The 144,179-nt window shown below is 41.3% G+C and overlaps 1 protein-coding gene across 2 annotated transcripts; it reads left to right on the forward strand.

Annotated features, from left to right (window-relative positions):
* Positions 1-5,336: 5,336 nt before the first annotated feature.
* KLHL14 (kelch like family member 14) lies at positions 5,337-102,828 on the forward strand. Of its 2 annotated transcripts, XM_044243203.1 has the most exons (8): positions 5,337-6,301; positions 33,402-33,523; positions 80,254-80,343; positions 87,964-88,042; positions 94,389-94,579; positions 94,661-94,819; positions 98,029-98,186; positions 101,119-102,828. In XM_044243203.1, exons 1-8 carry the CDS (start codon positions 5,352-5,354, stop codon positions 101,257-101,259), a joined length of 1,890 nt encoding a protein of 629 aa, XP_044099138.1. In that variant the 5' UTR covers positions 5,337-5,351; the 3' UTR covers positions 101,260-102,828. The 2 variants fall into 2 exon arrangements, with proteins under 2 accessions (XP_044099138.1, XP_044099139.1); XM_044243204.1 differs by lacking the exon at positions 80,254-80,343 and having other exon boundaries at positions 5,352-6,301.
* The last annotated feature ends 41,351 nt before the right edge of the window (positions 102,829-144,179 follow it).

The raw sequence follows: 144,179 nt of genomic DNA on the forward strand, positions 1-144,179 counted from the left end.
TCACTGATGAATAATTTTGATAATCCTGTCGAAGTATGAAGACTGCTTGAATTAGACGACTACAGGATCCTATTTAGCTTTTTTGTAAGACAATTCGGGCTTCTCTTATGCCATGTGCAATCCGTCCTGCTCAGTGCTCTTCACTAGTCACGTCCTTCCTGCCATTTTAAAAACAATAGTGGCAGAGATGCAAGCTGCTGATAGTGCTCAGCAGGACAGATCAAACACACAGATGCAATTTCTGTACGTAGAACAGTGAAGTAGGATAAAATTCAAATACTTACAATCGCTTAGTAGCTAACATCTGATTGCTGCAAATTGAATCTTTCATAACGGGATTTATTGTAAATAGTGTCATATCATTTGTGAGTTCTGCAATAATTTCAGTTAAAGCCAGTGCAAGATATTGGAGGTGTGAAGCTTACATGATTTATACACCGGTTTACACATAGATCATGAAGGGATTTTTAATCATCAATGTTATTTTTAGTTGCTTACAAAACAGCCGTAATTGTCATTTTTTTCTCTGAAATCTTAAACATTCTCATGTAGTGTAACTTTAAAATCCAGAAGAAACAGCCTAGCCACTTCCTTTCAACAGCTGTTTTAGAATTGCAAGACCCTAACCCAACCCTTCTCTTCCCCTTCCACTCTCATTGTTAAATACGCATCAAAATTATAGTTAAAATTCTTAAAATGTGCATTTCATGTTGTTTGGGAGCAACAAAGATCCTTGGAGTCGTAATTAGTGATCAATATAGCCTATTAGTAAAAAAAAAAAATAGAAATTCAAAATCAAGATATTTTGAGATCTCAAAACACATCTTACTTCTTTTATGAGAACATGGAAAGATGGCAATAGTTTAAGAGATCAATACTCTTATTCATCTTTGGATTTAGTTCCAAATACTTCACTGGAAGCTCATAATAGGTAAACATCAAAGGCATATTATACAAATTATACAGTTAGTGTACAAGAATTTGGTGATACTGCATGTACTTGATAGCTTTCATTGCTAATGCACAGAACCCCCTCAAAAGACACTATGTCACAATTACACAATCTTCCTGTTCAAGACCTAAATAAGAAAGGAAAATTCAAAGAAGGAATAATTCAAAACAAATAGTAGGGCCAGAAGATTTGGATAATCTGTTCCCTTTCTTTTCCCTGCTCTTAAAAAAAAAAATCCTTTTCTATTATTTTACCATGTATTTGAGCTTTATGTTATAAATATGAAATGTGAAATGCAGCATCTCTGCAAGATCTGAATAAAGTATCTTACTCTCAGATAACCTAGGACCTTGATAGAGAAGGGCCTTTGTGAAGAGTAAATGTTTCAGTTCAATCCTTCTTCATTTATTTAAGAGCAAATATCCCACATGCATGTTAATGTTTATTACTCTAAGTGGGGAATTCCCTATTTCTAAACCAAAGAATTTTCACTTTTCTGCCCCTCTCTTAAGCAGGTGACTTTCCATATCTCACAAATCAAAAGGGAAGGTGAGAAGACAGCCTTTCAGTGGTGTCCTGATGTGTATATTAATAAGTTTACTGATCAGAGCACATATAAATTAAAATGAATCATATTCATATATTTAATAGCAAAGAAAACTCAATTTAACTCATGTCCAGCTTTCTTTCATGTTCATTTTATTCAAGGGCATGTCTTCCTTTTTTTTTGCTTTATTTCTTTCTTTCTTTCTTGGACACCTCCAACCCCCATTGACAACCGAAATGTAGGGCTATAAATGTAAGGGCGCAATACATCATGAAATAAGTCCAGAGAACATGTCCTCTACCAAAATGCACATGAATCTCTGGTACAGTGAAAATTCCAGAATCGTTTGGGGGGTCATTTTGCATGCTAAGCAGGGTCAAAAACGTGAGGTTTATGTGGTCATCCTTATATATCAGATGAAGTCCAAAGTTTAAAGGTGACATTTGTGAAATTGCAGCTGGATTTCCTAGCACTTGATTCTAGCTCCTGCAAATCAAAGACTTAATTGAAAGACAAAGCTAACAATATGATCATCTTTCAGTTAAATAAAAATATGACTTCTGAACCTTATCTGTTGAAGAGCTGACATAGAAGTTTGGAGATGGTTGTTTAACCAGACGAAATGATAGAGAAAATATATTTTCCAACAAGATCATAAGGCTTGAATAGTGCAGGGAAACAAATGTAAAGCAAAGGGCTGTCCTCTGTTCCCTCTACCAGCTCTAATTCCCCCACCCCCAGTTTGTACACTCAGCCACTCACCTTTTAGGCAAGGGCTAGTGTCTTCCAAATTAGACTCAAACCCCAAATACCAAGACACTAGAAAGTGGCATCTTGGCATACTTTGAGATCAGGCGTTTTCTGCATTTCATGGTGTGGGGGGAGGAAGCAGCATACCAATGTAGTGAAATCTGGAAACAACAGCATATATACAGACACAAAAAAAAAGTTTGCATATTGCACAGAGCGCTTGAAGATCATAAATCTATGCATGAGAAAGATGTAGTGGAAATTTTGGGGGGGATTAGAGTTTATTTTTGTCATCTCTGTGAGACAGCTACTCATTCATCCAGATCACAGCTAAGAAAAAAGCTGGTCACAGAAATTAGCAGTTTCAGCTCAGCAGCGAAGTCGCCAGCCTGTGAAGGCAGAGAGAAATTGACTAATTAGCAATGCGCACTAAAACTTGACGGTTCTTTATAGAGAGAGAGAAGAGAGAGGGAGAGAGAGGGAGAGGGAGGGAGGGGGGGCTCGCTTTTTCCCCTTCTTTCTTCCAAAGATGTTTGAAATCGCAGTCATTTACGCTCGACAATTTTTACAATAGCCTTGAGCCATAATTTTGCGAGTCTCTCCAGCATCCATCCCCCTGTATGGTCTCTCTCTACTGGCCAAGCACGACCGTTTCTCTCCCCAACCGTGGATTTCCTATTACTCTCGTTACGACTCACTGAGCCCCAGGCCCAAGGATAATGATGTGTTGTTTCTTGGTAGCATAATTTGTCACACGTACATTTTTTCTTCTTCTTCTCTTGCAGAAAGCTCTGCTCCCTCTCTCTCTCTCCCTCTCTCTCCCTCTCTCTCCCTCTCTCTTTCTCTCTTTTCTCCCTCTCCTACATTTTCTTGCTGTTGCTAATTCATGGTGATCAAATGATGTTCGACAAAATAAATTGTAAAGAGTGACTGCCTGGAGTTGGGAACCAGAAGGTGTTTTCCCCCTCCCAAGGAGAGAGCAAACCTTTAAAAAGGAAGGACAATTGATTTTTGGGGGGGAGCTTAAGTGAGCCTTGACTTTGCAGCTGGTTGAAAGCAGGTAAGTTTCTGGCCTTGTGTCTGCCTTGCGTGTATTTTGTTCTGTCTTTTGGGTTGTTGGCGGGGGAAGGGATGGGGAGGGAGTCTTTGGGGGGGGGCGGTTAGTTGCCTGGCAAACGCTCATAAAGAATAAAACTCCTATTGCAAGAAATAAGCAGATAAGGGGGAAAGGCAAAGGAGGAGAACAAGAAGGAAGGGGAACAGGAAAGGATGGGGGGCGGGAGCGAGACAACGAAGCGGGGAAAGCGAGAGAGAGGTATGACCGGGTCCACTTAAAGGGAGAGACTCTGGGAGATGTTTCAGGAAACCCAGATCTTTGGGGGCCGGTGGGGGAGGGGGTCCTGCCGGGGGAGGGAGCTCGAGGGAGGTTAGGGTCCACCTGGAACAGGATGGTAAAGTGAGTCGAGAGGAGCCCAGTGTGGTATAAATAGGAAACCGGCGATCCAGGACTGGCGCCAGGCAGGGCAGAGTGAGCCGCAGTGGAAGGGGCAGGTCCGGCGGGATCCCTTGGAGCCGAGCGGCGGCGGCGGCGGCGGCGGCGGTGGCTCTCCCGGGCGGGCGGGCGCGCGGGCGGGATGTGGGCAGAGGGTCCCTTTCTGCTCGGCCCTGGAAGGTGCAATTACAGGTTAAGGACCTGGCGTATCGATTTCGCCTTGCCTCTCCCCCATCCTGCCGTCCTCCGCCTAGATGCGGGCGGTTCAGACTTTTTTTTACAGAAGTAGTTCCAGGGCCAGGGGAATGGGGGTGCCCGAGTGGGGGGTCGCTGGGGGTTTTACCGAGGGGCTCGTGGGGAAGCTGAGGCTTCACGCGGAGATGCTGGGTGGGATGCAGAGACCCTGCACGGAACCTACCCCCCCACCATTGGACAGCCCCCACCCCCTCCCCCAACACCTGCCAGTTAACTTGAACTTCTCACAGTTACTGGAGTTAAAGCCACTGTTCCTGATGTCTTGGAGACAGAACCTTTCACGTGAATCCCTCCGGGCCTCTGGGGTCCTGCTCTAAATCCACCCCAGTGGCCCCACTTCCTCCCTCCTCGTCTCCCCGGTGCCGCCCCGCGAGAGAAGGGGAGATACACGTCTGAACTTCCGCGCTTTGAAATGCGGGGGGCGGGAGAGAGGGGGTCGGGGGTGGGGGGCCGAAAGGATTCTCCTGCCAGGTTTAAAGGCGTCTCTGGAAAATTAGCAAAACTGAGTGGTGACGGGGAAGCCAACAGTTTGCGAAGCAGGCAAGCAGGCAGGGCCGGGGTGAGGGAAATGAGCTAGAATTGATAAGGACAGCTCCCGCCTCTGCCGAGTCCACTGAGCTGGTCCTCACCGCGCTCCACTGCACTTTCCCGGGAGAAGAAAGGGCTTTATCTGTTACCTCAGACTATTAGCCTAGGAGTTTCTCGGGGCAGCACGGATAATCGAAGGGGTTCCCAGCTTTTGGAGAGCTAAGACTCGCCCACCCGCACGCTTGTCGGGTCCCCTTTCCTACCCCCCAAACTGGACCAACTGCGAAAAGCAAAGCTGCAGGCACAAGTTGACCTGGAACCTCTGCCGACGGTCGCCTCTGCGCTCTCCGGGAACCCCCGGTTCCCCACTCCCTGGTCTTTCCCTTTCTCAGGCCCGGCATGGACACAAGCCCACGAGGTGTCTCGGCCTCCGCCGCCACTTTGCCGTCGCTGCTGCCACCCCTGTCGCTGCCAAGAGCCGAGCCAGGGTGGTTTTAGGAAAGTGAGGGACGAAGTGTGTGGGCGGTGGCGAGAGGAGTAGCAGGGAGCTGAACCGGCGCCCCGACCCCAGACAGGGCCCTTTTGGTGGCGCTCACGGATTCAGCGCCTTCAGACCTTACTCCTAGGGTCGGGGTCCTGGGGCGCGCTGGGCAGGAGCCAAGCTGAACACTGATTGTTGTTCTTCGCCCTCCCCTCCCCTCCACACCCGTCCCCACCCCGACCACACCCCACCCCCTCCACTACCCTTCACCCCTCCCTCCCATCCCCCACCCCTGTCTGCCAGGTTGGAGGAGGGTTTAAAGCCAGGTGCGCCGAGTCAGCTCGCCATGTCCAGATCCGGGGACAGGACCTCCACCTTCGACCCCAGCCACAGCGACAACCTGCTGCACGGCCTCAACCTGCTGTGGAGGAAGCAGCTGTTTTGCGACGTGACCCTGACGGCCCAGGGCCAGCAGTTCCACTGCCACAAGGCCGTGCTGGCCTCCTGCTCGCAGTACTTCCGATCGCTCTTCTCCAGCCACCCCCCTCTCGGGGGAGGGGTCGGAGGCCAGGACGGCCTGGGGGCCCCCAAGGACCAGCAGCAGCAGCAGCCGCAGCAGCAGCCGCCACAGCAGCAGCAGCCGCCGCCGCAGGAGGAGCCCGGAACTCCTTCCTCCTCCCCCGACGACAAGCTGCTGACCAGTCCTCGGGCCATCAACAACCTAGTGCTGCAGGGCTGCTCGTCCATCGGGCTGCGCCTGGTGCTCGAGTACCTCTACACGGCCAACGTGACCCTCTCCCTGGACACGGTGGAGGAGGTGCTGTCGGTCAGCAAGATCTTGCACATCCCCCAGGTCACCAAGCTCTGCGTGCAGTTCCTCAACGACCAGATCTCGGTACAGAACTACAAGCAGGTGTGCAAGATCGCTGCGCTGCACGGCCTGGAGGAGACCAAGAAGCTGGCCAACAAGTACCTGGTGGAGGATGTACTGCTGCTCAACTTCGAGGAGATGCGCGCCCTGCTGGACTCGCTGCCGCCCCCCGTGGAGTCGGAGCTGGCGCTCTTCCAGATGTCCGTGCTGTGGCTGGAGCACGACCGCGAGACCCGCATGCAGTACGCGCCCGACCTCATGAAGCGCCTCCGCTTCGCGCTCATCCCGGCCCCGGAGCTGGTGGAGCGGGTGCAGTCAGTGGATTTCATGCGCACCGACCCGGTCTGCCAGAAGCTGCTGCTGGACGCCATGAACTACCACCTGATGCCCTTCAGGCAGCACTGCAGGCAGAGCCTGGCCAGCAGGTAGGAGACAACAAAGAGGAGGGCGGGGGGGGGGGGGGGGGAGCAGGAAAGGCCTGAGGGAGGGGAGGGGGGCAGAGAGGAGTGGGGAGAGGGGTGGGTTGCGCGGGAGGCTCTGGCGAGCTGAAAACAAATGCAAACAAACAATTCAGACTGTGTGGGGAAAGTTGATTTCGGAGTCTCCGAAAGGTCAACAGGAAAGTGGCCTAACAGCATCCCCGAGCGCTGGACAGCCCACGTTCCCAACATCCCCAGAGAGAGAAATGCGGGATTTGGGGGCTGAAACTGACAGGCAGGTGGGGCCAAAGGCCGGGGCAGTTCCCAGTGCCGCTCGGGGACCCTCTCTAAGCAGTCCTCCCTCCAAATCTCAAAATGAGCTTCCTCGAGGAAGAGGATTCTGCAATGACAAGTCCCACCCCACTCCACCTCTTTCCTGCCGTGGCTGAGCAGGAACGCCCTGGCGACGCTCCACGAGGAGAGCTTTCATTCTTTCTGTCAGACACTCAAGGTCTGTTGTTGTTGTGTTGTTGTTGTTGTTGTTGTTGTGTTTAGTGACTGAGTCTACTGCTCCCTTTGAAGTTAGAGCTCCCAACCCTTTTGTCTATTAGGGCCACTATCGGAAATTCTGGCATCACAGATCCAGGCAAACTTTCTGTCTTGTGGAAAGCCTTTCTTTTTCACTTTTAAAGGGGAGCAAAGCAAGAGGTTTCAGGGTGTCAGAGTGAATCATGCCTAGCAGCTCCCAGCTCTAAGGGGAGCTCTGCTGAAAACTGGGAGGAGGGGAGTCTTCTGCCTCTCCAGTTAGGTCCTTGCGCCGGCTCTGAAGTCACAAAGAAGTTGGGGACTTGCTGTCGCTCTCTGGAATGTGTCTATGTGTGCTGCAAATAGGGTTTCATGTCAGAGGGGAGAGGGAAATGATGACTTTTTAAAATGTGACAGTTTTTTGTTTGTTTTTTTTTTTAGCTTTGGAATCGACAGTCCTGTTTTATTGGCTCCAATCTTAAAACCCCTTTTAATGAGCCCTAGCAGAGCGTTTCTTTCTCTTTTTAAAAAGAGAAGCAGTATCTTCTCAGTGTCTCATGATAAAACATCACGATTTCAGATGCCAGGCCACCACAGCCTAATCCACTGGAGCGTTACATGGTTTAAAAATCCATCATGGCATTTTCCCATTCAAAAGGATTTCTAAGGTGGGGAAGGGGGGCTATTTCATGCACCTCTGTGGAATTAAATATTTATTTTTTAGTCATGATGTTTCTACAAGACCCAGGTAGAAATGTAAGAAAAGGAAGATATTCTGTACAGCACTGGTGTTCAGGTGAGGCCCACAGAGTTATGGGAAACCTTAGACTTAGAAACCTTCTAAGTTGATTTTCTACTCTTATGTGAGAGATGAGTTAATGAATTGTGTCCATAAATGACAGTAGGACAATAGCATAAGCAAGAATTCAATCCCTTGTGTGCTTGAATAGTGAGCACAGGAGTCCAGGTGTGAAGAAGAACATGGAATGTACTTTTATTTTGTAAGAGTTTTTCATTTGCCTAAAGATCGAAACTTAGTGTAGTGGGCAAACGTCACCACGCCAGTGGGCACTGGTGATTAATATTCTGTTCTTAACTTTTATCACTTTCAAATAACTTACAAGTTTATTTAACTTAGCATATATTATACATATTCAGGAATATATATACATATTCAGGAACCCAAACAACACAGTTATAGTCCTGAACATACATTTATTTGTATTTTTAAAAACATGTAAAATCTAGTAGAAACTCAGAAACCCAGAGGGATAATAAGATTAAGGCTTAACTTGTTTTAAGAGTGATTTTGGGATACGAGCATTACAAATTTGATCTCATAAAGAATTTCTGAAGCCCTCAATGTACTTGTACTTAATAAGTATTTTCTAGGGCTCAGTATTATAACACAATATTAGAATGCAACATTAGAATGCAAAATCCATTTTCCACCTTCGTCTGGATTCAGCATACCAGCTGGGGCCTGCTGGTTCTGTCCTGGTGGATGGCTGAGATACCAGGCTGCCTGGCTCGGTGATGACACCTTCCAGCTTCACTGGGCCATATCATTTGAAGGATATGTAGTGGCGTCTGACCACTAAATGCTTACAAGTGTCATGGATGCTGCAGGAATCTGATACTTCTGCGGTAGGAAGAAACCTGTATTTTTCTTTAAAAGCAGAAGATACACGGAAGAAAACAGTTCGTGTGAACCTGTTGTTGATCTCAAAGTAATATAATTTAGCTTTTGTTTTATTATTGGTAGCTGTGGCATTTTAATTTGGGGGGGACTAGTTACATTACTCCAATTTTAATTTGCAGAAAAAATGTAAGACTAACCATCAAGATCTTAACTTTATTGTAGACAAAAATGCTGGAAGTTGTAACCAATAGTATCATGTTGGTCCATTTATTACAGCATCAGCAGAATATAAAAGTGTTCTCTCAGACTTACATGTAGTTTAACAGAAGGATTAATGTGCTAAACAATTGCTTATGCAAATGCACCACTTTTATTGAAGACAACTGAATGGAGAGTCATTGTATATATTACTTTTTATCCACCTATAGTGTTAAAGTCTAAACACGAAAGGAGTCCTCAAATTTAGGCAAGGAGTTGAAAAATTAAAATTGATTAATCTGTTGGAAAAAGTACAAAATATAAGGAAATAGAATCACTTCAAAAAGAATTTATTTGTTTAAGAATACATGTTCATCTGTAGAAAGTAGGGCTTTAATGTAATAACAATATTTTAAATATTTTTGAAGATTATTAAGTAATTTTGAATTTTTATTACATCTAGAAAAATAAAGCAACCCAAGCCTGAAGACTTTATAAATACCCAAATTAATATTTAATTTTTGCTCTAGTTGCCTTAGTCTTTCTGAGTATGCCATTTATGCTTAGATTCATGTTTTATTTTAGCAAATTAAGTATAAGAAGAATAAATTAAAAATAAAAGACCGACTATCTTATATTCAAATATATGCACAACTAATTTAAGAGAAAAGGACTTAAGGAGACAAAAATTAAGACATCCGAAGTCTTATTTCTTATTTCTTTTTGATTTATTGCAAGAAATAAGTTCTTCAAAAGTTTCTGGAAGAGTCATTTTTAAAGGCTTCTAAAGCATGAAAATTTGATTTAGTAAGTGACATCACATGCAATGTTTAGTACATTAATAAGTAAATATCAGAAGACATACAGTCTGTTTCGCCTAAACAACCCCAGAAGTTTCTTTTTTATTTCTATTTTTAAAACTTTAGTGCACAATTTAGTAGTTGTTCAAATAAGTCAATTTGGCCTGGATTCATTAACTTCTTTTTTACATTTTCATTGCATCTCACATAACATAGCAGTTAAATAAATGCTTATTGAAAGTTGAAAGCATTGAGATTATAAAATAAGAAAGCTTCAGTGTTGCACTTCACCAATATGCTCCTCGATTGCACATAACAAAAATCCACGGAAGCTTCTACAGGAACACACCTGTAATAGAAAAGCATTGGTGAAAATAATCACATTTTTTAAAACATTTAACCACCAGCTATTACAGTTCCATGTATAGTCCTATACTGAAGTGTAGTTTTCCAGAGATTATATTTTACAGAAGAAAGCAAGCTACCTTATAAAGATTTCACTCTCTAAAAGAGTCTATTTAAAGATTTCATATAAATTAATTTAAAAATCTACTTAAACATCAGGAGCACAATTAACTATTGGCTAAAATGACTTGTAATGATTAAAAAGCCATTTAATTTCCTAATACACAGTTTTGATTCCTGGCTTTGGTGCTTAGAAAGCGTTTCTTTAAATGTAGGACTGTATTTTCTATCAGTTCTCTTCCTAAGGCCTGAATAACAACCTTAGCAAAGCAAACTAATCTTGTATCCATGTATTCTCTAAATTGTTACTTCCCTTTATATCAATTTGATACCCTCAGATTAGAAGTTGTTAGGTAGTTAGATTTTTGTATCAGAAGTTACCCAACCATTCAGAATACAATTTGTTTATTATGTGAAACAGGACCATTGATTACAAAATTATATCACAGGTATGGGAGCCAAATAGTTATATCCTACAATCAAAAGGCAATTAGAGCAGATATTAATGTGTTGTATTGGCTTAGAGGATTTACTGACAAAAGTAGACATGTTCAAATTTTAATTCATATCTTATATTTTTTCCGTATTTATGAACATGTTGAGGTTCACTCATTACCTTAGCCAATTTCCAAGTGTCTCTATTTTCTTAACTTAAAAATGCAGTAAAAAATACATCACTTTATTTACAACAGCTACTTTATACCAGAGGATCTTCTAAGCATTTTACAAATATTAACTTATTTAATGGTCAAAACAGCCCTAATGGATGAATGCCAGCATTAGCCTCATTCCATAGATGGAAAAACTGGTACACAGAGAAGTTAAGCATGTTGCCTACAGTTGCACAGGTGCTTAGGGTTAGAACCAAAGTCTGAGCCTGGGCATTGTGGCTCTGGAGTTTGTGTTCTCATCCACAGTTTTCCTCTTCTTGCTATGAGCCTCTCTGTGCTAGGATATGATCTAGTGATCGTCCTTCGTATTATATATAGACTAAGGCTATCCTTTTGGAAAGAAACTTGTGAGGGTTAAATATTAATGTGTCTGACTTTAAAAGAAGTTAAGGAAGGGTATTTGTTCTAGGCCTGGAGTCAGAATTTTTTTCCTGTAAAAAATAGTAATTCTTTTTGGCTTTAGGAGTCACACAATCTTTGTTAAAACTATTCCAGTCTTCCCTTGTGGCACAAAAACAGGACAATACGTAAATGAATGGGCATGGCTGTGTTATAACAGGACATCACTTATGGGCACTGAAATTTTGTATAATTTCCACATGTCATGAAATATTCTTCTCCTTCTGATTTTTTTCCCCCACCGTTTGAAAACATAAAAACCATTCAGGGAGGAGGGCATGTACATAAACAGGAGGCATCCCAGATTTGTTCTGTGAGTCCTAGTTTGCCAACCCCTGTCCTAGGCACTTGGGATATATCAATGAGCAAAAGGGACACAAAATTTTGTCCTTATTCTAGTGGGAAGAACCCCATTGATCTTCCTGCCTGTGCTTGGAAAGAATAATTCTACCAAATCCATATTAGAATCTCAACTTTACATTATAAGGCTTAAGAATTTAAATAGCTATCTCAGGAAAGTAAAGAGTAATTAATTTAAAAAGTGAACGAGCTGCTCATTTTTTTCAAGTGTACTATAAAGAGAACCAACTAACACAGATTGGTCATTATTCAGAAGAGGTTTAAATATCACTTGTATGATATTTTAATGATTTCTACTAGGAAATTAGTCAGGTATATTTAATACATTGCTAAGATTGACAGACACATGTCCAGCAGACTAATCAAAACACATAAATGAACACATGAACAATTATTTTTCTAAATGCCATTCCATATCTCCAGGGTACGTGTTGTCAGGACTCCTAACTTCCAGGTGAGTTAGCTGGACTGAGTACATCTGTAGTACCTCCCTGCCTTCTCCAAAATGAGTAACCTCTGGAGGAACACTCCTGCTGTTGTAGGTTTGGTTTAGGTGTCCGTCTCCCTCAGTAGATCAGGTACCTGACCTTGATCTAGAAATGTGAGTTCAGTTTGAATTAATATTGCTCTTAAGTATAATTGAGGTGGACACTTAGGATTTGGTCAGTTAAGTGTGAATTGACAAAGCCAATGTTGAAATAAAAATGGAGGTTATTTTAAAGATGATCAACACACATACAGTGTTGTTTACCAACCACAATAGTAACTGTCACTGTTGAGTGACGTCTATGAGCTTGACATATTGCTTACTTACATATTCTAGTCCTTGTAACATTTCCCCCTTCTTTTTAAATATTAGAAAATTGAGGCTCAGGGAAGATAAATAATTTGTCTAATTATATAGATGGGATTGAGTTGGGAGTCTGTCGTCATCATCTGAAGAATACTCCCTGGTTGTGAGCGTATTTAATAGATATGGCTTATACAGAAAGCATACTCAAATCTACAACTTCCATAACTTTGTTTTACCACATCACAGAAGAAATTAAAAGTTACAACTTCCTAATGCTTCTTCAAACCCACCGGAACAAAAGAAGTGAGAGGAATATTTTGGAAACCCAAAATTCTTTGTTTGTCATTGGTCTACCATACTTAATTATTAGTTCTGAGATTAAGAGGCTATATAATAGGGTTGCTGAGATTTTTTTCGCTACAAAATTAACTTACTAAAAATATGTTGAGCCAATATATTTTAAATAAATCAATAAAAATAAGAACTCTTAATTTAACTATGGAAAAAATTGTGAAAATAAAACAAACAAACAAACAAAAAAGCCTAGAAGCTTGAATTTAAACCAAGAGATTTTTTTCCCCTAGATTTCTGTGCACTGGTGGAATATTAGAGTGGTATCAGCTTTGTTTATGGGAGGACAATAGAAAGCTCTTCATGTTGGTGAAACTTACAGGTGATAAATACAACAGGTAGAAGCTCAAATTATAAAAATACCTGTATACTCTCATAACATAAAATAAGTTTACTCTAATTGGAAATTTATTGTTTATATTTTGTTTCAAGAAAATCATTTTAACAATTGTTATGCCATAAATATTTATACCTTCTGTCATTCACTTAGAATTTCAGAAAATATATTCACTGTTATGTCCTTTCCATTAACTTCCAAGATAATTCATCATGCACGAATTACTAATGATGATTTCTTTTAAAAAAGAATACCCCACATACAACACTATTATGATATGGGCAGGAGAACGAGTTAACCAGAGGAAGAACCCTCAGTTGTAGCATAAAAGAAACAGTGAATATATCTATTTCACTGTGAATATTAAAACGGCCTATCTAGCCACAAATAATATTAATGGAAATACAGTTAGAACTGTTGGCAACATTAGAATTAAAGCAGAAAGTTACTAGAAAAAGCCTACAATCATGAGGAAATAAAAATAGTGAATGTTTATGATGCAAAGAGAGAAAATAAATCATAGGGAAGTGAAAAAAGGAGAAAAAGCAGCAATAAGGAAATACAAGGAAACATGGGAACTCAAAGAAATTATTAAAAATAAAACCATCTGAAAAAGAAAGAAAAAGAGGGCTAGCAGTACAGGAAGATGGGCAAGGAAATTTTAGAGTCTGGAGAGTAGGTGTTCAATTATCTGTTGTACAAAGAAGTACAAATTTAGAAGCATTTAAGTCAGTACATACCCAACTAATATAGTTTACAAGGTTATCAATGGTGTTCCATTGAAAAGAGAAAAGCTAGCCCTTAAAAGAAACAAAAAAGAGTGTTTCCCCAAGGAAAAGAAAAAGGCCAATCATGGTATCTTCACTCCTATAATTCAATTCAGTTCAGCAGTTACATATTTGTAATCTGAGTTAATTAAGATGTTTTATTAAAAACTCTGTCCTTAAGCTAGATAATGCAGGAGTTTCAGAAGTGTCAGAGTTCGAAGGGGGCAGTCTGCTGTTCCAATAGGAGGAGATGAAAATATAGCTGCATTCCTTGTAAAATCATCTTAATTTTCAATATAATTGGAACTGGCAGTGAACCTGAGAAGCAAGGCGGGCTCTTTTGAATTCATGCCTATGACCGCACCCTCCCCCCACAGTGGGCACTCCGGACAATGCGTTGCAGTATACAGCCACAAGAAGTCCTGCTGTGAGCTATCCCCCACGTTTGTACTGAACATAAACCTATCATCCACCAAGCCCTGAGCTAGGTTCTGAGACGCAGAGTTAAAAAGGACAGAACGCATTGCTGACTTTGTGTGGTTTACAGTGTAAGGAAAAAGAATAAAGAATTGCACAAATCAATCAGACTGGTAATACATGCTGCGGATTAGCAAACTTCTGTGAGATAAGTATCCCAGAGTCTTGCAACCTCCCTGGGGAGACCAAAGGAGAGTTTCTCTACAAAGCAGTCTTGAAAGATGAGCTATCCAGAGTGATGGGTCTGCAGGAAGGCCAGGCGGATGCCCAGGGAAAGCACGAGGTGCGGTAGAGCGTGCCTATGGGCACCAGGCAGAGAAGAGTTTGGTACCTTCCAGAAACTGAAGGAAAGTGTGTGTGGCCAGGGGTTGGGTGGGAAGGGTTGTTGAAATCAATCAGGAAGTTGTAGGCCCTGCTAAGGATTACCCACTACATGGCTGAATTCCACAGTGGAAAAATGAGCTTTTTTTTTTTTTTTTTAATTTGATCTGCGAAAATAAGCAATAGTATGGTAGAAACACTGCCTTTCAAATCATAAACCTAACTAGGTGTCCCAAATTCACTTTCGCTGAACCCCACATCAGTAAAATGGGTTAATAATTAGAGTTCTACTTGCCAGGATTTGGGTAAGGACAGGCTGAGACAGTGAAGAAAACCATATACATAGAAAATGGCTATTTAGAACTGACTTATTAATTTTCAAAGATACAATAAGTCAAGTTTACCTGAATACATTTTTGCCTATCAAGAAAACTCGAGTATATATGCGATTTCACTGGAGCACAGAATTAGCCAGAGAGTTTTCAGACCAGATGAACGAAGTTGAAGGAACCCGAAGGTGAACACAAGGGCATTAGAAGAAAGTGGGATAATAAGACTTTCTGACTGCTCTCAGTAATTTATATATAATTCTTCAAAGGGAAGATGATGGCCTTTTTAGATGTAAAAGCCTTCCGTTTCTTCCATTCGTAGAGGAGACCCCCCTCTTCTTTTTAATCTCAGGAACTCCGGCTTTGAGGCTTCCTTTTTTCGGGGTCCCCGAGCCCCTCACGTCCATACGTCAGGTCCTGGGGCTCCCAGTGCTCCTGTGAGCAGGATGGTAAATGACACCTGCGCAGGGACTCTCCGAGCTTCCCCACAGCTCAGCTGGGGCCACCGTATGGAGACTGGCTCACCGGAGGCTGCGGAGAAGTGAACTGAAGAATTACAGTCGGTTTCACTTCCCTGCCTTATGTGCCTTCAGGTGCCTCTGAAGATAGGCGAGGCGCGTGAAATGGAGAGGAGGAGGAAGCGAGACAGCACCCATGTTAGAGAAGAAAGAGTCCTTGTGAATGTGGGGGCCCTGAAGAAACACGTACGGCTGGGTGGCCGTACGTACATGTGTGCATGTATACATCCACAGACACAGTGCGTCATGCTCCGTGCCCACTTTGACTTTTCTGTACAGTGATTTCTGAGATGTGTTTTTAGCAGCCAAAGATCTGTTTTGTATGTGGGAATGGGAGCGGGACAGTCAACAGTTCCCAGTCTGGCACTGAGTAAGGAATTACTGCATTGGGAGGGTCAGTTTTTCACCCGCAAGAAAATAATGGCATTGGTAAATCCCACTTAGAACAAAGCAGCAGACCACTGTCTGGCCCGGATTTTTAGCCCCCCCCCCCCCCCCCGCCCTCGAAACTAACCGTATCAGACCATCCAGGGCCAATGGAAAGGATGAGAAGCAAGAATGTAAAATCTGTGCGTCTGAGACAGAAACTTTGAAGGAAAAACTTTAACGTTTTAATATGCACACGAGGACTTTCTCATATGTGTCAACAGGGGTTCATTGATGCTATGAAGGATCCTAGACAATATTGGTGTATTACATGAAGGCAGAAGTGTGTACCTCGTAGCAGAGACCAATTGGGTGGATTGGTTACTATGACAACTGGACCACTAGGGTCAGTGGCAATCCCTGTCATCAAATTTCCCTCCCTGTTTCAAGGTTTTCATAAGCATTCCCTCCAAAATGACATTTATAGGTAGGAACTACAGAGTAAAGCTAGGAAATATACACATATGAATAAGAGGTAATGGCATAAGGGGAGGTAACAGCAAAGCAGGTGTGTTATAATGCAAAAGTCTTAAACAGTTCTATGGCAGAGTAATTAAGACCTAAAGGTCACACTGATGTGGGTCAGATCCCGCCCTGCCCACTTACAAGCTGGCTTTCTTTGGGTGATTTACTTAACTTCATTTTCAGATTGCTTATCTACAAACTGTACATAATAATACCCACTTCATTCGGCCGTTGTGAATGTTGGAAGGATGTACATACAACACTTCACATAGTTCCTGGCTGTGAATACTATATAATGGGTAGCATTTATTTTTACGGGAATAGTTCTATTTATATCTAATAGGCTTTTCTGTTCCCTTATTAGGACTCCTAATTCCATACAATACGTTCTTTCTAGAGCTGGATTATCAGCATGAATCCCAAGTGCTGCTCCGATAGTGGTAATGTCTCCACTGAAAGTTTCCATTTTTTACACTTTTGAGAGGACGACATTGCTTAGGCAATGTTGCTTCCATCCTCTTGGTCTAGCCATGTCAGCAGTTGGAGTTAGAAAAATCATGGTGGGTTCACGTTGAATGGCTTTATTGAGATATAATTTATGTAATATACAATTCCTTTTACGGTGTAAAATCCAGTCATTTTAGTATATTCACAGCTGTACAGCCATCAGCACAATTAACTTTAAAACATTTTTATCACCCCCTTCCCAACCCCCCCCATCTGTTAGCAGTTAGACCCCATCCTGTCTTAGCTCATCCCCCCCAGCCCTAGGCAACCCCTCATCTACTTCCTGTCTCCAGAGACCCATAGTATTGTTTGTTCTGGGCATTTCAGATAAATCGGATCCTGCAATATGTGGTCTTTTTTCTGGCTTCTTTCATATAGCATCAGGCTTTCAAAGTCCATCCATGTTGAAGGAATGAAGTAATAGTACTTCATTCCTTCTTACAGCTAAATAGTTTTCCATCGTATAGATAGGCCACATTTTATTTATGCATGAACTGATGGACATTTAGGTTGTTTCCACTTTTCGCTATTATGAATAATGCTGTTATAAGCAATTTCTCTACAAGTTTGGGTATGGAATTAGGTTTCTGTTTCTTTCGGGGGATACACCTGGGAGTGGAAGTGCCGGGTCATAGGGTAATCAGTGGACAATGAACACATGTTTCACCTTTTGAGGAACTGTCAGATTGTTTTCCAAAGCAGCTGCCCCACTTTGCATTCTCACCAGCAGTGTATAAAGGTTCCACTTTCTCCACTTCCCCACCAACGCCTGTTGTCTGTTTTTTGACCACATCATGGCCATGATGTGCTAGTTCACTGTGGTTTGCATTTTACTAATGGCTAACGGGGTCTTTTCATGTGCTTATTGGCCACTTGTTTTGTTTGTTGGTTTTGTTTTGAAAAATACCTAGTCAAATCCTTTGGCCATCTCTTAAGTGGGTTATTGTCTTTTTCTTATTGAATTATGAGTCTTTGAAGGATTTTTAGTAGTGTTTCCTATGGCTCCTAGATCACAGCCAGGGCCCATCTTCTGCAGAAATTGGCTGTTGTAGCTGATAAAAATGAAAAGAAAATGCATGCAGATTGTACAGGGAAAACTCCAAGATACTTTTGAATGACATCTATGTCTATTACTAAAACTCTTCAGTGTTGGATGTGACAGACCATCCAGGGCAAATGGATGTGGTCAATATCTGTGGTTGATTTTGTTGTTGTTTTCTTCTCCATGTGATTATTCTGGCTTTATGTTGACTTAGGCATTATATTTCTCAACTGATAGTTGAGACTCAGCTTAGCAAAACTTTTATTTAAAAAAAATCAATGACTTAAATAATTTATTTAAATTTTCTTAGAGGTATATAAGACATTTCTATTCAAATTGTGTTTATACAATATTTATTTTAGGGAAAGGAGGTAAAATTCTTTGGTTGCCAAGAGTATGGAATGAGGTGACATTTTTTGGTGTCAAGACAATGATAACTCATATGGCCACTGCAGAAGAAGAAATATGTAAAAAGAAAACAAGACTGCAAAAACAGTTGCTCTCAATTGGAAGGGCCTGCAAAAGTGTTTTTTATAGGGATCAGCAGGGAACAGTACAGCCCAGGAATTTCAGTCATGGCTGGGTTTCAGCTAAAGGCTTCACAACACATATCACCAACGCAGTTTCTGCCACAGTAAAGCTAAATTTGACATGAGAATAACTTGCCCACTTTCATCCTCCTTTGCTACAGTCTCCTGGCATTTTTCCTCAGGGATTAAAAAAAAAAAAAATACCTGCTACTCTTGACAAGAAATTACCCTTATGACTCATAGTAGGTTACATAATATTATTTCACTAACTGTTCTTTTGAGTGTATGGATATGGAAGAACATTAAGCAAATCCCTTCCTGAACTTAATGTTTATGCTTTTGGATGGACAATTTCTAATCTGATTATGAATCTCTTTGAACAATCAGATGTTTGCTTTCTGTTAAGGTTTACAATCTCCCTTACATAACAAAGGCAAGGCCAGATCTACGACTCCATCATAGATCTGGGTGCAAAGTGGTAAAAATCTTAACGTGGATTTCTTTATCTAGATACAAAGTGTTATCAAAGGTATATGATAATTTTATAGTTTCTAGTATGCACTGCCAACAGATTCCAACACAGCAGGTAACCTCTCTAAATTAGTCATTGGTGTAATGTTTAAAAGGCAGGCATCTTCTTCCCTCTGTGGAAGTAGTTCTCACATAGAGAAGGTACTAATTCTAGACAGTCACTTCAGTATTTCTGGAAGCTAATTTCCACTGTCCCTCAGACATTCTTATATTCAAAACTCAGAAAGAGAGAAAGCAGACAAAACAAAACTGAAATATGTAAACATCACTCTAATATACTCAAAAAATTCAAGGTTTGTGATTTCTCCAGACATAGAAATCAGCAAACTAAACCAGCAGCAAGTAGTCTAAGTAAAACTCTATTCCTAGGAAGGGGCACCCCCTGTCCAGAGAGGAGCCCGTCAAGCCTTCCATCAGCCTAGTCAAACTGAGAGCCCAAGTTCCAGAAAACGATAGTCTTTTTGACCTAGAAAGAATAATTCTCTCAATTGGAAGGGGCTGCAAAAGTGTTTCTTGTATCAGAAAGATGTGTCTGAAAAATGCTTCACATTTTTTATGGAAGGAGACGGTAGAGTCTCAGAGCAAAAGAAACATTGAAAATTTGTGAAAGCACAAAGAAATTCATGTCTGTGGCTTTTATAGACACTAATTAGAGTCTGCCACAAAAGCGGATGTGAATCACTTCTCTCAATTAGCTGTGTCTGTGATTATCCTTCCTGGTAGCCCTTCCTCCACTGGAACATCATTATCCATTACACTTACTACATACGTACAGGATTCGAACACCAAGCAGAGGAGAAAATAAGGAGCCTCCCTCCCCACATTCCAAATTCTCTGTATAGAGTGTAGGTGGCAGGCTTACTATAAAGGAGAGTTATTCTGTGGTAAAATTAGGAAAACCCTTTCTCAAGGTAGTGAGGCATGTTTCACCATAGAGGGCTCCTTCTCAAGTGTCAGTTCTGGAAAGTGCGTGTGGGATTCATCAGTCTCCTTCTGCCCTGTGTTCCTTTTGGCTGGACAGTTGTAAGGAAAGCTGTATTCATCAGCTTAAGCTGCCATAGTAAAATAACACAGACTGGATGGCTTAAGTAACAGGAATTCGTTTCCTCAGTTCTGTGAGGCTGGAAGTCCAAGGTCAAGTTGCCAGCAGGGTTGGTTTCTGGCGATGCCTCTCTTCCTGGTTTACAGACAACAGCCTTCTGTGTCCTCACACGGCCCTTCCTCTGTATGCAGAGACAGAGATTTCTGGTGTCTCATTCTTTTCTGATAAGGACCCCAGTCCTATCGATGAGTGCCCCACCCTGATGACCTCATTTAACCTTAATTAACCTCCTAAAGACCCAATCTTCAAGTATAGTCACAGTGTGGGGGGGCGGGTTTAAGACTTCAACATAAGAATTTGGGGGAAACACGATTCAGTTTATAACAAGAGCTGATAATAGGATCCAGGAATTAGAAAACAGGTTAGGGAAGCTAACTGAATTGTTACTTTTCGACTAGCTCTATAGGGCAAAGTTATATAGGCAGCTGAGCAATGATCCACGTCAGCAATATATTAATAGCTATTCCAGTAATACAAAGCTCGAAGAGAAAAATGTCCTCTTTCCTAGGCCTCATAAAGTCTTGCCTAAATCGGTAGTTCTCTTAAGAATCAACAATAGAGATTTTTAATAAAATATATCTTCCCTTGCCCTACCTCAGAGATTCTAGATAAATTGATCTGGAATGTGGACCCAAGAACCTGCATATGTAGCCACATCCCAGATAGTCTTGCTACTACTGGTGGTTTGGGTCCACACTTTGAAAATCGTGAGATTAAAACAAAAAATTGCTTCTGCTTTCCAATCTGCTACATATTGGTAGAAGATGGGAAAACATGCTAACAGTAATTTACTGAAAGATAAGTTTGAGGGAAACATGTTGCAAAATTAAAAGAAATCTGATAAACTGACATGGGGGGGGGAATGAGTCACAGGGAAAGTTATTGGAATTACCAGACTCTAAGGGATTTATTTCCTGATTATGGAATTGTGTACATACCACAGTAGAGAATTTTCAGAATAATATAAGCCACACAGAAGAGTGTCCCCAGTTCAGCCTCGGAGAATGTGGTCAATTTCCCCAGCATAATTTGTTGTTGCCTGACAAAGATCTGATGATTGAAACCGATATTGTCATGGATTGGTTGATTGAGGGGGTCTGGGAGGCTTCCACACAGACAGACGCCCTTCCCAGGGGGGACGAACGCTGAGGAGCCTCTCAGCCTCCCAAAGCCCTGGAGTTAGGGTTTACTTAAGTATTAGCCCCTCCAGGGTTGGTGAAGCAGCAAAGAACAGAAAGAACGGGCTCCCCACAGGGAGGGAGAGGAAAAGAGGAGGAGAATCAGAGATTCCTGTTTCACCCAGAGCAGCAGGGTGTCCCTAAGCTGGATCCCAAAAGCCACACCTCATTGTCTCCACAGCACACACACCCCCGGCCTGCCTCAGTCCCTTGCTGCTTATCTGTCCAAAATTAAGGTAACCTTCTTCATTTATCTTAGCCCCAGGATGATTTCATAAGCTTGTTCTTCCCCTCAAATGCAATTCTGGGCCCTTTCAGAAGGTATCAGCTGCAACTCCCTTTGCTTGAATTGAAGATGGACACTAATTTATTGCCATGAATATTCCAAGAGCAGCCTGGAATGATATATTCAGTTACTAACTAACTTTTCTCACTGTCTTCCTGCATGGCCACTCCTGCAGTGACTCTCCAACTGGAAACAGCCTGCTTGGCAGGAGGCTGGCTCCGGTTCCTCAGAACGAGCTTTCTAGTTTCCCCACGAGAAATCTCTCCCTGGAGTTCAGAGTAATGGACAAAACCAGGCTCTAGATCAGGAGGTAGGATCTGGCCATGGTTCCCCTCAGCGTCATCCAGAATGGCTGGACTTTCTTTGGGATGCTGATTCTGTTAATAGATTGATTTTGACTGTTGTGTCCTAGACCCTCAGTGACAAGTCATGGTAGCGTAGTATGTGATATCCTGAACTTGAATGTTCAATGTTATTCTGTGATCTCGTGTCTTTCTGCACTTTTTCTTGTGCAGCAGGTATCAGTCTCCCCAGGTCAGGAAGTCACTCTTATCTTTTTGAAAAGCCGGCCAGATGGGCACTCGGAGAGAGAAAGGGAGAGAGAGAAGTCTCCATAATGAGATTAGTTCTCAGGGGGCAGCGTAGTCTAATAATTGAGCTTTATTAGGAGTTCAAAGACGGGCATTACTTATGAGTCCGTCACTAACGCTGGAGTGCTGCTTTATCTCCTTTTGTCACCAAGCTGCACAGAGCTTCAGTGGCTCCTTTGTGACAGGGTGCGGAGAACCACTTCTCTCTTGAACTAGGAGAAGAGCTTTTTCCTATCGCACAAACGTTGGTTGTCCCTGCCAGCCCGTTCGGTAGCAAGCATCTGTGCTAGTGAGCGGTGAGATCCCGTGTCCCACTTGCAGGCGTGAGGATTAGTCCAGGAGGTAATACTTGCCACTCAACTTCCTCACAGGGATGCGGGGAGGATTAATGAGATGCTATTTCCGTTGCAATTTATGCTCTTCAGAAGAAAGGCACTAAGTACTAGGTATTAGAATTAAGGATTATATAGGTAATCAAGCAAAGAAGATATTCAACTGCTTCTAGTTACTAAAGGAAGCTTTAATCTGGGTGGTGTGGAAGGAGGGGGGGAAAGGCAGTGAGTATAAACTTGGCCGGGAGCCATGGTCCCCCAGGAAGCAGAGGACCACGGATGGAGTGTGAAGTGCTCTGTACAGTATAAACATGGCCCTTTTGTGGCCCTGAAGGCTTTTGATCCAAAGGAGAGGCCTCCGTTTCTTGGATTCAGATGAAAGCTTTCTTGTCACATCGACCTCTCCCATCATGAGCCAGTCTACCGCTTTGGTCCCTGGAGAGAGTGGCAAAAGCAGCGGCAGACTGCCCCAGCCACATACAGGAAGACGCAGTCACATTTCCTAAGCGCCTGGAATTCGTACATACCAGGGAGAAATCACGGAAGACCCCGGCATGCTACAGGGGCTCAGGCAAGGAGTGAGGGGACGGGAAGATACTTAGAATTGTGGTGTGCAAAGGTGTGGTCCAGAAAGAGTGGACGTCCTCACGGCCGGACGTAAGCGATAGCAGAGGTGGAACGCAAGATGGTTTTCAGAGGTTCAGATCTTAAAGTCCAGGCTTCTTCCGCTTGTTATAGTGTGTCCTCAACTATGTTTGCCTTCCTCGGGTAGGATGGGAGACAATTTCAGATAGCACACAAAAAAAACATTTTTAAATTTATTGTAATAATTAAGTTAGGGATTAGATTCAGTTTGAGCATGTATTAGAAATAAACAATTAACCTGTGAAGTCCGTAAGTCATAAATATGATTGCTTAGAGCAGTAATTCTCAATATTGCCTGCACAGTGGAATCGCATGGAAGGCTTACAAGGAAACAAACAAAAAAGAGCAAAAAAACCCAGCGCTGGGCCCCCCTCTCAGTCATTAAACCAGAGTCTCTGAGAGCTTGTCCCATCCTAAATACTTTGTAAAAGCTTTCCCAAGGGATCCCAAAGAGCCTCACAGCACTGGGAACCACTAAGACAGAATGGGGTTCATTTTTTTAAGGGAGCAGTTTTAAACAAAATATTAAATAATATCATAGTGTGTGGTAAACTTTCTATCTTGGGTAGCTCCCATTGTGTGAGACAATAATAATCCTGAAGAGCAAAGAGAAAAACAGGGATAGCCAATAAAAATCATGAATGTGGTGGTGGGTTGACAGCGAGCCTGATTATTTGCACCTGCTCAAGGGGGCATAAAAGACAAAAGCATTGGGGTGGGGCAGAGTAAAGGTGGCAGGTTAGATTTGGTGTTTGTCAATAAGACTGTTGCCCAAAGTATTACCCTCTGACTCTGCTGCCTTACAGTTCAGAAACTACGGCTTCTCCTCTTCCACTTTTGCCTTCTGGTGTCCTCACCACCACACTCACTAACTGAACCTTAAAACAAATGAGCCAAAACAAACAAAAAGGATGACAAAGAGTCAGTAATGATCTTTTGAAGGTGGGATTACCAGTGACTCTTTTCACCCATTCATTCTTTTATCACTTCTTCATTCATACAAGAAGCATTTGTTGACCACCTACTGTATACTAAATCCTTTCTGCTCTTCAGTCTAGTCAGAATTTTTCTCATTGAGCATGAATTGTCTTTACGATATGATCCAGACAAACCATCAAGTTACTTCCATCTTACAAAAATTGAATATTGTATATGACTGACCATTCTCCGGTCATCGCATAGCCAGGCTTGTGGTGGTAGGAAGTGGGGAAGCTCCAGTGTCAGTAGATTGGAAGCTAAGGCATTTCCAATTATTCCTGACTCTGAGAATCACAGAAAGGGGGTGCGAGAAAACCCTAGAGACATTTCCTTTGTGAGATAGAGGAAATAAAACCCATCCTGAGGCACTGGAAAAGACGCCCAAGCCCTTTTTCCTCTATTCTTTCATCTGTTAAATGGGGATAATGATACTTTGTGTTTACCTACCTCAGAGAGGCATTATCAGGTCTATTTAAAGGCTCTTCCGATGAAGGCTGCTGTGTAATTACCAAGAGCAGCTATGATAAAGAAACCTAAATACAACAGCATATCAGCTGGAACAAATTCTCAAGGGAGTTTACTTCTCTGGAAAAATTTAAGAAAAGGGTAGCAGCTCTCCTCTGGGGAATTTTGGGTACCATTCTAGGTGGAAGTTTAGGAAAGGTTAACTGATTTTCAAAGTCTCCTCCTGGCCAACCATTCAGGATCTTCCTCTGCTTACTTTTCCCCATGGTCTAAGCAGTTTCCATCTGAAATTCCTCTTTCAAGTTTTTTCAGACCTTAACTCAGAAACTCTTTTATCCCTGAAAAGAACTGCAAGCAAGGCATTTACCTGTGAGAGAGACAGAGTGAGAAAATGGAAGTTATAATGTGGGGAGAATGTGCACCTCATAAATGATAGGTAACAGGGGGGACTCTTTGATAGTTTTTAAAAAGAGGACTGAAGTTGACCAGTAACACCAGACTTTGCTGAAACTCATTTGACAAAGTTATGGAGGGTAGAGTCAACGGAAGCAGAAGCACAAAAAACAGGGACACCACCCCTCCATCAGCTCAGGAGAGAGCCGACCCGGCAGATTCAGGATATTAGCAGTTCGACTGGAATATAGAGATAAGCTAAGGAAACATTATGGCTCTAGGATCCTATAGGACTTAGCAAAACATTGAAGATAGCAAGAAAATGGAAGAAGAATGAAGATTATCGTAAAACTTGGTGACTTTGATAAGGTTTGGCGACATCCTTAGCAGAGAGAGATTGCAGCCCAGGGAATGGGCAGGTTGAAATTATTAATGAGATCTGAGTCCATACCATCGTAGGAAACCCAATGGTTTTATATTTTTGTGAAACTTACTCATGCAGTAAAGATTCTATTTATAAATATAACCTATGGTTTCTGAAAGCCTTCTAAGCAATATCAGAAAAAGTCAAATTCCAATGAGTGATTTTCACTTGAATGATTGGTAAGGTTAATAATTATGCATAATAATGATAATAATAGTTACCATTTATTGATTGATTACCATGGGAACTACATAAATCTTTTCCATATGCAACCCAAGTGTCTGCTGGTGGTCTTCCCAGATCTGGTAAAACTGTTCCAAACCCCACCAATCTCATGGTCTATGGAAATCCAAAACCCATCATCACATCTGCGAATCCCTAGGAGTTTGTGTCTCCCTGGCTTTTCCTGCCTCCCAGACTGGATGTGAAATTGCCCATTCACTCACTGATTGTGTAAAATGCCAAGCCATCATAGGCTTTGTGAAGCCCATTGAAATCAGAAAATGATGGGATTGAGTCATAACGCCTTCCGATCTTCTCCAGCCTCTCTGCACTGGATTATGTCGGAGGTACCCGGTGTTCTCTCCTTTCACTGAGCAGAGGCACTCATCTCCAAGGAGGCAGCAGCAGCACGAAGTACTTTCCATTTGTTAAAGCGACTGGCTCTGGAAGGTGGCTTTATTCACAAGTAGCAACCATTCATTTTTCCATTGCACGTAACCCTCACAACATCCCCACTTTACAGATGAAACAACTAAGACTTAAAGAGACGGAATATCAGCCCAAGGATATAAACCTATGAAGTGGCAGAAAGAAAATTTAAATCCAGGCCTGGCTGACTCTTACATTAAAATTAACTGGGTGTTGGGGGCCTGGGTGGCTCAGTGGGTTAAGCCACTGCCTTCGGCTCAGGTCATGAGGATCCTGGGATGGAGGCCCGCATCGGGCTCTCTGCTCAGCAGGGAGCCTGCTTCCTCCTCTCTCTTTGCCTGCCTCTCTGCCTGCTTGTGATCTCGCTCTGTCAAATAAATAAAATAAAATCTTTAAAAAAAAAATTAACTGGGTGTTTAGAGGAAGGGACAATGATTATCTACTACAATTTACTTTGCCACTTCAAAACTGCTTAGCTTTTCCATCAAATATCTATATTAAAAAAAAAAAGACAATATATTCTTAAAGACTGTATATGAGAAGCTCTAGAGTAAAAACCCCAAGGAGTCAGTATTGTTTCAGAGAGAACAAGTTAGGATAATTAAAATACGTAAACAATGGCAATGTGGCACTATTATTTTTAAGTAATAAAACTGAGATAGGGATATACGCCACTAGCTTGTCAAACCTGCAAATTACACAAAGAGATAGCTGACGCTAATAATGGCAATGAGGAGGAGGATGGTAATGATAGCACTTACCTAGCAATATTATGAATGCTTTGCGAATATTATTTAATTTAATGAAAAAAAAAAAACAAAACAAAACCCTGTGCCTTGACTCCATCATTATCCCTGTTTTATAAATAAGGTTTAAAAGGGAAAAGAGCCTAGCCCAAGGTCATTCATCTCAAAAGAGCTAAAGCCAGGAGCATCTGGTGGCTCAGTCCTTTGAGTACAGGCTGAGTTTGGGCTCAGGTCGTAACCTCAGGGTTGTGGGTTGAGTCCCATGTTGGGCTCTGTGCTGAACAGAGAGCCTGCTTAGGATTCCCTCTCCCTCTCCCTCTGCCCCTCTCACTGCTCACTTGCTCACTCTCTTAAAAAAAAAAAAAAGCTGAAGCCAGGGGTCTTCCCCAAGTTGTTGGAATTACACCCTTAACAACTTAACCCTTAATGACTTAACACCCTATACAACTTAATTGCTTCTAGACTCATGTTTCCAGTAGATGTCCCCTCTAGAATGGAAGTAAGTGCCATGAGGAACAAGGAATTTATACCTCTTGGTCCCACCGTTGACTCTAGTGTTTAGAACCATACCTGGACCATAGTAGGAATTCAGTTAATAACTGCTAAATTATAAGTGAAAGAAACAAAATATCTAAATCAGTAGAGGATATAAAAACATTTAAAAATAGTCACATGTTGATGTTTAAAATATTTAACCAGAAGAAACCTGGCTTGAAAACATTTGTTTTTGTTTTTTTTTTAATCTGTATTCATAGTCCTCTGGAAGCTGAAGAGGAACCCGACCCTGCACTATAACAGCTAAAAGACTACTGTAATTTTAGAAAGCCTTAAAATATAGATTTTATAGATATACACTTACATATATACACATATACATTGTATCACATATCATATTTGTTATTTTGTGCACAATTCTGATCACGTCTTTAAAAGGGGACAGTGAAAGTCTAGAGATTCTCAAAGGAAGTGAGTATGACGGTAGGGAAAATGGAAACTTTCTCAGAAAGAAATGAGGATTTTCGACAAAGAAGACATACGGTAACTATCTTGCGATATTTAAGGTGCTGCCGTGACTCAGAGATAGGCACTTGCTGTTTTTTTTTTTTTCTAGAAAACTTGGGCAGATTTTTCAGCTCAGAGTAAAGAGAAAAAATATATTTAACACAACTGTCCAACATCTTTCAACCATATTTCAAATGGATTTGAAAAACCAAGGTCCATTTTGTTATAAATTGCCAAAATGATAAGAATAATTACCTGTGGAAAAAAATACTAAAAAGATCTCTACATTATGGAGAGGGACAAGTCAGTTAACACAAGCCTGGCTATATGCTAATTAGAATCAACTGGAAAACTGTGAAACCGTGTTAATTTTTAAGGCATCATCCCAACTGAATCATAATCTCTGGGAGTGGGGACCTGAGAATCTGTATCAAAAATCTGAATTGTGTAATCCCCTCAGATGATCCTGGTCACTCGCCAGGCTTGGGGGGTCACTGAACTAGATTACTTCAAAGTTCTCTTCTAATTCGCTGATTTAATGATTCTTATAAGATTGCAGAATGATTTCCTTAAGAAATAAATGAAAAAGATCTGTGATCTGTAAAATGTATGTAGGTCATTCTAAAGTGCCAGCAGACCACCTGATTCCTTCAACAGGTTAAAATTCTCCTTGCAATCTAGTTAGTGCAAACTTTTTCCATGTATCATAGAAAGGTAAATTTTATCTGGCCTGTTTCCCAATTATTAAAGTTCCAAACCACTGAAATATAAATAAATGAGACTTTACCGTACTTAGAACACCAGTATGATGAAAAATTTGTTTACACCAGGAGGTTTTAGGTCATCCTTCAGTCATTCATCCCGGGAACTAAAGTACCTATGCATACGCGAGCACACAGGCGTACACGCACGTACGCACGCACACGCGCATGTGAACGCACGCGCGCACACACACGCACAAATGTGACACATGGTAAATGTTGGGCAACTACTGAGATGGAACAAAGGAGACCTTCAAATTCCATTGCCTTTTTAACCTTCTATTTTTCTAGGCAAGAATCTGGGAAGCCAAATCAAAGGCATCTAAATAACGTTATTAATCATGACATACTAAGCTCTTTGTCTCTAATTCCTTGTCTTTTAAATACGTTACTTTGGGGGAAAAAATGACTTTGGTCTAGATGGTGCTAAGTTGAAGAGTAAAAAGGAGTATTTTAAAGTATTAACAGATTGGAAGAGATCATATTCACCTTGGCTAAATCGGTTCCCTATATAAAGAGCTTCTAAAACGTATACAGGATAGCCATTTGAAGGAACTCTAATTATTGCGAAAGAACTACACCTGTAGATTTTTTTCCTAATCTAAAATTAAACCGTAAGGCTCTGCTGGAATCATTTAGGAAAGAATAATTGAAACCCCCTTCAGCAAGTTAATTCAGAATCTCCTAATTTTACTTTTCTTGTTCACAGGGTATCTTTTTTATCATGGTGTTTTCAAATTGAAGCTCACACACATCAAATAAATAGCATGATAATCAGAGGTTCCAATATCCAATACACATTCATTATTATCTGTCATTATTGTCAGTGTCACTATTATAATTGCACATGGTAAAAAGAATGGAAGCTTTTCCACAGGAATTATTCACGTGTATTACTTTCTAGGAGTAATTGAATAGTTGACATTGCATATATATTAAAGTAAAATATGTGATGTTTTCTCATTTGTTTTATTCTTAAGAAATAAGAAATACAGAGTAATCTCTGTTAGTCCCCTTTATTTGGATCCAGAAAGGTTCAGTTTTATGTAATGTCCAAATGCGTATTTTCTTATAATAAGGCTTCAAAGATATCCGATATGATTAAAGTGATAATTTTCTAAGAACATATAAGATAACAACTGGGTAGTGAAGTCCTCTTAATTAGCTTGTATTTATATACATGAACTCAACAAGAATCTCAGTAGAAAAGATTACTTTTCTTTTTTAACTATTTCATCAGGTTTGGTATGTTTAAACGAAGCCCATATTGTATTGCCAATATCTACAGATTAATAATAATTTCCCTTAGAGTTTACATAGAACTTTCACTTTATCATTTTATGTAATCCTCATGACAACCCCTTGAAGAGGCAAGTCAGATACTATCAATCTATTTAAAGATGAGAAAACAGAGGCTCCAAAAAGCCAAGTAATTTATACAAAACTATTCTGCTGAATAGAAAACTGGTCCTAGAAGGGCTCTCCTGGGTGACTCAGTCAGCTGAGCATCTGACTTCAGCTCAGGTCATGATCATGATAGTGGGTGGGGGGGTGGGGGTAGGGTGTGGGGGGAATGGTGTAGAGGGGGTGTGGGGGGGTTGTAGGGGATCAAGCCCCATGGTGGGCTCCACTCAGCGGGGAGTCAGCTTCTTCCTCTCTCTGCCCCTCCTCCTGCTGGTTTTCTCTCTCTCTCTTTCTCTCTCAAATAAACAAAATCTTAATTAAAAAAAAAAAAAAAGGAAAAGAAAATTAACCCTGGAATCCTGGTCATCTGGATCTTTTTTCCCCCCATCTGGATTTAATTAGTAGTTATGGTGAAATAAAAATTTAAAAAATAAATCTGAATTTTAGAAAGATCATAGGCCTGGTAGCATTAAGAGGCCAGAGTCTGAACACTCTTTATTCCATTTTATTTTACTATGGGAGCCTTGTAACGTCTCTTTAAAATGGAGTTATTTCTATAGCTTTAAGGCTGTTTTGACAGTCAATGGAGGAAATGGGGAGAAAGGCACATGTGTTCTGTGAGTCTATGTGTTCTCTCTTTCTTCTGTCCTCTACTACTTCTCACATGCTTTATTCTATTTTTGGTTTCTATGTGATTCACCTTCACAAATTAGTTTTTTTTTTAATATTTTATTTATTTATTTGACAGAGAGAGATCACAACTAGGCAGAGAGGCAGGCAGAGAGAGGGGGAAAGCAAGCTCCCCACTAAGCAGGGAGCCTGATGCGGGGCTCGATTGCAGGACCCTGGGATCATGACCTGAGCTGAAGGCAGAGGCTGAACCCACTGAGCCACCCAGGCGCCCACACAAAGTAGTTTTAAACTTTATTTAGACTTAAGTAATGTTGATACAGAGTTAGAAAATTGAGTGACACAAGCTTTAGAAACAAAATAATCTAAGGGAAATGCCTTACTAAGTTGAATGAATGATAATACGAATATAGGAATGCAAGATTTAAAATGTGTTTTCGCTCACTACAAGGCCATACATCATGACCTTAAAACACGGTTCCTCCACAGAAAACACACAACCAATGAAGAAGGAAGGTAGAGTTTCCTTTCCTTCCATGTAATTCTTCATCACATTCCCTGAGGAGGCTGGATGGTTTAGAGATTTATCTTAGTTTATGTGGAGGCTTTCGTGGCTGCTATGCGAGCTAGCCCTCTGAATCCTCTCACTGTTGGCAGGGGTGAAGGTTGTTTCCGTTTGCCAACTGTTCAATGGCTTAGGTATTGGTAGTCTCCGGCCAGTTCTTAGAGGACAGATGGCAGAGAATGGCTATTTGGGCAGAGAGAACAAAGACTCTAGCTCCTGTCCTCATCTCCAGAGATGGTCCATCTCATTTGCCTTTGAAAATCACCCATGTGGATTTGTCCCAGGAAGCTGGCCTTATCAATTAATGAAACAACCTTACCAGCATCATTAAGTCATTCATTCCTCTCCATCTGTCATTCATGAAACACGTTTTAAAAGCAGTACCTTTATTTAAATGTCAAAACAGAGATTGAATTAGATTGCTTCGGTCCCACTATCACTGCCCTGAGTCCTTTCCTCTCCCGTCTAACCATAGGTATTGGCCTGGCTTGTCTGCGGCCTCCGCAGTCTGGCAGCAGGTAGAGTTGTCACGGCAAGACAACCACACAGTGGCACCTTCTCTCTGAACAGGAGAAGTCTCCACAGGGTACCCAGTAGCAGCGGCCTGAAAAAGAGTACTTGCTCTCATCTTGACTTGTCTTAGACTCACGGAATGGTTGATTATTTGGATTAAAATGACAACAATAAAATAGTCCTCTATCAGTCCTGTAACCGTGCATTTAGGAAATTCCAAAGAACATCAATGACGTATGTTCTCATTTCAAATTAATAGAAAGCTACTTACGACACCGAGTTTCCATCACCCCTCTTAGCAAACCACCCCAATCACCAAAATCCTCAAAGTATGGAGCTCTCTGCCGATGGATTCCGGTTTTGTTTCCCAACCACTGATCTGTACAGTTCCAAAGTACCTTAAATTCAAAGAAGCAAGGGGGCTTTTTGTGCATGACAAAATCGATATTGCAAACTGATACTACATTAGGCATCCTTCTGGAAGTCCAGCTCCCCCTCTCCATAATTCCCTGATAGGGGTTTCTCCAGAAGGCATTTTTTCTACTGAGGCATAGACAATGCATTCACTGGCACCAGAGTTTCATTAAAGGAATTCTCCTGTTCCCTTCCTTCACATGGAAATGTCATTAACTGTATTAAGTTAACTCTCCGAATGTTAGGTTCTTAACCAACAAACAGTGCTTCTCCACAAGGGCATACTTTGCCAAGCGTCCTGGAATCTGAACGTCGGGCTGAATGTGTCCTAACAGATTCAGAGCCCCCACGGTGGGTCGCGATCATATTTAAGAGGGACCTTTTTGTATTTATTGAGTTTTTTCCTTCCGTCATGGTCGTTCCCTTTCTTCCACCACCTTCCGCCTTTCAGGTAAATGAAAAGTTCAATTATATGTAAAGCGACCGTTAAATCAGCAGGCCCCTCGTGGGGGTCTGGGCCTCCCGTCCCCGCGCCAATCGCAAGTGTGCTCAATCCATTAGCCTTCCCGAGGATCGCACATCCATCAGGTCGAGTGTGCCGGCCAGGGTGCATCTTACAGCTTTTACTGCATATGAGACGTTGCAGGCCTGTTCTCAGGAGCTGCCAGGCAGACTGGGAATCACAGTCACGGTTAATAGCAGCGAATTGCCAGCTCTTGATGGGTGGGTAGTCACTCCTTTCAGTGGTTGCCCCCTGGGGGAGAAGGTAGAAAAACAGAGGGAGGGAATTAGAGTGACTTTGCACAGTTGAGCAGGTTCATGCCGCTGGATCAGTGGCAAGCATTGGCAGGGCTCCACTCTGGGGAGGCTCAAAACAACCTCACAGTCTCATTTTTACCAATTGGTGCTGCTGTGTCGCCAGTGGTGCCCAGGGATGGGGGCGTGGGGGTGGTGCTGGGGCAGGAAAGGGAGGGGGCGGGCGCTGGAAAGGAGTGAAGGCAGAAGTCTCAGCTAAATTAAACAAACAAAAAGTCTCCCTGGTACTGGTTAACCTACCCCAGTTAGCCCTGTGCTAACTAATTGTACCAAACTGGTATTCGAAGTTCCCTGGGTGATTAAAGAGTTGGCTCACAAACTCTCTGCATAACCTTAATTTTTTCAAGGTTCTTTGAGTGGAGAATGGCTTATAATAATGATTTTGACTAATACGATTTTTGACATGCAACTTTAATGCTTAACCTTAGTACAACTCCAGAGCATTTCATGTGTACTCAGCTGTAAAGAGTGATGATTTAAAGGGATAATATAAGAAAAAGGTCGTTCTAGAATGAACCTCTAACAAATTGCATAAAGGGAGCCTATTATTCCATGAGTATGGGGATATGCTGCTCTTCTGATCATTTTTCTGCTTGGTTCAAAAAAATTGTTGAGACATGAATGGGAGAAGAAACAGGAAAAAATGAAATAGAAATCTGCAAGCAAGGAACATTCTTTTGATGGTTATGATTTCGTCGCCACTAAAAAGGCTCTACAATAATGTGGTTATTCATCTCCTCTTTTGTTTTGGGTGAAGAATTCGCTCTAACAAGAAAATGCTGTTACTGGTCGGAGGTTTGCCTCCCGGGCCGGACCGGCTCCCCAGCAACTTGGTTCAGTACTACGATGATGAAAAGAAGACATGGAAAATACTCACAAGTGAGTGGCCTTCTCTCTTTATTTACCCACCTATTTATTTCCGCTTAGAGCTGTCTCCATGAATTTGAAAACATGGCTAATCAAATTAGACATTTTATTGATTTGTTACCCTTTGGAGGTCTGTTTATGTATCATAGGGGATTTGGAGTAAAAGACTAAATTAACATTGCAGAGGTGGCCCATTTGGTAGACGAACGGGCCTAAATGAAACTGGCCTCAAAGTCCTGTGAGAGTTGGTGTCTCTGTGACACAGAGTGGGTGGGTCACAGAGATGTTCCAAAAGAAATGCCTCCGTTCTTTTTTTTTTTTTTTTTTTTTTCTTATCAAAAGTGGAACGTTGGTGAATAGTCCCAGTAAATTTTCTCACATCATAAGGGGTGTTTCATTCATTGTCTTTGTAACTGACATTCATGTTGCCTTTTAGACATTTTCTGCTCATTTGCCTGTAGTCTGTGGGACTGGGTCTTAGAGAAACCCGACCCTCGATAGAGCGGTAGCAACAGCCACACAGTGTGGATGGACAGACATCCGCGGCCTGTGCCAGCTTCATTCCACTGTGCTTGCGAACTTCCACCCAATGGTCTCTTCTGCCCCCCCTGAAAGGGTGATTGTGTTTTACAGCAAACCTCTTGCCTTGGGCGGTGAGATTTGGAACTTATTGTTACATCGGTTATGATTCCCAATCTGACTCAGTCATGGAATCAAAAATCATCATTTCTTGAGTGCAGCAGGCTGTGTGCTCCGGTCCCCTCGTGGGCACAGTGGCTGCACTGGTCAATAAAACTAAATTTTAACTGTCAAAATTGCCCAGAGCTGTATAGATAAAATAATAAATGAGTAATTTTGATCCATAAATCAAAGCCATACATTTAAAACCGACAAAAGAGAAAGTTAGATTTTCTCCTGGCGTGTGTCTTTTAAGCGGTTATATGTTTTATCAGATTTTTAAAAAATCATTTCCTTTCCTCGTACTAAAAGCCCTTTAAAATAATAGGACTAGGACAACAGTTTGCCCATAAGAGCAGAAGAGACGCAAAGACATGTGAGGTGGTGCTTGAAATACTGCATTTCGGAGCTGGCTTACCCCGGTGAGACCGCCGGTAGCATCGTCCAGGATCTGCGACGAGGAAGCTCCCCAGACACCCGTACACTGTGGAAGAAGTGGGGGGATAGTAGCGGGAAGCTTAAGGAAAAGGAGGGAAGAAAAATAAGTTACAGATCCTTAAAATGGTTTTCACTCTCTTTTTTGACAAAAGGACCATTCATAGAGATTTGAACATCTGAATGAGTGACCAAGCTGTATTTTTAAAGTAAAACCAAAGAATCTGTAGGCTAGAGAAAGCCTACATAGAATAAGACACGGATGCTAGGAGGAGAGAAGAAAAAGGAAAGACAAAGATTCCCGAAGAGAGAGGACAGAGGCATAGAAGCAAAAGAAGTGATAGGCATTCACAAACCCTTCTGCTTTCGCACATACACCAGGAGAGGCCCAGTTTGCTACCGGTTTGAAGCCCTTCGTTAAAGGCAAGAGGATTAACTAAAACATCGTGAATAACACTCTGAGAAAAGTCTTAGGTTCATTCGAAAGCTTATTTGGGGACAGAGCGATCATTTAGTCTCCAAACAGGGACACTTCAGAGCATGACATGGGGACCTACTGATTATGCTGGGACAACAGGGATAGATGGGAACATAGGGTCACCCTGCTCAAATTTTTTTACCTTCACTTAGAAGGATGTGGTGAGAAGGCATAAACTTGAAACAGTCAGACCTGAGTTCCAACCCATGTCTTTGACCTTGATCCAGACATGTCAGTTTCCCAAGTCGTGGCTTCTTCATTTTGTCAGCACCACTGGAGTATTTTTCTAAATAAAATTGTGTTTATAAGTCATCTAGCCCATAGTGTGAGCTCAGCCAACTGCAGGTGTCATGGCCATTATTATCACAACACCACCATGCTGAGGACAAGGACTGTGTGGACCTTTACACCCTAGAGGTGCCAGTCAACTCAAACTCTCCATGCAGAGGGGAGACCAGTTACAGGGCAATAGATACAGCACTCTGACCCGAGGTCCCGGAGCCAGGAACCTAGTTTCCGTAGTTTTCCTACGTTGCATGTGGTAATCTACAGACTCAGCAGGAGAGATAAATGACGGTCAGTTGACTCCATTCACAGGTTTGAAATGGAAGAAAATAAAGACATGAATGTATAGAAAAGTTCTTATAATGGGAGCATACTCAAAGATCTCGAACCTCTTTTCTATAGTCAGGCATGCTTACAGCTTTGAAATAAATGTCTACTCCACTTACACTCTTGATTTCCCTGGGACTTGTACTTTAAAAAATAGAGTTTATTACCTGCTGGGCTGTGACAACATGGCCCCAAGTGAAGGCATATTTTCCAGGTTTGTTGGAGAGAGACAGACAGTTTATCTGGATGATTTCTGCTGTGTGTGTATTTTTTAATTAAGGCATCTTATTTGGCTAATAAATAGGACTGGTCATGGACAGATTTCCATGCTATTCGGGCCATCTAACAATAAAGGAAGAAATGTTTCTTACTGGAATAGAAAAAAAAAATCCAAATTCTCCCTAAATCCAGCAAAACATCAGAACATCAGGGATTGCGGAGCTTCCCACTGTCATTCTTTTGCCCCTGAAGAACCGTTAAACTTACTGGCAGGGAGATGTGAATGTCAGTTAATGCTAGCCGACAGGGCCAGGCTTGGGGTCTGCTTAATGAATAAATGGCTATCCCCGTACGAACTGACAAATAAACTAACTAGCAAAAACCTAAAACCCGACTCAGCTAGAGCCTCTGACTCTTAGAATCCTTTGCCCATGTGGCTTGAACACAGATGTCTCAGCCTGTTTCATAAACACGCTCCTTCGAGAAAGAAGGCATTCCACAGGCAGGCACACAGAAACCCAGTTATGGGAACCACATGGCTTACACGAATCGGATAACAAAGAAGAATGCAAAGGAAAGGCAGTCCTTACTCTCTTCGGATCTTACCTTATTAGGTGATATTTTAGAATCACAGTTTAAGGGGTACACAAATAATAATAAATTGAATGGAGAAGGGTGAGTAGAAGGGAGCAAGTGGATCGACAGGACCTAAAAGAAAACAAAATCCAACTGCCAGCCAGTCAGGGGTCTGGTCTACCCAAACAGCAAAGGGAACAATTACTCCCACTGAAAAGACTGTATTGGTAACATGCTGACACAGATTGCATTTTTATCTGCCTCTTTGGAAAAATCATTTAATATAACATTATATAATTAATGTTGAGAATAAGGACGGAGCTCCGTGGTCTCTCACAGAAAAAGTATTGGGAAATAACACGTAAAAATGACCGTGAAGTCCTCTTGTCAGTGTAAAATGTTAAGTAGTAACAGTAAAATTGGCATTGTTTTTCTCTCGACTGTTAATAACAGAAGGGAAGTTGGGATGCACTTGCGTTCATTTTTATTTTACAGCACCGCTTCCCCTGAATTTCTCACTCCTGCACGCAGTCTCCCGTTTCATTCTTAACTTATTAGAAAGCAGTACAGGAGACATGAATACTAAAATGGCCAGTGTAAAAAACATGCCTCCTGCACTTTGCAGACCCTAAATCCTTGGTGCAGAGATCAAACGAAACAATTCCCGTGACTGCTTTAGACATTTTTATAACATTTTATAACACAGAGTTTTTATGAAGTCCACGTGTAGAAGTCCTTTATGTTCCCGAACCCCCCCTACCCGCACCCCACTACCAAGAGACAGCACTGAAGGAGCCATCTACTTTCCTCATGCTCACCACTGGCCAAGTCCTTCACTGGTGGGGAGAGGCGTTTCCTGGGGACGGACTTCCTTCCTCCTACATTTCAGATGAGACATTCTGCTCGTTAGCGGCTTGTTACTACTTTCCGTGAGTGATGGGGGGGACAGGACTTCAAAACAAAGATCTGTCCTTCCATGTGCCCATGACGACTTCCCTTGAATAATGTCAGGATGAAAATTAGAAGAACTAACTTAGAAAGGCATCTTCCTTCTTCTGGCCACCTTCAGTCCCTTTGCCAGAGGTGGGGGGAAATGCCTTCTTTCCTCTCTTCCTTTCAGTTGACTTGTGGCTCTGTTCTCTTCCTGTTAGTGCAGTTGGGGGCCGTGTATTTTTCAGTGGCAGGACAGAAAGGAAACCACTGTGTGGAGATGTCCTGGACAGACTCCTCTGATCCCTGGAGGACATTGAATTTGTTCCCACCCACACAGGAGGGTTCTGGGGTCTGGGTGTCAGTGATTTCTTTTAGGAGAATCGCAAAGATCAGACGCTGATGGACTCTTCTTCTTCTTCTTTTTTTTTTTTTTTTTTAAGAGTGGGGAATGGTTGAGGGCAAGAGAGATTGAGAATCCCAAGCAGGCTCCAAGCCCAGTGTATAGCCCTGCCAAGGGGCTTGATCTCACATCCCCTAGATCATTACCTGAACCGAATCAATTGCTCAAACCAGGCGCCCCTTCGTTCTTTTTTTAAGATATACTTTCTGGAAACGCCTGGGTGGCTCAGTCGGTTTAATCATCTGCCTTTGGTTATGGTCGTGATCCCGGGGTCCTGGGATCGAGTTCCGCATCAGGCTCCCTGCTCCGTGGGGAGCCTGCTTCTCCTTCTGTCTGCTGCTCCCCGGGCTTATGCATGTGCTCTCTCTGTCTCTCTCTCTGACAAATAAATAAAATCTTTAAAACAAATAAGATAAAATATACTTTCCTTAAATGTTAAAGGAATAGTACCAAGAAAGCAAATCCTCTAGAAGACCGTGAAACTCAGTTCCGAAAGATAAACACAGGTTTGATCATACCCGATACCTAATAAGTGCTGATTATTCAGGAAGTAATAAGTCTGCACACTGATCCTTTCACCGGGACTTCTTTCCTTGGCCCCTCTGTTTTTTTGACTTCACTTTATTTCTTTGAGGATATATGTTGGAGGGAAAGTCAAGTTAATCAAAGCTAATAATTATTTCTTTTGATTATTTACTTAGAAAGAATTAAAAAGTAAATCAATTGAGGGTTTTATAGCTGTGGGTTTCCTTTATTTATATTATCTTTAGACCTAAACCCCACAAATTAATTTTATTTAATTTCGTTTCTAGATAGGGATGCAGATTCCATACATAGTGCATTTCTCATTGCAGGGGAACCTCAGAAAACAATTAGGTGTTTCCAGAATGATTCTGAAACTGCCTGGGAAGAATTTAGACTTATTTACAGACTTCATTCCTTCATGTAACAAGCAATTACTGAATACTCACCCTGTGCTGGGTGTGGGAGGTTAGAATGCGCATAAGATCATTTCCCCTCTGAGGAACCTAAGGAAGCAATTACAATATGGAGTGTTAAGGAATAGAGCTCAGGGTGCTTGGTGGGGGCAGGGGGGGGGTGAGCAGAGAAAAAAGACCCCAAATATGAAAGGTTAGGGAAACTTTCCTCAAAGTGACCTTCTGTAAAGTTGAAAAAATGGATAGAAAGTATCAAGGCAAAGAAGTATTTTAGTAAGAAAAAGTATTTTAGTAAGAAGATCTAGTACTGGAAATGCCAAAAGGCAAGACAGAGTTGGTGCCTTCTAGAAACTGAAATGAATTTGTGTATCTGTAGGAGAGTCTGAGGCTGGGAAAGTAGGTGGTGTGGCTGGAGGAGTCAGCAAGAACCATATTATATGGGACTAATTCACGGAATTGTTAAGATCGATTGAAGAAGTAAGAGCTGAGTGGGGCGCCAGGGTGGCTCAGTCGGTCAAATGTATGACTCTTGATTTTGAATCAGGTCATGTGTTCAGGGTCTTGCTCTCAGGACTGTGAGATCAAGCCCCATGTCAAGCTCCACACTGGGCTCTGCTGAGTATGGAGCCTGCTTAAGATTTTCTTTCTCCCTCTCCCTCTGCCCCTCCCCTCTCAAAAAAAAGAAAGAGAGAAAGAACTGAAAGAACTGAGAGGTGTTAGTGAAAACACAGTGATCTAAAAACTTTATGCAATAGCAGGACAGTTGTCCTTTCTTAGCCCGGAACTTTTTATTTCAGTTCACAGAGTGATTGTTTCCATGACTTTGGACAAAGAAGAAGGAGAGAGAATTGTGTTTGGACTTTTTAAATATGTTAGCATCTAATTTTACCTTCAATGAGCTCAATTCTAATTTGAGATCCATGGCTGCACATTGCTATATATCTTGAATTATTTGCTACTGTGTATTCACGCACCAGTGCATTACTGGATTTTTCATAGATTTTTTTTTTTAAAAAAATGTGTGGTGGTCACTTCCAAAATACTGTATTTCAAGGTAGTTGGGTGCCTGGAAAAACTAGTTGGCTTCCTTTCTGGTTTATACCTCCCTTGAATATAGAAGTTGCTTTTTCCTCCAGACAATGGCATGTGTACAAATAATTCTGAGGCTTTTGTTGCATACAAGCTGTGGTACTTGCTACTGAGTCTAGTACACAGGGGGAATGAGTCATATTTGCTACTTAAATGTGCTCTGTGTCATTCCTAGGCAAATGCAGACTAAGTCTGGCCAAGCCAATGAATGTGAATCCTAGAAGATTAGATGATCTCTTTGCCCAGCCCTCTCATTTTACACATTAATTTCATTTATTCAGTAAATGTAATTGATATCTTCTGGGTAGCGACCGTTGTTCTCAATGCAGAGAAAACGAGGCCGACTCAAAGCAAATATTATCATGACTTCACCAATGTTTGAGCTGGGGGGAGGACCAACATTAATAAACAATCCCAGGTAGCAATATATAATAACAAAATGTGATAGTTATATGAAGGAAGGGCAGAAAGGTGTAAAAGGTATGTATGTAAGATCTCGTAACAGAGAGACCCGATCTAGTTTAGCCTTCTTGGAGGATGCCATCCAAGAGGTATTTGAGCTGAGAACTGAAGGATGAGACAGTTAGCCAAGTAAAGATGTGAAAAGAAGATTGTTTCAGTTAGTTAATAATGAGTACAAAGACCCTGTGGAAAGAAGATGCGTGGCCAAAATCAAAGAGCTGGCATTCTGAAGAAAGAGAAGACACAGGACGGAAGACATTCGCAGAAACCGGACCGTGTAGGCTCCTCTATGGCAGGTTCACAAATTTGGCTTTTACTTTAAGTGACTGAAAGAAGGTGTCATACCCAGAGCCACAAGATGATTTAGTGGCAGGATGAGGAACAGAACACTGGTCTCTGTATTTCCATCAAACAGTGCTGCCTCATGGACCACACCAATCTGTCTCACCAGCAAGTGCCATTAGTCAAGAATCCAAGCAGATGAATGGGTTGTAATCTGTGCTGACCCATTTCACTCATGAAAATCTAAATGGATCCAATATACTTGTCATAGTACCACATTCAGAGAATAAAACTAGTATAGGTTAATTGAATGAATATCCTAATCCTAGAGATTAAGAATATTATCTTGGTTTATGGACTAAACAGCAAGTTATGATATGTAAGTGATAAAATTTGCATTTAATATTATTGACTAGCCATAATTTAATACAAATTTCTTGACATTTTTAACTTTGAGGCAGTGTTAAAAATGGAACAACAAAACCCACCCCCTACACACACATACAACACACACACACACACACACACACACAGAACCTCATCTTTCAGGATGGAGAGATCTAAATTGAAATTCACCCCCAGGCACTGGCTGACTGAGACCTTGGTATGCTTTTTTTCACCCTGAGCCTTCTCACCTGCAAAGCAAATGTAATTCTACCCATCTCTTAGAGTTATTGTGAGAATTAAATCAAATAATACCCATAAGGTTGTGTAGGCTCAGTATTGGGAAGATCGTTGTTCCTTAAAAAATTTTTATTCTACTTTAGTCTATTTTGCATATAACCAGAGCAAAGCAAAAGATTAAATCTTGCTTCTGCTCTTATCACCAGGAGTTTGGGAAAGAAGACATACCTTTGATTCAGAATGAAATTTCTATCTATTTCTAGCATGAAGCCATGTGTATCAGTCAGGTTGGGCTAGATTATGCTGTGGTAAGAAACAGCTCCAAAATCTCAGGGTCTTACGCCAAAAAAAAAAATTCTCATTCATGCTGCATGTCCAACGCGAGTTGGCAGAGAACACCTGTTCATCAGAGGCAGGCAGGGATCCAAGCGTGTGGGGCTGTATCTTAACACGGATCTCTACCATCAACGCAATGCGGGGAGCATATGCTGTTGGTGTCTTGTACTGGCACTTAAAAGAGACATTTAGCATTTATGCTCGGTCACAAGACCACACCCCATTTTAAGGGGACAGGGAAGCGCAATCTTCCCCGGGTTCAGGAAGAAGAGAATCAAAGTATCTGGTGAGCAGCGCAGTGTGCCTACTATAATCTGCCCTCCTGGACATTAAATATTCCACGTACTCTCCTGGCCATGCTCAAAGTACCCTTGCTCCTCCACACAAGGGAGAGCACCACAAATCATCAAGTTCAGTGATGATCTCTGAGTGATGGACAGTCATTCCAGTATCGGGCTCATTTGTTCTTGATCTTGATCTGGAAACAAACTAAACAATCAAATTACCTAGTTTCCTCCCACATCTTGCAGAGTGATGGATTAGGGACAGGATGAGCACGAGAAGCATTTTCATCGGAAAGAGCATAGCACTTTAGCAGGCCCACCAAACAGACATGCTGAAGGGTGCCTTTCCGAGGTTGTGTTCCTTGATCTGGGCCCTCCCTAGTTCTGATCATTGTCCTTTGTTCTCCGTGGCCCCTGGCTCCACATTATAGGAGACGCTTCTTTTTCCATTATCTTCTTTGGACATATCTGAAGAAAACTTGAGACTATGCTTTTCCTGGGGGCAGAAGAGTTTTTATTTTTATTTTTTTTTAATTTTTATTTATTTATTTGTCAGAGATCACAAGTAGGCAGAGAGGCAGGCAGAAAGAGAGAGGAAGAAGCAGGCTCCCCGAGGAGCAGAGCGCCCTATGTGGGGCTCAATCCCAAGACCCTGGGATCATGACCTGAGCTGAAGGCAGAGGTCTTAACCCACTGAGCCACCCAGGTGCCCCTGGAGGAGTTTTTAAGTACTTTTCATGTCTGTAGATATTTAAGTCTCTAATTTTCATAGCCTGTTTTAATCCAGACTGGGGGTCTTTCGGCAGATAGCTCCCTATAAAGTGTGGCTGTCTTCTCGTGTTATATCCACTCCATGGCCACTAGCCGCATCCACAGTTCCTTTCCGATATACTTCTTAGATTGCTTTTTCCTTCTTTTTTTAAAAAATTTCCCTTTCTCTCTCTCTCTCTCTCTCTCACACACACACACCCTTTTTACTCTTTTCCTGAGTTAGAAGATTTACTGGGTATCTCATCCTTTTTGAAACTTTCCTCCAAGATACTCTAATGTGGTATAATTCCTGTGAAAGCCATATCTTTAATTTTGTGTTGGTCAGCTGAGTTGTAATGAAGCTATTTTGCTTAAAATGCGCCTCATTTTGTGTATGATGCACAAAACCGAAATCTTCTACCAGGTGAGATTCAAAAAAGTTATTTATTCCAGTACTGCACACTCCTGGATTTCTGGACTCCCATTTCCTTTCACTTCTGCTTATAAATGGGCCAGCTTTGTTTGTGAGATCATCTCTTTTTCTGTAGCTCTTGCCGGATGCTACCAACAGCGACCAAGGCACATTGTCAACATTCTGTCTTCCAACCTTGGAGTGGAAGATTATGAGAGAAGCGATCTGCTGAGTAAGAGCAAGTCGCCTTTCCCAGGTGGTGTTCCATGCCATAACACGCATTTCCACCCTTCCACCCTCGGGTCTCAGCTCTCTTGTCATCAGCCACTCTGGGCCTTCTTGATACCAAAGCCTATTATCAGTCAGATGAGGGGAGGCTAGGCTAAGGGGTCATAACAGCAATCCCTCAATTTTTTTTTAAATATTTTACTTTATTTATTTGTTAGAGAGACTGAAAGAAAGAGAGAGTGAGCACAAGCAAGGCGGAGCAGCAGGCAGAGGGAGAGGCAGACTCCCCGCAGAGCAGGGAGAATGTGGGACTCTCTGCTACCATGACCTGAGCCTAAGGCAGATGCTTAACCCACTGAGCCACCCAGGTGTCCCAACAATCCCAAATCTTACTGGCTTATTTCTCGTCATGTCACCTGTCTACGGTAGGTTGGCTGGGATCTCTGTTCGAGTTCTTATACCAATCCTCAGGTTCATGACAGTTCCACGATTTGACTTGTCACTCTTGCCGTGGCAAGGGAGAGGACAGTTTCGCTTGGACTCTTTAAGCTCCTACTCTGAATTTAGCACATTTTATTGTGCTAAAAAATACCTAGACACACCTAACTTCAAGGTGGGCAGAAAAGTGCAATCCTCCCAAGCTCTCAGAAGGATTACCAAAATATTTCTTTAAGAGCATTAATGATTACAGCCCACGCACCCTTAAGTTCAAAGAATAATTTGGTGCACCTTCTTATCACATGCAACATATCCTCACTCCTTTTATGAACAGTAATGAGTTAGAACAGATAGCTCGCTTCTCTGTGCATCTCTCTCTGTTCCTGTCTCCGTGTGACCTCATCGGCAGGAGCAATATTTATCCACAGAAGACTGGATGCCTCTATATTAGAGGAAATGTTTAAAAATACATTCCAAAATTATAATGAATTAGGGGTGGAATTTTAAAAATTTTGCCTCTCTTCAAATAGTTTAATTATCTCTGACATTATGTGATTTTCACTGTTTCTACTGCTTATTATATATACGTAAACTACTACACATCTATACTATAGATATGCAAACATGTATATAGACAAAAATTGCATCGATACACATAATTCCCATAGAACAAAATGGTTTTTATCATTTAAGGAGAACTCATTAAAAGAAGAATTGAAATGACTTTCAAAATTACAACCAAAAAATGGAAAGATAATTGGGGTGAGTGATTATTGTATGCAAATATCTCCATCAAAATAAAGGAGTAATTAAGGCAAAGTGCAAATAAGCAAACTCTTCCTTTTCAGATCCCTGAGATCACTTTGCACTGGAGTTGGGAAGTAAATCTGCATTTCACGACTCTCTGGCTAGTTAGAAACTGGTGTTATATATCATAGATAAGACGACCTTCAGGCCTGGGGAACGATGACTCTGATCACAACTTTGTATTTATTAATTATACTGTTTTTGATGGTACCTTTCTTGGAAGGTACCCTAAGAGCCTGGCCACATTCGGCAGGCTTCAACAATGGTTTTGTTGAAAGGGGTGTGCTGAGCAGACACTTTTTTTACCTCTGTATCTGTATGCCAAGGCAAACTATTGCTCCTTATAGTGTGTGCTAATTATTAATCCTAACAGGCATGCCTTGTTTGGTCATTAAGTCTTAATTTCTTTAAAAAAAAAAAAATAAGATTGAACTCCAGCTATTTGGCTAGAACAATAATCATTGTGAGTTTCAAAGACCAAAATCTTCCCACATTTTTATGTCGAGAACCGCAAAGTGCTTTCAGAAAACCCTACTGCTAAGGCAATGATGTATCGCTTTCGCTTTCATTATATGTTTTTAATCAGAGCATGACTTCACACTAGACAAAGCGATGCTTTATGCATGGTCTCACTTGTTTTTGCTAAAATCTTTTGACATGATTAATTTTACTTTAATGCTTTTGTCTTGTTGTAATGGTAAGGATGATGGGTATAAACCAAGCAAAAATACATGCTTTTCTATTATAATGCCTCTGAGCATTAAAAATATCTTAGATGAAAAGGGAAAAAAAAATCACAGGAGACTGGTCCGACTGGAATTAAATTTCTTGCTACCTGAACACAGAGTACAGGAGATTAAAAAAAAAATGATTCAGTCATTGTTTTTAGTTTTATTTTTGGTATTTTTTATAGCAATTTATTCATCTGTATGATTGGATCTGAAGAGGAGAAAAGAGATTGTGGCTCACAGATTTTTTGATCTCATTTGTCTCCTTGTAGCATTTACTTCCCTCCAGTATTAAGGGACCAAAATATTAACCAATTTCATACGAAGTGTGCCTCCACCTGATGAGGGGGAAGCCCGCCTTCCTTTTCCATGGTGAAGCCCTGGATAGAGGTGCATTTTTGGCTATACTAATTTTCGGTCTAGAAGAATTAATACAGTATCCTTTGTCCAAATTACAGAAAAGCAGTGATGTAAATGATTTTATGAAGAAAACAGTAGGCTCTTCAGCAAGTGAGACTTGCCTTATGCGCAGCTGTCCAAGTATAAATTCTACCATAGTCACTTTTTATTTTTACTTTAATAAATGATGGAATTATTATTCATATTACAAGCATATGACTCTTTTCCTTTTTCCTACACAACCTGTCCGCTTGTTCTACTTGCCTCCCAAATAAATCTTATCAGTGATAAAAATATCATCCAGCATTGTCCAGTGGAATTTTATGTGATGATGGAAATGTTCTTTCAAACATCAAAGCCCAATACAGCAGCCACTAGCCACATGTGGCTATTAAGCCCTGGAAACGTGGCTACAGCAGAGAAGCTGAGTTTCGGGTTTTACTTAATTTTAATAAATTTCCACTTACAGTCACCTCCTGTTTTAAGTGGCTTCTGTATCAATGGCACAGCTCCAGGTGACAGAAAGCTCTGTGATGCTCGCCTTTACCCTGGAGAGCTGACTGCCACCCAGCTTTGCTGGTCAAACTTATTGCCCTCCATACCAAGAAAAAAATGGGTAGCCCTATGAAATAACTAGATTCAAAGAACAGGCGATGAACCACATGCAAGCCCTCTTTTAGGTACTGAGTTTCATCGTTTAATGTCTCATTCTCTTCTTCCCCAAGTCCCCACTTTCTCATCTAGTTTACTGGTGTATTCATTTCTTGGAGCTGCCATAACAAAATACCAAAAACTAGATGACTTAAAACAACAAAACGTATCATCTCTCGTTGCTGGAGATTGGAAGTCTGAAGTCAAAGTGTCCCCAGAGCCACAGGCCGTTCCCAAGACAGGAGGGAGAATGCTTCTTCTCTTCTTCCTGACGGCTCCTGGCAATGCTCAAGATTCCTTGGCTTGTAGCTTCATTCCCCCCATCTCTGCCTCATATTTGCATAGGCTCCCTCCCTGTGACACTCTCCTTAGCCCAAATCTTTCTCTCCTTTCCTTTAATAAAAACATCTCTCATTGGCTAATCCAGTCTGACCTCCTCTTAACTTGATTACATTTGCAAAGACCCTAATTCCAAAGAAGTTTATGTTCTCAGGTCCTGGAGGTTAGGACCTAAACCTATGTTTTTGGAAGACGCAGTTGACCTCACTACCCCTAGCAAATGACACAGATAAGGAAAAAGCACAACACAAGAAAGAGATAATTACTATGTGGAAGGCACAGGGTCTAGTCTCTTTACTAGCACTTATTCGTTTAATTCTTACAGCACCACTAGGGTATTAGGCACTCTGATTATTTCTGCTTGAGATGAAGAAATGGAAGCACAGAGATATCAAGTCATTTACTCACGGTCCCACAGATGGTAAATGGCAGAGCCAAAATGTGTACCCAGAAAGACCTCCAGACCCTGCACTCCTGTGTTTCTTACTACAGGAGTAATCACCAAGTGCATATTATAAAGAGTTAAAGGCAAAGCAAGGCTGGGCAGGCCATTTCAACACTCTTTGTGGAATAAAATGGAAAGTTATCTGTACAAATTAAATATATTAATATCATAAATATACATATTTGTTGAGCTTTCTGCTATCCCCTTTGTTACTAATTAATGATCAAAGGAAGAATATTGTATTGAGTTATTCTTGGGGAAAATCATTCTAGAATGAGGTGAACTTCCATCCTAGGGGACTTAACAACTCCTGACACCGCTCTCTTGTCTAGCTCTCCCCTGGAAGAAGTCCTAATTGTAGGATCTGTGTGCCAAGACGTGATTTGCTAAAGAGGGAAAAACTGCGCATGTCCTCTTCCTTGCTTGTCTGTTTCATCTTGTACTAATGACGCGGGTGGCCTCCTTTGTCTGAAGCGTGCTGGTAAATCTTAGATCTCCATTTCCTGTCCGGTCATAAATTTGTTTGAGGTGTTTCATCACTAAGTTTACCAAGTACGAGTAGCTGCTCTTGTGTGCACATAAACATTTCCTAGGATTAAATTACTTCTTCCACATTAGAGCTTTCATTATTTAAAAAAAAAAAAGATTAAGCTTCCTTTTTTGTCTTTCTTCTTGTCAAAAACCCAAGTCCTTTTTTCCTGACCTAAGTGATAATCCAAAGATCTAGGTGCTGATGAATTAAGAATTGTAATGGTTATGTGCCTTCAATGTTATTAAATTTGCAAGGTCTGATATCTTACATTGTGTTTGTCATAAATACATGTAAATGGGTTTCTAGATCCAGTCCAGAAAATAACCCAGCATGGTTCTCCTATTAAGTGGACGTGTTTCTTTGATGGGCAGTTCCTATGCTAATCTCCGCGTCAGGGTTTCATCACCATCTGGTCTCCGCCCTAAACTGAAAAGCTTGGTAGACGTGAGTCCAGGATGAAGCCAAAAGGGGGCACTACCAAGAGCTTTCACTACACAGAATAACCCTTCTTGACCTTTGGTAAACTTTTAAGTTTCCCCTTACTGTTTTCAAAAAGAAAACAGAAACGTGAAATACATACCTTTTTAAGCAACTTTTGTTCTCTTATCCAAGTTTAGTCACTCACAAATAATGAGAGCCAATGCCTGATTGTACCATGATCTGAGGAAAGCAGAAGATAAGGGTTCCATTCCCTCTACAGCTCCACCGGCTCTATATGGAGGGGATGCTTTTTCCAAGCCAGGGGCTGTGCCCTACAGCTTCATATAGGCATCTGTCACTGTTGGTAACGCAAGCCCACTGAAAAAGAGGATGGAACGGTGTGAATCCATTAACACTGCTGGAAAATACCAGGACGCTGATTCTGCTGAAAAGCTGGTTAGTGGCATCATCTCGTGAATGTTGCTTCCTTTAGAAGAACTGTTGGGGGCTGGGAGGGCATAAAGCAGTACCGTCTGAGGTCATCTGAATTTCACTTGTTTGCAGTATATGTCACTTGACAGAATGCAGACACGTGAATATAACACATTTCGGAGAATTAAGAATATCTACCACAACTTTTCCTTTTGGGAAAAAATATGCTAGTAGTAGCTGTCTATCCAGGGATCAATGAACTTTTTCTGGTCTCTGTCACCACTACTCAACTCTGCCACTGTAGCATCAAAGTAGCCATAGGTGACACAGGAACGAATATGCATGGCTCTGTTCCAGGAAAGCTTTATTTATAAAATAGGTGGAGAGCTGGGATTCACCTACAACCTGTAGTTAACTGACCTTTGCACTCTAATCTAAGGACATAACTATTTTATTCATAAATCACACTTCTTGGTAGTGAAACAATACTTAGGGTCTCGTAACTAACGTTTTTTAGACTAAGCCCTTTACCTGCATTAGCGCATTCAATCTTCACAACAATCCCATGGCACAGATCCACTATCACTCCCATTTTATAGGGGGGGAACCAAGGCATTAAGAGGTAAAATAGGGGTGCCTGGATGGCTCAGTCAGTTGGGCATCTGCCTTCAGCTCAGGTCATGATCTTGGGGTCCTGGGATCAGTTGAGCCCCAAGTCTGGCTCCCTGCCCAGTGGAAAGCCTGCTTCTCCCTCTCCCTGCTGCTCCCCGCTGCTTATGTGCTCGCACCCTCTCTCTGTGTCAAATAAATAAATAAAATCTTAAAAAAAAAAAAAAAGAGGTAAAATAATTGTCCAATGCCTTGAGTAAGAAGCAAAGCCAAGGGGCCCCTTTGTGGTGCAGTTGGTTTGGTGTTCGACTCTCCGTTTCAGCTCAGGTCATGACCTCAGGGCCTTGAGATCAAGCCCCACGTTGGGCTCCATGCCCAGTGAAGAATCTGCTAAAGTGTCTTCGTCCCCTCCCCTCCCCTTACTTCTCCTCCCCCTCACTTGCTTGCTTTCTCTTTAAAATGAAATAAATCAATCTTAAAAAAAAAAAAAAAAAAAAAAAGGAGAAGAAGAAGAAGCGAAGCCAAGATTCAAACTCAGGTAGTCTCGCTCCAGAGATCACACTCTTAAATCACAAACCATACTGACTCTCAGGAAATATTTTGTGAACTTCCCTTTTAACTTTGGAGATAGACTTTGCTCTGAGCATAAATGAAATACTTCCTCTGCCAGCACCAGGAAAGCAGACACTCTGTCTACCTTGTTGACTCACTCCACTCCCCTGCTGGCTCACAGGACACAGCCTACAGACAGTGAGCAAAGGCTGAATAGGGGGATTGCCTCTCACTCTTCTCAGCGCCACAGGCCGGCCCCCAAAGCAGCTAAACATTGGCTCAACAGCCATTTGGGTCCTCCAGTAGGTTCTCTGCTGCTTGTGCTGAGACAATGTCTGCCTTTCAAAGATATGTCCAGCCCTTAAATGTATGCAGTTACATTTTCTGGTTGTCTTAATTCTGTCTTTGAACTTGCAAGTATCTGCTATGTAAACCAGCCTCTTTTCAGACTATATATGCAAAAGCAATAAAGGATAAAAAGATAAGGAAGAGAGTTTTAATTTTAGCAACACCAAAATGAGCACAAACATTTTAATTGAGCATTTATTCTGTGGCCAGCATTGTGCCAAACAGATTGCATACATCTTCTTATTTAGATCTCATTTTAAGGCAGATATAACTACCCTGGTAAGGATTTAAAAACTAAAGCTTAGGATGGCTAAATAACTTGTCGAAAATTACAGTTAATATGCCAAGGCACGAGTTTTCTTTCTTTTTTTTTTTTTAAAGATTGTATTTATTTGACAGAGAGAGATCACAAGGAGAGAGAGAGAGAGAGAGAGAGGAGGAAACAGGCTCACTTTCTAGTAGAGAGCCCGAAGTGGGACTCGATCCCAGTACCCTGAGATCATGACCTGAGCTGAAGGCAGAGGCTTAACCCACTGAGCCACCCAGGCAGCCCCAAGGCACGAATTTTCTTATACCCAAACCCGGATGCTTAACTACCATATGACACTGTCTTCACTGAGATGCTCTCTCTCAACCTCCATGACTTAAGGCTAACTAGGTGGCGAACTTATTTTTGTAAGACATTGTGCTGCATGGGGTACTCAGCATGACAGTTTGAGCTTGGTATCATTATTTTTTCCATTTATTAATAGGAAACCAAGGTCAAGGAGTGTTTCCCAGATAGTTTGGTGGAGCCAGAATATGGAACTAACCAGTTGTCTTCCACCTCTTCAACTCAATGTTGTACTGCTTATCTTATTAGTATAATTTTAAGCATCAGAGTAGGCATGTACAGAGGGCTTTCCAGGATAATGGAACTTTACATGTATTTACTGGATATATTTTATCCTCATAACAGCCCTGGGGGATACCCCTATCCAATCCTCACATTTGGAAAACACGTCCAAGTCTATCATTCATTGAGTCGCCCAGAATAACCCTTTGAGATCAACAGGTCAGGCATTATTACCACTGTCTGACATATGAGGAAACTAAAGTTCAGAGTGGTTAAGTGACTTGTCAAGGTCATGCAATAATTGATGAATTTGTGACTCAAACCTGTGGCTTCTGACCTAATTTAATTTAGTGTTCTTTCTATTAGACCGTGTTCTATGAAAGCTTGTTAGGAGTTCTTTGACCTGTAACTGACATTATTTGATCTCTTCCTAACACAGTATTTTTTTTTTCCAACTGGATTATTTAGAAAAGTATATATCAGAATCTTTTCATTCACTGGAGCCATTTTGAATGGAAAGTAATTAGCTCCTTGTTGTAAATTATGCAGACATGAGAACTCACACGGTGCCATAGGAAAGTTGAAGCATGCTTAATGAATTACACAGAATTCCAGCAGGAAGCAGACATTAAGAGCTGCCCCCCTCATGGAGTGGTGCACCCTGCTTTCCAATGCCCCCTTACAAATGGTGGGGCACTGTTCTCATCCAGGTCTGAAAGGCAAAGAGTGGGGGAAGTTAGCAGAACCAGGGACAGAGGGGCGGTGTTGAGGAGATTAACAGGACCTTCATTCAAACCAAAGACGTAGCCCACACTGACCCAGAAGAGGAAGCCAGGGAAGCATATACCCTGACCCGCCTTTTCCCCTCCCCACAGTCTTCTGAAACCAAATCCAGTCAGTTAAGCATCTGCCTTTAGCTCAGGTCATGAGCTCAGGGTCCTGGGATTGAGCCCCATGTCAGGCTCCCTGTTCGGCAAGGAGTCTGCTTCTCCCTCCCCCTCTGCCCCTCCCTACCTCATGCTCTCTTGTTCTCTCTCAAATAAATTAATAAAATCTTTTAAAAAATGAAGTAAAAATTAGTGGTCTGATTCACCTTTTCCAGAAAACCCTATTGGTGTCTTGTAGCAAGAACTAAGACCACTGTCATCAGTAGTGTGGCTCACTGTTGGGCTCTGTGAGTTCCTTATTCACAGAACCAGCTCTGCTCCCGTATTCGTTCCTCTCCATTTTCCCCACGTCCCTCTTGGTTACATTTTCCTCTCACATTTTTGTCATGGTTGTTCCTACCGTGTTAGACTTGAGGCTCTGTTTGTGATAAAGCAAAGGCACCCTGTATCTGAGAGATGTCATAGGTTTGAGCTGAGGCTTCCTGCCTGTCACTAAATGTAGAAGGAAAAGCCATTACCGGGAGGGTCCTACGGGAGAGTCATCCTGTCTCTTTTTCAAGGTCAGATGGGTAACTGCGGATCGAGATGGTGAGTCAGGCAAGTGTGTTCCCTTTGCTTGTGCTCTGAGACAGACTATTAGAGAAGGCTTCCCAAAACTTGTGTGAGAATTAAGTGTTCTAACATTCTTCACCACATAAAGATTTTTAGATTGGTAACTGAGGAAGGCCAGCCATGTGAAAAAGAAGAGCTTGATTAATTAGCCATTTAAAACAAATGTGTCAAGGTTGGGGGAGAGGAGGCCTTCCCTCGAGTGAACAAAAAACAGGTAAAAATGTAAATTTTATGGGAATCAAGCCTGAACAAATGCTCAGTGAATGTAGATGTCAATAACGAATCCTTCTTAATGAGTATTATTAACTTCAATAAAAACCTAGTTTGAAAGTCATTCTTTTCCTTTCTTTTATCCCTTAAATAGATGGTTCTCATTAGGAGGAGCTTACCTCTTACCTTTTGCCTCTGCCCGGTCTTTACCTCTGCTGGCAGATGCCTGCCGCACCCCCATGTCTCTCCAAGACCACCCAGAAGGGTGCATCCCTCTGCAGACTCCCAAGAAATGCCCAGGGTTTCTGTTGGCGGGATTTTAAATATAGACTTTGCCACTTTCATTGTCCCCTGTCAACTAATGTTACCTACATGTCCAGAGGCATGGAACTGAGTGTAAGACTGTTAGAGTGGCTTAAAATTCACCAGCGTCAGAGCACTAGCATGCTGCTGGCCAACATGGGGGGCAGAGGAGCCTTCTCTTCAGAGAACACACTTTGTTCTCTGCAACTCTACTTGTCACCTGGCCACTGTGCCATAACCGTTCTCCCACATTTCCATTTAATAAACCAACGTGAAGATCATCTTAAAATACACGTGTTACCAAAGGAGAAAAATAACTTGAGGAAGAGGAGAGGAAGGGCAATTTTTAAATTGTTAATATGTGAGGCAGCCTGGTGGGTGTGGTACTGAACTCATGAAGAACAAGGAGGATTTGCTGGGCGGTGAGTTCAATCCAGGGAGCATCCATTCCACACTCCTAGCACCTTGTGTTTTTTTTCTTTTCAGTGTAACAGAATTCATTGTTTCTGCACCACACCCAGTGCTCCATGCAATCCGTGCCCTCTATAATACCCACCACCTGGTACCCCAACCTCCCACCCCCCCCCTTCAAAACCCTCAGATTGTTTTTCAGTCTCTCATGGTTCATCTCCCCTCCCAATTTCCCTCAACTCCCTTCTCCACTCCTAGCACTTCTGATACATCCTTCATGTCAATGAAAGCTGCGTCTATCTGGTGAAGTCATCTTCTTACTCTGAAAAAGTAGCTTTGGGAAAAATGTACTTTCGCAGGTGCCTTCCTGGCCGCCGCTTTTCAAGTTACTCTTCAGGTACTAGTGTTTGGCAAAACATCATGCCTGCCCTCTTCTCATCCCAAACACCCTTCCTGCATTGTGGCATCCGTGGTGGTTGGTGACAGACCACCAGTCTACGTTTCCTTCCCAGACCTCTCTCGTGATACCGACTACTGTATTTCCAACTGCCTTCACACCCATTGTCTTTTTTCTGTATTGCAGTCGTCTTCATCTCCCCAACCTGAAAACTTAAGTTTCACCCCTGACTTGTCCTTCTCCTCTGACCCCTTCTCCATTCTGCCCATAAGTGTTATCTTTATTATCTTCTGTTTTAATCCATATCTTTATCTCCACTCCCATTGCCTGTCCCTTTAGTATAAAATCTTTGACACATCCCCAGAACACACAAGGTGAAATTCACCTCCTCGGCATGGCTGCTTCAGAACATTGCTGCTTCCTCTGGGGTAGCACAGAGCACTGCCCACACCTACCTGAGAAAGCTTATTGTTTTGTGTGGTAGTTGTTTAAATGCCTGCCTTCCTAGACTGCAAGCAAGAATCTGGTGTCTTATTTATCTGACAGCCACTGTGTCAAGCACATGTAGTCATTATTGAAGAAAGAGCAGCTTAGCAACCCTGGCAATCAGTAAACCCACAGGCACCAAGGCCACTTTACCTTCACATCGTATTGATACACTGATCAGTGTGGATGAATGTTACATCAACTTGTTTGAGGTTTAGATTGATTGATTGATTGATTGATTTTGATATAGACATAAATAGATATAGATATAGATATATACAGATATACACACATACACATGCATACATATGTACATAATAGTGTTATATACATATATAATGTCATATAGGGAGGCCCCAAAGTGCTTATAGTTGTTAATGATGAGAGAAATATCCCATTTATCCAGATCTTTGAATAGTGGACTTAAGGGATATTAACATATTTACAGTTTAAGTTCAAAAACTGTGGGCAAGCTCTGAAAATGTATTCTTTCTATGGACTGTGTACTAATTTCCTATCATAGTTGCACAAAACAGATACTAGCCAAATAATTGTTGAAATAGTGTGCTTCCATCAAATTGTAGCACAGTGTATTATACATTTTGATGAAATTGGCAGGTGCTGTTTTTACGAAGTATTCATGAAAGCTCAACTGTAGCAGTACTGTTGAGTATAACTATGTCACTATAAAAATACACGAGGATTAAAACTAGAGTGGAGCATAGGGCGTCTGGGTGGCACAGTCAGTTAAACCTCTGACTTACGATTTTAGCTCAGGTCATGATCTCAGGGTTGTGAGATCGAGCCCCACACTGGGCTCTGTGCAGGGTGTGGAGCCTCCTTCAGATTCTCTCTCTCTCTCTCTCCCTCTGTCCAACCCCCATGTCTCTTAAAAAAAAAAAATCGAGTATGAGCTTATTATAGTGACTATAAAATACTGAATTTTTTGAAACTCTGATTAGTCTAATAAATCCAATTTAAGAATTAGCTTTCTATGTAAAAAAAGGCTTCTGGATAGAATATATGACACCAAATACTGATGGGAGTCTATATTCCAATTTCATTTCATTCACTAAAAATTCTACACCTCACTCTAATCTGTGCTTTGGTGCTAGTGCCTATTGGCGTTTGTATCTGCCCTTTCTTGCTAATCATAAAATCCTCGGTAACCCATTTATGTGTTCATAGCCTTGGTTCCTTCTATTTTAAACTCTAGAAAATAATCCCTGCCTACCTCACAGAAGGTGCATGGGAAAGTCCCTTGTAAACTGGCAACTGACATACAATCGTGATGAGTTGTTATTCTGGCCGGAGAGAGAACAACATGAACAAAAGCTGAATGTGACATTGCGTTTTAAATTGAAACCACAAAGAGTTGGGAACTGCTGAAAGGTGGGTTGAGAACAGGTGGAAAGGGTCAAGTGAAAACCATTTAGATCGTATTCTACGGTCCGTGGGGAGTCACCAAAAAAATCGTTGAGGAGGGAAATAACATAATTAAACCGGTATTTTAAAAGCTAATTTAGGGTGAATTGGAAAAGGAGAGATGGGAGACAAGCTACCCTTTGATTGCATAACCCAGGCAGGAGATGATAAGGGCCTGATTTACAGCAATGGCTATGAAAACAATGAAAGAATGGCCAAATTAGAACTCATTTTATAGAGTTAGACTTCATATGGTAATGCTGGGCAGTAGGAGATAAGAGATGGTCTGGCTTGGCCAAATTGAGCGATTGATGTCTTGATGTCTTTCCTCAGAAGAGGAAACCAAGAAGAAGATACAACTGTAGGAGAGAATAGCTTTAATCTTAAACATTTGTGTTGCTGCATCTTTATGCATCGCACCCAGATTTATGTCTGGTACATTGTTGGTGACTATTTGGTGGGCATACGAATGAAGTATGGAAGATCTAAAGACTGAGAGATATTAACGGGACTGTATCCAGAGAGGACAAGAATTGGTCTATATGGTGGAGGAGAAAATGCTAGAAATACAAATTGTGAAGTTACCATTAAACGAATAGTATCATTGACATCTGCAAGGGCAGAGATGGTGTCAAAGGAAATTAATGGCTCAACACTAAGAAAATAAGATTATGTCATATAGACCTTCTCCCTTCCATAATATTTTCTTTCCAGTTACTTAAATCTATCATCCAATTGCAGTTATTCTAGATTATTCTTTCCTGAAGACTGCCCATTACACCACAGCAACAGGAACTTTGAGTAACACTTTTTCATGCAGCCATAGTGGGCCAAATACAACCAAAATATTCAGTCCACTCACTTCAGTAACTGTGACCCATTTATACAACATGATGCATAAGACGTTTTAGAGCTATTGGTCCAATACCTTGACCACCACTGGGAAGGCCAATTTGGAGAGTGAGGATATTTCAATCGCAACATGAGTTGATTTTGCTTGTATGAGCCCAGCCTAGACAGGCAGATGAGGACAGCAGGACAAATAATATGTAAAAAATAAATTAAACCCAAAGCCTTCAGAAGTTACAATGTAAAAGATTCATATCTATGGAAGTAATATTTTAAAAATTAAATTATAAACTAGATCTAAAATGATATAAAAAAATCTTAAATATTAATTATACAAAGTAAAAGACTAAAATTGATTGTTAAAAGTTAAGCAATCTAGAAACTTCACCATTTATAGAAATCAAATCACCTTATCGTCCTAGTCTTTCACCACACACGCCTGCCCCAAAAGCAAAGTTTTTTCATGGCTGATACATGATCTATTTGTTCACATTTACCACTGCTCTTTGGCTTTACCCACTCTCTGAAGGATTAAATAACCAAAGGACAGGCTGAAAGGAGATAACAGAAGAAAGAATAATACTGGAATAATATATGAACCAGACCACTGGTCATTGAATAATCATGAGTTGACTATATTTCTAAAATTATAGTCATCATTTATCATTATAGTCCAAGAAATCTCATCTCTCAGCTAATAAAAAAATTTTCCTTAAAATTACTTCTAAATGTCAGATGAATGTAATTCAAAAAATGAGAACATAAAATTAGTGTCTGTTTTCAGAAACACCATTAGGGCCTTCTAGTAATTTCACTGACTTTTTAGATTTTCCAACTGAAGATCCACCTAGAGATGTTTTTTTCGTCTCATTATTGTGTCAAGGAAATGAACTTTGAGCAGTCCTTGAGAGCTCTGAGGCCCTGTTGGTTTGAAGATGATTTTCCCCACAAAGGATGATCCTATCCATTTGCTACAGTCATCTTTGACTATTAAAGATTCAGAAAGTTAACCGCTACTTGAAATGAGGAGCTATGATTCATATAGGACTTAGGTTAATATGACAAGAAAGAGTAGGAGATATGTTGGAACTACTTAATCATAAAAAGATCATCCATAGTTTAAATGCATGTATTATTTTTAAAAATTGGAGAGTAATTTAAGGTAAAGGGAAGGACTATTTTTTATTCTTCTTTTTTTTTTTAACTTTTCAAGTTTTTATTTAAACTCCAGTTAGTTAACATAGAGTGTAGTAGTAGTTTCAGGAATAGAATTTAATGATTTGTCACTTACATGCAACACCCAGTGCTCATCACAGCAAGTGCCCTCCTTAATGCCCATCCCCCATCTAGCCCATCCCCCACCCACCCCCTTTTCAGCACCCCTCAGTTTGTTTTCTTTTTTTTTTTTTTTTTTTAGATTTTATTTATTTATTTATTTATTTGACAGAGAGAGAGAGAACAAGTAGACAGAGAGGCAGGCAGAGAGAGAGAGAGAGAGGGAAGCAGGCTTTCCACCGAGCAGAGAGCCCGATGCGGGACTCAATCACAGGACCCTGAAACCATGACCCGAGCCGAAGGCAGCGGCTTAACCCACTGAGCCACCCAGGCGCCCCCTCAGTTTGTTTTCTTAACTAAAATGTTTGCTTCTTAACAGAAAGCAGGTTACTTTTTTTTTTTTTTAATTAATTCAATAAAGAGTAAAAGGTATGTTGAGGCTACTTAAAAAAAAAAAAAAAAAAAGAAAGGAAAAGTCATCTACAGCTCAGTGCCTTTGCATATGTAAAACCCCAAGAAAGAACTTTAAGGAAAAGGTGTTTATTCTTTCAACTTCTCTAAAACGTTTGCTTCTTAAAGCAATTTATTTACCATTTAAAAATGTTGTGTGAATTACTCCCTAAAAAAGCAAAGAAAACCCAATCATTTTCCCAACCATGTACACACTATATAGAGAAATACAAGTTTATATTGATGCATGTATCAAAGTTGCTTGTAGACAGAAGGGCAGCTCTAGATTCTAATTCATTACACCTGTGCCACAAAACACCACAGGACTTACCTGCAGATCTTTCAATTATTGGAAAACCTGGCCTACTTTAAATACCTCCCTTTAATACTATTAGCATAGGATAGCACTGCTAAGTATTTGTCCATATGAGTTTTTGTTTTGTTTTTTAAAGATTTATTCATTTATTTGACAGACAGAGATCACAAGTAGGCAGAGAGGCAGGCAGAGAGAGGAGGAAGCAAGGAGCCCAACGCAACGCGGGGTTTGATCCCGGGACTCTGGGATCGTGACCCAGCTGAAGGCAGAAGCTTTAACTCACTGAGCCACCCAGGCGCCCCGTCCATATGAGTTTCTAAAAGAGAAAATAAATGATATTGCTTTCAGCACCAAGGGGTGACGTTTAAAGATAGGTTACTATGAACAGCAAGAGAATCAAAGTGAGATTCTGGTCCATCTCATGTGTTTGGAATTACCTGAGAAAAATGAAGTGAAGAAAATAATACTGATCTTATTTTCCAGCATGGAGTGATCTACATCCAAAAAAAAAAAAAAAAGGAACACTAGGTTTTTAAAAGATCCCCTTAATTTTTGTCTTACTGTTGTACTTTTCCTCTTTGTTTTTGTTGGTCTCACAGCCCCATCTCTGAGCATAGTTTGACGCTTTTTCTGGGGGGCAAGCAAAGAACAGCGTACACCATCTAGTGGCTCAGTTCAAAATTGCAGCAGTCCAGGGAAGGCGAGTTTGAGCAGGAGGCCGTCATGGCCGTCTGCAGCCCTGGCAATGAACAGACAGTTCTTCCTTCAGCCTTTCTCCGCCCGCCCGAAGAGCACTGAAGTGGTTGCCATGAATTCCACGGGGAAGCCCTCAGTGCACATAAAAAGATTCAATCTCGGAAGTTAATTTAAATAGCCCACAGTTAAAATCCTACTTTATTCCGATATGTATCTATAATTACTCTGCTTTAATGAGAACTTTTTACTTGCCTGCTTAGTACCGGAATTAATATTACTACTGTAACACTTTGTTATATCGTGAAGTGACCAACTTGGATGAAAGAGGAAATGGGTTCCATGTGTGATCATATGCTAAGTGAACTGCGTGTCTAAATCATCATGGACCAAAGCTGTGGCTGGAGTCTGTGAACTCTGGAGAGCCACGGGGTCATTGCCAAGGTCCTTGAATTCATGCTTACAAGGCTCGTCCTTCTCTGTAAGCAGAATCTGTGATGTCTTCTGCATACACTGAATTCAAAACTGCCATTGAAATGTAATTAGTCAAGGAGCATTACTAAATTATCAGTAGTTTAGTTGTTATGTCATTTTCATCAATAAATATTGGTATATCACTCTCACCTGGGAATCTTGAAAAAATATTTATTTATATTTATGTAATTTATTACATAAAAAGATAGATTTTCAAGAAATATAATGCTCCTGGGAATGCCTGGGTGGCTCAGTCAGTTAAGCCTGTGACTCTTGATTTTGGCTCAGGTCATGACCTCGGGATCCTAGAACTGAGACCCTCATCAGGCTCTGTACTCAATACAGAGTCTGCTTGTCCCTCTCCTTCTCCCTCTGCTCCTGTCCCCCACTCATGCTCGCTCTCTCTCTCTCTGTCTCCCCCTCTCTCAAATAAATAAAATCTTTTTTTTTTTAAAGATTTTATTTATTTATTTGTCAGAGAGAGAGGGAGAAAGAGCGAGCACAGGCAGACAGAGAGGCAGGCAGAGGCAGAGGGAGAAGCAGGCTCCCTGCCGAGCAAGGAGCCTGATGCGGGACTCGATCCCAGGACGCTGAGATCATGACCCGAGCCGAAGGCAGCTGCCCAACCAACTGAGCCACCCAGGCGTCTTTAAAAAAAAATTCTCCCTCCCTCTCCCCCTGCACCTCCCCTCCTCTAAAAAAAAAAAAAAAAAAAAAAAAAAAAAAAGTATAATGGTCCTGATTTCAGCAGCCCTAATTCTAGGAATTAGTTCTAAAGAAATAATCCTATGTTTGGGCGCTTGGGTAGCTCGGTGGGCTAGGCAACTGCCTTTGGTGCAGGTTGTGATCTCAGGGTCCTGGGATCGAGTCCCACATTGGGCTCTCTGCTCGGCAGGGAGCCTGCTTCCTTCTCTCTCTCTCTCTCGCTTTCTGCCTCTCTGCCTACTTGTGATCTCTCTCTGTCAAATAAATAAATAAAATCTTTTAAACAATAAATAAATAAAATGTTTAAAAAAATAAATAATCCTATGTTCAAAGACATAAATTTCAGTGTTGTTTATCACAGCAATGAATTGAACTCATACTTGTGTTTGATAGTTAGGGATTGTTGAATAAATTTTAGTTTATCCATAGAAAATAGCTTATTACTATTAAAAACTATAAATGAAGATCTATAATTATTGAAATGAAAATAGTTTACCATATAGTCACAGTGGAAAAAAGCAGATTAGAAAAGCAGATCTATCATAATCCATTTTTATCTCTTTGTGAGGAGGCAAAGAAAAAGAGTAAAAGGATATCTTTAACCCCAAGAGGAATAAATATTGTATTTTATCAAACATAGCATGAGAGAAAGAAGTCAAAGATGCCCCCTCAATTTTTTGTCCTAAACAAGTGGAAGGACAGGGTTGACACTGGCTTGGTTGGAAGCAGGAGTCATTGAAGGGGAAAGCCAAGGGTTGACTTGGCGCATGTTACATTGGAGAGGCCATCTCATACACCAGGGTAGCTGTAAAGTCATATGGCTGGAGGTAGTGAGGACTGATAGAGGTGGGAAGAGATTTAAAGGACAGGCTCTCGGGACATGCCAAGGTTTACAGACAGGAGATGGGAAGGAAGCGGCAAGGAGTGGGACCAAGAAACAGCCAATCGGGGAGAAGGAGGACCCGAAGAGAATGGTCGTCCAGAGGGACACAGGTGGAGGAGAGAATGATCTCCTATGTCAGATGCTACAGATCCTGTGAGACGGGCTCTGAGAAGAAACCTCAGATTCAGCAACGTGGATGTTAATGTAACAACAGCTGTTTCAGGGGAAGGATGAAGCTAAAAGCCTAACCAGAAGGGGTTTAAGTGGAATTGAAAGGGAAAAAATTGGAAACTTTGAGTAAAGACAACTCTTTTCAAGGACTGTTTATGCAAAGAGAAACAGAGAATTGAGATAGGAAGTGGAGGATATTGATCCAAGGAAATTTTTTCAAAGATTTATTTATTTATTTGAGAAAGTGAGAGAGGAAGAGAGAAAGAGAGATGGGGGAGGGGCAGAAGAAGAGAGAGAATCTCAAGCAGACTCCCTGCTGAGCGCTGAGTGCATGGGTTGGGGCTTGATCTGAGGACCCTGAGATCCTGACCTGAGCTGAAATCAAGAGTTGGACACTTAACTGACTGAGCCACCCAGGTGCCCTGATCCAAGGAACTATTTTTTTGTTCAAAGATTTTATTTATTTATTTGACCGAGAGAAACAGAGAGGCAGGCTCCCTCCTGAGCAGAAAGCCCGATGTGGGGCTCCATCCCAGGACCCTGAGATCATGACCTGAGCTGAAAGCAGAGGCTTAACCCATTGCGCCCCCCAGGGACCCCCAAGGAACTTTTTTAAGGTAGCAATTTAACAGCATTTTTCTCTGCAAATAGGAGAGATCTGATAAAGAGAGGGAAAAAAAACTGATGATGCGAGACATGATAAAATTGCTGGTAAAATACCCTTCAGTAATTGAGAGAGAATGGAACCTAGTACATGAAGGGAGGACTTGGCTTTAGAAAGGAGCAGGGACAGCCCATCTATCCTTAATAAGAAAAGGAAGCAAAAGCAAAGACAGAGTATAGGTATAATGATGTACGTAATTTGGTATGTATGATGCTGGGAGCCTGTGGGAGTTTTGTTCCAAATGTTTCTGTTTTCTTAGTGAAACAGAAAACAAGGTTATCAGCTAAAAGTAAATCAAGGAGCAGATGTTAAAGAGTTAGAGAGAAAAGATGTGAAATTATCATTTAGGACAGAAGTTTTCATTTAGGACAGAAAACATTTTCTGTAAAGGGCAAGATAGTAAATATTTTATCACTTGCAGGCCATTAGGTTTCTGTCACAACTATTCAACTCTGCCATTATCACATGAAAGTAGCCATGGACAATATATAAACTGATGGGTGTGACTGTGTTTTAGTAAAATTTTATTTACAATAACAGGTGGTGGGCCAGATTGGTCCCACGGGCCACAGCTTGTGAACCCTTAATGTAAAAGGATAGAATAAGCAATGGCCTAGAGAAACATGGTAATTCATTTCAGGCAACAATATCATGAGTTTAAAATGAGGCCTGTTCTATACCAGGAGCAAAACCAGCCACTTCCTCATTACACATGGTGCCTTTGGCCTGTTGGTCCCAAATCTACAGTCCAGCCGCCCTCCTACCCCAAACAGCGTGCACTGCTTGCCACCTGCTCAACACCAAGTCCACACCCCTGCACCCCAGATCAACAGGGACTCAATCTGAGACTCCCCACCCCCTTAAATTCCAGCGCCTGTACTCAAATTTGTGTAGAGAAGTAGACACACGGGCAGAATGAAGCCATCCAAATGGTGACACTGATTCTGAGGAACTTGTAATGGATAAAAGGATTGTGCTGGTTAGGGAACATCTTCAAAGAGCCCATCAAAGAATACATACAGCATGATTCTGGCTCCTAAAAGAAATAAACCCAAACCTGGCCTTTTACATGTAAGTTTGAAAATGGATGGTAGGAGGGGCTGGTCAGGACACCAGCCTCTGGGGAGGGGCGGGATGGGGGAAAGGTGAAGGAAGCTTTTCCTTGTACACATCCTTCCTGTATATCTTTTTAAGTTTCTAAAACCAAAGGTAAATTAAGCAAACAAACAAAAATTAATTAGTTAAAAAAAATAAAATAGGGACGCCTGGGTGGCTCAGTTGGTTAAGCAGCTGCCTTCGGCTCAGGTCATGATCCCAGCGTCCTGGGATTGAGTCCCACATCGGGCTCCTTGCTTGGCAGGGAGCCTGTTTCTCCCTCTGCCTTTGCCTGCCATTCTGTCTGCCTGTGCTTGCTCTCTCTCCCTCTCTCTCTAATAAATAAATAAATAAAATCTTTAAAAAAAATAAAAATAAAATAAAATGAGGCCTGTTCCCATGATGGTAATGAGGGTCTCCAGCCGCATTCAGTTGTTTGGGTACCGACATAGGGCTGGATATAACCAAGATTTGATTTTGCACTGCAAGTATGAAAAATAGAGAAAGGAACAATAAAATTGATTATGTACACCAGAAAATTATTATGAAGATGGGCAATGAAATCTAAGCTGAGTCAGGGGGAGATGAAGACACAAGGGGTAGAGCACTGACGGACAGTGAGAAGGAGGCCGGTTTTAATGGATGGGGCCTTTCTATTAGCCTTTGATGCTCAGATACTCTTCCTGAGGAAAGAGGGCACTTCATTAGCTATTTTATTGAGCTAAATAACGACTCAAACTTTCTTGGCTCACAGTGCATACTGTAGTCATCATTCTGTGGGGTAGATATAAAATTACTCCCCATTTTATCACCATGAGGAGAAAGAGAATCCAAATCCAATTTGGAAGTTGTGTTTAAATGACAGTTATGCTTACAATTATGTCTAGTTTCTTAGGGACTAGGACTATTCCCTCTTTTCTTCACCTTTATTATATAAAAATTTTCTTGACTATTCTTGCTCCACAAATAATGCTTATACCTATGGATATGATTTCATCAATGGTCTTTCTTTTTTTCTTGTGATGTCTCACCCTCCCATTTTCTTGGCCTCTTAGCCTTTACATGTGGTTATATTTTACATTTTCTGAGTGGACTCTTGAAAGTGTTCATACTTTTCATGTTTTTTCCCTAAAGAACTTTCTCTCTTTCACTAGATTTATGAGCTTTAAGATGACAGCTCTCTTTATTTTAGCAGAAACACACCCAGGTGAGGAAAGAAAGTTAGCAAGATCTAAGGACAGGATCTACCCCCTGTTCACACGGTTCATGCCTTACTCCCCTCCCTAAACCTTCCATTCCTCTCTACTAAGAGTTGTAGATTCTTTTGTATTCGGGGACCTCTGTGACCTTGTCTCTCGCTACTTTTCCAACTTTACATTCCATTGCTCCTCAAACTCTACTTTACACTTCCGCCCCACAGAACTGCCTAATAGTTCCCCAGCCACTATGTGTCTGTGCACACAGATGGCATTGACTGGAATTCCCTGAGCCCCTCTGCATTGGTTTCTTTCCCACTCTTTCCTTCCTAGACCCAACACACATCCACCTGTAGCTATTATTTTATAGGACAACCAAGAAATTTACTCTTCATTTGCCTTGTCTTTTTCTGAACTTTGGACGTCTATCATATCATTAACTGTAGTCAGCTTTGCGTTAAATGTACGTACGTACTTTCGTAAATGTTTCCTCTACGGGATGTAATCAGGAGTATGCTTGTGTTCTGTTTCACACGCAGCACACTCTGGGTGTGTAATATATGTTACGGAAAAACCAAATGAAATCTTTTATACTCATGCGGTGTGTTTTTAGGAATTGAGTTTAAACCCCTTTAAGTGTGGGGACCCATGCCTCTTCATCCTATCCACATACTCAGATGTGATCTTCTGGGAACCACACATTCCAACTCCAATACATCAAAACTCTATTTTAAGTCCATTCTCTATCAAATCCATGCTTTAACAATTTCGTGCTTTTATTAAGTAGTTAATATCACAAGTAATGGAACTTTGCTTGTCTGGAAATATTTCGCCTTTTGGAACATTAAACAATGTAAAAATATTTGGTGGAAGAACCAAGGAAAAGGGACAATAAAAGAACTAACTTTTATAGCTTGTCTGTAATGAGCCTGTGCTTTACATACGTTCATCCAACTTAATGGATGAATCCTCACAAGAGCCCTGTAATCCACATCATTCCGATGAGGAAAATCGAGATGCCTCAACTCATACAGTTAAAGGATATAAAACCTAGATCCATATGGCACTGTGCCATCTTCCATCTTAAAAGGCAGATTGCCCATAAGTCTCCATATTGAACCAAACAGCTGAAGTCTCACGCTTAGTGAATTACTATTTCACCTTAACCAAATCACTTTCCTTTTCCATCCAAAACGTAGATGTATTGGTTGCGAGTTACGGAAATCCAGTTCAGTATAACTTAAACTAATTTGTCACTAACAAATATTTATTGGGTGCCTACTATGTGCAAGACATTGTTCTGGGCACTAGAGATTTGGTGGCAGGTATGATAGTTGTGCACTTTGCAGCTAGTTGGTTGCCCATTTGTTAGTATAGAAGTCGTTTGTAAACAAAAACCCTGTATAATGCTGGGCATTATCGAGTGCCCCGGGAACATTAAAGCAGAGGGAACGAGTGGTGAATGACAAGAGAGGCCTTTTGTAATGGGATAGGCAGAGAAGGTCTCTCTATCTAGCAGACACTTGGTGAAGGTATGGAGTGAGCCATGAGAACACAAAGGAAGAACATAGGAGACAGAGAGACCAGCAAGCGCAACGTTCCTCAAAGAGGAATGTGTTCGTTGTGTTGGGGAGACCCCAGGGAAGCCAGGACAAGTGGAGCACCACTGGTGAGAGGAAAATGGTAGAAAAGAAGATCAGCAAGGTGGTCAGCAGCCAGAGCATCTGGTCTTTCTGGCCATTCTGAAACCGTGAACGTTTATTCTAAGGATGGCGAGAAGTAAGGAAAAGACTGAGTAGAAGTGTCGTCATCTGACTTGACTCAGAAAAAGCTGGACTCAGAAAAGCTCCTTTGTTCAGACAAAGGTGTAGACCTCCTTTCCCATTGCCACAAGCAGCTCCAGGATCTGTGGTCGGAAAGAAAAGATTGCTTCTTGTCAGCTCCAGTATGAAAATCCCTCCAAAGGGACTGGCTGGGTCAGGGGACCATCTCTAGACCCATCATTTACCGTGTCCAGCACTGTGCTTGTGAGCCCAGCTTTGTGGCCCAGAGAGTGGGGTTCTCTAAGGATAGCTGGAAGGACCCTCAAGATGAAAGAAGTTTGCATTCTCTAGTTTTTTAAAAGCCAAGGCAGGGCCCCCATGAGGATGTGATGGCTGGAGAGAGATGGAAGGTAGCACACTACTACCTAAGCCAAGGCCCAGGGACTCCTTCCTCCTTTAGATTTCTTTGGCTCGATGCTCCTACACCACTGTGTTACTCCTTCCAAATGGTCTCAAATATGTCTATTTAGTATTTCAACTAGGCTGTAAATTTTCTGAGGAAATTAACAAGGGCCGTAGTGTTAATTTCTTTGACAAATCCTCTGGCACCTCTGATAGGACAGAGTTGGCCATTAGTAGATTCTCAGGAGAGATTTACACTTTGATTCCAACCAGAGGAACCCATGCCTCTCCAGCTAAAAGAGTTCCTCAGGAGTCCAGAAGTAGTCTTGTCATAAACACAGGCATCCAAAATCAGTTTCTTGAAAGAGCTTCCCACATACCAGGCCAACTAAAAACAACTTGGATTTTTCCAACCACTGATTTTTCAAAACCTCTCTGTTGGATGTTGCATCTCTCCCTGAGGCTACACCTCGGGATGTCCTTGAAGCAGCCTCCGTTACACTGAGATGTTAAATCAAAACCTTATTCTCTCAATATACTTGCAGAGTCTCTGTCTCCTCTTGTGTCAGAGATTTCCAAGACCACCCTTAGGTTCAGTGACTCACTGGAAGAACTAACAGGGTCAACATACAGTTGTACTCACAGTTATGACTTATTATGGTGAAAACGTATAAAACAAAATCAGCAAAGAGAAAAGGCAAATGAGGCAAAGTCTGGAGGAAACCAGCTTCCATGAGTGCAAGCTTCCATGAGTCCTCTCCAGTAGAGTCCCCCAGGACAAATTCATTTCCTCCAGCCTCAAATTACCACAACACCTGTGAAATGTTGTCAGCCAGTGAAGCTCGTTGGAGACTCAGGGCTCCAAGTTTTCATTTGCGACTGGTCAGGTAGGCCTCCAAAATTCCGTATTCCCAGAAGACAGGTGTTCAGCATAAACCACGTTGTTTTTCAATTTGGGCACAAATAGCCACTCTTGGTTAAGGTAGTGGGAACTGTCCTGAAATCTAAATTCCCTGGCATAAGCCAAAGGCCAGTCTTTCTAAGAAAGGCCAGGCCTTTCTATGGATAACGGTCTTGGGCCTGGTGTTAGCCCTTTCCTACACTCATGCTGACGTGAGAGTGAGAAAGGCTGGCCCGCCCTGGAGGAAAAATCAGCCATCCTGGGTCATGAGGCTCCACCAGGCTCCACCAGGGATAGATTGGGAGAGGAAGGCACAGAGAGAAAAGTTCTTATTTACCTAGTGTTTTTTGAACTTGGCTTTGAAGATACAAATGCTTTAAATCTGACTTTGTTTTTGATGAGCCGTCTTCACAGGTTCTATTCTAAACCTCTTTTTAAAGACTGCACATTAGGGGCACCTGAGTGGCTCAGTCAGTTAAGCATCCGCCTTTGGTTCAGGTCATGATCCCAGAGTCCTGGGATCGAGCCCTGCATCAGGCTCCCTGCTCAGCAGGAAGCCTGCTTCTCCCTCTCCCACTCCCCCTGCTTGTGTACTGTCTCTCACCCTCTCTTTCCCTGTGTCAAATAAATAAATAAAATCTTTAAAAAAAAAAAAAAGACATCGCATTTTACCATGAGCTATCCATCACGTAGCTTCTATCAGGGTCACCTAGCAGTAGGGTGGAGAATTGTCTTGTGACTGTCGCATTCAAGCAAGCTCCCCACACAACAGCTCAGCCTGCAGGAAGGTACTGGGTACCATTGCCCCACCAAATCCAGAAATGCGGACCCCTTCTGCCCCAGCTCTCTCCTTCCACGCTCCCATCCCAGCCGGCTCCAACCAGCTTCTTGCCTTCACACTTCTCCTTGCGCCTGCCAAGCCCCAAGGGAGGCAGAAACATCTGGCACAAGACTCTTCCACCAGTTTCTGTCTTTGGAGTGAAGGTGGGAGGAGTCTTCTGTTCTCCTGCAAATGGAAAATGCCCGAGGCTCCAACAAATTCCCAAAACACTTTCTTAAGGAAAATTCCCACTCCCTAATAGTCTTCCACGTCATTGTATATACAGGCTAAATAGGGGTGTGCTTATGGATGCACACATGTGTGCGTGTGTGTGTGTGTGTGCACGTGTACACGTAAAACCAGACGGAACAAGTTTAGGGGCCACCTTTAGCTAGACCAGCAAAGATGGCCCAGCATGTATCTTTAGATTAGCTTCAGCCTCAGGGTCTCAGCCTAGATTCCAAGACAGGAAAAGTGCCAAATATTCGTGCACATTCATAAATATATTTATAAGTAAATATCACTCAGCATTCAATGACTGTCTAGTTTTGCCATTAAAAATAATGGTGCCAAAAAAACAAGAAGAGGAAACTTCAGTATTCATCGTATTTCCCTATAAGCTTCTCTCTTTAGATCTGCACAGCCACAGTTCTCCACTTTTCCCCAGCAATACGGGTTTCAGAACTTTCTCAAGACGGCTATAGCTTTTCGCCTTTCCATGGCAAGTACCACCCGCTGTGGGCTCCTCTCCAAAGATCGTGGGCTGCGCTTTCATTTCTTCTGTGTGTCATAAGCTGTTGACTTCGTATACTTGTCACTGCTAGGCTCAACTGCCCTGGTATTTCCCAGATTTGACACACACACGAGTTTGTGAGAGTGGGCCCAGTCACACACCATGCAATGGTCATGGGAGGAATATACAACAAATCCTTCTGAATCTTGGCAGTGACAGACCCTTTGAAGTCAGATAACGACAATAGCATAATAACCCGCAAAAGCAACAAGAGCACACGCGGGGAGATGTGGCCTGAAAGGAACAGAAGTATTGCGCACAGTTCTGATAATCCTACCAACTGCTTCTAGAAATATCAGGTGACTCCAAATGTTGGGAGAGATTTATTTAGAACGGAGGCCATTATTGCTGGATTGTCTAAGGAGAGAGTGCTCCAGAGGGAATCTGAGTTGGGCAATAGGACAGCTGCCTAAAGACAGTATAGATAATGGTCTATCCCTTTTATTCGTTCCCACATTCCCAAACACATTTCCTCTGGCCTCAATGAAAACAATTAATATTGCAGTATTATGATTGTAATATTCAGAACATTTTGAAAATTAATTTTAACAATCAATTTTTATTAAGTAATCTAACAAAAACAAAAATAGTATCACCAGTGCTTAGTCCAAGTTCCAGAACATAGTAGGAGCTCACTTAAATATTGGTAGAATCCATGTTCCTTTTGCTGATAATGACTTCTGCTCCTGTGACAACCTGGAAAATGGCCTTTTAAGCCCTTAAGATTTAGCTTATGTCCCTCTGTTTCCTCCCTGAAGTTCTAGCCCTTTCCTCCCTGGTGCTTCTGTTGCTTTTCTCCTGGAGCAATATCTGTGTATTGTACAGTACAATAACTGTGGATCCTGTTTCATTGTTTATATGTTCTCTTTCACTGTGAGCTCTGGAATACAGAAATGGTATTCCAGAGGGGTACCTGGGTGGCTCAGTTGGTGAAGTGTCTGCATTTAGCTCCAGTCATGATCCCAGGGTCCCCCCGCCCCCTCAATGTCCGGCTCTCTGCTCAGCAGGGAGCCTGTTTCTCCCTCTTCCTCTGCTGCTCCCCCTACTTGTGCTCGCTCTCTGTCAAATAAATAAATAAAATTTAAAAGAAAAAAAAAATGGCGTCCAGAGTAGTAGTCCCAATAACTACTAGTTCCTCAATACATGTTTGTAAAAGAAATGAATGAACAAATGAGCTGATAGACGAAGAATCCTTAAATGTACCTTTTGCTATCTCATGGGTCTTAATGTGAACCACTAGTGTTCACTGTCCAATATTGAGTTTATGGGATCTACATCAAAAAAACTCTGTGTAAATCCTCATTCTATAGACCACACCCATTTCCTTTTCCCTGCCCTCAATGATCTGGGACAACTAGGGGGCCATCATCTAAGAGACTTTAAACTATTTAAGGAACATATTTGCTACCTTGTTGCTAGACCATCCACTGTGTAAACAGTCCAGCTCCCTTGACCTTTACCAAAGGTCGTATTTTCACAGCTTTAAATAATATGTGCCACTCTGCTACTTCAATTCATTTGAAGAGTTTACTGTTTTTTTAGTGAGGCTTTGTAGGTGCAAAATGAAAGGGGCCATTTCTCACTGCTTCAGAAAGATAAGATCAGGAAGCTAACAAGGAAGGAAGGGGTTTGTAGGAAGGGGCAAACATCAAAGCACCAGCACGTTTCATCAACCTGTCCCTGCAAACACAACAGTTTATAAAACAGAAAACAAAACAAAACACAGAACTAATCATTGGAAGAGATTGTAGTTTTTATTCCCAAAGGCCTTTTACTTTCCAAAAGTGAAAATCAAACCATATTTAACTTCAAACTAACATGCCAGGAAGTCTCCAAAATTAAATAGTTAATATTATAATAACATCATCATAACTTAGGGACATATTAGTGAAAATAATCTAATTAAAATAAAATAAGACTTTGAAAGTCAGTTTTGTTTAAATAGGTAACAAAAGTCGTATTTTAAGTCCCCTTAGGTTTGCTGGTTGTTAGTGCTTCCCTAAGTAAAGTGCTCAGAGCTAAAACTGTAAATCAGCAAGGATTTAATGAAAGCCTTTGACCTTGGCCCAATTAGGTCTATAATAGTTCCTAAAGAAATATGTCACAGTCTTTGAGGAACTTTCAGACCTCCTTCGTTTAAAACATATGTATTGCTTACAGGGTGATATCTCTCCTAGAAGTCATAGAATCTGATCTAAGGGCCAACTCCCCTTTCTTTCTTTCTTTTTTTAAAAGATTTTATTTATTTATTTGACAGAGAGAGAGACAGCAAGAGAGGGAACATAAGCAGGGAGAGGGGGAGAGGGAGAAGCAGGCTTCCCTCGGAGCAGAATCCCAGGATCCCAGGATCCTGGAATCATGACCTGAGCCGAAGGCAGAAGCTTAATGACTGAGCCACCCAGGTGCCCCTCAACTTCCCTTTCTTCCTTCAGTCCCTCCCTCCTTCAGATCTCCTGGGACCCCTCCTATCTTGCCCACCTTCCAAAAAGTAAACTCCACAGTCTCTCTTAGCTACAATCCACTCATTCATGCTACTAACATTTATTGATTCACTAATATCTTTTTAGATTTTATTTATTCATTTGAGAGAGACAATGTGTGAGCAAGGGGAGGAGCAGAGAGGGAAGGAGAAGCAGACTCCCTGCTGAGCAGAGAGCCCAATGTGGGGTTTGATCCAGGACCTGGAGATCATGGCCTGTACCAAAGGCAGATGCTTGACCCAAAGGCAGATGCAGCCCCCCAGCTGCTCCAATTCACTAATATTTCTAATTAATGTATTAGGTATAAAAGCCCGAGTCTAATGCCCGAGTCTGACCCAGGACTCTGTGTTGGGCACCGTGCTAGGCATAAAACTATAAAGATGACACAGTCCAGCCTCAAGGAGCTCACAGATCTCTTACTGGTAACAAACATAAGGCAGGCAACTTGAATGTACTGTCACGATTTGGCAAGTGTACAATAAAGGCATGAATTTAGTACCATAGTTACACGAGAGAGGAAGTATCAAAGCCATACTCATTGTCAGGAAAACTCTCCCGTAGATACAGTTCTGAACTATAAGAGAGAAACAGGCTGTCTTGGTTCATGCACAGCATCCAACACCTAATACACTGCCCTCTTTTCAGATTTATGTATTGTGAACTCACTTCAATAATTTTGTCTCCAGTGGGACTATGGGAACCTGGCTCCGTGTGCTCAGAACAAGTTGGGGATGAGGGAGAAAGTGTTGGTAACCTTTGGTTAATTCAGAACTTCAGCCAACTGATCACTGGACTCGGATCAGCCCTTTCTTACAGGGCTTAATTTTCCAGACTAATTGTCCTTAGTGATCAAGTCATCCCCAAATATACAAACTACTACTGGTAATTTGCAGAGATTGTACAATCCAAATATGACAAAGAAAAGTAGAGCCTTTTCTTTGAATTATTTATTCAACAGTATGTATCAAGCCCCTGCCTTATTAAAGTGGGGCATCTTTCCTTCAGGTTATATTTGTTTTCAACAACATGTAAATGCTATTTGAATTTGCTTCAATGAGTAAATATTTCACAAATATACATTCTAACAATATCATGCTTACAAAATGACATTTTGATTTTGCCAGTCTAGATTATGCATCTGTTTCTATCGTCAGGGAATCATTGGCCAAGTTGATAAGTCTGTGCAGAAAGAATAAAGGGTAGTATTAAACTAACTAGTAAATTTTTAATTATTTATTTTCTCAATTACACTTGCTATAAAGTTGACTAAATTGTTTTAAAAAATGCCTCTATGGAGGGGCCCCTGGGTGGCTCAGTGGGTTAAAGTCTCTGCCTTCGGCTCAGGTCATGATCCCGGGGTCCTGGGATCGAGCCCCACATCGGGCTCTCTGCTAGGCAGGGAGCCTGCTTCCTCCTCTCTGCCTGCCTCTCTGCCTACTTGTGATCTCTGTCTGTCAAATAAATAAATAAAATCTTTAAAAAAAAAAAATTCCTCTATGGAAAAAAAAAATGCCTCTATGCTCCTATGGCAAGGAATACTCATTCAATATTATTAAAGTGGGGCATCTTTCCTTCAGGTTATATTTGTTTTCAACAACATGTAAATGCTATTTGAATTTGCTTCAATGAGTAAATATTTCACAAATATACATTCTAACAATATCATGCTTACAAAATGACATTTTGATTTTGCCAGTCTAGATAATGCCATAGAAAAGAACACTTCAAAAACAGAAATCACATAATTATAGGTAACACAAATTCTGATATCATGAAATTGAAAACCCCACAGAAAAAATATATAAAAGATTTCGGTGCATGTGACTGGCTCAGTCACTACAACATGAGACTCTTGATCTCAGGGTTGTAAATTCAAGCCCCACATAGGGTGTAGAGATTGCTTAAAAATAAACTCTTTCAATAAAAAGATCTGAAATTTATGAAAAGATGCTCAACCTTTAGCCTAATTCAATATGGGCCCATTTGTATTTTAACTTGATCCCAATTGCTCACCTACCAAAGATATCACTATAAAAAGGGGTGCAGTGTAACAATATCCAACGAAATCTAAAACACAGCCATCCTTTGGCCCAGTAATTTCCCTTAGAGGAATCAGTCCTACAGATGAACTCCCATGTGTGCATGCTGCTTGCCTCCAAGGACACAGCAAAGCACCACTGGTAGCAACAACCTTCCACTTACGTCCCTTCTGTCCATCCCTAGCTTTGCTTCCTGATCAGGCATCCGTCACTTCCCATCCCAGCCACAGGAGGGGTGCTCTACCTAGTCTCCCTCTCTCCCCTTTCTCCCTCCCCCATCTACAGGAGCCAGAGTAATGGTTTTAAAACAGAGATCGGATTACATCATTCAGGGGCTTAAAACCCCGCCAGGGCCTTTCCATCATGCCAAGAATGGAATCCATTGCACTTACCTATGGCCTATGAGAACCCATCTACCCCGCCTTAGCCTCCTGCCTCCTGCCTTCATCCCACGACTCTTTGGCCTTACTTACCTTCAGAGTCCCAGACACAGAGACCTCTCTGGGCTTCCCAGGCACGCCCGGTTCCCTTATGCTTCAGGCTTTCTTGGCGTGGACTCCTTGCCCTCATTTTATAACAGTGCCTCCCTCTAGCCCTTCAAGCTCTACGTTAAGCGCCATTCCTTGGGCACCCCAGCTAGAGCGATAACCAGGCACGCACTGTGTATACACAGCATCCCATTTTCTTCCTCCTTACATCATCTGTTTTCATTTGGCTGTGTTCCTGTTCATTATGTATTTGTTTACATACTTCCCTCCCCTGTCATGTAAGCTCTAGGAGAGCTTAGTTCCCTGCCGCATTATCAGCAACCAGAAAAGTGTCTGCCCATAATGAGTGTTGAATAAATGCTTGTTGAATGAATGAAGAATGGAATACATTATACCAACCCCATCAAACAGAACACTGTGCAGCCGTTAAACAAACAAACAAAAAAAAAAAAAAAATGCAGGGGTGGACATTCCAAGTGTTGTCTTCTGACCGAGCCTGCACTCTCGCACCTGCCCTGCCCTTGGCCTCCCACCTAGACCTCATTTCAGATGTCTCTGTTCCAGTCTTCGTGCCATTCTCTATTCATTCCATGCCTGTGCCTCAAGGCCTTGGTGCTCGTTGCTCGCACACCTCCCCCCGCATGGTTCCCTGGCTCAGCCAGCTGGGGAGGACTTTGAAGTCTACTCACAAACACCTTCCCTAACCACTAGCGACATCCCCCACCCCCGTCACTCTCTGTCTTCTGACCCTGCTGTACTTTTCTTCACTGCACCTGTCCTTTGAAACAAAAGTGCCTACTTACTCGTGGACATGTGGACATGCGCACTACATGCTTCCCCTGACTGGAACGTTCCTTGATGCTCTTTTCTGCCATAACCTCCCCAGCAAGCGAACGCTGCCTGGCATAGAGTAGCCGCTGAACAAATATTGGATTGGTGGAGAAAGAGGAAGTGAATGCATTCTTGAGTGCAAAAAAGCAAGGTATGCCCAGAGTATGCCGCTGCCATTTGTATTAAATAAAGGTAATGACTCCTATATATAAACTCTCTAAAGGGAAATCCAAGATCACGCTAACAGTGATCGCCTCTATGGTTGGAACTGAAAGGCTAAAGGGCAGGGATAGAAGGAAAACATACGGTCCTGCCTATCTTGACTTTGAGTAAGATTTCATTTTTACCATGGGCATTAATTTTTTTGAAAAAAAATTAAGAATTGGGTGCCTGGGTGGCTCAGTGGGTTAAGCCTCTACCTTCAGCTTAGGCCATGATCCCAGGGTCCTGGGATCGAGCCCCGCATTGGGCTCTCTGCTCAGCAGGGAGCCTGCTTCCTTCTCTCTCTCTGCCTGGCTCTTTGCCTAGTTGTGACCTGTCTGTCAAATAAATAAACTCTTTAAAAAAAAAAAATTTAAGAATTGTCTCATATCGGACAGTTTTGCAAGGTTAAGTGTTTGAAGCCAGTAGAAAGTCAAGACCCCTCATAACGTTACAACCAAATGATAAGCTTTCAACAACCATTTATGTAGCAGTCCTGTAAATTACCTCCGCCCTATTCAGTCTCTTCTTTGGATGTTGATGAAAATGTATTGTTAGGAAGGATACTTATACTTTCTGCTGGAAGAGATATATATTCCTTAAGACAAATAAGGGAGGAAACAGGGTCGTGTGGATCTCTAACAGGATAAAACCCACATAAATACAACAAGCCTCTGCACACTTCATATGTCAGGAAAAGTGCCTGTATACTCAAGATACTTTGAATCTGCTTACAAGGTCGAAATATGACCCCAGTGTTTTCTGTTTTTTGTTTTTTTAAATAAAAACTCTCCACCAATGGACTCTACCTATCCTTAACCGGCTGATTTGTTTAGTGTTTTTCTGACCATTGGTTTCGTCAAACAACCATACCTTACTTTGAGAAAACCTACTCTTTGAGTATCTGGATTTATTTAAAAAAAAAATTATAGGAGTGTCCCCTTGCTCTAGTTAAGGATTATTTTCATTATGAAAATAGTAAACTTTTAAAATATGGTTCAATACAAAAAATTACACAGAAATTTCAAGAGCACCATCATTGAACACACAGGTACTCAGTAATTACTTGCTGGTTGGATGAACACACCTATTGAAAATCAGTAGAGTGAAATGGACAAGAGCGTGGGTTGGGATCCAGTTATCCCCGTGTTCAGATTCTCTCTCTGCCGTTCATTAGCTGAGTATGACCTTCAACAAGTGACTTAACCTCTCAATATTCCTTACAGAGATAAAGCAAGTGAGTAATGCCTCCTTTGAAGTTAGTTGTATTAAATGAAAGATGTGGGTAAATAAAACCTTGATATATTTTATCACATATTGCGTTTTATCGTGTATTATAATATCAGACATGATTTCATTTACTTAATTCCTGCTTGCCTGAATGGAAGCAAATGAATGGCAAGAAAAAATCAAAACTGTTGTTATATTTTTGGAAATACAATACAGAAAACTATACATGAATATAATTACATACTTAATTTCTTCCTATGTATCTACAGCACCGGAACGGTGTCTGGCACATGGTATATGTTCGGTAAATGGTGATTAGCAGAATGAGAAGGAACGCAAAATACTCTGAGGGTTTGACTCTCCTTTGTCATATCCACGAAGACCAATTTTGTGCATAACATTCTCTAGGACACTTCATTGCACTGGTACAGGGAGGGGTAAAAGACTTTGTGTAATTGAGATTTTTTTTTTATGGCCTTAAATTTAGGAGAAAACAATGAACAGGTATGTAAGTAAATTATGGCCGCTTGTAACAGTTGCTAACATCTCTTGAATGTGTAATGATTAGTCATTCTGCTGAGTAAATACTATGACTTAATATCCTGTCCAAGTTATTTTCATAGTGTTACTTGCTTCCCACTTTCTTAATTAAAAATACTAAATGTAAATGCTTTATTTAATGTCCCAGACTAGGATAGTATATCGGGTGTTTGGGGCAGGAAAGGGAAACATGGTACAAATTGCCTCCGATTCAGAGACTAAACACATGTGTTCCCTCAGGTGACGAAAGGTTTTTTTTTCCTTTTAATTTTTTGGGCTTTCCCCCCTGCTTTTCCTTCTGGCACTTTCGGTTTGTTTAGTAAAGTTTAGAATTCTCACAAAGGGCCTTATAAACACGTGTTATGAGATTTTAAATCTGATTTGAAAGTGCCTCTCTCCTACTCCCTCTGAGTAAAGTGACCTTTTTAAATGGAGGGAAGTGGGTTTAGATGACAGTCATGATAAATGCGGTCATGTTCACTCAATAAAATAAGGCCCAGTGCATTTGAGGATAAATCAGTGAAATGTACAGCCCCACCTGTCTGTCTCCATCATTCATTTCCACTGTCACTTTCACAGTGGCTGATGGATCACAGTTGCTGTAAAATTAGACAGCCTTTAATCTCATTTCATCCTGATTAGCTTCTCTTTACCCTTTCCCTCTAACTCACTGACTGACACGCTAAAAACTCGCACTGGGCTGTATATGAACATGAGTACAAACTTCTCCTCCAATACCCGCCTGTGAGGGCAAGGCAGGCACCCACCTCTCGAGAAATCTGGAAAGGGTCAGGCTAGATTCCTTGTTATTTAAAAGGTAATCAATACGTGCAGGGCCCAATGCCATTTTAAACAGATGTTTGCTCTCGCTCACTGCCTTATTTGTTTTGTTTTGCTTCAGGTTTAATCAGAAGTCAAATTAGGTCTTTTGCAAAACTCGAACATTGATTTAATATAGATTTTTTCTAATAAATTTGGAACGTGACACACTCAGAATAATTTCAAAGAGTTATTTGTGTGTATTTATAGCCTCCTGATTCGCAGCAATAATTTAGAAAAGACAATAATTCAGGAATGAGAATACTAAAATACTCAGCCAAGATATACAGCGTTTAAGGTTTAAAAACAAGAGCAAAAAATGGGAATGCCTTCAAGTAGCCTTTATATGAGGACTTCAAAAAGCTTCTCTCTTCTTTTGAAGTTTCCATGGTTTAGTGCAATAGTTTTCATTTGTTTGCATAAAGCATAACAATAGGGGTAATCAAATGAAAAAGAGGCTTAAGAATAAATCATGTATTATTTCCTTCACTTAATTTCTGCTTGCCTGAGTGGGAGCAAATAAACGGCAAGAACAAAACGCAAGTGTTGTTATATTTTCAGAGATCGCGCTCTATTATCGAACTGGACTTCTAGTTAAAAAGATGGTAATACAGGTTTTCCTTATTTATAAATTTGGGCACTGAACTGACCAAAAATTCAAATATCACAAGAGTGGCAGTCATAACAGAAGTTGGTTATAGCCCATGGCTCCTACCTTTATCCCATGTGAATAGATGCCTGCCTATGGCAAACATGCTGGGAGTCTACACTGCCCAGATGATACGACCAAGAACTGGAGTGGCACCGGGCTGTTCCCAACAGACACGGCATCCAGCACATATGAGTAGCCTAGTTTTCTGTTGGCTCTTTGGGAACTGGCATCATCATCTAAACAATGATGATCTTGTTTTTTTGATGTTCGAAACCCATTCCATTTTTGTTGGTCTGCAAACTCAACGCATATTCTGCCCCACTGGATTCTGAGAAACTAGATGGTATCCCTGCAGAGCTGTATGGTTAAAAGCATTTTCCAAAGAGATACCTTGGGGTAGAGGGACAACAGGACATCCCCCAAGATGACTCCCCAAGTCAGTGACCTAATTAATGGACCATACAAATCCACACCTGGTTTTCCACATTATCACAGAAATCAGGGGCTTCTGTACCAAGGCCTCTGGCATTATAGACATAAGTTCAAAAACAATGAATATTCATAGTAAAAAATAAATAACTAATAAAATAACCCAAACTCCTAAAATCCTTTAGTAAGAAGCTTAAATGATCTCATTTGCTCTTTTGGAAGCTGTGTTACAGATTTCAAAGCTATGCCTGTTCCTTATTCGTGGTATTTACAAATCTTAGCCAGCATAAGTGCGTTCTGAGAAAAATAAAAGGTAGGGAAAACAAAATGAAATGAGAGATATATATCATCCAAAATAAGTTGGCTATAAGCTAGGCTCTCTGTCTTTCAGCACTGGCAAAAGAGCACAAAGTAAGAGCTGGCCCTGACTCATATTGATTTCCCACTGCACTGGTTTCTTAAGTGCTCTGTTGATCCGTGTCAAGCAATAAGTTCCCTGCCTGAACATGCACATCACCTCCCCATTTGTCCTCACCTAGATTTAAGGTGCCCATATGATGAGCTGAACAAGGACATCATTTTTCCTACTGGTGTCACTGGGTCCAAACCACCGCATGTGATATGATAACTAATTCCGTGTGAGTTTACATTTGCCATATGAGACGATAATAGCAGAGGCCAGCGCTGTGCGGCACACGGGCTGACCGGGCTGTCCTGGCCTCCCTGTGCATGTCCCCGAAAGAGAATGTAAATGAGAACAGACAAATGCAGAGAAACCTGGCTTGGGTGGGTTTCTGAAGAACAGGCCCTCCTTGCAGCCACCACACTGGGGCTCGGGAGGGCCCGGAGGGGGTGTGGGGGGGGAAGGGCGAGACCAAGGGAATGGATATTTGTGATATTCCTGACAGTTTTTATCTTTGTTCCAGAAGAGCTCCTAAGCAGATAGATAGAAAATGTGTGATTGTGCTGCTAATGACATTGTACAGGAGATTAAGCGTATACATTTGGAGAAGGCATTAAATCAGCAGGACCTTAATTTAAAAACTTAAAACTGTATGGAAATTCAGCTTGCTCATTGCTGTGGAATAGAAAGCTCCCGAGCACCCTGAGTCTGTTTCTGGAAAGATTGCCAGCAAACCAAGTCTGGGCAGAGCATCTTCATGGCTCCAAGTGTATGCAGGGTTATTTCCTCCAAGAAATAACCCCCAGCTCTGACCGCTTGGGAGGATCGGTCGTTGTTTTAGAATGCAATCCCTATCATCAGGCAGGTGAGGAGAACTTCAGAATCGAAAGCAGCATGACAGGTTGTCCTTGACTAATTTGCCGAATAACATTATGTAAAATTAGTCAAAAGGGGCTGGGTTTGAAATTGCCGGGAAACACACACACACACACACGGCTGAGCCCCGGTGGATGAGTGGGTTCCCCGCTCTGCTGCTTATGCTCTCGTCTTCCTTCCCACTCACTCTCTCACATTCTGTGCCCTTTGGTGGAAGCAAATAACTAGGGCGCCAAGGTATCAAGTCCTAAGATGGAGAATTTCATGCGTCTTTTTCTCCCCCCCTCCCTCCCCAATTCCAGTTATGCCGTACAACAGTGCCCACCACTGCGTTGTGGAGGTAGAAAACTTCTTGTTTGTGCTGGGTGGAGAGGACCAGTGGAACCCCAACGGTAACTATTGAACTCAACAAGTATGTGTGTTCTGGAAGACGCCGGTAGCAGCCCGCTTCGCAATTACTGTGGAAAATATATTTCTGTGCGCAGGGACAAATGAAACAGTCGGTAAATTGGGCTGACAATTGGAGGGAGGGTCAACCATTGAGCCGGCAGAGGACACACGCAGCAGAGCATTCGCTCATTGACTGTCTGGGGATTTGGCTTCGCAGTGACGCCCCGGCCCCTCTCCTTATCCATCCCCTGAGGAACGCCACGAGCATTAAGCACAGACTCCCCAGAGGCAGGTAGCAAGCTGCAGCTATTAAGAATTCTCACCACCTTCTCCACCACTTTTCTCCCGCTTTATCAGTACAGTAAGGCAGTTTCCATAAATTAGCTTTATCTGCGGTCATAATGCCTAACCCCAGCTCAAGTTCTTTGGCCTTGGGGTGGCTGCGCCTGGTGCGAGGGCTCCTTTCGAAGACCATCCACCCTGCCCGCCCCATTCATGGGATTACTTCATAAATGTATCACAAAGAGAAACTGAACATATTAACACCCTTCCCAAGCCAACACAGGGAGAGCACTGTGCCTTGCAGAATACACAAAATTATCGAGATATTTTTGGAACGTTTGCGCGTGAAGGAGGAGTCGCGGTTGTAGCCTTCTGTGTAACAGAGATCATTATGACGGAGAAACCATAAAACAGCTTGCAGGTACACATTTTTACTCTAAAACCCCCAGAACATCCAAGCGAAATTACATATACTGCATATATTTTATTGTGAATGCTCTCTTTCAGCATCTGCACCAAGGCAAATTATAGAAAATTGTTACATCTGTTCACTCTAGAAAATCTTCAAGGAAAACAACCCAGGCCACCCTCTAGGAACATTTCTTTGACGAGAGCAGGACGTTCTTTCTCAAAACCTGCAGCTGTGTTGGTTCCTCTCTTCAGCGTTCCAAAGGGGATAATTCCTGAGCTTTGTGAGAAACAGGTTTAGAACAGGAACAAAAGAGATATTTAATATCTCTCCTCTAACTTATCTTTGCAGTGACAGACTTGACGTGTCCCCAGAAAATGCTGGCAGATGTGCAATCTGCTGTAAACTCCCCATTTACTGTTTAACCTGTTCTCCCTTCCTCAAATCGCTGAAGGGATCTGAATTGAATAGAGCCTTCGTAAGTGAACAGTGCACAGCCATCAGGTTTATCTAAGCAAAAAATCTGCCGAACAATCTTCCTGAAGGCCAGCTTAAAACTAACACGTGACAAGAGAAGGCTGCCAAGTCCTGTTTCTGGGGACGATGCCCTCTTAGCCGGCCTCCTGTCCCAGGTGGAGCAGGTCTCTGTTATAGTGTCCGAATCGGTGCGACCACTTGGTGTTCACAGAACACTATGAGCTTCCCATTCCTCTGAGACAGATCTTTTCAGCGGCACAGAAAACCTGATCCCGGGGTTATGCCCCCTCCTCCTCAAAAGAACCTGTATCTGCTTACTGTCCCGCATCTTCTCTACCAGAGCTGAGAGACTGAGTGGGGCAGAGTGGGTGGGGGAGAGCATAATGGACATATTCCTTCCTCTGGTCTAGAGAGTCTAGGTTTTAGCTCCGGACTAATTCAGACTCCCATAAAACTATGCCATTGGACCTCACCCATTTGCCTTTCTCCACTCCTGAGAGGAACAGGAATTCCGTTGAAAGCCCTCAATGAATATGCTGCAACAAAAGACTGTAGAAAACAGTGTTGCCTTCACGGCAGGGACACCTGTCACTGTCGCTACGCAGTGTGCCCTGTGTGAAGAGCTATGTGACAAGTTCTTGCCAGACTGTAGCACTGAGGCATTGTGTGCTTTGGACAGTTGCCACTAATGCATTCGTGTGATTTAACATGTCTCTCTTCTTTCGCTTTAGCCACTAGGAGGCTCAGAATTGAATTTTTAGTAAAACTTCAATTTTACGTTTACTCTCAATCTGGGGCTGGCCGCTAACTCTTTTTCTGTTAGACCCCCTTGTGGAGCTGTGGGAGTCCTACCTGCAAAGCTGAGTCATTCTATCCGTCCCTGATGTGTCTGGCACATGAAGTCATTTGCATAGATGTGGGCAAATGCTGAGGAACCACTGATTTGGCTCTCCTAAACAGAGGAGAACTGGTCACGTCAGGAAGCAAGCAGGCCAGTCTTCTGTCATTGGCTGAGGCCTTCCTCCAGGTCAGGGGGAGGGTGAGCAGAGATATGGCCTGTACAGCTGAGAGCGATTCCCCAGAAAGGGAGCAGCTATAACAATGAGTGACCTGGGGAGCACAGCATCAGTCTGGTAGAGGTATCGGGGCATGGTACCAAACACACCTCTACCACGATCTTTTAGACATTTTCCTTGTAGCTTCATATTCTAACCATCTGGGCAACCATTACAAACACACACACACACACACACACACACACACACACACACTTTTTTCTTTTTTACTGTGAACAATAGTTACTGAACACTATTTCCCAAGAATTTGCTAAGCACTCACCTGCATATTTTACTTAAGCCTCCAGCCATCCTGGGAGGCCTGTTGCATGATTGTTCTAGCTTTGTTATGAGGAGTCTGAGCCTGAAGAGGTGACAGAACTTGCCAGAACACACAACTTGTACCAAGATGGGCTGATTCCGAACTGGGTCTGTCTGCCCCCATCTTCAACCATTGTATAACATTTCCCTCTCAGGCAGACATAATGTACTTTGCTAGATACTAAATAACAGTCATGTTTTTGCCTTTGATGTTGTGAAATTAAGTCAGTATTGTATCACAGTGGAGAGTGGCTCTTATTCCCAAAGAACTCCTCATCACTTCTCATTTAGAAAACCATGCAGGGACTCAGTCATCTCAAAAATACAGGATTTTCGTATTATAATACCTTATGCAATTAAAAAGTGAGCAGCTAATACCAAAACTTATAAAGAACAGCAATCCTATGATAATATATAACTAATTTCATTGCTACCAGGGAGGAAAAATTTAAAAATCCGTGAATTCAAATGCTTTGGATATGTCAGTTCCAAAGACAAAAATCTTAAACTTCAGTTCTTAGAAAATGATGCCTAAGATGCATGTCTTTGAATTAAATACAATATTGTAAATTTTAATACATGCTCATAAACCATGTATGTACTCATAAAATACAAATATAATCTCAGTTATCTATTATCTTGATTATAAAACCAAAATTTGAAATCACAAAACATATTACTTATTGGAAATGTAAACAGGATGCACTGTTTTTCTAGTCAGCTATAGATATTAAATCCTATTAACTCCCTTCATGTCATTAGTCTTAGGAATGCATTATAATTTTCTAATACATATGCATATATTCCGTCAGCGCCCCGGCTTATAGAAAACCAATTTACATTTGTCCTTTACTGATGGTGATGATTGACTCCCCAAAACACTGCTTGGAGGAGACTTCCTTCCCTTCCCCTTTCTTTCCTTTCACCACTGACTGAAAACTGCCGCCCCATGCTCCACTTACCCATCAGCTGAGGGACAGTCAACAGCGGTGTCCTGTGATAGGGCATCATCACACAAAGAGGAGAAATTGGGGAAGAGTAAGGAAAGAAATGGAAAAGATCAGAAGAAATGAAAGGAGTGGAGTTCCCTTACTCCACCAACACTCTTTTCTTCTGATGTTCATTTTCTCCTCCACACATCCTTTGCCAACTCCAGAATGCCTCCCTTCTTTTGCTCTCCCCAGTCCTCCATCCTCACCGCTCTTTCATACCACGGATCCTGCCCCCTGGAAATTCTTTCTTCATCTTCTATCCATATCACACCAGGCCCTGCTTAGCCTTTTCTCTGAGTGAAGGCCACTACCAATACAACCAAAGCAAACATTGCTCATTTCTACCAGAAGGCACTCTGCCCCATTCCTGAAAGGAGGCATATGTCTTCCTCCACATGGAAATTCTAAACCAGACTTCACAGAGAAACACTTGTATGTCTGGCGGGTAGGCTCTACATTCCTATTAACAACATTTACCTTCCAGTGCTTTGGGGAATGAACCTTGGAGCCTATCGAGAATTTTTTTTTTTTCCTAGAGTGAAAGGATTGCACATTCTATAAAAACTCCCTTATAAACCAACTCTAGATGGAATCCTTCCTTAAGCTTGAAGCTACCTTTGTGGAATCCCAGTCTTTTGGGTCATTCTCACTCTTGAAACTCTTAAACCCCCAAATGAAATGTAACTTACCACCCAATCACACCATCCAGACCTTTTCACAAGGTCCTTGGAACTCATGATATCACATCCACAAAATCCCCAGAATCCTTGAACTCTCTTCTGAATGGTCACGCCCATTCTCTTCTAGTCAAAACCTGGCAATCTTCTGAGAGTACTGTTTTCCCAGCCACTCCTCTAACGGGCACTGGGTTCTACCCCCCGCATCTGACACAAAACTTCTTATTATTGGAGGCAGGTAGCTTTGTACTAGCTCTTTATTGTCACTCCCGCAACCTTAAGACCCACCACTTTAAAGGATGTCTTCAGGTTTTACCATCCACTGCCCCTTCACATGGCAGCTACTACTCAGCCTGGACATGACACTTCCTTCACTCTACCCTACCACTTTCTGACTGTCCATCGTCCTCTGATGTCCTTACTTCCTTCCTCACTAGCTTTATGTTGCTCACCCACAATCACATTAGCACATATACCTGCAGCCCTTGGCATCCATCTCTCCTTCCACAGTGCCTGCCTGGTAAAGCCCTGGGCAGGACTTAAACCCAAAACTCTATGCACCCCCTCCCTGTACCTGAGTGACTAAATGTGGATGGAGAAAACTGCACAGTGGTACCGGCTTACTGATGAACCATACTGGCTACTAGCCAATGACACTGAATTTCCCTGGTCAGTATACTCTCCCGCCCTCTAAGTTAGCCATCTCATGTTTTCTTTCTCCCCAGATGCCTCTTTCTCCAAAGCCTCCCTCCTCACTCTCAGCTGATGGCCTTGCTTCATAGTTTGTTGAGAATAGAAGCAATAAGAAGATAAAATCTTCATCTTGCCATGACTGAGTCGAATGCCAGTTATCTCCGTTGCTACCCATGTATTTTCTCTTCCCTCCTATTATTGTTTCTGCTCCAATCTAAGTCCTATGTATCGTTCCCTCTGGCCTGTTCAAGGACTTTCCAGTACTTCTGGACTTAAAAACACAACCAAGCTATCCAACAAACCTTCTCTTGATGCTGCATCCTTCAACTATCATCTTCTCCTTTTTACAGCCAAAGTCCTAAGAAGCGTTGCCTTCCTCTTGCATCTGTTTTCTTAGATCTTAGTCTCTGTTGAGGGATATCCTATGTGTCCACTGAATCAACACTTGTCAAGGCCACCACCAGCCTCCATGTTGCCAAATCCTATGGTCAATTTTCAGTTGTTCATTCTTCTTTTTGAAGCACTCTTCATGTCTTCCAAAATATACTTTTCCTCCTATCTCTGACAATTCCTTTCCTTTGCTGGTTTTTCTTTTTGTATTCTAGGGCTCAATCCCAGGACCCATTATCTTCCATGCCCATACCTTCTGCTTAAAGGGTTTCCTTTTGTTCTATGATTTTAAATGATATCTCTAGACCAATGACTCTAAAGTTTGTATCGGCAGCCTCACCTAGCCACTGGCCTACCACACTTCCACTTTGAGATCCTGTTGGCCTCTCAAGGTTAAGTCCAAAACAGAACTAATGGTTTCTCTTCCCAACCCATACACTGCTCTTGCCTGATCTTCCCTACCTAAGTAAATTTCATGACCTTCCATCTGGTTACTCAGGCTAAAAATCTGGCAGCCATCCTTAATTATTTACTTTTTCTCATACCAATATTTCGAATATTGGAAATGGAATATGGAATTTGGAATATTGGATATTGGCTGTGCCCATATAATAGATCCCAAACCTGGCCATATCTGAAGCCTCCACCTACATTCAAGCCACCATCAACTCTTGCCTTGACTGTTAAAATGGCTTTCTGACAGCTCCCCTGCTCCCAGAGTGGCCCCTCTATAGTCTGTTCTTCACATAACAACCAGAGTGATCTTTCTAAGAGAGAAATTAGGCCATGGTCCTCATTAGCTCAAAACCTTCCAGTGGCTTCCTACTGTTCTTATAACAGAAGACACAACCCTATACAAGTCCTCAAGGTACACTGTATTTGACCTTGTTATGCCTCTGACATCTGTCCAAGTCACCCCTGCATTTTGCTGGTTTTGAACTCATGGCCAACCCCAGGAACTTTCTACTCACCTGACCCACTGTGTGAGAGACTCATTCTGCAGATACCTGCATGGCTGGCAGAAGACATCTGTAGGCAATGAATGATTCTTTTTAAACTAGCATCTCCCCATCAATCCCTGCTTTTCTTTATAGCATTCATCTCTGCTTGAAAATATGTATTTCTTTATTCATTTACAAGAACAGGGACTTTTCCTTTCTTATTAACCAATATATTCTCAGAACCTAGAACACATAACACATATAATAAATACTCAGTATATTTATGTAATTAGTAATTATGTTGGATATACATGCCTGTGTGAGCATGTACACACACACACACACACTTACACACACATTCCTATCTGTTTATTCCTGTGGTGGAGTTTGGTACCTGTATTTCCATGTTTAGTTACACATGTAAGAACAAAAGCAGACTTTCAGAGTTAAAACTTCAAGTGCTTTAGATGACTGTCATCTCAGGTGCTACACAGAAAATGGAAGGCACTCTTTTCCTTCCGTTTCTTGCTTTGGTGTCAATCTGTATGAAAAATAAGATTCATTTTAATGCCTTGGAGGCATCACCATGCTTCCAAGGCTCAACAGAGGGGATAAGCTGGTTCACCAGCTCTGAGGACTCCTGTTTCCCATTTCACATGTGTACCTGCAACTGTGTTTCCCTCAAACTCACGTGATGTGCACAGGCTAAACCTGATTTCCTAAAGCAAACTCTTATTACACTGATCACTATTATTTCCATGGGGAGAGAGCTGACTCAACCACTGCTAGGTTCTTGGTTCATTAAAAAAAAAAAGTGGGGTGGGGGGCTCTCACCAGAGATAGCACACAAAGTAGTCTCTGGGACTGATTATTTACAGACAACAACTTCATGTTTTTAAAGCCAAAAAATACCAAACCCAGAAATTTGTCCCCTAACTTTGTGGTAAGATTGGTTTGATAAATATACTTGCTTTTATTCTCATGGTTGATTTAGTTTTATTCTGACTCCTTCCAAAAGAGGAACAAAAAGAAGGAAGGAAGGAAGGAAGGAAGGAAGAAAGGAAGGAAGGAAGGAAGGAGGGAAAGAGAGGGAAGGGAAGGGAAGGAAAAAGGAAAGGACAGGACAGGAATGGAAAAGAAAGGAAAGGAAAAAGGGAGATGAAAGGAAAGTAAAAATGGAGAGCAAGAGAAGAAAAAAAGGAAAAATAGTTGAGGGGCACATTTATTTTTCCACTGACATACTGCTTCTCAGACTGTGTTAGATAGTCCCGCCAACCTAATTCTTCTGTGTGTGACACCTGAGAACAGAGACATCTTATAAACACTCTTAAATGTGCAAAACAACAAAGGAATCTGTTTTAAATGTCTCAAATATATTTTTACAGGAAAACACAGTACAAATTTTGTCAGCCGATATGATCCTCGATTTAATAGCTGGATACAACTTCCACCCATGCAAGAAAGGTAAGTGTTTATTTCTTACGTCTGAAACATTTGTGGCTGCTTTACAGGAAGCATGGATGTTGAATGGTTTTCTTTGGTAAATTATGGTAAACAGAGCCAATGAAAGACATATGAGTCAAAATGCAAATTTTGGCCTGGCCAATTTAGAATAACTACTTTGTTAACTCAATGGAGAAAAACAATCAAATAAGTCAATCATTGGTTCCAATGGAGGGAGAAAAAAATTGTATGACTTGTCTTCCATTACTACATTGCTTTAGATTTTTGGCAAGTGGAGCTAAAATTGTGTCTCCTCTCCCACTTTTCTCAGTGATAATATACTTAATTCTATAAATGAAATCTAGAACGCCATTCTTACAATGGTATCCATTTTCATGCAGAAATTGCAGTATGAAATTTTCTGGTCTCACTAACTCAAATCCTGGACATTTGCCTTCTCAACTCTCCTCCCATTGTACATTCAAGAACAGGTCCTTTGTTAGCTTAAAAAAAAAAAAAAAAAAACGGTTTTGCAAGCTGTCGTTTTTTTTTTTTTTTTTTTTCTGATGTATCTGGTGTTTATCTCCTGGCTGCCAAGGGACAAGTGGCTACTACCTTTGTGCAGTTTGCCTCTCCAGCTGTTACCTACATGCAACTTCATCTTAACATGCACATGCAAACTCCCATGCTACATTTTGTGCACTCAGGGCGCCCAGATGGCTCAATCAGTTAAGCATCTGCCTTTGGCTCAGGTCATGACCCCAGGGTCCTGGAATCAAGTGCCTCATTGGGCTCCCTAAGCAGGGATTCCCCCTTCTCCCTTTCCCTCTGCCATTTCCCCCGACCCCACAAACCCCCGCTTGTGCTCTCTGGCGCCCTCTGTCTGTCAAATAAATAAAATCTTTAAAAAATAATAAATTTTGAGCATTCGATTCTTTTCAGATAATACTTCAGCATCCTCTTGAGCAACATATCCAACATAATAGCCATAAGCTACAACCTATTTCTTCTTCTCAAATGAATTATTTAAGAAATAATATTCTTTCCTGTTTCCCTCATGACTCTTCATCTTTAACATCATTTTTATAAACATTCAGTTAGATAATGCTAAGATCAACTTAGAGCCTTAATATTAAATTCCAGTGAACAGGAAGTTTTCAGGTGATATCATTTATTCAAAAATGTGCATCATTGCAGGAAGACAGTATGCATCAATGCCAGGAGAAAACTCTGTATATTAAAGCCATCTTTTGGGAGACTAAAAACTATACATAGGAGATGATGAGGCACAAGATAAGGACCACAACACTTTTAGGAACGTGTCATTCAAAGGTACCTCAAGAAACGATACAAAGTCAGTTAATATCCTGACAAACTTCTCCGCCCCCCTCTTGTGCATACATGCATGCGTGGAAGCCTCCTGATGTGTTTCTCCAGCGTGCCTTGTTTCTCTCCCTTTGAGCTTATTTCTTCATGGCCCGGATTGTGGCTGCATCACTTTACCCTTTAATCAAAACCATTCCGAGAAGTTTTATTTTAAAAAATATTTTAAAAATAAATATCCGTAATATGTTTGAAATGGCAGCATCTCCTCACCATGGTCCCCTTTGCTGGGGGCTGCGCACCACGATAATTAACCTTCACGCCTTGGGTTTGGGAGGCATAACTCACGTCGCGGTCAATTATCTCACTGTAGAGCCCCTAAGGACGAGAAGTATTGCTGCAAAACCTAATTAGTAATTTTTTTAAATGTGTATTGTTTACTTGATATTCTATAATGACTTCCTCTGAGGCACTATGGCCTATCATGGCAGGGTCCTACTTAGACAATTTTAAGCAGCTCATTGACCTGATAGAAAGACCTGCCATGGTCTGTCGGCGCCCGGCAGCCACCGTTGACAGGATGGACTGTTTAACGTTTCTTTCTAAGTCATTATGGTATATCATGTCAGGTCCCTAGTAAGAAAAGTTTTTTTTTTAGATCTCGAACAATCAACCCGATAGACCAAATAAAGAGCTCCTTATAGAGCTGAGTGGGGAAAGGCAGATTTCACAAATGCCCAGTCAATCTTCTAGCTCCAGATCTCCTATGGGCTGATTGATTTAAGCCGCAATCCATAACTTCAAAGGAAAATTTTCTGTCATTGCCAAGTCTCCATTCTAAGTATCAAACACGATCAGGGACTGGCATGGCTTAATTAGTGATTAAACAAAAAAGAAAAAGAGAAGAAAATACATGAGATACCCTTTAGATTAAAAAAGAAAAAAAGTTTCTTGAAACATTCCAATGAGTTAATTGTGCAGTGTATCGATCATGAACCAGGCTCACCAGACGCGCCGCCACCTCCCTCCTTCCTTTGGTTGCTGCCAAATGGATGAGAAGTAGTTATGCTGAGAAATTACCAAACTGAGAATAATAGAAACATGTTGAAAACCGCCTCTGGGGTAACCTGCTCTTAGAGCTGACTGGACAGACTCTTAGGATAGCTCACCTAATCAGAGCTTCCCAAAGAATGCTGTAATAAAATTGCAGAATATGCCCCTCCCACCGAGTTCAGCTAGGAAATGGGCACACTGCCTCTAGGTTTACTCAATGAACTCACAAACTGCATCCCTGCTACATATGAAATGATTGCGGGAAAATATACGTTTAAATGTAATGCTACTGAGTTGTTTCGGTCTCAGATGTAGGATTTGATTCTTTCCTGAAAAGAGGTTAAATGTTGAGACTAGGATCAATGGAAATGCTCTGGCAACTTTTTTTCCAGTAAAAATAGACATTTTAGGTATCACTCATATGGAGACCATATCTCCTAGCTAGTGCAGAAAAAAGAAAAAAAGTAGAAGAAGAAGAAGCAAAAGAAAAAGGACCTTGGAGAGTACCAACAACAAAGTTTATATTTCATAAAGTAAGAGAAAAGCTAGAAGCAAATACATAAAACATTGTTTCCAAATTTAAATATTTTGTTTCTAGAAGCCTTACAAAGAACAACATGAGACAATATTTTGTTTGAAAAATGTGTTGCCCTCTTTTAAACCTGATGGTGAAAGTCAAGAATTCAAGCTGAGCTAAGGTTATAGTAATTCAGCCTCATGCTTTAGGATATAAACTGACCACCCCAAGGGGTCAGCAAGAACTAGTAAAGACCTCAACAATATGCAAGGTTCAAAGTATGTTTGTAGAAGTTGCTGGGAGGTTGCTGTCTCTTTTAACTTATCACAATGCACTGAATTTTGCCTCTGGTGTTGGGGAAGGAGGAGCTGGAGGAGAGAGAGATGAACAATTTGAAATACACATAGTATAATCCCATTTAAAAATCTTCAGTAATCTGGAGTTTACTTTAAAAAAAAAAAATACCCTAATCCTGTGTTCTTCATGTGGGGAGGAGGGTCAGGGAGCACTCCCAAGAGAGACCTGGTATGGTCAAATTTTAGCCTGGAGCAAATGTTTGCAGTTGCTGACAGACCATGAACTATCCAGGGCTCCTATAATGCATTTCATGAATTCTCACTTTGGGCATGCAAGGGAGTAAGTCAGAGACTCAGAATCTTCACCATTGGAATGTCTACATAAAAATGCACTTTTAGTCAGGAAGTGAAACCTACTGATTTTTTTTTCCCATTTAGATCCTAACAGTGACACTGTGTGGATAAAGTTAGGAGTACACACCAAGCATCAAATTAAGAAAATCTTGCTAAAAAGAGAGCAAGTTCTGACAGGCTCACTCAGTGTCACTGAGGAAGGAAGGAACCAGGACAAAGTGAGAGAACAGAAATTTAGACTGGATGGAAATTTAGACTCTACCACGAAGAGATCTTGCTCTTATTCTGCATTATCTAAACTTAATTAATGGAGGGTTTTCACGCTTGTCATGACTAACAGGCATTTTCTCTTCTAGACCAGTATATGGCACATAGAATAACCCAACACCTTACAGCCCACATAGTCCAAATTATTTAAAGGTGGTAAAATTAGTAAAATTATTTCAGTAAAAATATTTCAGAGACTCTAAGACTTGTTAGAGAATCCTCACATGGAAGAGGGATACTGACATACTGTTGTGTCCACGATGCAAAGAAACCTGTGTTCCTTCAGTCTATTCCTGTAGACATGTCAGTCTTTCCAAAGAAACATTTTAACTGAGAAGGTAAAAGCACATGTAGGACAATTGTGACCTAACATATTCAATGAAAGCACAACTCAAGTCTAGTCAGAGAAATAGAAAGAAGCAATGGACATCCGTGGGCACTTAACCTTGCAGCTGTTTTGAACCTAATATTATATTTAACCTAATATTATATTTAAATGGGTTTTTACTTTTCTGTCGTAGGAAATCTCAGAATTTTTAAATCAACGATTGCTCTGATAGTCCAGTTAAAAACTTCCTCCAAATACCTTTCTCCAGACTTAATATGTGGGATCTTAAAAAAAAAAAGTCGAAATTACGGAAACAGAATGAATGGTGGTTACTAGGGGCTAGGGAATGAGGAAAATGAGGAGAGATTGGTCAAAAGGTACATACTTTCAGTTATAAGATTAAAAAGTTCCAAGTATCTAATGTATAGCATGATGATTATAGTTGCTATTGTAGTGTATACTTGAAATTTGCTAAGAGAGCAGATCTTAAGTGTTCTCACACACACACAAAAAAAGTAGCTATGTGACGTGTTGGAGGTGATGGCAGATGCATTAATTCACTTAATGGTGGGAACCCTTCCACAATGTATGCATAGATCCAATCACTGCAGTGTAACTTTAAACACGTTACAATTTTGTCAATTATCCCTCAGTAAAGCTGAAAAAAATAAAACAAAACTGAATCCATCACCCTCTATAACATATACCATTACCTATATAGTAATAAACTACCTAAACAAACTTAAAAGAATTTAATAAATGTCATTAGGAAACGTTCCCTTGCAAACATCTTGATGGCTGATTTTTTTTTTTTTTTTGATGGCTGATTTTTAAAAAACCTTTTTATCTGGGTAATGTTAACTGATGGTTCCAAAGCATAAACACAATGCGGGATCCTATGATGGCACTTTACATATGGATTTGCCAATAACCCTGTATGGAAAGTATCGTTAACAGCCCCCTGTTACAGAGCAGCAATCTGAGACCAAGAGGGGCTAAGTCACATGGTTACCCATCCCATAAATCAAGTAGCCAGGCAACCTCTTCCAGAGACTAAATTGTTAATCAAGATGCTGTTTACTGCTTCCCAGAGGCTTTGGCACTTTGTAAACACAAGTTAGAGAATCTCCCGATAAAACCTCTAGGACTCTTGATCTTACTACTCCCATTGCCCAAGAGTCTTGGCACTAATTTTTATGAAGACTATACATTCATCAAACAAGTTATATTCTCTGAGGGGCTTGGCACTTAAACACTGTACTTATTCAGTATTGGATCTCATGTTATCCCCATAAAGTATATTTTTCCAGTAGCAGCAATGAGATAAAAGAAGCAAAGGGTCCAGGACTTGCTCAACATATCAACCTAGTCATCCTAACTCCAATTTTTTTAGTCCCCTGTGAACACGTGTTCTCCCTCAGCTCTTATGTCTTACTAGTTGTCAAGTCTTAGATCTTCCTTTAATATATCTTTAGCCTCAGCTCTTGAAGGTGTTCCGTAAAACTCTCATTCAGGTCCTCAACATCTCAATCCTCTCTTATGGTCTACCTCAGAATTGATGTCCCTGTTTTCAGTCCTTTCAACACAGCTGGTGCCTTTGGCCTTTGAAGGCATAATGGGAAAATTTAATAAATTGCCACTCTTGAAAAGATACTAAAAAATATCCTTCCTGTAAGAAGGAACACCAAAAGGCATATCACTAAACTTCCTACAATAGGCTATGTAAGAGCAAAATTTCAACACTAAATTCAGTTCACAAAAGTTTCTCTATTTGCAGTAGTACTGGGAAGGAAAAAAATGATAATTGAAGAAAAATTTTGATGATGTAGTTCTCTTATAAATTGGGAACAATGACCCTTGAAGGACCATGAAAAAAGTGAATGTCAAGATAATTTATTATTGTTACATTATCTACCTCATTTTTCACTTTGTCTTACTGAGCTGTGATACCAAATATCCCAAACATTAGTGAACACTCTTTACAGTGTATAAAAAAGCAAGATAAAAGGATCTGAAACAGAGTCGGCGAATTTCTCCTCCACTCTTACTTTAATACCAAAATGTTAACCAGAGGGGGCAAGGCATCTGATTACTGTCAAGGTCTCAGATTTGGAGGAGGCTGTATGTGCAATTTCCAAGTTCCTGCCACCCTTTCTAAAGCAGGATTTACCTCCTTTGCCTGACTGAGCTCCTTTTGTGATTTACGGTGGGTTGTTGTTTTCGTTGTAGAAGAGCCAGTTTCTATGCATGTCGGTTGGACAAACATTTATATGTTATTGGTGGAAGGAACGAAACCGGCTATTTGTCCAGCGTGGAGTGCTATAACCTAGAAACAAATGAATGGCGGTATGTGTCCTCCCTACCACAGCCTCTGGCAGCTCACGCGGGAGCAGTGCACAATGGGAAAATATACATCTCAGGCAAGTCATTCCTCCGCTTTCTGTTACCAAGTTCAGTTCCAAGGCTCTTTCTTGACTTGTATGTATATGTTTAATTCACAGGGGGTGTGCACAATGGAGAATATGTCCCATGGCTATATTGCTATGACCCTGTAATGGATGTCTGGGCTCGAAAACAAGATATGAACACAAAACGCGCCATCCACACTTTGGCTGTAATGAATGATCGCTTATATGCAATTGGAGGAAATCATTTGAAAGGTCTTTTTTCTTTTTTTTTTTTAATCACAATATCACTTGCATCTTATGTTTCTTGCTAAGGGGGTTTCTCGTTAGATAATCATAGTTAACCAAGTAAAAAACATGTTGACCAAATAAAAGAAACTCTGTGTAAATTAGCTGTACCCTTGGGCAAGCATTTATTTTGGCTCCTCTGCAGATAGGATTATTTTTAAGTTACTGCACACATTAAAGAAATGAATAATGATGTCAACAGAAAGTAAAAAACGAGAGTATTAATAACTGAAAAGCACAAACAATTTGTTGTAACAATGAATTCAGTAAAATAAATTATTCCTTATCACCAAAGTTATAGTAATAAATTTTTTCCAGAAAATTGTTTTTTGTAGTAATCATAAAGAACTTCAGTCATAGATGCACAAAGAAGCTAATACGTGATTTTTCTTAAGGAAAACATTTCATAGAATTTCATGTCTAAATTTAGAATTATTTCTTTGAAGAGTTGGATTCCAAACGTTCTATGACTCTCAAATTCTTTGTTTTATTAATAAAAAAATATTTAAAACATGGTATTTTTAGAGTTTCATCTAGGCTCCTTTCCTTCTCCATACATGTGTATGACTACAACGTTCTGTAGTTTGTGAGCGTGTGATGTTATGCACGTGCACAGCACACTGGGCACAACAGGGAAGCTAAGAGAGCTCAGGTGTTGAGAAGAGTCCCCGAACTACTTCGGGCTCTGGTCTCCTCACCTGAAAATGAAGAAACTGGTCTAGCTGATCTCTAAAATCTCCTCCAGTTCTGACCTTCCATGATCCTTGAAACTGACCCAAACGAGAAACAGGCCATCCACGTGTGTGGCTGAGGATTTATTTTTCCATAGTACACCCATCTCAAAAAACGGGTTAGATATAGATATTCCTTCTGGATTTCCTAATACATATGTACCCCTAATGTAATTAAAGACCACACAGGCTTAATGTTTATGTAAATATTTCCAAGTTCCTACTCAATCCTAAATGTCAATATCCCCGTCCCTGCTGCTCTCCTCGGTGCTCAGTGGGAGATTATCTTTGCTGCTATAGCTCTTCCTTTTTTATTCTTTTTCTCTCTCACTGCTGCTCCTTCATTTCAATCCATACACCATTCCTTTACATCAAAATACTGTATATAGTATTACTTTTGTAGCTTTCTATATTAAAATGTGAATTCTGCTAATTTCTTTTGCATAATAATGGCGAAACATTCTAGGAACTCTTGAATTTTGAGGTTATAGTTGAACAGAAAGATTTGGGGAATGACAACCTAAATGAGAAATAACACACACACATCAAATTAGGTTGGCTCAGGGGCACCTGGGGGGCTCAGTGGGTTAAGCCTCTGCCCCTGGCTTAGGTCATGATTTCAGGGTCCTGGGATCCTGGGATCTCTCTGCCTGACTACTTGTGATCTCTCAGTGTCTGTGTCAAATAAATAAATAAAATCTTTAAAAAAATAATTAGGTTGACTCAGGGAGTCATTACGGCTTAGAGGGAAAGGTGTGGGTCTGGGTCCCAGTTATGCACTTGGAGTTGTGTGATCTCACTCAAGACCCTCAACCTCACGTCTATAAAAGAGGGATAATTATCCTTTCCTTGGTAGTTTTTGTGAGGCTTACAGTCAACATATGTAATACATGTACTGGGCACAGTGCCTTCTGTGATGCCACTAGAACTTCAGCCCTGGGAATTTGCTCCAATCTTCAGTCACGTATATTATCGTTGATAATCTTAATGGTAAAGGAGAGGAATACACCCCAGAATTCCAGTAAGCCCTTTGTTCTACTGTTCCCAAAGCTATCTGATTTATTTTACATAAGAAGTTACGTAAGTTGAAGTTCAGTGGCCTGAAATAATTTGTCCACTTCTTCCAGAATGAAAATTACTCTACTTTTTGGTCTATCTTCTCAATTACTTTGAAGAGTCCAGTAAGTTGATTAATTTAGTGTATGCATTGTAATTGTCAGCTAGCAAATATCCATTGCATGCATTTAAATAGAGGAAAATTTTACTTAGGATTTGGTCTGCTCGATGAAGCTCTCCCTGTACAGATTTTTGACTTCCTAAATTAAAAAGCAGGGCCCCAGTAGAGTCCCAAGATCTTAAGTTGTTCTCTACAACCTGCTTACTGACCAGTCACTGAGAAACTTCATCAGAGTAAGAGAAGCCCTCAGCAGAAGTAGCCCCTGACTCTACCTTAATCCTTAGTAGATATTGGAAACCACTCATACGTTCATAATTATTTATAAACATAAACTACTGGGGCAGCTGGGTGGCTCAGTCGTTAAGCGTCTGCCTTTGGCTCAGGTTATGATCCCAGAGTTCTGGGATTGAGCCCTGCCTCGAGCCCTGCTTTGAGCCCCACATTGGGCTCCACGCTTGGCAGGAAGCCTGTTTCTCCCTCTCCCACTCCCCCTAATTGTGTTACCTCTCTTGCTGTGTCTCTCCCTGTCAAATAAATAAGTAAAAATTTTAAAAATAAATAAGTAAATAAATAAACTGTTAAAAAGGTAAAAATTGCTAAACATCATGTTTTTAGTAAATTAAAACATCTTGAGAGAGTTAAATATTCGTTTAGGAAAAATGATACAGTTTAGTCTGTAAGAATATGAGCTTTGAAGCCCCTTTGTCTGAGTTTAAACCTCAGCCTGTCTACTTGCTGGCTGTGTGACTTATTCAAGTCATTACCTCTCTCTATCCCTCAGTTTTCTCATCTGTAAAATGAACATAATGTTTAACTATCTCAGAGATAGGATGAGGGGAATTAAGTGAATTCATCTACATAAAGCATTTGGCAGACAACTAGCTTATTACAAGCACTTTATAAAAATGTTTGCTTTTAATTATTTTAAACCTTTTTAATCCAAGGTTTTAATAAACATTTTAAAATAAGATCTACCCCCAAATAATCAACATTTACCAATGACATTGAGTCAGACATTCTTGCTTTGAATTAATTGGAAATACCCAGAGTTTGTTTGTTTGTTTTAGGTTTCTGTAACGTGTCTCCCAATTTCACTAGTAAATTTATACTTTTGTCTCTTTAGAGATACAATTAGCTGTTTCTTGGCTCTAGAGCTTTTTGAAAAAGAAACCCTAGCCTTGAATCAGGACCCTGAGAGTTCATTCTTTTTTTTTTTTTTTTTTCTGAGAGTTCATTCTTATGTGCTTCCGTTTTGCTATGTCCCATAGGTTTCTCCCACCTTGACGTAATGCTCGTGGAATGCTATGACCCAAAAGGTGACCAGTGGAATATTCTCCAAACTCCCATTTTAGAGGGTCGAAGTGGCCCTGGCTGTGCAGTGCTCGATGACAGCATCTACCTTGTGGGAGGCTACAGCTGGAGTATGGTATGTGTCCACAGTTACCTCACCCTCCTCCTCTCTGTTTTGTTCTTGCTTTGTGTTTCCCTCCATGTGTGTTACCATCCACGCAGAAACCTTTGAAGAGTATCATGTTTGGGGCCCCTGGGTGGATCCGTTGATTAAGCATCTGTCTGCCTTTAGCTTGGGTTGTGATCTTGGGGTCCTGGGATTGAGTCCCTCATGGGGTTCCCTGCTCGGCGGGGAGCCTGCTTCTCACTCCGCTCTGCTGCTCCCCCCTCTTCTTGTGCTCTCCCTCTCTCTCTCAAATAAATTCATTTAATTAAATCTAAAGAAAAAAGTGTGAGTATCATGCTTGTATGCAGGCTTTAAGTCACTTCAAGTAATAAAAAACAATCAGTGAATTGTGGTCGAGCTGGCTTGCTCTCTCATCCACTGTTTCCCAAAATGCGTGGTTGGTTCTCCGTCTCTATCCTATGTGCCTGCCTTTGTGATTCTGGCTTTCCAACTGAAAGTGAGACACAAGTGGTTTTACAAACTTTCTGTTGAAATTGTTTGCAGAGTTCGTTGAATTGTTTGAATTGTCCGGAAAGTTTCTGACCAGGGAGGCATAAAAACTAGAAATTGTTAAATATCCACAAAGTCTCTTTAGGATATATAATTTGCCATTGCTTTTGACTTTGGCCTGTCTTTATCATGAAAATTTCCAAGTTCACACACACACACAAAACGAGAGTACAGTGGACTCTCGTAAACCCAGCCTCTGGCTTCAATATCTTTCAAGATTTTGCTCTACTTTATCTGTCCTCCGTTTTAAACATTTTGACTGTAGCCATCTGAAGCAAATTCTAGACATCATCTTATTTCACCCTAAATGATTCGGTACTTATCCTTTTAAAAAATTATTCATGTGTTTAAAATTAATATCAACACACCCAACAAAATTAACAATAATTCCTTCATATCTAATTTATATTCAAATATTTCCTATGGAAATATATATTCCAAGTTGATATGTTCAAGTCAGGATCCTATAGTCTCACTTGCATTTGGTTATTATATCTCATCCATCTCTTGCAATCTGGAAAATTACCCCACTCCACTTCTTCTTCCATACCATTAACTTGTAGAGAAAACAAAGCAAAACAAAAACCAGGGTCAGTTATCATAGAGAAGAGCTGTGTTCTGGAATGGGCGAATGACGGCCTTGCAAGGTCATTTAAGACAGTCTCTGTCTCTGTATAGACTATAAAACAGACACTTAGGCATAAGGACTTAATAATTAAGATCAACTTTTTTCTGTTTAAAATTTCTTCTGTTCTTTTTTTTTTTTTCTTTTTTTGCCAAGAACACCCGAGGAGGTAGCCACGTAGTTGGAATTATATCACATGAGGAGCCTTATAGAGCCCTGTGGTCAACATATTCATTTTTAAAATGATGACCGTCTTCATATTTTCTTAGTTATAGATTGGTGTTACGAGATTAACTGGGGGTTTATTTGTTTTGGATCAAACAAGGTTGTTAGATGAAGTTGTTTTTTTTTTTTTTTTTAAGATTTTATTTATTTATTTGACAGACAGAGATCACAAGTAGGCAGAGAGAGAGAGAGGGGGAAGCAGGCTCCCCAATGAGCAGATAGCCTGATGCCGGCCTCGATTCCAGGACCCTGGGATCATGACCTGAGCCTAAAGCAGAGGCTTTAATTCACTGAGCAACCCAGGTGCCCCTGTTAGATAAAGTTTTGGGGGCATTTTCAGTGGATATTAGTTATATGGAGGCAAATATATATTGATATATAGTAACTAGAGATTCATACCTGTGCTTGATCGCCGGGACACATGAGTAAGCTCTAAAAGCGTACGCAGCTGGAACCAGACACCAGCAGTCCACTTTCAAAAACTGATGACTAGGCTGGTTAGAAATTTTGGGTTTTGCCTATGATAAAAACCAAATGGGTAAAAAAAAAAAAAAAAATAGGGTCTGGTTTTAGAAGGGAAACGTTACACAAGCACTACCCCCAGACATTAACAAAGGAAATGAGATTAAAGACATTTTTTATTTCTCATGTAGCCACTTGAAAATCAATCAATCAATCAATCAATGTGCAAAGAAGTTGGCAAGCCCACTATTCGAGTTTATTTTAAGCTAGTTTTGAATGCCAGCTCTGATTCTCTATGATAGTAAAATAAAAATGGAAGAGTGAGGTAACTATCTCAAACCCATTGAACTGAAACTATTTGAAAAATTAAAGATGGGTTTGTGGGGTGCCTGGGTGGCTCAGTGGGTTAAAGCCTCTGCCTTCGGCTCAAGACATGATCCCAAGATTCTAGGATGGAGCCCTGCATCCGGCTCTCTGCTCAGCAGGGAGCCTGCTTCCTACTTTCTCTCTGCCTGCTTCTCTGCCTACTTGTGATCTCCGTCTGTCAAATAAATAAATAAAATCTTTAAAGATGAGTTTGTTTGTTTATTTGTTTTTAACTTAAACCAGCTGGACAAATTCAAGTTTTTGGTCAATTATTTTAAAGGATTTGCTGATCATCTAGGTGTTGTAGGCACTTGGCTGTTATTATTAATTACACACACACACAGATTTTGAAATCTTTTGACTCTCAAATTTCCTCTTCGAATAAAACAGTTTAAAATCCACTGCTTTCAGGGAGAGGGTAGTGGAGTTATGGACATTGGGGAAGGTACGTGCTATGGTGAGTGCTGTGAAGTGTGTAAACTGGAGATTCACAGACCTGTACCCCTGGGGCTAATAAAACATTATATGTTTATTTAAAAATTTTTAAATTTCTAAAAAATTTTTTTAAAAAATAATATCCACTGCTTTCATTTGGAACTTTTCAGCAAGAGCAGAGAATTGATGTTTTCTTTTCAATGTAAATGTGATAAATAAGATTGTTGTCACACGTCTCTGAACATTCTTCCCTAAATGCCCCCTGCTCTGCCGTTACAGGGGGCCTACAAGTCATCTACAATATGCTATTGTCCGGAAAAAGGCACCTGGACAGAACTGGAAGGAGATGTAGCAGAACCACTGGCCGGCCCAGCCTGTGCAACGGTTATCCTGCCCGCCTGCGTCCCTTACAACAAATAACACCAGCAAGCCCTGGAATGGACAGTATCACATTCTAGGAGACAGTGACAAGTGACATCGCGATCATATTAGGAACAGCGCATTCTAATGGTATAACTGCCGGAATACACCCTTGGTTTCTAACAATATTTCCAAGTAACTACAAAAGAAAAAGACCTGTTCTTGAACAGATAACCGTGTCTGGAACTCAGATCACACCAAAGTTGCTGTGATGACAGATGCTTACATTTCAGACGGGTTTTAATTCGTCCCAGCTTTCCAAAAACTCCTCACATGGATTTTAACGTTCAAAAGGAGAAAGATATAATATGGAAGAGTGCCCCCAGAGAGACCTAAGATCAGTATTGTGCATTGTAGTCTACCTGCATGTGATCTATGTTGAAGTTTTGGGGATATTGTGTTCATGAATGATTCAGAATTTGACCCACTAAAATACTTACTGCATCACAGGAATTGCCACTTGATTTTATATTCCTAACCTGTGGCTACTTCACAGACTCCATAGGCAACACAATTGTAGAGAATCATATGAGATTGAAGAGGAACATGTTTGTTTCTATAGATCTTCATTTCATTTACCTTCTGCCCCTCACAGCACCCCATGGGATCAGAGAAGAGAAAGATGTTGGTTCTTGTAGCAATTGCTTCCTGCCCTGTAGGTTCTAGGCCAGCCAGTCATAATCTGTGTCCTCAATTTTATATGAAAGATTAAAGCAAAATATATTATGTCACTGTTCAATCCACAGAGGCTCAGGTTTTTCTCATTTTTTACAGTATATAAAAAAGTAGTGAACACACCTGTCATTTCCTCCAAAAAGTAGGACTGAAAAAATTGCTTGTCCAATATTGAAGAGATTCTTGTTGGTTAACACATCTGACTTAAACTTAAATCATAATAAAACTGGAAGATGCCTTTCAGGAATTCAGGAATAATTTCTTTTAAGTACAATCCCAGTTGTCTCTCTGTCCTGAAGACACACAACTTAAAAGAGCCACGAGAGTGAATCACCCCTCTTAACAAATATTTCTCCCTCTTCCTCACCTTTGGCTCTAGAAATGGCTCTAGATTTGACTCTAGAAAAGCACATGACTCACCCTGATTATTCTCCAACTCATCATACTCGTTTGTTATCACCAAAGATGCCTGAGCTCAGTTAGGTGAGCAATTGCTAGTTGTCTTTAGGAGCAAGAGGAAATTACGAACAGAAGGTCAGGAGAGCATGAGATGGTTTCCGGTGTGGCCGGTCAACAGAGCAAGACTGGAAAGAACATAAATTTAATTTTCAAGCTCTTCAGAGCTGGAACAAAAACAGTTAGGAATAAATACTAGCCTAAAATATTTCCCCATCACCCAGGGGTGTTGTTGAATCCTTTAACAAATGTGTCATTCGAAACAACAACGTGGGGAAGCCACAGATTAAAAATGCTTTGGTGATAAGCTTTCACCGTGGAGCATGTCAAGATAGATGGGCGTACTGGCATCTAATGCCTTTTCTGCAGTAAAGTGCAATCTTTGTTGTTTTTGTATTTATTTGTATGTTCAGATCCAAAGGATCCGTTGTAAAAATATATATATAAATATATATATATACATATATATATATATCTCCAGTGCAATCAACTTGCATTTCTTTTTCCTTGGAAACACACAATACAGAGAAGGAAAGAAAAGTTACAGTACTTTGCAGGGAAGATTGTAGCTGGCGTGCTGAAGAGAACAAGGTCGGCTTCAGAAACTTTGATTGTCAACCACTACCATTTCTTCTGAAAGTCACAGTTTATAACAAGGATATTCGCCTTCCTTAGACTTGTTCTTCACTTATTTTTTATTTCTAGCCAAAATAAATAAGAGCATTTATGAGAACTGTAAGTAAAGCTTTCTGTATTTCAGAAAGGCACAAACTATTAGAAGTGAAAAGTGAGTACTTACGTCACAGAGATTGTAAATTTTGTACAGTATTAGAATGTGTAAATGAAGCTTGCTTGGAAGGGGAAAACTTTAAATAAAAACTTTATGTACTAACTCAACTGTCTCATATTCCTACCTATAAAGCATACGTATAAATCTCTATGGTGAATTGTTTAAAGGTTTACAATATGGAAGTGCCTAAATATTGTTATTCTGCTGATGTGCTTTGCAAGTTTATTTAGCTTCCTGGCAACATGTAAATGTATATGGTAGGGACGATGCAAAAAATGGTGGAATGCTTCCGGAAAAAATGTTGTGAGTTCAAAATTATGACTAGAGGGGTGCCTGGCTGGCTCAGTCAGTATAACATGTGACTACTGATCTTGGGGATGTGAGTTCAAGCCCCATGATGGGAGAAGAGCTGACTTAAAAAAATGAATTTTTTATAAATCATGAGTAGCATCTGATTTATCCACGGCAAGAGTGCTGTGATGAGACATAAGTGATCTAAGATCTAATAATTAAATACTTATGTAGATTATAAGAAGCACCATATGTATTAAATAGCACTTGCAAAAAAAAAAGTACTTGCACACTTTCTAAAGAATAAGTGAATCACTCACTAAATTAGATCAATTATCTTAAGACATAGTACTTAAATGTATTTTCTTTTAAAAAAATCTGAAAAGGAAGTGCAGGGGAAGAAAGAGGCTGTGGGAGACAGTAGGGGAAACTGAGGTATGTAGCTGCAGATAGAAGTTGGGCAACCTTCTAGGCAAAGAGCTATGAAGGGTTGGAAACGATTTCCTGAAGCCTGCAAGCTGGAAAGAATTTACTTTAATTTTTCCCAGCTAAATGGACCTTTACTGATAACTAAACTCACAATTAAAGGATCATTTGATCCCTCCTGATATTCCACGAAAGCAAGAGTAGTGGGGTTTCTCTGTTCTTCTGCTGGCTCTCCAGCTTTCTGTGCTTGCTGTCTGTGGTGGCCTCTGGTAGTCTTCTCCTGAGCCAACTGACTAGTTGTTGCAGGGCTTCTTCCCAACGCCCTGAATCCCCGAAAGCTCTAGTACTGACCGGATACCATGGGCAGTTAAGCAAAAACATCTCTTTTTCCTAATCCCAAGGATTTTAAGTCTGTAACTAGACTGGCAAAAACTGGGAGAATGAGCATGGGGACTAGGTTTTTTAATTAATTAAGCTGTGTTTATAGGTTTAAAATTAGTACCTGTGTTAGTGCACCCCATTAGGGCTAAATTTATATTTTTCCCAACTGCTTGATATTTACATCACCTAACAAATTGTCATCATTATCAACATTAAAGTATCAAGTACTTATTTTTTTTTCTATTTTATTTTTTTACTCGATTTTATCTATTTACCCAATAGACAGAGATTATAAGCAGTCAGAGAGGCAGGCAGGGAGAGAGGAGGAAGCAGGCTCCCCGCTGAGCAGAGAGCCCGACGTGGGGCCGATCCCAGGACCCTGAGACCATGACCCGAACCAAAGGCAAAGGCTTTAACCCACTAAGCCACCCAGGTGCCCCAAAAGTATCAAGTACTTATTTATTGAACATACCCCAAAAGGCATCACTTATAAATGCCAGAGTTCTCATTAAACTTGGTTCTCTAGGTCAAAGTATTTTTTAAATGAAATAGCAAATGAACTAAAGTAAGGTTGGTAAAGCTTCCCAAAGCCAATTAAAACACACTGGCAGGTAACGTGAAAGACTGATCTCCTATAGATGAGGTAGCGGGAAGATCAAGACTGATCCAGTCTGACTTCCAAGAAGCACCTGACCTAGAGGATGTTGAAACTGTGATAGGAAATAAAATGGCAGGGCACCTGAGTGGCGTGGTCAGTTAAGCATCAGACTCTTGATTTCAGCTCAGGTCATGATCTCATCGTCATGAGATTGAGCCCTGTGTAGGGCTCCATGCTCAGCGTGGAGTCTGCTTGAGAGTCTCTCCCTCTACCCCTCCTTCCACTCACGCTCATGCTCTCTCTCTCTCTAAAATAAATAAATCTTTAAAAAAAAGAAAATAGCAATTAGAAGAAACAGAAAAGTCAATATAAAAAGATATCTAAGTAGTATGTCTTTTTTGTGTGCTTGCACTGTATAGAGCTACTCTGGTTAGTACAGTAAATACCGGCCAGGTAGTGGATGGGTTTTTGTTTTTTTTTTTTTTTAAGATTTTATTTATTTATTTGACAGAAAGAGTTCACAAGTAGGCAGAGAGGCAGGCAGAGAGAGGAGGAAGCAGGCTCCCTGCTGAGCCCAATGTGGGACTTCATCCCAGGACCCTGAGATCATGACCTGAGCTGAAGGCAGAGGCTTAACCCTTTGAGCCACCCAGGTCCCCCAGTGGATGGGGTTCTTAATGGAGATATTCTACATGTTGAGCTTATGGCTTGGCGCAGTTGCAAAATGTTCAGTTCTACAGATGAGTATGAAAAATACCCTTCAAGAATACAGCACAATGGTATAAGAATAAGAAAAAAGTCTACAAATTGAAGTTTGAGTGGCTTATTCTATTCTAGGTTATTGTCTGGCATATATTAAGGACTCAGTAAATGTCAGTTATTAACATTAGCATGATTAATATTAACCCTAGTAGTAATAGGTAATCTAGCTCACTAATGATGCTAAAAACAGGATGATTGAAGTGAGTTAACATGTAGAACTGTTGACTCCTCAAGCTAAAAAGAAATATATAACTTCAGATAATGTAACTCCTGATTCTAACTTCTCCTTCAGTTCTTTATTTATTAGGTTAACTCTTCCTCTGTGGCCTTTCAAATCCCCCATGTAAAACAAAATGACACATGGGCTGGGGAGGTAAACATTGAACTGCAGGATGAAGTCATCCTACAGTTAGAGAGATGGAGGACTTCTTGCTTCCAGACAAATCACTCAAATCCAGGACATTTGAGGGGGACACCTGGGGGGCTCAATTGGTTAAGTGTCTGCCTTTGGCTCAGGTCATGATCACATGGGTCATGGGATGGAACCCCATATAGAGCAGCCTGCTTCTCCCTCTCCCTGCGTCCTTCTCCTCCCTGATTCATGTCCTTTTGCCTGCTCTTTCAGATAAATAAATAAAATCTTTAAAAAGGAACACTTGAAAATTGAACTAAATTAGGAAAAAAGGAGTAAGAGAAATAGGGTTTGGTTGTTAATTCCAAGTTATTATGTCAACAATATTATAATAACATAACACTTGACTGATTGAATGTTTATTATTAATTAGGTATTATGCTGGCATTTTATACACATTTTCTCATTTACTCCTCTGAAGAGTTCCTTGAAGTAGATATTATTCATAGATTAGAGGTCAGGACAATTAGGCTCAAAAAGGGTAAACTGTGTGATAAGGTTAAAGAGCTGATTTGTTATAGAGCTAAAAGTGGAACCAAGACTTTAAACTTAAGTCATCCTCTGGCCACCATCTTCTTCCAACAAAGAGACTTCCTAAGTCAACCATTTGAAGTCATGTAGGAACTCTTGATGAATTTGTCCTAGATGAAGAAGATGTGCTGGAAGGGAGAGTGAACAATTAATGACGACGCATCATGGCAAATGCTATCTATTGCTGGTGTAAATTAACTACAGGGAAGTGCAAGACTGGGCAAAAGGAACTTAATCTGGGCAAAAGGAACTTGAGTTTTGTCATCTGTATATGGAGTGATAATCTCTTATGCAGAACATTATCATGAAAATCACAAGTAAAGAATCTGAAAACTCTTTGCAGCCGGTAAACTCGGAAGTGAAATATGCAGATCAGCTATTGGGACACAGTGACACAGTCTAACTTTTCCCTTGGGACACAAGATACATGAAAACCTGGCTTCTGCCTCACTTCTGGTTCAGGGTTCTTTACTACTGTGTTCACTGAGCAAGGTGAATCCTTGCTTTTCCACAAACACGGCTCTGCTTTTCCATCTTTGCCCTTTTGCTTGTGCGTTTTCTCCACAGAGAATGCCATTTCATGCTCAACACTATCTATTAAAATCATGTCCTTCAAGGTCCCGTTCAGACTCCACTGCTTTCATTAAGCCTTCATGATCACAACAGTCTTGTGTGATATTTTTCATCTGACTTACTATGGCTTTCTAACTTTATCTATTCCATACTGTTTGTGAGATTTTATGTCTTACCCTTTTACTAGATTCAGGGTTCCTTGAGGGTAGAGAGAATATATGATGTGCCTTTGAAAGAAAAACAAATGCCATAAAATATTCATTGAATAAAAGTACTATTTTTTAAATTATCAATAAAATATAACCAAATTATGGGCACATGGGGAAAAACAGGGGAAAAAAGAAAAATACCTTTAGTCCGCCGTTAGCCCAGTAACTTTTCTTTTTGGGGTCTGATCTTACCCGTCTTTTTCATTTGACATTTTGCATTCTACACAACTGAATTTATATCTTGATGTCTTAAATTTTTTGCATTTCACAAACATGTTTCCATGTGACTAGGTGGTCTTTATAGTAATTTTTGATAATTTCATAGTGTGCTGAATGAACACTCAAGCATTAGCAAATTTTGATTTATGTACTGGTGTCACAGAGTCCTCAAATGGCACTTGTATGTGTTCTTTCGGATTCCCTCCCACTGATCTCACTTTACAGTTCATGTTCCACCCACTGCTAATATTGCTTCACTATAACAAACACTTTGAAATACATAAAAGCTCGGTTCTCCAGAGATATTGCTCATTCGGTTCATCTCCAGTCCTTTTCGTCACTTAACATTGCTGATGAGAAATGCTACAGCTACCCCCACCTCCAGGCTCTTCCTGAATAGTTGTGGTAACTTGTACTCTCCTTGTGAATGGACTTAGACCACCAACACCCCACTTCAGGCCAGATGGCATTCATACAGTTTGGCAGGAAGTCCTTTACTTGTCTACAAGTTTTTCTTAAAAGCAATCCAGACTATTAAAACCAGCTAGGATAGGACACCATATTAAATATATTCATTTGTTTTCCAACATGATTGGCCATGTTAATCCAACTCACAGGAAAGAAAAAAGAAAGAAAGGAAGGAAAAGAGAACTTTAAAATCAAAGGCCTTTGAGGCTTCGTGTCTGATGAGAAAATATCATTCAAATCTCTGACTAGACCCCTACCTAGGGTAGTCATCATTTCCTTTAAATCCTTAAAATATATACTACCTATGCTGACTATATAACATCAGAAATATATTTTATTATATTGATAGCATTATATGACATACTTATTACTTGTTTTAACTCATCCCTTTGATGTAGATGGTATAATGCCTGAAATGTATTTTTTCCCCACAGTGCCTTTCCCATAGTTGTGTTTAATAGATGAGAAGAAATTTGATTTTTGAGGTGTTAGAACCTGTGAAGTAGCAAAGTCACTTCTGACTCAAAAATTTTATGCTCATAATCTTGAAAATGCATGCTGAACATGGGTTTTCCCAAAAACAATTCTGACTGCTATCAGTATGACAAACTCTACAATAACCTCTGTCTGTAAGTGTGGGCAAGCTAATTGTCTTTGTCATATTAACCATGTTTCCTCTATTTAATGACTGTGAAAGCCAAATTTTAATGCAAAAACCTTTGTTCAGTTGTATTAAAACCTTACTATCATGGAAGTCTTTGCCCCAGTACCCAAATGAGATAGTCCTGGTATAATTCTGGACTCTAGCTCTGAAAACATTCACAAATATTGCTTCTCAAGGGGATCTCTTCACAAATAATGATGAATACGTAATAACTCTTTTAGTATCCCAAAGAGTATCTCCAATATTATGCTGTCAATTTTTTGCACATTTATTCCTTTCATTATGGACAAAGCTCTATGATGTGCCTGATAAAGAATATAAATGTAAGTAACTATAATGCAAGGTATGTGTGCAATACAGATATATGAATAAGGTGATGTGGGAGTTTCTAGAAGGAAGAGTTTATGTCCAACCAGTGGTACCAGGGCAAGCTAGGGCAGAGGGAATATATAAAGTCAGTCTTAAAGAACAGGTGGAAAATAAATAGAATTTTTTCTCTTCAGTTAATGTTTGTAAGGTAATTCTTAAAAATACAGTAACTAAGTTTCATATGGAAAACTGCTAGATGAACAATACTGTAATCATCTCCAGAGCAGAGTACAGAATAGTGGTATAAATGATGATGAAAATGAAGAATTGTGAAGACAAGAACTTTTCATGTTTAGATTGAATGAAATAATCCACAGCTGGCCAAGATATTTGCCATGGCAAATAACAAAAAGAGAATAAGTTAATATTTTGAAATATTTTGCAAGGCATCAGTGAGAACTGAAAGCAATTGGGACTAAATGAACCAAAGTTCCAAAGAATGGAACAGTGTTCTGAAGTGAGCCAATGATGACCGGTAATTTTTTTTCTCTGGGGACATTTTCAAGTCTGGCCACAAGTTGATCAGCCTTGGCCCAGGCAGAGAATCTGTGCTGTGGGAAAGAAAAACCAGCAAACTTTTAGCTTTCATACAGAACTGGAGTGACAAAATGAAAACTTGAGGAATCCTAAATACACAACCAGTTTTCCCTGAAGGGAAACATTTGGAATTCTGGTGTTGGTCAGGAGAATGGGGAACTAGACCAAAAACTTCTAGAAGGCAGAAAAAAAATTCCCACAATCTTACCGTGCTCAGGAGTTAAAGATTTGCCAGGTGAAGAGTACTGTTTGAAATATATGATTCCTCAGTCCCTTAAGACATTTGTGTATTTTAAAGTTATACAAGTTAGGAAGATAAAAAAAATTAAGCTGAAAACCACAGGAGGGAAGAGCTGGATCTTCTTTTAGACTTCAGGCTGAAGATACAAAGACCAGACTCTCAGCCAAGAGCCTGGGAGAGACTGCCCTAAGAATAGAACCAAGAGTAGACTAACAAATCCTGAAATGAGCCCCAGCAAAGCTCAAATTGAGATAATCACCTCTTCACTCTATCGGAATAACAGAGTTAGGAGGAAACTTTCCCTAATGGAAGATAAAACTATATTGAGTCACTACAGTTCTTTTATACACAAAACCACACATTCAGTCAAAAATGACTAGACAGGAGGAAAAAAATTAAAGACCATGTGACCTGTAATCAAGGGAAGAAAAAGAAAAAACAAATAAACCCACGACTGATCCAGATTTTTGAGTTAGCAAATACCTGTGATCAATATATTAAATAAAATGTAAGAAAAGTAGACAAAATAAATGAAAAGATGGAAAATTCTCTGAGGAATTAGAATCTGAATTTTAAAAGAATGAATTACCTATTCTAAAACTAAAAAGAAAAAATACATATCTTTTTTTTTCCAATTTATTTATTTTCAGAAAAACAGTATTCATTATTTTTTCACCACACCCAGTGCTCCATGCAATCCGTGCCCTCTATAATACCCACCACCTGGTACCCCAACCTCCCACCCCCCGCCACTTAAACCCCTCAGATTGATTTTCAGAGTCCATAGTCTCTCATGGTTCACCTCCCCTTCCAATTTACCCAAATTCCCTTCTCCTCTCTAACGCCCCTTGTCCTCCATGCTATTTGTTATGCTCCACAAATAAGTGAAACCATACCATAATTGACTCTCTCTGCTTGACTTATTTCACTCAGCATAATCTCTTCCAGTCCTGTCCATGTTGCTACAAAAGTTGGGTATTCATCCTTTCTGATGGAGGCATAATACTCCATAGTGTATATGGACCACATCTTCCTTATCCATTCATCCATTGAAGGGCATCTTGGTTCTTTCCATAGTTTGGCGACCGTGGCCATTGCTGCTATAAACATTGGGGTACAGATGGCCCTTCTTTTCACGACATCTATGTCTTTGGGGTAAATGCCAAGGAGTGCAATTGCAGGGTCATAGGGAATCTCTATTTTTAATTTCTTGAGGAATCTTCACACTGTTCTCCAAAGAGGCTGCACCAACTTGCATTCCCACCAACAGTGTAAGAGGGTTCCCCTTTCTCCACATCCTCTCCAACACATGTTGTTACCTGTTTTGTTAATTTTGGCCATTCTAACTGGTGTAAGGTGATATCTCAATGTGGTTTTAAAACCACATTGAAAAAATACATATCTTAAATTAACTCAATGGAGTTAACAACAAATTAGATATAGCAGAACACAAGATTGGTAAACTGAAAGAAAGATTAATAGAAAATATCCGAATGAAGCACAGAGAGAAAAAAAGAATAGGAAAAAGTATATGTGTGTGTGTGTGTGTGTAAATATTATATATATTCATATATATGTATACATATATATATGAAAGGAAAATATGTGGGAAACTATAAATGAATAATGACCATATAAAATAACTGCAAATAGTTGTGAAATTTAAAATATGTAGATAACTAGGGGCGCCTGGGTGGCTCAGTGGGTTAAAGCCTCTGCCTTCAGCTCAGGTCATGATCCCAGGGTCCTGGGATTGAGCCCCGCATCAGGCTCTCTGCTCAGCAGGGAGCCTGCTTCCCTTCCTCTCTCTCTCTGCCTGCCTCTCTGCCTACTTGTGATCTTTGTCTGTCAAATAAATAAATAAAATCTTTTTTAAAAATAATAAAATATGTAGGAAAACTAAATTCTATAATGAGAATAATTCAAAAGACAAGAAGGAGTGGTAAATAGAGTTCAAATGTTCTAAATTTCTAGCAGTATTAGGGAAGAAGTAAAATAATAATTTGTAATAAGTGAAGGAGACATGTTGTGGTCTCTGGGTTAACCATCAAAAGAATAATAAAAAATGTAAAATTAAGAAATGAATAGGAGAAAATGGTATAATGAAAATAATTAAATCAAGAAAAAACAAAAAAGGAGATAAAAGAGGATACAAAGCAGATTAATTAAATAAAAAGCAAATAATAAGATGGGAGATACAAAACCAAATAGATCAGTAATTTCATTAAAGATAAATGGACTAAATATTCTAAGTAAAAGAAAAAGATTGTCAGGCTGGTTTCTAAAAACTCATTATATGATGTTTATAGGAGACAAAATTTAAATGTAAGAATATGCCAAAAGAAAGCTGATGTAGCTGTAATACCACTAGGTATAATATAAACATAAGTAGAATTTTAGAAGTTCAAAATGGGCAAGCTTAGCACCCCTGGGTTGGTGATATTTGGCATATTAGATGGTGTTTTACATATTACGAATCAGTTGTAACTAATCGGTGTTTTAAGAAATGATTTCATACAAAAAATATTTAATATGAAAGAAAAAGGAAAGAAAGAAAGAGACAGAAAAAAATAGATAGATAAATAGAGAGAGAGTGTGCATGTATGTAAGGTGATCTTGGATATTTATTATAAGGTCTCCCAGAATTTATATTTGTGGCTCAAATTTTTAACATGCCTCTTAGATCTCCAGGCCATCCTCACAGTATTGTTTCTTTAAACATGGTTCCTAGTCTCCAGCAGGTCTCCACTGCGTGTCCCCCAACATGTACCCACACACAAACACAGCCATCTCGGTAATGTTTAGGAGAAAAAAGATACTATGTCATCCCAAAATCGTAAAACTGGGAGTGGAGATGGAGGGCATAAAATAATGATAAGGGCAGGATGACATATTCTGAGAATAAAAAGAATCTTGTTTTGGAGGAAAGAAATATATAAAGAAGTATTCTTTATCCCAGATGAAAACAAAACAAAATAAAAAAAAAAGCTCTGTTTGGTGGTAAATTGTCAAGGAATATGTCTGATATATATTACCTCAGATATCAGTTAGATTCTTAAATTGAGGTTTAACTCCAAAATGCCAGAAGAGGCAGACCAAATGAATTTTGTGAAAAGTGAGTAGTTAATGGAAGAGGCAGATAGTGTTAATAAATTCCAAAGGGCTTGTTCCTTCAAGAAAGATTCCATTAATCTGCAGAAGCCTAACTCATAGGACCTCATAAGACACATTCTGTTAGTGTCAGTGTTCCACACCAATTACAGATTTCTGAAGGGCCATCAGAGCAAAACTACTCCTTTAATATGTAAGCCGGCACTGCTGTAACTAAGATTGCAATTGGACTGGGACAAATCTCTATGATCTTGATATATGAAAATCCAAATAGATGGTTTCCACAGAAATGAATAAAAACATTTCCAAATTACTTATTCCGAATTAATCCACTGCAGCTCTGCAAAGCAAATACATTTGATGAGGCTCAGTAAAGCAGCCAATGAAAAATAAACCAAAATCACCCAATAAGGTAGTGCTATTCACTAACATGAAATCCATGCACAGTTAAAATAGGAATTTAGACAAAGTGTTATCTTTTAATTTCAAGTATACAAATCCATAAAGTTAATAATTGGAAATACCTTAAAGATCACTGGATACAATTTTTAACTAGATGAAAATAGCAAAGGCTGTAGCTGCTGACCTCCTATCCAAATCTTGATTCTGTTGTTTCCTAACTAGGTTAACATGAACAAGTTAAATTCTTGTGTCCCAGGCTTAGTTTTATCATCTGAAAAATGGGAGTAAAAATACTTTTTTCTTGGGTGTAATGAACTAATTTTACATTTTCAGATGAAGGAAGCATAATACAGAAAGATGAAGGGTTGTATTCAGGACCATCATTAGTTAAGAGAAAGAGAAATTTAAGAGTCACAAAACTGGCCTCAGAATCCCAAATCAATCCTCTTCTATTTCTGTTTGTTTTCTTTGTGGTTGAGTTTCCATTTATACAAGCAAACTGAGCTAGAGACCTGGGGAATTATCCCAGGAATCTATACTAAAGTGATTTTTCTTCAAATATTCTGTTGATTCAAATCTACCCCCTCCTTAAAAAGGTTTGAGTTTCAGATACCTGGCATTAAATCAAATATTCTAAAGTTTGAACCCATGGCATATATAGCACAATATGAAGTGGACTTTTTTCTGTTGTTTCAAATGAAAGTTGGGGCTAAGTCCTCAGAACTGAAGACAGTGGGTATTAAGGGCAAGTATGTGTTAGTTTAGTTTCTCTAAGAATCAAACACCAAGACATGTAGATGTGAGAGAGACATATTGAGGGAAATGCCCATGAGGAAAAGGAGGGGACACCAATAGAGACAGGAATCTTGAGAATGCTATTCAGGTCTGAGCCCAGTGAAGGAGAGAGAGAAGAAAGGAAAGTTGGGCAGGGAGATTCTCAGTCTACAGCAAAGATTTAAGGTTTGCAGAAGGCCAATTAGAAGCTCTGGGGCAAAAATCACTCTTCAGAAGAATTCTCCATTTGGTGGGAACAAGTCTGTCTTAGCATCCCTGACTTACGCAGTCACTGGCTGGAAGCAATCTGTGGGAAATGTGGATTTGGCATAAACGCAGTGACAGATTCTGAGCACAGAAGCTGGGACTGTCAGTCAAGTATGTTCCCTACAGCCGAGGCTCTGAGTGGCTCATTTTTATGGCCACTGCATCACATTTTCTATATGTGACTGTCATATCCCCAGCGGACTTGCTCAGAAGGAGGCTTACTGACCCAGTGACTATAACCTTCCAACACTTCTGAAAGCAAAGACTGTAAATTAATTAGAGAGAGATCTTCAAAGGGAATTTGGAGGCAAGAGGGTGCTGAGACATTTCATCTCCCCTCAGACATTCACGGGAATTGGAGTCATCTGATTGAGTAGAAACTGAGATCCCTACCTCCTCCCCCAAGCTGCCATTCCTACTAAAAAGCACCTCTTCCAGAGCGGAAAGCAGGAGCATCCTTGGGAGATCATTGAGTTAGGGACCACAGAGTAATCAGTATGTTCCCTTAACCCTGGCGAAGCCTGAAGGTGGGATTCTTGGAGAGCCCCTGGCATGTATGTATTAGACACATCTCTTCACATCAGATCTCTCTGTTATTTGAGAGAAAGCTTTATATAGCCTCAGAAGGGACAAAGGCAATGCAACTGCACAGTTCATTGCCTCGTCACTTATTTCGACTTGAAGTACATTATTTTACTCTCTTGAACCTCAATTTCTTCCTCTATAAAAGAATTGTAATTTCTACTCCAAAAGTCTGTTGTCAGAATTAAATGAGATAATGTATGTGATAGCTTGAGAAACCTCCACAAAAAGCAACTCTGTTCCCAAGCAAACAAGTAAATTTAGTGCTCTGTAATCCTGGCCGATTGTACAGTTTTAGAAAACACAGATTTTGTCATTTAAATAGCACCTTTAAAGAATTTGCTGCCCTAAAAGGAATTTATTGAACATCTGGGGCCTCAGAGCTACGTAGGACAGCTCAAGAACTTCTTTCAGTACTCTTACTGTTTGAGGATGATATTTTCAAGGGTCCCAGTGTTTTATTATTTAATGGCTGTAAATTACTGTACAGATTGCTTGGAGTTAATGATGTGACAGGGTGACCAACCATCCCAGTTGCCCTGGGATCTTTACAGTTTTACCACTGCAAGCATAGCAAGCAAACCATGACATTGGGTCAGCTCCTTGTTAAGCTCCTAAAGCACTGCCTAGAATATATGAAGCATTCAGTGAAAGTTAACATTTGTTGTTGGTTTTGTTTATTGAAATCTGATCTTTAACAGCACCTTTACGTATAATAACCCAGTTCTAGAAATAGCCAAAATGTCTCACAGGAGGTAACGTTAAGGAAACAGCCATATATCCATGACATGGAATCAACAGAAGGATCTACTGATACGTGGGATGACCTCAGTAAATCTCCACTGGATGAGGCTGGGGATCTCAAAAGATCACCAGCTGTGAGGACTTTTTATACAACATTCTTAAATGACAAAAAATAGAGAATAGATGAACGGTTGTCAGGGGTTAAGAAAGAGGTGGGGGTAAAAGGGAGGGGACACCGGACACCCTTGCAGTGTTGTGAGAGTTCCTTGCAGTGAGAAACATTCTGCATCCTGACTCTATCATTGTCACTATCCGGGTTGTGATATTGTTCCCTACTTGCCAGATGTCACCGTTGGCGGGAAACTGGGGAAAGGGTACAGGAGCTCTCTCTGCATTATTTCTTACAACTCCACATAAGTCTACAATGATGTCACCCTAAAACATCTAACTGACAAGAATCTGAAAGTATAAGAACACCAGGGTGTCAGGTCAGCCTGGAATTTATTAGATTGCTTTTTTTTTTTGGACCATGTGATAGAATAAAAGGTGGAAAGTTTCAGATGAGTAGTTACAAAAGTCAATTGAAGCTTAAAAAAAGAAAGAAAAATACAAAAACACCTTAAAGATTCTATCGTGACTTAAAATACACACATGCCCGTTTGTTTGATAACCTATTGTCCTAGAGCCACAGTCTGTTCTTTGAGTGTGAAGCCGGCAGAGCTCCCGGTGTGGCTGAGCTGGTCACCATCGCTAAGTCACTTCTTTAAAGCAAAAAAAGCTTAAAGAATTTGGGACACAATCCACGGGCTCCATTTCTAGGTTTTTCATAGTTTTTTGTTTTGTTTTTTTCTCCTTTTAAAGGTATTTTCCGGTTATCTCCCACATGGGTCCGATTCAACACTTTTTCAAAGCAACTTTCTGGTTCTCTCCAAAGAAACCATAAAAATGAAATTACCATACTAGCAATCCCTCTATTGGGATAACTACTCTTTTTTTTTTTTTTTTAAAGATTTTATTTATTTATTTGACAGAGAGAAATCATAAGTAGATGGAGAGGCAGGCAGAGAGAGAGGGAAGCAGGCTCCCCGCTGAGCAGAGAGCCCGATGCGGGACTCGATCCCAGGACCCTGAGATCATGACCTGAGCCGAAGGCAGCGGCTTAACCCACTGAGCCACCCAGGCACCAGGGATAACTACTCTTAATACGTGGTACAAACCCTTCACTGAAGATCTAATTCCAATGTATTTTTAACTGAGGTGCATTTTTAGATGTGCTTATTTGTATTTCTTTTCTATATGGTATGTGCTGCTTTTGTAATAAAAGATAAATTGTTGAAAAATAAGTTAACATTCTTATGATTTAAAAATCAGATAAATAAGTTCATGTTTTGTAATTAAAAAAAAAAGCTATCAATGTTCCCATAGTCCTCCCCCGTACACTTCCCACCATCACAAAAAGAGGAAATTTCTGTCACAGACAAGTTTTGTATCCAATCCATTTTCCCATTACACTCACTACCATCTTGGACCACCTTCCTCCAGTTTTAGGAAATATAAGCTAATTTTCACACCCACAAAAATAAAGTATGACTAGAATAGGAAATATGCATTATAGGTGTTACATTCTAAACCTGAATGTAAGTGGTCTGAGAGAATTGTTGGCTCTGTTACGTTGCTGCATTATTAAGCTGATAGAAAGAATTCATTAATGAAATAACTAATCTGCAAAGGTGAAAACATACAAGGTATTCTCACTTGGGGAGTTAGCCTAATAGTTGAATAATTGCAGTCACTCCTTTGTAATAGTAAAGGGTTGCCCATGTTTTGAAAGTGGTGTTTAGGATCACTTGGGACGTCTGGCCTTCCTTGCCTAAATCAGTCAAGCCAAACAGAGAAGCCTGGTAACTGATGTGTGTGTGTGTGTGTGTGTGTGTGTGTGTGTGTGTGTGATTATGAAGAAATCAGAAAGGCAAATGTGTACAGCTTGAAGTAATGGACTATGTGCATCTGTATATAAAATATTGTCGTCCATGTGTGGGTGCATCCTTGCACCTGTGGAGAAGCCTAAAGCTTTTGATTATACATTGAGTATACATTATAGACCACACGATGTACTGGAAAAAACACAGGAGGAGAATTTGGGAGACCACCCACAAGCCCCATCTTTGACAATCCAATTTCTACGCTTGACTTTGACTTCCTGCTTCAAGCGCCAATGGCCCTGCAAGCAAACTACCTGAAGACAGTGATTTCTCAGAGGACGCCCAACAGGAAAGAGGAGAAATTGACTGAAAGAGAAACAAGTGCACTCAGGATGAACCCCACCAGGGAAAACTGAATCTCAAGGTTTAGAATTTAATTTTTCTGGTAATGATGTGATTCTGCTCTCAAGTGAATCGCTCTTTTACTCCACTTTATTTTGCACATATTATCTTGAAGTCACAATTTTTAATCTCTAATTATCTTACATGTAATTCAGACCTTTTACATAGCAGTAAGATACGTGTTACATAAACTAGTCTGGTGCTAAACTGTTTTGCCGGGGTACGTCTTATCATACCCATTTTTTAAATATATCTCTTTGTTCAGAGCCCAACCTGGTGAAGCAATGCAACGGTGTAACCTGCATGACAATGGTTGTGAAAAATATTAAAACAAGCCTCCAACACGCTGCTAAGTCTAAGTGTGGGAAACATGGCTCAGAAAGCATGCTTCTTTCTGCCAAGAGGAGTTTAACACCTCTCATCCTACCTCCCCCAAGAAGTTAAGAGATTTAGAGAGCATGAAAGTGGATGTCAGGCAGAGCTGCATCAGGAGGAAAAAGGAGGGAAGGGCAGGAGAGAAACAAGGAGTACTAAGTGCAGAAAACAGACAGAACCGGAAAGAAGAAAGTGTAAGCAGAATCAGGACAAAGAGCATTCTTTCAGAGCGCCTGGGTGGCTCAATGGGTTAAGCCTCTGCCTTCGGCTAAGGTCATTATCCCAGGGTCCTGGGATCAAGTCCCGCCTCGGACTCTCTGCTCAGCGGGGAGCCTGCTTCACCCACTCTCTCTGTCTGCCTCTCTGCCTACTCGTGATCTCTCTCTTTCTGTCAAATAAATAAATAAATAAAATCTTTTTTTTAAAAAAAGAGCATTCTTTCAGTCATCATGACTATGAGATAAAACCAATTTCTTCAGCATTTGGTGATTTCAACATTAACATCCTCTGTTTCCTGTAGAGCATAGCATTGTGCTTACTCACAAGACATGTGCAAGAAATGAAGGAAGGAAGGAAGGAAGGAAGGAAAGAAGGAAGGAAGGAAGGGGAGGAGGAAGGAGGAAAGAAAGAGTTGCTTAATGACCAATCTTTTCTGTGTTTGGTGGGATAGGAGCTCTTCTACAGGAAAAATATTAAAAATCTTCTATTCTCCTTCTCCAGGTCTCCAAACAAAAACACCCCAGAAAGACTCTGCTCCTCTTACTCTTTGTAAATTACATAATAAACAGAATCTCATTGGAAATTTTTGCTTATGTTTTGGGTCAGACTCTCATCTTCGTCAGCCAGTCTACTGATGATGTAGATAAATCTGAATTTTTATTTAACTGCTTTTCCTTAGCATGTGAATACTTTGGGAAAATAAGCTGACAGTAGATTCTAAGCAATAAACTGATGCAAATCTGCAAGTTTGGGTCCAACCTTTTACTATCCAAAAGGTCTAACACTGAATTTCCATCTGTAGTGAATTGTGTGTGAGTTTTTTTTTTTTTTTAAGATTCTATTTATTTATTTGAGAGAGAGAGAGTGAGCATGAAGCGGGGAGAGGCTGAGGGAAAAGGAGAAGTGGGCTTGCCACTGAGCAGGAGCCCAACATGGGCTCCATCCCAGGACCCCAAAATCATGACCGGAGCCAAAGGCAGCTGCTTAACCAACTGAGCTACCGAGGTGCCCCTACAGTGAACTGTATTAATGCATATTTTATATAATGCAGATTGTAAGGTCTAGCAATGTAATGGAAACATTCGCTTTAAAAAGAAAAATAAGGGGTCACCTGGTTGGCTTACTCAGTTAAGCATCTGTCTCTTGGTTTCGGCTGAAGGCATGATCTTGGGTTGTGAGATTGAGACCTGAGTAGTCCTCCCTGCTCAACACGGTATCTGCAGAAGATGCTCGTGCTCTCTCCTGCTGCCTCTCCCACTCTGCTCGCTTTCTCTCTCTCTAAATAAATAAATCTTTAAAAAAAAAAAAAAAGATAAGATGTTTGGTGCCTGTAATTATATTTAAAGTATATCCTTGAGACGTGGTAGATACTCAAAACACATCACCATCACCATCCCAGCGCCGAGCACTTCCCACTTACTCATTTATGTAGCAGTCTCATTCACAAGACATGCTCCTGCCCCATTCTTGTTTGCGGACACTCCTACTCCGGGTCACTCTGCTGCCAGACGGCTCCAACCGGCCTTGAACACTGACATGGACTTGAGTGCCTCATCGCCTGCGCCTCCCAGTGTTTCCAGGTGCCTACTCCTTCACTGACCTCAAGACTTCTGTATATTGGCTTCCTAGCAGAGTTGTGCTTAAACTGTTTCAGTATGCATAAACACTAAGCCTTCCCATAACACACACACACACACACACACACACACACACATATTAGTAAAAGATTTCATTTGTAGTGAATATCGATACCAGGACATTACAACAGATAAATTAAGGAAGAAAATATTCCAAAAAATGGTGGCTCTCAATACCCATGTACGTTACTAAAGTGCTTTCTCCTCCCTCTTATTCCAGACAATCTTTTCTCCTACCTCTTGTTCCAGGTAACCTTATCTCCAACACCCCATAGAATGGTCACACGGTGTGGATGGCTCCATTTCAAATTGTGTTTGTCCAACAGCTTCCCACATTTATTTCCCAATAACCTCACAGAGCTCATTTACTTATTCAGACAGCTGAAATAATTCCGTCATTAGGAGTAATAATTCAGATTTATTGAATAGTTAATACACATATGCTGTCCTCTATGTGTATTATTTCATTTAATCAGCAATATAGCATTTTAAAGGTCCTCTTTTAAAATCCGTATGAAAATCAGTGCATCACAGGATAAATAACCAGTACCTACTATATTTTGATCATAGGATCACATAAATTAGTACATTGTTATTACCTCCAGTTGTATATGCTTATTAACTTTCCTTCTGAAAACAGTTTGCATGGAAATACTCTATACATCTGGTTTTCCCAAGAATAACTCCCAGCTTCTCTGGATGTCACAGTGTCTTCTCCCTGTAGGGTAAAAACTCTGATCTTCTCATCAGTGTCAGCCATGAATAATTTTATAACCTTCCAGTAGGTTATGTGCTTTGGAATTTTTCATTGGCCTGTGAAACATTTATTACATTCTGAGAACTTATTAAGCATGGTATAAAACATGGAAAAGATATAGTCCCTATCCAGTACCCTCTTCATCTAAATAACACAAGCAACCAAATAAAAATAGTGTGTCGCAAAGATTGGTTTCAATTTCCTTCATTTCTTTTTAGGATTATGATGTCATTTTTCAAAGACCATGTCCGGGAGCTTCGGTCTAAGGAGAGCCTGTGGTCATATGAGATTAGAGGCTGGTTCCCCAAAGAAATGAGTTTTGAACAAGACCCACTGAAGCAGAATTTGGGCCATACATCAGAAGAAACACTGAAATGGAGCTTAGCATAAAAGAACTGAAACACCAGCTTTTTTTTTTTTTTTCCTTTTGCAGAAACATCTACTAGATAAAATTCTGAATTTGGAGTAAAGAAATGTTTCAATGCTTGGTCTTTGCTCTTAGCAATGATGAAGTCCATGACCTGAGGCAAACAATTTTACCTCTTTCTACTTCTGTGTCCCCAGGTATGAAAAGGGGATACATTTTTGATCCTGTGCTATTTTTTTTTTTATTTAAAGATTTTATTTATTTATTTGAGAGAGAGAGACAGTGAGAGAGAGCATGAGCGAGGAGAAGGTCAGAGAGCGAAGCAGACTCCCCATGGAGCTGGGAGCCTGATGTGGGACTCGATCCCGGGACTCCAGGATCACGCCCTGAGCCAAAGGCAGTCGTCCAACCAACTGCGCCACCCAGGCGTCCCTGATCCTGTGCTATTTGCAGAGATGACAGAAGTACGTAGAATAGATACTCAGTGAGCATTTGAGACCTTGGTTGTAGGGGCCTGAGGACTTTGGTTGCTAACACTGGTTTCTCTCCTCCCATTTATAAGGGGCAGATTGGGAGAGAAGCCAGAAGCCTGCACAGGTCCAGTCTCAAGCATGTGTGCAGGACCCAGAGGAGAGCACTTCTCCCATTGCTTCTCCCCTAGACCTTCTCCCTAGCACAGGGAGAGTGCTAACATCCCTGCAGTCATTGCACTGCACCTGCCTGGGATGGGCTGAGGTCTGTGGACACCAGCAGATGGGGACCTACTCTGTCTGGGGCCATACGTACCGCTCCAAATTATGTTCACTAGCATTTACACAAAGCTTGATCATTTATCAACACTGATTTATTTCACTGGGCTACCATAAGAACCCCAAGTGCTATCATCCAAGAGCCACAGAGCACCAGGAAACCAGACAGGTAGTCCTAGGTTAGCATTCCAGCTTAGCCATTCACCAAGTATGTGACCCTGTGCAAAGTTCTCAGCTTCTGTAAATCCCAAATTTCTGTCTACAATGTCAGGATCATAAAAAGGGATCTAAGAGATCCCCATACTCACAGAGTATGTGAGTATGAAGTATGAATTCAGGTAAAGCGTTTCATGTAGTGCCTGTTTCATTGTAAGCACTCCATAAATGCTGGCTATGTTTGTTTGTCTTTTATTCAAAGTTTATTTTTCAGAGCGGTTTTAGATTCACAGGAAAATTCAGGGGAAGGCACATAAATTTCCTATTTATCCCCTACCCTCACCCAATTCCCCCCTTAACAAATGCACATTACCTCCCATTATCAATGCCCCTTACCAGAGCAGTACATTTGTTACAACTGATGAACCCACATTGACACATCATCATCACTCAAAGTCCATAGCTTCGTTATGGTTCCCCCTTAGTGTCGTATAGTCTGTGAGTCTGCACAAATGACATGGACCCATCATGGCATCATACAGAGTATTTTAATTGCCCTAAAAATCCTCTCTGCTCCACCTATTCTTTTCTAGGGTCACCCCAACCCTAATAACCATGGATCTTTTTACTGGCTCCATAGTTTTGCCTTTTCCAGGATGTCATATAGTTGGAATCCTACGATATTCAGCCTTTCCAGATTGGCCTCTTTCACTTAGTAATGTACATGTACATTTCCTCCATGTTTTTTCATGGATCAATAGCTTGTTTCTTTTCAGTGCTGAATAATATTCTGCAGCCTAGATGTGCCACCTGGCTGTATTTGCAATGGCCCTGTAAAACAGACACTGAGAAGTAGTAATGTGCCCAAGAACAATTACAGCCAGTAAACAAGTCAGGACTTGAACCCATGATTCCCTCATCAGCACTCCAGCAGTCCCAGCTCAGATGAGCCCATGTAGCTGGCAAATATAGTTAGACATGAAAACTGTAGCCCCATTTCCAGGGAATGGTCAGTAGACTGTGCATTTCTGTTGTTGGAGAGAAATTCTCATTCCCCTTGCTTAGAAAGACAACCATTACTGGGAAGAACACGGAGTGTTCTCCAGAGGTGCCCACTCTTTCTCTCAGCCAGTCTGCTAAATCAGGGCAAAATTTTGTCTTCCTAACAAAATTCCAAGTGACACCATGCTGCTGGTCCATCGACCAGACTTTGTGAAGAAGGAGGCTAGCCTATCATGCTCTGAGAAAGAAAATGTCAATGGTTCAATAATACATCCAACAATTCTTTATGAGTGTCTATTACAGGCTAAATACTAGAAATCCAATGAGGGAAAATCTGATATCTTGGGCATTCTCTAGGCGAGGACAATTAAACAAACACATAAAAGAATAACAAATGCTACAAAGGAGGGGAAAAAAAAAAAAACAGGGCAGATAAAACAACAAAATAAACAAAAACAAAAAACCAGAGACAGACAGTGAAATGAGGATGTTCCTTAGCCTGGTTAGAGAAGATCTCTCTAAGAAGGTGTCATTTAAGCTGAGACTTGAAGGATAAGAAGTAACCCTGCAAACAGCAGAAGGGGAACACCCTGGGCTAAAGCACTTGTGATGTCCCTGAAATGGCAAGAGAGGAGAAGAGGAATTCTGAATTGCATTTTAATGCATCCATTCTATCTGCTGGGTGAAGAATGGGCTGTAAGGGGGCAAAAATGGCCTCAAGGAAACTGGCCAGAGGCCACTGCAGAGGTTCGGAAAAGAAATGATGGAATTCCAGGCATGTGGGGCTGAAATAAAGCATCAAAGATGACCTGGCAGAAGAAGAGGCTTAAGTGAGGGCAAACATCCCAGACTCTTCCATCTTTGTACCCAGTGTCAAGTCAGTCTACTACTAAGACAACAACAAAGGGATGACAAAGAGAGAAACTACACATGATACAGAAGGGCTGGCCCCATGGAGAGGACACCTACCTCTTTGGCAGGAAGACTCTCCATGTAGTAACAATGATGATGCAATTAGGTCAACAGCCCAAAGTTCTAACGCTACACTATCCAGCTCCGTATCCACCAGCCACACGTGGCTATTTAAATTCAAATGAAATAGCACTAAGATTGTAATGAAAATGTAATAAGATTGAAGTTCAGGTTCTCAGGCTCACTAGTTTTGAACAGTACAGATTCACAGAACATTTCGATCACCACAGGAAGTTTTAGTGGACTGTGCTGCTCTAGATGGCTAGGATGTGAGTTAAAATAAAGGAATGATGACAGCTCATAAGCTATTCCCTGAAGGAATGTTTGTTATTTTCTGGCATATGGACTATACCCAGGTAGTGTGCCCTGGGGTCTATTTGCTATGAAAGTAAACAGGGAAAAAAATGTGTAGTGGGGCTTTCATGGGATGAAGATTGGAAAAGCAGGTACCCTATAAAGACAGGTGGGTAGGGAATTAAATGTGCTGATACGAGAATCATTCCATGGGCCAATCCAAAGGACCTCGGCCAGGCAGGAACTTAACTAAAGCCAAAATGAAAACAAATAGATTTTGAGAACTGAGTGTGTGAAAGGAATGTGAGATCTGGATGTTGGTCAGTAATGAATTCAGTCAGTGAATGGAGCGGGAGAAGAGAAGGTAGAAAGTGAATTCAGATAAGGATATTTCATGATCTGAAAGCTTGAGGAAGAGCTAGTCCAACACGTGGTCTTGCCCACGGTGGTGATGTAGAAATAAAGATCATATTCAGGACCTGTAAGACCGGAGGGTCATCAACATGGGTTATCTTAACTTTTTCTTATGAAAAATCTCCAGCTTATGTAAAAGTAGAAAAATGGTATAATAAGCCCCAATATACCCTTAATCTAGCACCAACAGTTCAGTTAATTCACCGTTAGTCTGGTCAACATGGATTTTAATGTCCCCAAGACATTGGGAGGTTGTGGTGGAGAGAAAGGAAAGCGGAAGCAGGCGGCAGGAACAGATAAAGGATGGGAAGTCCTCCTCCCCGTGGGCAACTGTGGCAACCCAACAGAAGAGGTGAAATTCGAAGCAAGAACGGGGCTAATGCAGGAACGATGGGAAGCAGGCAGCACAACATCTGGTGGTTCATAGAGACTCGATAAATAAGAAGGCTGAGAGGAACAGACAAGCGGGGGGCAGGGGATGGCCTATTCCCGTCTCCCTGTATCTGTGGGGGATTTACTCGGCAGGAGACAGACACGGGGAAGGAACAAACCCAATGGAAAAACTTCAAACTTTCGGAAAATCTAGGTTGCAGGAATGGGTACAGCCTCCATAGATTATGATAATCTGGCCAAGCCACATTAAAGCCATAAAATGTTGAGCAAAACAACACAGCAGAGACGTTTGCTCCCTGCTGATACTTGAAAATAAAGCTCAGCAACAAAGATCTGTCTCCATGAACGGGAGACTCAGCTGACTCTCCGTCGCCCTCAGCTCTGTCCTGATGAAGATCAGTGTCACCTCTACAATGCATCCTCAAGAAGCATAAAAACTCTCCCTGAGCCAGCGAGTTACTCTTTCAGGGTCAATGTGATAGGCACAGCTGCCCATGCACAGGCCTTTGGTGCTTCAAAAAGCTTCAGTGGTTTTCTGTATTTCTCTCAATTCTAACAGAACCTGTGAGTGAAGTCCACAGTTGCCCCAAATCTTCCTCCACAGTTTGCCTCCTGGAGCCTTCAGAGTCCTCAAACTCTAGACGCAACAAGCAAAAGGCACAACGGAAGCATTCCTGTGTGCTTAAAGCAAGACTCTAAATTTGCCTTCCCTCTCTTAGAGGAAAACACGCCACAGTCTCCCAACCCCAGAGAAGTTGATGGCTTGCTTTCCTTAGCCACTTTCCCAGTTCAGTTTGGGTCTGGAAGTGCACCGAGCTGGGAGGGAAGGTACCGCTAATACATGTGGTTTACATTAATGCTATTCATGATGTTTATCCGAACTCCACAGGAAGCGGCTCACCATATGGTATTCATGTTTGTGCATCACTAACATACATCCAGAATCCCCATCTTAAAGAAGAATACATCAGCTGCACCGTAAATAAAACACATGCCTCTGCATTTGTTCCTGTAAAGGCCACGGTCAATCAGAGAAACACTGCAACAACACACGGAGAACAGCACCTCAAAATCACAGGTCTACCGAAGCCTGCATTGTGACTTGGGGATCCGTTGATAGCTACAAAACAAAAGAGATGCTTAGAGGGGAATTTCAAGCGAGTAAGAGTTTGGTGGCTTCAAGGAGGAGAGCAAGCGATTCAGTGCAAAAAGGGTAAATTTCCTCAGCACCTTCCTAACTGAGGACATTGTGCTCATCTCAGGCGAGTACTAAGTGGTGCAGTAAAGCAGGAAATTAGAAGAATGTAAATTCTTTAGTAGGAATTGCACGCCGGGGAAAAATGCCTCCTAATGCTTATATTTGTTTTCATGTAAATAATGTACACTCTTCCTAAAATCAGACTGGCACAGACCTAAGTAAGATGTCAAAATCGCCCAAAGATAATATGCTGGGCTCCAAGATGGCAGAGAAGCAGCTGTCTTCCTTCTTGGGTGCCATTCTCGCTGGCAAACGAGGGAGAGCTCCCCAATGTTGAAACCAGCCGTTTCGGTCTTGTGCTTCCTCTCTTATTCTTGGTAGGCACCAGTGTTCTTGCTCTCATTCTCTCTCTTTCTCCCTCTCTCCGATTTCTTATTATACTAAATTGTATGCTAATTGGTTGAGTGACCCCAGCTGATATCATTTCTATTTTAATTGGTGTAACTGCTATTGGCATTCCTCCCTCATCCCTCTGTCTGTCGCCCTTGCACAGATCTGCGGAGGCCCGGAGCTCTCTCGGAGGTCAGAATCCCACAATCCCGCACGGACTGGTCCCCAGGAGCCCAGTGGGTGAATCCCAATCTCTTAGGACCAGGAGACTCAGGGCAGGGGCTCGGATCCCCATCTCTAAAATGTCTTTCACTGGCTTTCTATCAGCCTCACCATCTTCATTTTTTCTGTCCCTAATTGTTCATGACACGTACAGACTATCTCAAAACAGAGCATCCAACTGTAATGTGCCTGTGTTGTCCACTGGGGACATGATTCTCTTGTAGGTTAACCTTATCGTCCTCCCAAGAAAACTTCTCAAGGTCACACGTTACCAAGCACAGGACGCTGCCTGCTGCCTTCTGCTCTGTCCTGTCCTTTAAGAAGGTCCAGCCCTGGCTCTCAGGGAGGTCCCGAGCTAGGGCCCCAGACAAAAGAGTTAACAGAGGAATTACAAATAACGGCGTTCAGAAGGCAGTTAGCAGAGGGTGTGAAGAAGCCCTAGGAGGAAACCTGGGATATCTGGGAAGCCCAGATCTCCCTCTAATAATAGGATGATATCTCAGATTTCATAGATAGAATTAGCAGGATGACTAGCGGTTAGCAGGGAAAGCATTGAGGTGGAGCCATCTCAGGCAGAGAACAAAGGTCAGTGTCTATGGGGATATGTGCGTGGGGAGTTCAAGATCTCAGCAAAAGTGGAGGGGGAAAAAAAAAGAAAACCAAGTAGATGAATCATATGAGATTACCAACCTTCAACCAGAAATTTCTGACCTAACAATACATCATTTTCATACATTATGAAATTGGTACTCTTATCTTTCTTTGTATTTCCCAGTTATGCTACCTGTGATTTACTTTTACTTGAAAGTATCTTCCCATAAACAGATCTATTAGGTGGTCTCTATCTAGCTGCAAGGTGGGAGGCCAGGGTTCTGATTGAGAATACTGGTGGTGGCCGGAATTTGAAAGACTCTAATGGAAACTTCACCTTCCCCATGAGGCTCTAGGCTGATCAGCTCCAGAGACTTTCTTTGTTCGAGTAATGGATATGAGAAATGATTTCTCATTGGTGAAATGAGTGGTGATCAAGATGTGTGTATCGACCGAAATATTGTACAGGCATTCCCACTCATGCGTGAATGGGGCGTGAGAATCCAGCGAGCCCAATAGCCTGTGCAATTAGGAGCGGCGCCTGAGGCTCGATTCGGAAATTGTCCTGGGTTCAGCTGCTGACTCAGAGGATTCTCCTTGTTTGAATCTGGCTGGAATGTTAGCTGAAGCCTGCTGCTGAATTACCGCCTCTTTGCCTCTAGTGAGCCGTCCATGCGAGGAGCCGTTGCCGCACTCAGAGGGACCTAGAGCTGGGACTTTATCAAGCTCAGAGTATAGGCTATATGACTCTTTTTCGTGTCTCCTGGCTAAAAATAAAAAAATAAAAGTTTGTATGTGCAGCAGAATTCGATCTGAGCCCTGCAATCATTAAAACCTGATGTCCTGGTTGTCCCAATCTAAGAGATCTTAACCCTCCCAACTTTCTGCTGTCGAAGGCTACACTATCGTCCCCAAAAGGCTTACTGGGGATGATCCTATTGGCATAAGTCAGCTCACAGCGCCTCTCCAGCATCACGCCCAGCACAGCAACAGGCATGCTGCAGGGAGACTGTCAAATCATTAATTAAATTAGGGTTTTGGCACAAGGTAAGACAAAGGATTATAGTTGCATAGAGGCTAATAAGAGCAAGTTAGAGATTTTTGGGAGGAGGTTACTTCCATTCCCTCAAACATGAGACAGAACAGCCACGTTCTCCTCCAAGAGGTTTTTGGAGCCATAATAAGGATAAATCCCAGCCCTGCCCAGATGTGGCACCATGGCATTAGACTCTGGCTTTCACATCTTCATGAAGACCTTCATTTCATGAAGAACGTTTCATTAACATATCAATGGGTACTCATGATGAAAACGTTTGCATAAAGACGATAACACTTCAGAGATGAGCCCTTCCAGCCCCTCAGTTAAAAGAGAAGCAGAGACCCCACGGTCTCACTGATAATCCATGACATCCCTCACTACAACCCAGGTTGTTGGAGTCTTAGTAAGCTGTCCCTGTCACCAGACGGTGGCCCTCAAACTTGTACCTACATCACAATCCCTGATTAAACACAGATCCTGAGGCTCCTGGAGGTTCCGTCCATTAAGCAGCTGACTTTGGATTTCAGCTCAGGTCATGATCTCAGGGTTGGGACACTGAGCTCCATGCTGGGCATGGAGCCTACTTAAAATTCTCTCTCTCCCTCTCCCTCTGCCCCCACCCCTCTCTCTATCTCTCCCCCTCTCCAAAAACCAACCAACCAACCCCACAGATTTCTAGGTGCACCCCCTGAATGCCTGATTCAGTGGGGCCGGAATCAGGTCCAAGAATCTTCATGTCTAACTACTTTCCAGGTGACGCTGATGTTGTGGGTTCAAGAACCACACTTGGAGAACCCCGGTACTACACCAGACTCCTTTCTTGCTTTTTCACCATCCCACACTCCCCCGGCCTCATCCAAATATACCTGTCTCTGTACATTCTGGGTCAGCTCCACTTAAATGACCTCCATCGACAAACAGAACCAAACGGACCTTGGAAAACGGGGTTCAGGACACACTGGGTCTGGAATATCAGGTTAAGGCATAGGGTGACCAACATGGCCCGGTTTTAGCACTAACAGTTCCATAGCCCGAGAAACCCCATCGCTCTGGGCACACCAGAATAGTTGTTCATCTTATAAAGTATGGAGCTTGATTTGCTGTTGTAGACAACAGAACCCAGCCATTCCCTCACTGGCCCTGTGTTACCAGGTTCCCTCCTCAGCGCTCCGTCAGGCGCAGGGAGATAAAACAACACACCACTCCAGATCCTCACGGTCTACTGAAGGGGAAAGACAGGCAGACAACACAGTATCTTATTATACGCTTTGCACTTTAATGGTGTTTTTGCACCAGAGTTAGAGAGATAGGATTGTGCTTTAGAAGTATTAGGAATCCAATCCAAGGGAGGGAGACTGAGAGAAAAAGAGAAACATGTCAGTTTCAAGACAATGTTGTGTTGTCGTTGTTTATCGTAGGGAATGCTAAAGTTGCTCACAGGCAAGAGGGTAGAGAATGCATGCAGAGGGTTGAGAATCGTTCATGGCTGAGGAGGGGAGAAGCAGCAGGGATGGTAGAATCACCTAGAGAAGTTCTGGCTTTGCTTTAATGACACATCTCGTGCTCCTCGCTGACCCTCCCTGTGGAGAGTGAACTGCGTTGGGGACACTGTGCAGCAGGAGAGACTGAAGGCGTAAAAGAGAGAGGGAATGGTTGGGAGAGCCGGTCCCAGAAGAGGCAGGAGGAAGCAGAATCAGTGGCAAACCTGGAGGGGTTGGCTTTGAATCAGGGCAGAGCTCCCTCCTTCTTGGACACCCAGAAAGAAGAGTCTCTGGGATGTCCCAGTTCCCTCCGTTCAAAGCCCGTTAGCTCCAGGGGCCCACTGCTCTTTCTCTCTGAATCCCAGACATACCCCAACCCTGCGGACTAAACCTCAGGAAATCATCTAACTTCCCTGAGTCACAGTTTGCCTATTTATAAAGTAGAGATAGTAATGCCTCCCTCAGCGAGACTCACAGGAGTCAAGTGAGAGAAGATAAGTCAGAGTCTCAGAGACAAGTGTCTAATTTACAGTATCTGCTCATGAAACAACTTCATTTCTTTCATTCGTGTCTTTCTCTCCAACCCCATGCAAAATCCTATTTGTAGATCTTCTTTCCCTTCCCTGTGATTATGTAATATCTTTTGAGTTGAAAACTCCCCTCCCAGAAAATGCTTATCAATTTTGCACACAATTTCAGGACACCGATTGACCACTTTTGGAGCCCATCCATAGGATTTTCCCAGTTTTAGAGCAGGAATCTATGAAGCTGGATTATTTTGTTTAAAGGCATACAATTTATATACATTTATGGCTTCATTGTTATTTGTATGTTAGCATAACATATAATGTTGGTACTATAGTATACGTATATTTTAAGGTAAAGACATACATATTTGGGGGCCTTCTACAAATTCACTTAGAGGCACTCTAAAATTACAACTCCCCAGAGGAAATGCACATTTTAAATAACTACGGTTTCAGTTATAAAAGAAATCACTAGAATTTCACAGTGACCGGTACCTGAGGAGCACTAGCAGACAGGCCTCTTAGGCCTTCCTGGAGGTCTTCCCGGTACCCTTGAAATCACCCCCACCAGGCTGCTGTCTGCTCCTTTACTGCAGAGGCAGAGTCCCGAGGGGAAGGAAGAAGAGAATGATTGGTATTATCCTAAGCCCACAAAGACAAAGAGAGAGGAGTTATTGCTGCTCAACACTTCAGACCTCCATAGCCTGCCATCATCCATCCCCCCTTAAACAAATGCCGGTTGTCATAGAAATGATGATTATTACTGTGCAGGCCAGATCCTCTGATGAATCAAAGCTGATGAAACACTCCTCTCAAGTAAAGAGACTAAACTATTCCCAGGTGGCCTGATTTATTCCCTGGAAGTTGTGGTTTTCCAAGTGGAACCCTGATCGCCGAAAAGCATTCCCTCTTGGCGTTAGGATGGAACGTTAACCCTGAAGAGTTCGCATCTCTGGAGCGGGAGCACTGGGGCGGCCACGGGCGCCCACGCAGGCGGCCAGAGAAGAACGCGGCAGCTCCCCCAGGATCATCTTACAACCCCATCCACACACTGGAATGTGCGTGAGAACCTACTGGCGGGCACGTGAGAAGTCTCCTGGACCCCATCCCCAGAGATTCCGATACCATAGAACGGGCAGGGCCCAGGAACAGCTCGGCTGCTGGGGCGGCCTTCACCCTTTGGGTACAGGCAGGCGTGGGGCAGAGACCCCTGACCCATGTGACATTGACTCCCTCCCCCATGGGTACCCCCTCTCCCCCGCCTCTGCCGTGCTCCTTGCTGCGGCTTTATTACTCTGCTGGTTGCTAGAATGATCTTCCTAAAATCAGAGTATATCCCTCCCTTATTCAAAATAATGTTGGCTTCAAACTCTAGTGAACTCAATGGCAAAATCCAAATGGCTTAACATAGCAAAAGGAAATACATAGTACAGCAGCCAAATTTGTTTTGTTTTGTTTTGTTTTGTTTTCAGCCTCCAATGGCATTCTGGTGGGATGCATGTGCGTCCTCTGTCCAGGCCTTCGTCTTCCTTCTACCAGAGGAAACTGGTGGATGCTCCGTCTTGCGGTTGCCACACCAGGTCCTGTCAGGAGGTCAGGGAAGTGACACCCCCCGACCACGCTCTGTGTCCTGGCTTCACCTTCCGGAAGACGCCCTCCTGCAGCTCACGCTGCTATCTTGCTCTCATCAAAACAAGCACATCCCTGCTCCATGGTTTTTTTCTTAACTTGCTTTTTTTTTTTTAAATTTATTTTTAATTTATTTTCAGCATAACAGTATTCGTTGTTTTTGTACAACACCCAGTGCTCCATGCAATCCGTGCCCTCTCTAATACCCACCACCTGGTTCCCCCAACCTCCCACCCCCCCACCACCACTTCAAACCCCTCAGATTGTTTTTCAGAGTCCATAGTCTCTCATGGTTCACCTCCCCTTCCAATTTCCCCCAACTCCCTTCTCCTCTCTAACTCCCCATGTCCTCCATGCTTTTTGTTATGCTCCACAAATAAGTGCTTGCTTGCTTTTGATAAAATACAAGCATTTCCTTTCCCAGGAGGGTTCTAGAGATACGGAGGTCACCCCCAGCAAATACACTGTTGCTTGTCAGTACACAGGGAGGATTTAGAACACTCGCTCGCTTGGTTGTCCTTTCAAAGCTCTACTCTCACAAGTTCTCCTGTGTACCTCTTTTTTCCAGTAAGGGGGCATCAGCAACTCTGCATTGATGATCCTGTTAACGCTCCCACCTCGTGGGGAGTAGGAGAAACTGAAACAGAGGCCTGGCTGTGGAGAACGAATACTAACTACATCAGAGTTGCCCATCAAACACCTCCAAAAGGAATTCTAGCCCGAGACCTTTTGTTTGAGTAACCACTAAAGCACCCGAGAGAAGTTGGGGGAGAGCTTTAAAAATGGTATTACATAGTTTGGATTCTCCTGAAGGTGGTCTAGGAAATCCTTGCTAACAGGCCCTTCCCAAGAAAGCGTGGTCAAGCCCTAAAATTCCTGTATCTGAGACCCAGCCCTGCATCAGAATCTGCTTCCATCCTTCTGGTCCCTCTGCTGAAAATCCCAAACCCACAATTTTCTAGGAAAATTGTTCAATTCTTAAGTTTTAGAATTTCTAGTTAAAATAAAAATTGTGAATATGCTTTCCTTAAAGAATAAATTGATCTGATTAAATATCTTTGAAACCTACGCTTATTGCCGGATTTATTTAAATGTTTGTTACCTAAGAAAACTGGCCCCCCCATTCCTATGTACATTAATGTACACAGGTGTATAGATATAGATGCAAAAGCACACACACATGCCAGGGACTTAATTCACTTGATATGTTAACAGCCTCATTGGTACTCTCTTATCTTTCAAGAATGGTACGGTTGGCTGCCTTTATGGCCTCATTTAGCATCTCAAAATGGGCACTTCTTTTTTGAGAAGGGTTACTGTATGACTCAGCCACTTAGTTAATCTGACTAATTAGCATTCTGTCACCCATTAACAGCATTAAAAACAACAACTAGGGCTCTGGATACTTCTCAGATTTCCAAACAGACCTTTTCAGTGTCAAGGACATTTGTTGCTCCCTGACCTTGGGGAACTTTTGGCCTAGTTAATACCCCAGAAGGAGACCTCCTACTCTCCCTAAAAGAAAAGACATCATTTTAAATGGCCTCCTAAATTGTCAGCCTCCTAAATTGTACCACCTTTCCAGAAATACAATTCCAAATTAAAATTCTGCGTCAGGAGGAAAACATTAACCAAATTGCAACCGTTCTTATGAGCCTCATTTAACTCAGGTGCATGAAGTTGAGAAAGCAAATTTACATAAAGCTTGTTTTGAGCTTTGATGTTTCTTTTTTGGGCGTGGGTCGGGGAGGGGGGATTTATATATTCATAACTATGAACGGGCTAAAGCTAAAATTTAGATATAACATCACAAAATTAAAATTCAGCCTTTGCTCCAGGGCAGTGGGGAGAAAGAAAGGGAAAGCTAGCTAAATACTGAGGAAGCATAACTGTGTGGATTGTGTGCCATGCAAATTTATCAGGTTTTCCCTGATAAACTCCACAGGGGAAACTTAAAACAGCAACTTTGAAGAATTAAAAACAGATTCAAAGTACCCAAGAGTCAAAGCAGTTTTTAGCCAGTAAAACTTCTCAAAAACAGTAGTCTTTGGAATTCAAACCAAAGGAATATCATAAACATCCGATTAGACACAGATAGCTTCTAATTACCCCTAAATTTTTGCACATTTTTATAAGGAAACATGCCTGCCTAGGATCCATTGCTATACTGTTTGAAATAGTGAAAAACTAAAATCAATAGGAAGTGTATGAAATATAATGATACATTTTTACAATGGGATATTATTCAGAAGTTAAAATAAATGAACCAGATTTACATGTATAAATTTGTACAGATGTTTGATACATTATAGTAGTGAAAAATGTAAGTTACAAAAAAGGTGAAGTATCATGCCATTTACATAAATTTCTAAAACTCAGAATGCGACGCTCAGCAGTTTGCTCATTTATCTATGTTGAAAATATGTACACATGGATCAGAATGGTATGTGCCAGCTGTAGAATGTTCCTTACCCTATGAGAAGAGGGGTAGGAAATGGGAGAGTGGGATTATAAAAGCTTCAACTGTGTCAATAATTCTGTATCTAAAATAGAATGTTTTGGGGTGCCTGGGTAGCTCAGTGGGTTAACCCTCTGCCTTCAGCTCAGGGTCCTGGGGTGGAGTCCGGCATGGGGCTCTCTGCTCGGCAGGGAGCCTGCTTCCTCCTCTCTCTCTGTCTGCTTGCATCTCTGCCTACTTGTGATCTCTCTCTGTCAAATAAATAAATAAAATATTTAAAAAAAAAATAAAATAAAGTAGAATATTTTAGCTGGAGCAAAGATAGCACCCATACACCAGAGCTTACTTTCAGATCTGCAGATGGGTCGGGTTCTTTTTTTTCCTCCTGTCCTGTGCCTTTGCCTCAGCCAGGGTCCAACCAGAGAAGGAAAACTGATAGAATACATCTGCTCTATTGACCATATGACCCAGCAATTTCATTCCTACATATATACCCAAAGGAACTGAAAGGAGGGAGTCAGGCAGAGAGCTGTACACCGATGTCCATTGTCGCGTTATGTGCAATAGCAATGAGATGGGGACAACCTGTGTCTGTCCCCAGATGACTGGGCAGACACAACATGCTGTAGCCACATGATGGAACAGTATTCAGCCATGAAAGGGAATGAAGGGCTGGTAAGTGCTACAATGTGGGTGAACTTCGAAACTTTATGCCGAATGAAATAAACCAGACACAAAAGGACTATAGGGTTGGACAGAACCTAAAAGTACTATGGAAGCGTTTTGAAAAATATGAAAAATTTTAGTGTGTGCTATGAAAATTATTAGTATTATTACCCAGTGGCTTTTAATATCACCTGACAAAAGATGTGAATTAATGTGTTTTAAAATGTTCACCATAAATTCTGTGATTACCCTTTAAAAAAAAGAAGTCTGTGGGGGTGCCTGGGGGGCTCAGTCAGTTGAGAGTCCAGCTCTCAGTTTGGGCTCGGATCGTGATCTCAGGGTCGTGAGATCCAGCCCCACACTGGGCTCCGTACTGATCTCCACGCTGAGATTCTCTCCTTCTCCCTCTGCCCCTCCTTGCTTGTGCCCTCTTTCCCTCAAGAAAAACAAATAGTCTCTGTACCAGGTTTAGAGCTTATATTGATGATATTAAAATCAATAAGGCACAAGGCTAGGCCTCAGGGAGTTTATTCCTATTTCCCTAACAATCAAACACAATTTTTTAAAAAAAAATTTTTATTTAATTTTTTCCCCCAGTCACTAGAGGCTGGACTCCGTCCGCTGACTGGGTCTGCCCTAGTCCTCGGCTTCAGAATCTTAGGCATCAGGCTATGCCAGTTGGAAAATTTAACAGTAAGAGATGGAAACACCTCCTACCCTTTCAGAACGATTACAGCCGTTTCTTCCTGGTATAATTTTTTTAAAAGATTTTATTTATTAATTTGACAGACAGAGATCAGAGGTAGGCAGAGAGGCAGGCAGAGAGAGAGGGAGGCAGCCTCCCTGCTGAGCAGAGAGCCTGATGCGGGGCTCGATCCCAGGACCCTGAGATCATGACCTGAGCCGAAGGCAGAGACTTAACCTACTGAGCCACCCAGGTGCCCCTATAAATTTTTTTTTAATATCTTATTTATTTATCTGTCAGAGAGAGAAAGAGAACACAAGCAGAGGGAGAGGTGGGCCCCCCGCTGAGCCTGGAGCCCAATGTGAGACTCCATCCTAGGATACTGGGATCATGACCTGAGCCAAAGGCAGATGCTAAACCAGCTGAGCCACCCAGGCACCCCTGGGATTATTCTTTTCATGAAAAGCTTCCCAAGTCAGAAAGCCTTCAAAGAAGCAGAAGCTAGATACCTGTTTCTCACTGAGATCTAAGAAAACAATGGTCCTGGCACCTGAGGGAACTGAGGATACCTACCTATTTATCTCCTCAGCTACTTTTCATTCCTGCCCCCATCTGCTTGCTCCTGTCTTTCTTTGCCCTCGGATGCCTCTCTTTTCCTCTTCTCCTGCCCTTTCATGCCTTGGGGCCGCTTATCTTCCTGTGGCCAACGCTAAGCCCCCAGGTCACACTCCTTGTTAAAGAAAATGCCACAGTCATTCTCTAACCCAAAGGGTCATGGGATGAAAAAAAAAAAAAAAGCAAAGAAAAACTGTTCAAGACACGGGAAGTCTTAAAATTCAGTTGTTTGATGGCGTCAGTTTTTAGGGATGTTCCATAACTATTCATGTGATTGTAATAACAGACCACCAATGTCTTCATTATTTTTTTTTAAGATTTTATTTATTGATTTGATGGAGAGAGAGATCACAAGTAGGCAGAGAAGCAGCCAGAGAGAGAAAGCAGGCTCCCTGCTGAGCAGAGAGCCCAACACGGGACTCAATCTTAGGACCCCGGGATCATGACCTGAGCTGAAGGCAGAGTCTTTAACCCACTCAGCCACCCAGGCGGCGCCCCAATGTCTTCATTCTTTTAAGAAACTTCATGAAAAGACAACCCCTCCTCCAATGTTGCAGCATATTCTTTTTTAAAGCTCGGTTCTTTTTCTCCATTTTTGCCGCCTTTAATTATTGATTGCCTTTGAAAAAAATCAATAATTTGCAAACTGAAACTGTACAGTCTCCACCCTTATTGAGCATCAGGCAGCATGCGATCATGCGTGTAAACTTAATTGTGAACAAATAATTCAGAATTCTATTAAAATTAATTTAATTATGCTCTCAATGTTCTTGCATGGATAGAATGTGCATCTAAGTCCTTTAGGATAATAACAGCAGTTGAGAAATCTAAGTCAGAGGAGCAAAGAGTTCTTGGTTGTTGTGTTGAAATCGTTTCATTTTTTTAGCCCTGTCGGAAGCCATTTTGTCCAAGTGAGCGGTTTCCTCGCCATGTGAGAGGATAAACTGAGGCAAATGGACTATCAGGCCAGGAGCTGTGTACCCACTGTGACAACATCGCCCCGTATCATTTGCCTTCCATGCTTTGAAATATCAGGGCAATGTTGTGTGCTGTTAGGCAACGCAGAATCCCAGCGCTGCATATTCTCTGACATTTTAGTTGAACAAATACCCACAGGACCCTCCCAGGTGGATGTAACTTGGCTCTGGGCAATTAGTGTCCAAAGCCACATTAATGTTGTCTTCCTGAGTCTGCAGCTTGACAGTCTGATAAACAATAGCACTGAGAGAGGTGTGAACTTCCACTATTTATCTCAATGGGCTGTTAACTTTGAAACCTAATTATGATCACTTAAATGCCAACACTGTTAATCATTTCACTGCTGATCACTGTACCAGAAACATCCAGCCACAGCAATGTGCTTCTTCCTGGGGCTGCTGGACTCAATTGCCATGTCCTGATGTACTTTTTCAGAATGTCCTCTTGTTAGTAGTGTCAACCTTCGACTGTTTAAATGGGTATATTCAGTGCTTGAGCCCTTGGGTAAGGAAAGCACCTATGACTCTGGTTAAAACAAAGAAAAGAAGTGGATATCTGTTGTCCTTTCATTTTGTTTGTTGGTTTTTAAACACTGGGAGAGATCGTTTTTCCTGATGGTAATCTCTTAAATCCCATGAGTCCTTATGGAAATCCAAATCCTTTGGAATATGGGTCATCACTGGGAATAACGTCAACGAGGAACAGAGAGGGTGATTTTCCAAAAGTCACTGGGGCGAATTCACAGTATAACTGAATTTGAGGAACTTCTGATATCATAGACTCAAACCTCCCATATAAAGTGGGAATCATTTGAATACTTTCTGGATTAGGCAACTCACTGCCTCACAAAAAAAAACCATTAGGTTGCTCGCCAGGATTTGCTTCTTAGAAGGTCCTTCCCTGAATTTAGTGTAATTCCCCTTCGTATAATACTTAGCATTTGGCCCTGATTCACTTATTGCACAGAAAATGTTCATTCCCTCATCCATCTTCAAATACTTTTGTTTCCCAGGGGAATTTCTGGTCCTTCCTTAGATACTATCTATTCTAGAGAAATCATTAGCTCTCTCTGTCCCGTAAAAGGAGGACATACACTGTTTGCATTCTGAAGGATGTGTAGAGTGGGTCGGGGATGCATGTCCTAGCAAGAATAGAAGCCAGATATGAGACAAAGGGAAAAAACAAAAACAAAAACAAAAACAAAAAAAACAGCTTTTTCTCTCATGGGGTTCCCTTCAGTTTCCCTGTCTTAGGGTCTTGGTCTTAAAGGTTTTTTTTGTTTTTTTTTTAAAGAATTTATTTATTTATTTGACAGAGAGAGATCACAAGTAGGCAGAGAGGCAGGCAGGGAGAGAGAGGAGGAAGCAGGCTCCACGCTGAGCAGAAAGCCCGATGCGGGACTCGATCCCAGGACCCTGGGATCATGACCTAAGCCAAAGGCAGTGGCTTAACCCACTGAGCCACCCAGGCGCCCCTTGGCCTTAAAGTTTATGCAATTTGTTGATGTACAACACTCAGAAATTCAATAGGTAAAATCTAAGAGCCAAAGGAAACTGGTTCCTTCCCACTCCAGAGGAGGTCTACATAACATACACTATTTTGTCCAGGAAAATTGCCTAAAAATTAGTGGGTGTTGCTTCGCATTTGAAAGGAAAAAGAGATGATACAAGAGTAACAGGGAGGAAGGCCTGCCCCTGAGTTCACTACCAGCTAAGGCAGGGCCACACTTTAACTGATATAAAATGGGAATACAGTAAAAAACAAAAATCAGAAGGAATTGGAAGAAGGGTCCCCTGGGAAACAAAAGTTGTTCTCTTCCTAAGGCCAAGATGGAAAATAGCCTAAATATTTACCTCTCTAACAAGCTATCCCTCCCAGCCCAGAGGCCCTGCTTAAAATCCCACAGAACGGATGGAGGGCAGTGAATCTTGAAGTCTGGTGGTCTGACCGGCAGTATCAGCGTTATTTGGAAACTCCTTAGAAATGCAGATCCTCAGGGCACCTGGGTGGCTCAATGGGTTAAAGCCTCTGCTTGTGACTGGGGTCATAATCCCAGAGTCCTGGGATCGAGCCCCATATCACGCTCTCTGCTCAGCGGAAAGTCTGCTTCCTCCTCTCTCTCTGCCTACTTGTGATCTCCATCTGTCAAATAAATAAATAAAATCTTTAAAAAAAAAAAAAAAAAGGAAAGAAAAGAAATGCAGATCCTCAGTCCCTCCCCAGACCAAATGAATCGGACACTGTCCCCAGCGCTCCTGGGACTGAGAACCCTAGAAATCTGTAGTAAACTCGCCGCGACTGCCCCAGCCAGGATTGCTCTTATTTGAAACCAGCGACCTTGTTCTCTGCATCCATTAACCATTAATCCAATTGCAAAATTAAAAAGAAGGAAATCCATGCGCCCATATTTGAAATCTGTGCTCTAATGCGCCACTGACTAGACCCTGCCTGGGAGCCTGCATATTTTGGCTACTTTTTCACATAGTGTCCTGAGTAAGCCCTGTGCCTGAGCTGCTAAGCAGAAAATTTAGGGAGAGATGAGATATGTGCCTGAAATTTTAACTAGTTTGACTAAAACCTTTGGGTTCACCCTTTCAAGGACATGTCTCATGCATGCAATTTAGGTAAACATTCCTAAAATCTCCTTCTGGAAAACCCAAATTCTTTCTCTCTAAACTCTGAAAATGCATAGTAACCAGAATCATTTTATTTAAGTAAAACTATTACCATTCTCCAATCATCACTTTACCTGAATAAACGAAAAAGCATAGCTTCTCCAATAAGCTTCTAAGATTTTCCCAAGCAAGTGTCATTTATTCCAGAATACCTCTTCCTCTAAAATCCTGAACCTCTTGACATTAGGTAGATTCTGCTGTTGATGGATACATGTCAAGCTCTAAATTAAGGGCAAACCCAGCCTGAGTGATCTTCCTCTGTGTTTATTTTAGCCACTAAAATGAGTCTACTTCCCTTAAGGGCACCAAGCAAGGCAACCCAGCCATGTGCCCTTCTATTTCGCAAACTTAAATTAGAAGCCCTGCTTCAAGATATTCTTAAATGGAACTACGTTTCTAGACTGTCCACGGAGAGTCAAATTCTCACTTATACATTTTATTTGCCATCTAACAGAGACACACCACACCTAAGGTTACTCACTATATAAACTTCTGGAAAAAATACTTCAGAACTAGGCAGTCAGTCGCTCTGCTCACGAAATGAAGGGAAATGTGAGAGATCCTTGGAGGAGTCTCTCCCGATCATGGCGAGCGCCACAGGCAGAGGAAGAGATCATCTTTCGGGGCTCAAACCTCAGCTCACAAGTACATCACTTGCTTTTTCGCCTGTTTCTTCAACCATAAAATAGAGATAATGATAGGAAGCATTTCAGAGGGTTGCTGTACAAAATAAGTGAGATAATACCTAATACATGTAAAGCCTTTTTTACAATGCCTGATTTAGAGTAAGCATTTAAATGTGGTTATTACATTTCTGTTATTACCATGGCCAGGAGTATTGAGGGGAATATCCTTAGATGTCACAGAATTCCCCATTATAGCAGGCTCCTAAATTTTCCAAACCCTAAAGAAAATGAAACTATAGAAACTGTGATACGTGCTACTACATGAATTATAAAAAACACTTTCTTGGGGTGTCTGGGTGGCTCAGTCCAGTAAGTCTACAGCTCTTGATTTCAGCTCAGGTGGTGAACTCAGGGTAGTGAAATCAGGCCCTGCATTGGGCTCCACACTCAGCAGGGAATCTCTTTGGGATCTTCTTTCCCTCTCCCTCTACCCCTTCCCAACCTCAAATAAACAAATAATTTTTATTTGAATAAATAAAATAAATAATTAAATAATAAATAAATATTAATAAGTAAGAATAAATAAATAAACATAAAATTTTTAAAAACCACATTTCCACTTATTGTAATGTTTAAGGGTCATATATATTTCTTATCAAAAAGGAACCAATAGGGTGCTTCAGTGGCTGGTGAACCTGGGTGGCTCAGTGGTTTAAAGCCTCTGCCTTCGGCTCGGGTAATGATCTCAGGGTCCTGGGATCAAGTCCTGCATCGGGCTCTCTGCTCAGCAGGGAGCCTGCTTCCTTCTTTCTCTCTCTGCCTGCCTCTATGCCTACTTGTGATCTCTCTCTCTGTCAAATCAATAAATAAAAACTTAAAAAAAAAAAAAAAGGAACCAACAAAAAACAAGTGCCGTCTTGTGAAAAATCAAACCCTATCACTTCAGACTATCCTCTTCCTTCTCCTTTGTCAGCACACCTAAAACTATCTTAGTCCCAATAAGACTGAGAGAAACTCAGGTAGTGTGTTTGAATTTCAGCCAAATATTTAGTAAGGCCTGTCCTGGTGTCCTTAGACAAGATGCAGAAATCTCTAGAAAGATATCTGGGCTAGAAGCAAAGGCAGGTTGGTAGATTTGTAGGAAGCTGACCATTCAAGTAAAGAACTTCAAGTAATCAGAGGCAATTTAATTACTGGTAAGAGCATGGAGTTAGACAGATGTAGAATCAAAAATCAAGTTCAGCACTTGCTAGCTGTGTTCCCATTATGAAAGGTTGAATGCGGTAATATATGCAAAGAATCATTTGTAATGGCAGGTACCTGGTAGATGTTCCTTCTGTTTCCCCCATTAAGTGATCCATGTCAACCCACAGGAAATGCTTCAAGGCTCAAGAGCTTTGTCTTCAACCCTGTCTTCTCCATATTTTCAATCAATTATGTGGATGAAAGTATCAGTGGCACAAAGCTGGGAGAAACAGGTAATACTGGATGGTTAAAACAGTATTCAAGAACTCCGAACAGCTTTGGAAATATGGCCTAGTTCAAAAAAACAAGATAACATTAAATAGAGATGACTATAAAGTTCTCTACTTGGTTCCAGGTTCCAAAAGCCTAACTACAAATTACAGGATAGATAAACTCAGACTTGTGTTCCAAAAAAAAAAAATAAAAGGTAGAATATGACTCAAAGTTGAATATGATTCTGTGTTTGTGCAAAAAGTAAATTGTGGAGGTCTTTAAATACCAAGCTATGGCGCTGTGACAGTCCAGTCTGTTATCCAGATGCCAACTTTGCTTAAATCCTAGAATTTTGTGTGCAGAGCAACCATATCTAATACTATTGGATCGCTGCCTATTTTGATGCACTTTACATTTCCTAGGTGGCATGTGGCATGCAGTGCCCTTGCATTCAGCTGGGGGAGCTGGAAACAGAAGGCCTTCCAAAGGGATTCCAGCGGCATCAACCAGTCACCCTGGAGAAACGGAAGGCACCTTCCTTCCCCTCTAAGGCTGAGTGCTCCCCCTTGCCCTCAGCACCCTCCCCTGACGCTGCTGCTCCAAAGCTATTCTTATATTCTCCAATTATTAAACAATTTCATTAAAGAAATTAAATTACATTTAAATTATTGACATTTAAAAAGTCTTCATGTTAATAATATCAAATAGGAGAGAGGGAAAAGGACATACTTAAAAACCAATTATCTTGACTGAATTCAATCTTACAATTTCCCTGCAATTCATAAAACGATTTCCAGCTGTGTTTCTTTTGGTTTTTGCTGCTAGGAGTACTTTAGTGAACAGTCCCAGACCTATACTATGTCTTTCTTGATTCCCCTTAGGAATCTTTAGAGCAAAATCTCCAGTTTTTCCTCTCTGAAACTTCAGAGTGATCACATGATAAACTCAAAAGACTGTAGCTCTATTGTTAGAGATACAAAGGGCAATGGGCCTGAATCTCCCCTCTGATTTTAGAAGTGCTGACTTCAGATTCCAGAGCCTGGAGGCAAGAGGAGCTGCCTCGCATCCCTTACCCAACCATAAATTTTTCCTTCTGGTTATGCTCTTCCTGATTCCCAGGTCCCCCGCATCTTGCCCGCTGTATCACTGAGCTCTCTTGTCCGATGTTTGCTGGTTCAGATATGCCCTGGACTCTGGAGACCACCTTATCTTCATTCTGGGGATTTGGGGCATTTTATGACAATACTGAAATTCTTCAGCATTAGAGCAGCCTAACTCCCACTCTTCCCAGCACCTTGTACCCCAGTAACTTGCCTTCTGATTCCAAAAACCCCACACTCTGCTAGAGCCTGTTTGGTTCCCCTGTGACGGAATCTCTTTCCTCCCAGCCTGAGCACCTCCTCCCAGTCCCCCTTGACTGGGATTATCTATCATTCCATAGCTCTTCTCTCCCACCTACTCCCCAAAAGCCACTGCTGTTCTACCTTGAACTCATGAAAGTCATGAGCGGTATGGGGAGGGCTATAATCTGCTTGCTGCTG

Source organism: Neovison vison, chromosome 3 (assembly GCF_020171115.1).
Source record: "Neovison vison isolate M4711 chromosome 3, ASM_NN_V1, whole genome shotgun sequence".
NCBI classification, from domain to species: Eukaryota; Metazoa; Chordata; class Mammalia; order Carnivora; family Mustelidae; genus Neogale; species Neogale vison.

Bases quoted from the DNA above. Each gene is read 5' to 3' on its own strand.
- KLHL14 (XM_044243203.1), top strand. From the start codon at position 5,352: ATGTCCAGATCCGGGGACAGGACCTCCACCTTCGACCCCAGCCACAGC. The intron at 80,344-87,963 runs GTAACTATTGAA...ATATTTTTACAG, and splicing joins GGACCAGTGGAACCCCAACG to GAAAACACAGTACAAATTTT. The intron at 88,043-94,388 runs GTAAGTGTTTAT...TTTTCGTTGTAG, and splicing joins CTTCCACCCATGCAAGAAAG to AAGAGCCAGTTTCTATGCAT.